Genomic DNA, 115,000 nt, shown 5'->3' on the forward strand with positions numbered 1-115,000 from the left:
CGGGAATCCTTTAAGGTGGCGGTTGAGCGGTGAGTGACACACCCTTTGGCATTCTGTTTGAGCTTGCTTTCCTTGTTGTATGCTTGCAGCCATTCGTGGCTCGCATACGGTGTCTGGCAAGTCCCCAGCTACGACCTGTGCGGCAAAAGCGCACATCAATCCATGAAGCCAGCACTTTGTGTGAAGGAAAAGGAAGAAGATACAACCAACATTGTCAAGGACAAGAAAGATGATGATGCATCAGAAGAAAACCCCCGAGCACGATCAGCCTGACTGTGGCCCAAGTGAATCTTCCCAAGGCAACATCAGGCCCCTCTTTAGTTCCACATGCCTTAGATGCTTCCGCCAAGGGTAAGGGAAAGGAACATACCTCAATCTCCATTCCCTAGATTAACCCTCAACATCCACTCCCCCTCTTGTCACCTTCACCTCACCACCTGCAACTCCTCCTTAGATTTCCCCCTACATCTCTGCAATGTTGCTGCCCACACCCCTCTCATCTCCCAAGTCACCCCCACCACTTACCTCTCTAGGGGACATCCTCATCCAATGGACTCACCAAGGCCTCAACTTTGCAAGCCGATCATCCCTCTCTCCCATCACAAGAAGGCGAGATCCTAGTACCTCTCCCATTCGAGAGTAGTAGATGCACAGCTCTTGTCTAGGATCTAGAACTTGAAATACTTGATTAAGAATAGTACAAAATTGAAATAATACAAAGAATATGACTATTCAATTAAATACAAATTGACTAAAGTATGCATGAAATAAATTTGCAACAAGAGATAGAGTAGAAGGTACCACACAAGACAAGATTGGGTGCAATCTCCCCCTCAAGGGTGTAGCTCCCACTTCCACGACTTGAGTATTTAAAGAATTGTATTCCATAAAAATAGCCCAAGGAGCTAATAATAGTTGTGTGTACAATTTCATCTTGCTTTTCCCACTTTTGGTTTTTGCTTTACATATTATTAACCATATCAAAGTTCCTAAGGTTTATACATATCAAACCTTTGCCCAAATATGAATGCTAATGGGCCTTTACACCTAAAGTAACCTTGTGCACACTTGCACGTTAAATAACCTAGCCACATGAAAGGCTATAAATAATTTATGAAATTCTAATACATGATTTAGCAAAATGATCACCATCTTCACACCACTTCTCAATTCACTAGACATACGACACCTCAATTAGTACCCTCATATAGTGCAACACCTCAATCGGTACCCTCGCACATCTCATTCCATGATGCGACACCTAAATTGGTACCCTCGCACATCTCGTTACCTATACTCATAGACACAATCCATGTTAGTTAAACAATTAATTGAACACATAAATTAATCCCAACATCATCATGAGATATAGGCAACCCTAAAAATCAAATTACATGTACCAACATGTGCACGGTATATACGGGCGTCCCCGATATAAAATGAAAATATAATTCCTAGTAAACAAGAGTCAATTCTCATATCATTATTTGACCGCCACACCCATTCAACTAGCATGATCCTCTCGAGATGGGATTGACATTGACAGAGCCCTCATGATCATGGAACAGTGGGGGCAACACCCTAACCCTACGCTTGATACCAACAGGATCATTGACCATCCTTGATTTGTAATCTATTTAACAAACTATGCCTATAGGCACCTTGATTTTTTTCTAACTAGCCTTAGTCTAAAACTATTAATTTTTTGCTACAACCATTGTTAGAATAACCAAAAAAATAAACTAGGTCAAAACTACATATTTATGGTCTAGGGAAAATTTCTCTAAGGTTGCATCTTTAGGCTTACATTAATTTTCCCCAAAACTAATCCTTAGGTGAAAATTACATTAATTTTCTAAGGTCAACCCTTAGTCCTAAAATAAGTCTCAAGGATATTAAGACTAATAATAATAATTAGTTTGATTCCTTGTATTTCTAAAATAACAAAGAATTTAATTTGTCCTAAAGGGATGATTGTAAGTCATTTTTGAAGTCTTAAGGTCAAAGGATAAAGGTCTAAATTATATCATAACACTTAAATGCATATTTTATTTACTATCAGTATTTACAAAGAATTGGAAACTTTAAAAAGAAACTAGATTTATGTAAAAGAATAGACAAAAGGATCAATTTGGCATAGAAAATGATAATTTTGAATATGAAAGCCAAATCTTACTTGATGTAAGGCCTGAATAATGTATAAAAGTATTGTAGGTGTTATGAATTTATCTCTCCAAGCCTCCAACAAGTCCATGAGTCTTTGTCCTCTCTTTTTGTTCTCACACAAGCTCCAACAATTGCAATAAATGCCCAGAATTCAAGGTAAAAGTACCTAGGCTAAGTAGGATAGGTAGTACACACTATAAGAACAAGTATATGATGATTATGACAACCTAGAAGTACCCAAAAAAATTTGTGGATTTCTAGCTTGGGGGAGGGGGGTTTTATAGAAGTTATACCCTATCTTATGCATGCACCACAAATGCTCTATGAGTTAATGCCCAATTCTTAGTGACTCAAGCTTCATGCTTACGTGCATACCTTACATTTTTGTGGGCTACCTTACATTTTTGTGGGCTACCTAAAATGGAACTCAAGTTTCTCAACTAAAGCAAAGGGAGTCCAACACCACCAAACCACTAAGCTAAACTCAAAACCATCAACATTTTTCCACTTTCCATAAACCACCTTGGCAAAACCATGAGTCCCCACCAAAGTACTTTCCACTTTCCCACCTTGTTTTAACTTAAACCATGGTTTTTCACTTAGCCTTAAAACCTTAAACCTTTTAATTTAAATTTTTCCAATGAATGCACACACTTAGGTTAAGCCTATTTAATTTATTTTTCACAAAATGCTACCAACACCTTTACGCCCAAGCTCTTGGTCCTAGGCTAAGCCCCACATTCTAGATTTTTATAGGTTCATTTTTTTTCAAATTCATATAGGATCTAAATGCTTTCACATAGGGTAGGGGTACATACCCTATGTGTGCACAATTATACTTTTATAAAAGTTTTAGCATAGGAATCTTAAAAAATTTAACGTTATTACCAAAAAATAATTTTAAAGGCTTTTTCCTTCTTTTTTGAATAATTTTCCCATGTGCATAATCCTTCTTCAAGAATTTACAATTTTTGAGATAGTATAGGTATCTTACATTCTCCCCACTTAAGCATCGAGATGTCCTCATCTCACAAAATAGGGATAATCTTTAGGTAGATCCTCTTCTTTTTCCCAAGTTGAACCTTTTAACAGGGAAATTTTTCATTTAACCAAAAATCCTATTTCATAGAACTCCATATGTCCTTACGTTGGCATGACAATGTGATCATCTTCTAAGATGTGCTCAGAAGGTTCGGTTGACACTTCTTTAGTAAGCTAACATGAAAGACGTTCTGAACCTTAAGATATGGAGAAAGAAGTAACTCATAAGCCTGATCTCAAATCTTAAGTAACTCTTAAACTTGATCTCAAATCTTAAGTAACCTTAAGTAACTCATAAGCGTGATCTTAGATCTTCCTCGTAAGGTCCATAGTATCTTGGTGATAACTTCTTGTACTTCCCTAAGGATAAAGAACTCCTTTTGGGTCGTAAATGAAGAAAAACCATGTCACCTTCTTTAAACTTGCAACTTAACCTTTTTGGATCTATATAATCTTTTTGTCTGTCTTGAGCATCTTTGATATCTTTTTTTGTATACTACATTTGGTAGTCTAGTTCATCAAGCATCTGTTTTGAAATCTCTACCTTGACTAGAGGGTTAGACCAAGTCAAGGGTGTAAGGCAATCTTAACCATATAGAGCTTTGAAAGGAATCATACCAATACTTCGATGATGATAAGGGGTATTATAGGTAAACTCTACCTTGATTAGAGGGTCAGACCAAGTTAAGGGTGTAAGACAATCTTGACCATACATAGCTTTGAAAGGACTCATACCAATACTTTGATGATAAGAGGTATTATAGGAAAAATCTACTAAATGTAGGTAGTTTAACTATCTTTTTGTCTCATGTCCACAAAAGGCTCTGAGGATGTCCTTGAATAACTTGATTTACCCTTTTAGTTTGACCATCAGACTTAGGATGATAAGCTATGCTAAGATCAAGAGAAGTCCCAACTGCTTCAAAAAATGACATCCAAAATCGAGAAGTAACTTTGCATCTATGTCATAGTTCACAATTTTGCAAGGCAATCCATGTAGATAAAATATATCTCGTATATATTGGCAATGTCTGAGATAGTGAAGGTCTTCTTTGCTGGTGTAAAATGTGCAACCTTTGTAAGTCTGTTTCTCGAGACCACCATAAATATGGAATCATATCTGGACCTAGAAGGCAATCCGATGATGAAATCCATACTAATACGCTCCCATTTCATCATTAGAATATCCAAGGGATGTAATTTTCCAGGCAGCTTAACTCTTTTAACTTTGATCTTTTGACAAATAAGCATTGACAGACATGATTCAGTACATCCTTTTTCATTCCTAGCCAAAGGAAGCTTTTCTTAACTGCTGTAAAGGTCTTCACATAACAAGGATGTCGTGCAATTATGCTATCATGAGATTCTATTCTTACAATTCCCTTCTTTCGGGACACATAAATGATCGTTAAAATACAAGCTTCACTCTTCAAATTTATATCCTTAAACTTTGTTTATTTCTTGAATAGATTTTTTTTTCTTGTCTTAATAAGGCAATCATTGAAGCAAATAATATATATGCCCCAATCTTTTCTTTGATTTCTTCTGGGAGGAGATTTGATATAACTCTGCAACAACAAGCAAGGATAACTTTTGACTTAAGGCATCTACAGTTGCATTTTCTTTTCTAGATTTGACTTAAGCCATTTGCAATTACATTTTCTTTTCTAGATTTTTACTTGATTTCAAAATCAAACTCTTGCAATATCTGCATTCATCTTCTTTGATGCATATTGAGATCACTCTATGTAAATATCCATTTTAAATTCTTATGGTCCGAGAAGATAATGCCTCCACACTTTCAATGCATGAGTGATTGCTAAAAGTTCTAAATCATGGACTGCATAATTTCTCTCATGGGGTCTGAGATTTCTTGATTCATAGGCTACTGGCCTTCCCTTCTTGCATAAGGATTTTGCCAATTGCAAATCCACTTGCATCATCAGTAAATCACTTCAAATTATGGCAATTTCAGCACAAGGTTGGTCACTAAAGCAGATTTGAGTTTGTCGAAATGCACTCTGGCACATCGGAGTTGAATTGAAGCGTATATCTTTCTTTAAAAGAGCCAATAGAGATGATGAAATTTTGGCATATCTTGGGATGAATATGCAATATTAAGAAGTCTAAGTGCTCGTCCGGGTCATCATTTAACTGAGAAGTGTGGGGATGTCCTAAATTCTTGAATGTTAGCAAGTCCTAGCATTGTGGCTTGAAAGGTGAATGCTTCCACATGTGAGTAATCATTCACCATATTTCGAGGGTTGGAAGCAAGAGGATCAAGTATATCCATGATAAAGCTCTCTCAAGGGGTGCAACCCACTCTCATCGTCTCAACACCAATGGAGATCCTCTCTCTTTCTCAGCATTAGCATGAATTGTTGGTGTCTCCCTTGTGAGGATTTTTGGGATGTTTTTGAACATGTCAGTATACACACTAAAACCATCTCAATCAGTGAATCTTCTATCCTTGGGGTTAAAAGGTTCAACCACATTTTTTGGATCAACCCCTTAAAGTCACACAATCTCATAGATTTGGTGGTTGACTCTGCATATTCCAATTTATGTGTGATCAGATTGACTATCTGTTTAAGGATACCAATTTAAGCACATAGAGGTTTTGTAGGACCGATCCTATGGAAGGGTGGTGTCAAAGTTAAAGGTCATAGTTTTGCCACTCAAGGAAGGGACTGATGTCCTTAGAACCTAGAGTTGCTCTAGGCCCTAGCTAGTCATGTAAAACTCCTCTTTAGGTCTACCCATCGCCATTGGATGGTCTAATAAATCCTCACTTATACGGACAACAGGCTGTCTAGGTCAAAGCAAGGTCATGAGTGTATTGTATGTGTGAGAGAGAATATGTGTATATGTATATATATTAATGAGTGTATATGTGTGTGTGAGAGAGAATATATATTGTATTGTGTGATTGTGAAGTGTAATTATAAATATAGAGGCTACAAATGCATGCATGTGTGTGTGTGTGTGTGTGTGTGTGTGAAGTGTAATTATAAACATAAATATAAGGCTATAAATGCATGTGAATGTGTGTATGTATTAATTAGTATGTGTAGAAAAAAAGTTAAGTAGATAAGGGACTCTTTCCCTAAGTTAAAGTGTTTAGGGAATGTAAAGGTATAGGTGCGCATGGGAGTGTCTACATTCAAGTAGATAAGTGTGTATGTGTGAGTATGCATGAAACAAAAGTTAAGTAGATAAGGGACCTGTTTGGAGTGTATATTAGGATATAAGAAGGGCAGGAAGGGGGGGGGGCATACATACATATAATCCAAGGAATGGATATGAAACATAAAAAAATCTCAATACTAGGATTTGAGGAGGAGTTAGAATGGCGTGTGAGTTATAAATTCATGCACTCTCATGTTCATTTGAGTTTCGAATTCATAATGTGATTATAAACTTCTTTGTATCATTGAGGCTTCTTATTTGTGATTATGTGTTTCATTATCATGTCTTACAAACACCACTTTGATCCCCTTTAAAGGAAATCCACAACATGCACTAGAACAAGCTTTGGAAGAGAAACGATTTTTTTTATGAGCTCCATCACCATCTTTATTGCCATAGTTCTTATGGGGTAATGCCCCTGCTACTAGTAGTAGCTGATGCCAACTCTTCTACATAAAGCTATCATATTTAAAGCAAACATAGTGATTCTACATAGTCCCAAGGTGATGTTTCTCCCATGTGCAGCTTGATGAGACACGGATTCAGCTCTTGACCACCATTAAATTATTTGCATAAGAAGGTCTCTCCGCACCACATTTTTAAGTGTCTCCTACAATCTTTCACAGAGAGGGCATCTTCTATAGTAGCTTTTAGCAGTCTTTCACAAAAACGTAAGCCAAAGTAATAATATAATAGACTCCCCATTCCTGATGTAGATTCCGTCCTCGGAAGCTATGGTATGGTAAGCTCGAGAGGGTTGTTGTGGTAGACCGTCTGCAAAACAGGGAAGTAGAGTGAAGGTATGCTGGAATTCAAAAGATATAAAGTGTATAAATTCAAGCATGTTAGACCACAATGGATGTTGCTTTAAGACTTAGTTTAAGGGTCACATGAATGAGCTAGTGTAGCAAATTAACAGGAGTTTAAAATTATTGAAAGTAAATCAAGAGTAAGCAAGGTGTCAAAGGTTAATCAAGGTTTATAACTGGCCTAAGTCAAGGAAAATAACCAAGCTTAATAAATAAACACATGACCACACTGTGTCTACTCTAAGAACAAGTTAATACCACAAGCCTAGGGAAACAAGAAACATCAGAGTTACAGGAGCTTTTTGCCTCTCTTTTTTTGCACGTGACAATTTTTACACACAATGGCGACCTTCCTAAGGCAAAACTAACATCGATCCTGGTACCATGTTTAACACAAGGTATTATCCAGGAATCTATTAGCTCACTTTAGGCAAGGCTACCCCCTACCAACCAAGGCATCGGTCTGGAGTAGAATACTCCTCGCCTACCAAGTATCAATAAGGCGATAGGCCAACATTAAAGCACATCATAGACTTGTATTGCCATTTATTGTAGGCTTTTTTTTTAAAATCTATTTCTTTTGATCTTCGCACCTGAACTATAATTTGTCTTGCATCCTTCGACAAAGGGGTAAAAGCTATGTCCTAGAGGTCAACACACACATGGCCAGGTGTCAAGCATTAAGATGGTTTGATCCTAGACCTAAGACAATCATATTCCAAGGTTAACTAAAGACGTCATGCTGCCTAGGAATATTTCCAATAAAGTTAATCTCATTAATGATTTACACTAGCATGCAAGCAACTTCAAAAACTAAGTAGTACATTGACAATTCCCATGTGGTCATGCATTTAGTTTATGCAATTAATTGAACAGTAAAAACGAAAGAGAGTGGGCATGGAAGAATTACACCTGAAATTGGAGATCTCCTTGATTTGACGAGATAGCTTGCAATTTGATGTAGATATATTTTGATGAACATTGTGGCAGTCTCAGGACTTGAAAGTGAACCCACCTCAAACTTTTCAACCTGTACAATCAACTAACAAGCACTATACCTCGAGAGGCACATTAGTGTGAAAAATTAAAGACTCGTTTAAGGAATCCAAACTAGAAAAAACTTGAAAACTCTAACCTACCTACCAGTCACCACACTACTACTGAGGATACGGTAAGAGGATGTTGTAGAGTCCTGGCTCTAGCCCTAAGGCTAAGCCTCTATCCGCATCATCCAAATAAATAAAGTCAATCTCAGTAGTGCCATGAGTTTCATCCGTCCATTCATCATTGTCAGATATTTCTGTTTCATTTTCCCATCCACATAAACTCATCAAGAATGTAACCATGCGAGGATAGTCATCTTGTGGAAAAGGAAGGCATTGGGCTATCGGGGATATTTCCTCTACGGAGTAGGGGTCAGTCATGGTCAATAGTAGGCGAATTAGCCATTCTAATTCCTCAACATTTTCTTCTCTGGCTAGTACATCTATATGATCCCATTCAGTTTCAATTACAGGATAGCACATGTGGAATATCTGAGAAAGGTAAAGATGATACCTCTCACCAAAGGTAGGAGTGGATGAAGTGTATGATGATCGGGCATCTGCCATATCTGCAACACAGATATAGCATCAGTAGGTTTATGACAGGTCAATCTAGTTCTTGATTGTATACGGATATTTCTATTGTTTTTGTGCTCTTGCTCTTTTTACTATTTTTTGTTTTTCTTTTCTTTGTTTTTTTTTAAAAAAAATGTATGAAGCTATATATATACATCCCCTTGAATTTGGCAATTACATGGTCAGGGGAGAAGGTTAAGGAGGAAGCATTAGAATGTCGAGCGTGAGTACATGCTCCCCCTTTCCTTGGGTAGATCATATTATTTGCAATGATGTTGCAGCCTCTTGGAACCAATTTGTCCAGCGGGTCATAGGTTGTGATGTGGGTAGATAGCTTTTTATGACCCTTGTGGCCACATCCAATTGCAGAGATGGTAGTGTATGCTCCCATTGACGAATGGAGGAAATGGTTTCCGACGATACTATTACAAGGGGAGACGTAGACTCATCGGTTTTTTGTTGGGTGTTGACAAGAGTAGGTGTAGAGCATGTAGAAACTTCTATATGAGTGTGTGCTTGGCATGAGGAGCTAGAAGCTTCATGGGGCTCCCCCCTTCCTGAGCTAGGTGGTAATGATCGATATCGTTTGGGAATCCAAACTAACTCTGGAAGAAGTGGTGCGGAGCACTCTGTTACCTTTCCCTTACCACGGTCTTGAATTGTCATTGGGGTGGCAACAATTGGTTTGCAAGGTTTTACAGGTGATGTAGAGGGATTCAGCTTATGTTTAGGGACCCAAATCTGGTCATTCCCCTCGTAGTACCCTTGGGCTACTAATAATTTTTTAGGGATCCATCACGATGTTACATTGCCCTTTCTCGGGTGGGTAGCTGCTTTCCTTTTACGAGGCTTCTTGGTGGCTGAACGAGATTGAGTAGGGGAAGTAGCTATTAACGAAGCTTTTGGGACCCATTTGTATGTGTTTTTTGGCATAGTAAGCGGAGCTTTAGAGACCACCCTGCATGTTTCCACTCTTGGCGTTGAAGCGTTAGAGAGGAATGGCAAACAATCAAAGATGGTTTTGCCACTGGACTTTGTGAATTTTCATTATCTAATATTTGAGTGGATGACTCAGGTGCGGGATTTTGAGCAGTCAGACCTAGTGTTGGTTCTTGCGTCGTGACTCGTCTGGTTGCCCAATCGATATTGCATTTGGTGGCCATCATCCATTTGCGCCCTAAGTTTACAGTCCCTTCCATTGTACCGGCAGGCATAACCAAAAAGCTTTGAATTATGGTTCCCTTGTCATAAGCAACCGGAGTGTGCAAAATTCCTGAGACAGGGGTTTTCTTCTTGTTGATTCCTTGAACTTGGATAGAACTCTTGGATAAAGGTGGTTTTCCCAGTTGACACCACACGCCATATGATAGCAAATTGTGTTGAGCTCCTGTATCCAATAATGCATTATACAGCACCTCCCTGTAAGGACTTTGTAACTCAATTGGGTATCTTAGAGGTGGGTCAGATTCCAGTGAATCCTCGTCTGCCTCCTCGAAAAATGCTTGTGTAATCCCCAAGTTGGCTTCTCGTTGTCGCCTAGCACACTGTTGACGTTCTTTGGCTTCGACTCTCGCTTGTATCTTTTTAAGCTTAGCTTGTTCTTTAGCTGCCTTCTTTTGATGGATTGCATGTAACTCCTCCTGGCTCAGGGGGTCATAGTATCTTTTGAATTTACTCCCATTAAGGAATCCAATGGTTTCAACTCTGTCGAGAGTCTCCACTCTGATGGTACCTTGCGGGGTAATTTCACATACTCTATATGGTCCCTTACCAGCATATTTGAGCTTCTTCTTTTCGTTTCGCACTCCATACATCAGGACTTTATCCCCAACCTTGATGTCCTTGTCCTTTAGATGGCGATCAAACCATTTTTTCCTTCTATCCTTCTCCACAAGGGCATTGTATACAGCCAATTGTCTTTCTTCGTTTAGCCACTCAAGGATATATAGACGCTCTACTAAGGGATTACCATCCCAACCCTCTTGAGTAGCAACACGAAGACTAGGAATGACAAATTTCCACGGCATGACTGCTTCTTGGCCATATACCATTTTGAATGGTGTGCAATTAATAGCCACTTTGTACGCAGTACGATAGGCCCATAAAGCTGTCGTAAGCTTTAGATCCCAATCCGTGCGATGAGCTTCAACTGTCTTTGTCAAAATAGAGATTAAAGTCTTGTTGGTACTCTCGGCTTGGCCATTCGCTTGGTTGCAGATAGTAAGGAGTAGATTTATGATGGGATATCATGAAATTTGTTGTGAGCTCCTTAATCACTTCATTTATAAAATGCGTACCATTGTCGCTCACAAGTTCAAAAGGACAACCGAATCGTGTGATTATATTTTCAAAGAGGAACTTGGTTGTTGTCCTCGCATCTGCCTTACGTGTCGCCTTCGCTTCAGCCCATTTGGTCATATAGTCAGTGGCCACAATAATATAGCGAGATTGTGTGTTTCGGGCCACTGGGCTAATCGGACCTACAAAGTCTAAACCCCACTTTTCAAATGGTTGGTTTACTTTGATTGGATGTAGGGGCATCTGATCTTTCTGTTGGGGTTTCTTGTATCATTGGCATTCATCGCAACCCTTCACAAAGAGTGATGCATCTTGGAACATAGTGGGCCACCAATACCCTGATTGTAAGATCTTTCGCGCAGTTAAGTCTCTTGAGAAGTGACCACCGGCTACGCCCATATGTGCCTCTTGCAAAATGTATAGATACTCATCCTCTCGGGCACAACGCCTAAGAACGTCATCCTTTCCTCTTTTATAAAGAGTCCCAGCTATCAGGCAATAGGGTTCGCATTCTTTGATCAGCTTTCGAGTTAGATCTTTACGAAGCTCCTTGGGTGGAAAGCCATTAACCAAAAAGTTAACAATCTTCTCACTCCATTCAGGCATTGTCTCCACCATGAACAGGGAAGTGTCAGGTAAGTCATCATCAACCCCTGTAGGAGCCTCACCATTGGGTATGCGAGACAAATGATCAGCCATAACATGTTTCTTGCCAGGTCTCACAACAACCGTGAAATCAAACTCAAGAAGAATCAATAGCCATCGTGTGATTCTTCCTATGGAGCATGGTTTGTTTACCAGATACAACAATGCTTGATGATCCACATAGAAAACAAACTTGGTGGCAAGGAGGTAATAACAAAATTTCCTTACTGCATATATCATTGCCAACCCTTCTCGCTCCGTAGTGGTGTAGTTCATCTCAGCATCGTTCAACTGGCGACTGGCAAAGCTAATGGGGTAGTCTAGCTTGTGTTCTCCAGGTTGAGTTAACACACACCTAATAGCAAAGTTTGATGTATCAATATGTACATGGAAGAGTAAATCCCAGTTAGGCATTCTCAAGATTGGAGCACTCGCCAAGGCCTTCTTTAATAGCTCATAGGCACGGTCACATTCTTCGGTCCAAATAAACTCGATGAGAAGCTTATACAATGGTCGAGCTATCTCGCGGCGAAGAAGAGAATAAACCTTCAATAATAACCAACGTGGCCCATAAAGCGTTGGACTCCCTTGTAGTTGGTGGGTGGTGGCAGTTCCAGAATGACCTTGATTTTACTCTCGTCCGTGGAAATCCCATTTTTGGACACTATATGCCCTAAGATAACTCCGTGTTTAACCCAGAATTGGCATTTGAAAGGATTCAAGGAGATACGATATAATCTACACCTTTTAAATATTTTCGTAAACACATCAGGTGCTCGTCCCAAGAGGAATGAACACAAAGATCATCTAAGAAGGCTTCACAGAAGTCCCTTAGATATTCCTTAAAGGCCGTGTTTATCAATCGTTGGAATGTTGCAGGTGCATTGGTCAAGCCAAAAGCCATGATGCGAAAGGCAAACACTCCAAACTCCGTGATAAATGCTGTTTTAGCTTGGTCCTCGACTGCAATTGTGATCTGATTGTAACCCAAGTACCCATCTAAAAAGCTATATGCCTCCTTGCCTGCCACTCTTTCAAGCACATGTTCCGAATATGGCAAGGGGTAATGATCCCTTCTGGTGGCTACATTAACCTTTTTGAGATCAACGCATACTCTGAGTTTCCCATTCTTCTTTGGTACGATGACTATCGGAGAAACCCATTCAGAGTGCTCAATAGGGTATATGAATCCACATTTTACAAGCTTTTCAATTTCCTCTTGTACAATCTTTGCGTACTTAGGATTCATTGGGTAGGGACGTTGCTGGACTGGTTTAGCAGTGCTAATCATTAGAATCGTGTGTTACACCACCGAACACCCTTCATATCATGATATGTCCAAGCAAATATGTCCTTGAATTCTTTAAGAAGATTCGTAAGTGCAGCTTCTTCCGCCTTGGTGAGGTCTTGAGTAATAAAAACTGGTTTAGACTCCTCACCCAGATCTGCTAAGTCTATCTCCTTAACTACCGCAGGACCATCGTAGACACCGCTACTCCCATTGGTAGGTGTTCGTTGGGCTTTTGTGTAGACCACTTTACGTTCCCCTGTAGTGAATGATTTGAAATGCTCAGGGGCAGGGTGTAAGTCTACTAGTTCTTGTTGTGCCAGGCTTTTTTCTTTCAATTCTGCTTCCTTTTGCTGCTGAGCCAACTCTTGGTTTTGTCGCCTTCTTGCAGTATGACTTAGTTTTGGCTTCTCTTCGATTTCTAATTGGGCGACGTCATGAGGTTGCGGAATACACCACATGACGCTTTGGAGGTATTGTCCCCAATTATCCGCTATCTTCCGATGAGCGTCAATGGCTCCTACATAACTAAGCCATTCTGTAGTGGATCTTTCCTTGTTTATTGCAGTGCGTACATTAGCTCGATAGCGTTGGCGCTTATGTCTCGTTTTCTTCTTACCAAGTTTTTGATTTTTGTTTCTATTAGATTCGGACTCACTTGGTCGATCTTCACTTGTGTCCCCCTCACTTTCGGATGAACTGCAGGAGGTCACTGTCCTAGGCCTTGAGCACCTTGCTTCCACATTTGGGTGAATATTTGATTCATTTTCCCCATCAGGCTCAGGGTCAGTTTCTTCTTGAGATTCATACTCAGAGTTGCATTGGTCAAAGTCTTCGCTACTTTCAGTGTCGGTGGAGTTTGCCATCAGGTGTCAAGTGCATAACACCTATCATGTTTATTGGCACTAACGGTGGCATATCTTGCTCCTCAGGTGTTACCCAGCTTGTGCCTCTATTCCCCCATGTGTCTATGGTTGCCGCTAGGTGTACCCAATCCACGTTATCCGACTCAGTCATACCCGGTAGGACATCCATATAAGGAGAATCCTTCCCATCATCAGTCTCTTTTTTGCATGTATAGCAATACCTTAATGGGGCAGAGTGAACAGTGGTATCCGATCGATTATCGATGATAACCTTGCTTCCTAAAGGATGTGCACGACCATTCTCAAGATCAACTCGAATGACAGAGTCCTGGAATTGTAGGTAGACATGGTTTTTCCCAGTCATGCACCATTTGTGCTTCCCTCATGAAAGGACGTCCTAAGATCATTTGATATGACATAGGATGCTTGGAGAAATCCATTACAATGAAGGTATGTTTTACCTTGTATCCTAGGACCTTGATCTTAAGGTCCCTTAACATTCCAATAGGCTTAGCAATAGTTCCGTTTGCCATCTTAACCACTATGTTTGTGACTTCGAGGTGAGGTCTTCCCATAGATTCCCAACAGTTTTTAGTCACAATGCTCACGCCAGCACCACCATCAAGGATTCCCTTTAGAGTTAACCCCTTGGTAGTAATGGGGAGGGTTGCATTAGATTCGTCCCCTTCAAAGTACTGTCCCAACTTGTTAACAGGTATTTCCACGACCGAGTTTTCCTCTAGGTTGGGTTGTAGATCCCAATGTTCCTTCTCATCTTGAAGCGTGTCGGCTCTATCCATATTTGCAAATTGTGGTAGCCCCTCCTTTAGTTCTCCATTGAGAAATGCCCGAAGAGCTAAGAATAGCTCAGGATCTCCGTATAATTTGGATATGATCGTGGTTCTGATTTCAGAGGACATGAAATCCATTAGCTTAGACACATTCAACGGTACTTTTTGAGACATCGTCCCTTGACTAGGGACTGGTGAAGATGGAATCACTTCCTCTTCAATGGGGTCAGGCATTCCCTCACTAAACATTCTTTCCAGCAAGAAGGGTGTTTGCCCACTTCCGGATGTCCTATCCTCACTTTCTTCCCGAATGATACTAGGTATAGCTAACGGTTTATGGTTCCGGTGAGGCTGAACTTGCGTAGGAAACACTGTGTCTGGAATTTTGATTTTTCTCGGGTTTGGCTCCAGTTCTCTTTGTGTTTCTTCCACCAAACCCCTTAAGTGTTGCACTTGTTCAATCTCCTCAACTAGGTTTGGGTAAGTTCCAATCTTTTTCTTGAGGGTTTTTGGCCCACGTGGCTTGTCTTGGGGAGTCTTAGTCAGTTTGGGTGGTCGAGAGGGCATTAACTGACTTGGTTGTGGGGCCGAGGAAGTTTCCTTCTGTTTTCCCTTATTTATGTACTCGCTTGATTCTCCTTCATTGAGCTCCCGAGTGGGTTCCTCCCTTAAGGTAGTGGCTTTGGTCCCCATGGTTTCTATTGAATCAGAATCATCTTCAGGCTCATTCATATACACAGGGTTGTCTCCTGTCCCTATGTTAGTCTTTGAACTGGGCTTGGAGCTCGTGGCATTAAGCGATCTCTTTCGTCGTGTTTTCTTTTTCTTTGCCTGCGCGATTGATGTAGTATCCCTCTCTTCAAGAATGTAGATTTGATTTTGAAGCATTGACCGTGTAACTACATTCGCGGGTACAACAGGTGTGGTTCCTCGTGCTTGGTTGGTGACCTCAATCAAATTCAATGGCGTAATCTTGGGCGCATTAGGATTATGTGAACATTGAGCGATCAAATGATCTATGCCACAACGATTACATGTAAGTACTGGCATTCCCGATGTGCTCCCTTGATTTGGTTGCATTTGAGTAGCGATCTTCTGTAGCCTATTAGGGCACTCCGCTACACGATGCGGTCCACCACACTCATAGCATTGAAGAGGTGGTCTCCTCGCCAAGGTATTAAGGTTTTGCCCTCTTGTGGCGAGAGCAGCCGCTTGATATACGGGCTTGACTTGCCCGAAATGATCCTCCATGTAGTACTGGGGAATCATTTCAAACGTATCAATCCCATATGGAGCAGTGGGGTCTATCTCCTCTTCATAATCCCCACACGCACTATGTGACTCACAACCCATCTGGTTTATAGGAGTAATCCTTGGATGTGGAGGTTGTGGTCCTAGCACTGGCGGTGGTAACAGCACAGACTAGACTACATTCGGATTCCTTGGAACTATGTGCTGTGACGGTTGCTCGACAGGTTGTGCAGGCATTAGCGCAGGTACTTGAGGTGTGTTTGACCAGGCTAGTGGTGCCTGATTCGCCAACATTCGCTTAAGTACTAGGCAATCTTTAGATTGATGGCCATACTTACCACATGCATTGCAATTCCCATTGAATTTGACTCTGAATGTGGGACATTCACTCGTGCTATGTGGTCCTAAGCACACCGAACACCATTGTTGCTCTCTCCTTGGGTACATATGGCTATTCTGAGGAGCTCGATTACCCCTAAAGTATTCTTGGAGAGCCTTAGTAAGGTCGGTCACACAGACATTTCAGATATCTTGGGCTCCTTGGCAATAGGTTTTACCGTCATTGGCTCGTGCCCAGATACTTACGAACTAACGGATTTTGTTTCTGAAGACACCTTTTTACCTGCAATCATCAAGTTGTCTTCTAACTGGATTGCATTGGCAGTGATTGCTTCCCACGTTGTAAGACCTCTAATGACTAGGCCATTGTAAATGTCCTCGTGGCGCAATCCTCGGATGAATCTATCGAGGAGTTGGTTGTTATTGAAGCGTTCATCGAGAGTGCAGCGAGAATTTAGATGCTTCAATCGACTTATAAAGTCTCTCACTGACTCCCCTTCCTCGCGTTCAGCTTTTTGAAGTTGAGATGCTACCCCCCAAAGCACACCCTCGCGTATGTATTCTTTCAAGAACAATCTCTTGAGAGTGGGGTAGTGAGTGCGCTCTTCAACCCTTAAGGTTCGATACCAATCTCCGGCCTTCCCACTCAAGGTTAAGCCTAAGGCTTTACACTTATGCAGCTCATTGTGCTCTTCCAAAGAATCACACACATGTTCAAAGACTTCAATGTGCTTCCTAACATCCTCATTACCACTGAAGTTTTGAGTGAGCTTAGCCACTTGTACTGCCTTGCTTCTAGGTTCTCTCTCAGGCATGCCCCGCATGTTTTCCGCAATGGATCGTCCGATCGTCTGAGCAAATGCTGCGAGATCACCTAAGTGAGCAGGCATAATTGGTGGAGGCACTTCTGGGATAGCCTGGCTGATAGGAGTTGGCGTTGGTCTGAGTATGTTGGCAAATGACGTAGGATATGATATGTGACTAGGCCTAGCTCCCCTTGGATAATGGTTATGATAAGGTGGTCGTGGAGCATATGCCATTGGCATACTAAGAGGCGTAGGAGCTACATGAGCATGAGTAGCGATAGGTACATATGGTTGATAGGCACTGGCACGCACTGTTGTAGGTACTGTTCCACTAGGTAGCGGTGTCGTACTAACTACAGCGGTAAACAGGTGCATTTTTCGCTATGCTCATCATTGGGGTAGGCATTGTGGATTCCTGAATGGAAAGTTGAGCCAAGGTTGGAAAGCTAAAGTTATTACTCGTGGGCTCAACCTGCATTGAGACTCCAGGCGAAACAACATACGAAGGGTCTATGGGACTCACCGAGGGAGTCTCCAATTGTGATAGGGTTGGTTGTTTGGCCTTGCCCGTATCACAATTGGAGACTCACCGAGGGAGTCTCCAATTGTGATAGGGTTGGTTGTTTGGCCTTGCCCGTATCCAAAAATCTCATAAGGCCAGTGGAAACTAGGTTCACTCCGCTATTTTGCCTCTCAAATTGGATAATTCTATGAATGACCTCACATATCATTTGTTGTTGCTCTTCTAGATTAGTGGCGCTAGATGTAGATCGTAGGACTTCTAACCAACCCACATGGTATGTGTAACCCGTGTATAGGTCCGTTAGAGTCTCTGTGTGTAGATCATATTCCCAATTTTTATTGAGAAATATCCCATCTAGACTTGGTGTGCCAAACGGTTCTCTTGAAGTGGACGCAATGTCACTTCTTATGGATTGGCTTCTAGGGACCTCTACTTTAGGAAGAGCATCGGAATGTGGTAGCTCAGTAGGGCCCTCATTAAACGAAGTGGGTAGAATATCCACATGGACACTATTTGGGAGGGTAGGGTCTACATGAGATGTGAATGGCGAATCCACTACCCCACCTTCTTCATTTACTTCGCTTGTCGCATGTTCAAAGCGTGTAGCTCTACTAAAGGTCTCTATTAGACGACTAAACATGCTAGATCCGGGTCGTGGGGCCCAACCTGGCATGTTTTGGCTTGTCTCCTCAGGGTTCTTGGTAGGGTGCCCTTCCATGGCTTCTGAGTCAGAGGACGAGTCACTATCCACTATTCGTGGATCTTGGGTTGCACTCCCTTGGGTTCCAGCCGAAGGCCAAGATGCTAACGTGGAGGGATGGTGTGAGCCTGCGTAAACTGAAATACTTTCTAGTGGTTCAGGCTCTAGCACCCGACCAGAACGTAGATGCATGTGACGTGGGTACCCTACGTGCGTTGGTAACTACCCTTGAAACTCACACAAGTGGTTTCTTAGGTGTTTTGCACCTCGTTTTTACTTGTTTTTAGATTGTTTTTACCCCGTTTTTGACCCCCTTACTTATGGTCGAACCTGGACTAGGGCGTGTGATAGCTCGAAACGAGCGTATCGCCTAGTGTGCTTTACAGCACCGTGTTCGCCTATCTAGAGCTCCTGTAGTCCTCAAAACAGTCCGTTTCCTTTGGGGGGAAGGGGCAAAAGCCTATTTGCTTGTGGAGGAAAGGGTGAGGGCTTTATCCCACATGCTCACTTTACTCCTTGGGGAGTGGGCTACATATAGGGCACGACTTCCCATAAGCTCTCACTTGAAAGAAAGCTATGGAGGCTCACTCTCCTATATATATATATCAAAAGACCGAGACCGAGACCGAGGCCGGGGCCGGGGGTCAATTGGGGTTCTTTCTTTTCAAAAAATTTTTCTCCAATTAGAAAATCTTTCCTCTCCACACGTTTGGTTCTTTCTTTAAAAATAAAATGTAATTTTTTATTTTTTATTTTATATATTTTTTTAATTTTTATTTTCTATTTTTTTTAAAGATAAGTTTTCTAGGGTTTCTTTAGGGTTCAGCCTTGGCCGCGGTGTAGTTCGCACACAGCACAGGTCTAGGGATTCAGAAATCCCCCCACACGCAGAAAACCAGATAACAGAATGCACGCCCACGCGCGGAGCGGAAAAATAACAAAAGAAACAGAAATGCAGAAGACAAATTACAGAAACAGAGATTGAAAACCACAGAAACACCTCAACAGCAACACAAACGCCTTTCCTACAGTGTAAATTAAACTTCACGCAGCAGTCCGAGCTGCAAACTGGAGCTTGGTGCAGGGCAACTCCCCGGCAGCGGCGCAAAAAATGTGCGCTTTTGCCGCACAGGTCGTAGTAGCTGGGGACTTGCCAGACACCGTATGCGAGCCACGAATGGCTGCAAGTATACAACAAGGAAAGCAAGCTCAAACAGAATGCCAAAGGGTGTGTCACTCACCGCTCAACCGCCGCCTTGAAGGATTCCCGTGTCACAGTGAAGAAGGAGCCGCCGTCGCCGCTCTACCGCCTCTCCGCCGCCGTGCCGCTACACAGTGCTCGATCGCTCTCTCACTCTCTCTCTCTCTCACACACGCAGGAGAAGGAAACCAAAGAGATAAGGCAAGAGCACTCTTGTATTCACAACACATGAGAATGAGGATTTTAGGGTTACATTTGACTCTTATAGGTGACTTGGCCGTTCACACTTGGGCGCCCATACATGGCCGGCCGACCCGAACCCTTATCCTACTGATATTCAAGGTGCGCCTCTCATCGGCGATCACCCAATCCCTTCATCCTTAACATATGGTGCCGACAAGCCCGGCCCATGACTCAGAATATTTAAATTAATGACGTAAAACATAGTACGTCTCAATGTCCGTCATAGGTTAACAATTGATAAAATGCATGTGCCTCCCTATATTCATCATCCACATGCACAAGTGGTTTTTGCTGATGCTCATAAGTTGCAGTTGCTTTCAAATTCTATGATACAGTATGAGGATATGCCAATGGGCGCATAGACAGTGCTAGCCTCTATGATGAGATGATGGTAGGACTCATCCATAGCATGCCAGCCATGTGCGTTGCCCCTATTTCCCCTATTGACGATATCCATGGGGATGTAGGGTATGGGAAGAGCTCAATGGGAAAAAAGAGCTCGATGTAGTTATCCTCATCTAGGCAGTCATAAAAGTTAATGACTCAACACTAGGATTAAAGGTTTAGGCATAGGACCTTAAAGAAGTTCCCATGAAGTTATTATCAAAGTCTTAGCACTTCTACAGCTCAAAGTTTTTATGCCTTTGTACAAGGAGTTACAAGATTAAGGCAAGGATCCCTTCCAACAATCTCCTAGTTACTGTTTGTAAGAAAATTTGTCATTGTGTCAAAGCATTGAGAGTGGAGGTATCTTACCCCGTTGATGTAGTCTTTTTGATCGATTCTTTTTCTCTTGTTATTTGACATGATAAAATTGACTGATTGGGTTCCATTGGGTTCTTTGTAGTCTTTAGGGTGTTAAAGTCAGCCTTATCTTCTGCTTTCAGCCAATCTGGACCACTGACCCACCTTTCCTTCCATGGTAAGGCCAAAGGCACTCACCTTTATAAGGTCATCACGCTGATCACATGTGTCGCACATCTGATCAAACACTTCCAAGTGCACAATGGGATCTCTAGTCCCATTGAACTTGGGCATAAATTTTGCAATTGCATAAGTTTGATAGTATTTTGATGTCTAGGGGGTCGGCTACTGTGTAGCCGATGGTGGTGTTGCAGCTAGCCCTATTACTACCCCCTCCCTATTTGGGATGCTATCCTCAAAATATCTTTACTGGTTAGAGTAGCAAGTAGTGGTGTAGGTGGTTGTGAGTGATAATATGGAAATGGGTAGATTGGTGGCATGGCTTATGCTGGGTATTACCCTTGCTCTTGTGCAAGGTTGGGTCATACTGTGGTGTGTAAACTTCTCCCAGTGTTGGGTCTAGTCTAGAGCTCCTTGCTCTATGCCACAATGTTCCCATAGTTATGTACCCACCACCTTGGATTGACTCTTCAGTCCTAGTAGCCTAGGTTATTGCTTTGAAGCCTTTGTGGTTGCATTGAACATGAATCCCCCTACATTGCTCATACCGGGGTCTACTGTTGTTGTGAAGCGAAAAGATATGATAAACCCTCCAGGAACATGAATCCATTTACATTGCTCATATCGGGGTTTGATGTTGTGAAGCCAAAAGATACGATAAAGCCTCCAAGTTGTTCTAGACACTCCAAGGTTTATATTCTGAGAGCTAGCCGAGCCAAAAGTTGCAAATGTAACCACTGTCTCTCTTGTGACCATTCCATTTGTGGGTATAGGGTTGGTGCTTCTTATTCTCAAGCTAGACTCATTAGGGTATATATTGGGATCGGATGCCTCCATGCTTGGTCTTTCTAGTGGGTGGTCTCTCGCTTTTGCTAGACAATATAATGAGTCTTTGACTCTCCCACTCGTTGGGTTGGACCTCCTATGATAGTTTCTCTAATGATGTCTACAAATCTCCTTTGAGTAGTTTTGTAAGGGAGTCAAGCACTCCACCTTATTGGTCCATACGCATCTCTAAAGAGATAGGTTCCTAATTATTGGCCTCACTTAAACTAGCATCCTCACTGACCGCCATATCACTCGAATGTTCAATAGTTCCTAGGGTCTCTTGGCTCCTGTGAGGTCTCAGGATTGTGAAGCATGCAAAAATTCCTCTTAGGAAGGTGATCTTGATTCAACATCATTCGAGGCACTCTCCTCAAGTGTAGGATTGATTCTAAAAATCCTTCCTGGGCTGACATCGTGTACATGTAAGGGTGATCAGCTTAGAGCGCACCCCCTTGACACAAGTCAAGCAATGATTCTAGATATTATAGATTTAGCAAAATTTTTAAATGTTTTTTAGTCTCTATTAGACTTGTAAATGTGCATTCACAAGTTGGGGACATGCATTTCTATGTAGGTACGTGTGTCGCTAAGTGGGTTGGGAACGTGTGTGGCCAGGTCCTAGTAGACTTGCGAATGTGCATTGATAATGTTAGCAATGAGCAATGTGCATTGATAATGTTAGCAATGAGCATGGGGAACTGAGAACGTGCATGCCCATGTAAGATCTATGAATGTGCATTATTCTAAGAGAGAACATGCATTTAGAAGTGAGAATGTGCATTCCCACTTTGGTGCATATGTACGTAATTTTGATAGGTCTGCCACTTGCAGTGGAAACTGACCATCACATGGCACTTACTTTCCACTTGCAGTGAGAATGTGCATTCCCACTTTGGTGCATATGTACGTAATTTTGATAGGTCTGCCACTTGCAGTGGAAAGTAAGTGCCATCATGTGATGGTCAGTTTTCAACCATTTTTATCATTATGGTCATTAATGAGAATATTGTGCAGATCTTCCCTGTCAGACATAGGAACGTGCATTCTTACTTGTTGTGCAAACATATATACGCAGGCCTAGTTGAGCATGTATGCAGGCAAATGAGAGAGCAATTTTCTGTGTTTTGGTAAAAAAATCCAGATTTTGCCCTTTAATTTCTCCTTAATGGTGTATGTTTTTGGATTTTTGATTTGATAGCATGCTTTAGTTTTTCATAACCTATCTAATGATATTTGCAATGTAACATAATGGTTTTTTTTACAAGGATTAACAGTGAGATTAATTTTTAAAATGAATAAAAACTCAGAAATGTACAAATGCAAGAGGGAAATAGCAAAAATAAAAGTAAATTGAATCGAACACTTACTTGTAATCATGAAATTTAAACCTTAAGGACTACTCCATGATCCATTGCACCAAGGTAGCAAAATGAACCAAAAACAACAACAAATAAGAGTTAAACGAATGGATTTGCACTGCAACCTATGGCAATACTTCTAATGCAAAAGTATAGTAAGGGAGTCCTAAGTAAAGGCACTTCTCTTCCAACATCATCAAATATGTTTATCAATTGAGACAAATTGAGCCTTGCAAGGTAAGGAGAAGGAGAAGGGAATTCAAGGGTCTTACCGGCTTGTAGCTCTTTCCACTCTTGGTAGAGTAACCCTCTCTTGTGGTGGAGAGCTAGGTTCCTCAACCTTGCCTCCTTTCTTATCACCACAAAAAGGAGCTTTAAAAATGGGTGGGAGAGAGAGAGAGAGAGAGAGAGAGAGAGAGAGAGAGAGAGAGAGAGAGAGAGCTACGAAAAGCTTAGTCTCTACTTTGATGCTATGGTGCATGGGAACATGAAAAAGTAGACAAGGGAAGGAGAGAGGGAGAAGAGAACATACATCAACACCATCACTCACCCACATAATCCCTAAGCACGCCTGCCAATAAAAAGAAGAAGAGAAAGCATGCAAGAAACTTCAATCACAAGAGTAGGAAGGGTCAAATTCAATTATGAGAATGGGATTATGTGTTTTTTCATTAGTGAAAATGTCTTATATATAAGACTCATCTATATAATGCTCGACAAATAATACCTAGGGCCTAATAATGGGCCGTGATACTTTTTCCCTTTTTAAGAGGTTTTCCCCCGACTATATGTACACACTCTTTTGAGTGTGTAAGTGACCATATCATGTCACTTCACTTATTTCTTATTAATTTACTTTGAGTGTTGTGCTTCTCACTATCTCTTCTTGCTTACTGCGTACGTGTGTGTGTTGTTTCTTCTCACCATCTCTTATTTCTTATCAATCTACTTTGAGTGGTGTTGTGCTTCTCACTATCTCTTATTTATTTTTGCATATGTGTGTGCTGCTACCTTCATCTCCACTCCAATAATTGGTATTAGAGTATGTTCTCTTGGCCCTCACCCCCTTGTCATCTTCTCCTCGTGTTGCTCTTTTGATTGTCTCACATTGAGCTATCCTCTTATGGGGAGAAGGTGTACCCTATAGTGTGATCTTAACTATAATAATAAAATTTGTACATGTTTTGAGGCATTTTGGGTGCGTTTTAGGGCTCATTCGCATGCTGTAAGGTTTTTGTAGTCATCCAGAGGGGGTGTCAGTTGGAACTATATTTTGGGTGCGTTTTTGGGTGCGTTTTAGGGCTCATTCGCATGCTGTAAGGTTTTTGTAGTCATCTAGAGGGGGTGTCAGTTGGAACTATATTTGTTTGATTTTGGAGGATAACACGATGGCTCTTAATCCTTCTAGAGTTTGATTTCATGGGTGGTGATCGTATGAAAAGGCACACAGCATATGCATGCCGATCACTTGTTACACATCCCAATGGAGAATTGCCTGTCAAAGTAGAGAATGAAACTTCTTGATGCCCCACTCTTTAGGCACTCTACGTTATTCTAGAATGGGGGCCAAAGATATCACCCATCATTTGTCTAATCATCTTCCCTAGGAGAGACCCCTCAGTTTGTGACAGAGCACAAGGCCTTATCAAAAAGGCCTTCCCTAGGAGAAACCCTTCAATTGTGATGATAAAGCACAAGGTCTTATAAAAAAGGCAACCACTTACCAACTAATGTTGGTGGACAACTATACAAGTTGGGCCAAGATGGAATCATGAGGTGCTATATGCTTTAAGAATTTAAATATGCCAACATCCTTGAGAAATCCCACTCTCCGCTGGAGGACATTACTGGTAGGCTTCTGGTGGCCCACTTTGTTTGGAGATACGACGAAATTTGTTAAAGGCTATGATTGAATGTCAACAATTTTTTAGTATTCACAACCATGATAAAATACCCTTTCACCTTGTAATGTCTCTTCAACCATTTGAAAAGTGGGGCATTGACTTTGTTAGACCAATTAGTCAAGCCGCTCGATGTACTCAAGCACAATTTCTCACATCATTGTTGTTGCCACCATGAACTATTGTACCAAGTGGGTAGAGGCCCCTATGACCCAAAAGGCTAATGCAAGGGCAACAACCAAACTCCTTTATGAAAACATAATTACTAGATTTGGGTATCCGCTCGAACTAGTAAGTGCCAGGGGAACCCACTTCATCAATGATATAATCAAGTTCCTGTTGAGTAAATTAATGGTCGTACACATCACAAGTCCTCACCCTACTATCCCTAAGCCAATGGTTAGGCAGAAAACACTAATAAGATTATATATGCTATGTTGACCAAGACTATGGAAGCCTCATGCAATGACTGGCAATAGAAGTTACCAGCTACTCTTTAGGCTTATAGGATGGCCTACAAAGTCGCCATATACACATGATGCCTTTTTACTTAACATATGGAACACACGATGTCATACCCATGGAATTCTTAGTACCAAGTTAAAGAATTGCTGTCAAGGAGAGATTCACAAGGAATGCACTGGTTGTCTGATGATTATTTGAACTTGAATGCTTGGATGAGGCTTGAAACAGCCAAAAGCACAAGCTTAAGTATAAGGGGCTAGGACCATTCCTTATCTATGAACTCACCCCCCCCCCCAAACAAGGATCAACATGTATTGAAACACTTAGTGGCATTGAAATGTAAGGATTATTCAACAGTAGCAAACGAAAATGCTACTATGGTCCCTCCCTTGACTGGGAATGCTTGAAGGCCATTCATCAGAAAAAATAAAAGAAGCTGCACTAAATCAAGAGGCTCAACGAGAAGCTAAGTCTCGCCAAGAGAAGTTGCACAATCGTCACATTTCAATAAACATGGCCCAAGTTATTGACCTAGAAAAGGAGGACTAGGAGATGAAGCCTGCTAACTCTAGCTAGACATGACCATAGACAATGGCCTAGAACACAAGCTTGCCCTCATTGACATGGGTGTAAGCCATAACCTAATGTCCTACACAACTTGATGTGTGTAACAACCAACTTGATATGTCTACTCCTTCAACTCACGCATTTATGGGTGCAAGCCATACCCTAATGTCCCACACAACTTGTTGACACCCATAAATGTGTGAGTTGAAGGAGTAGACACAATCATCGGCCTCCCTCTCAAGCCTCACCCCCGCCGTGGGCCAAAAAACAGGTATCTCACCCTTACTAGATGAAGAGGAGCACTTATTAGAAATTCTCATTGAAAATGTCAGAGAAAGCAATGAGAAGGAGAAAATAAGGTACCGACATAGAAGGTTACAGCAGGATGGAGAGTCAACCCTAATGTTGACATTTGGTTCTCTAATCATCGGCCTTCTTAGTATGGGGGGGCCATGGCGGGGGAAAACTTGGCCCATGACATGGACCATCACCTTGATGGGGCCCATGGTAGGGCCCATATCCTTGATTAAACATTCCTTTAAAAACCCCCCAGTTCAAGATGCACGTGTGTTTCCATCTATGCATGCACGTTTTCACCTATGCATTGCACGTTCACTTCTATGCATGCATGTTTCCATCTGTGCATGCACGTTCACTTCTATGCATGCACGTTCACCCCTCCGCATGCATGTTGACCTTTCACCATGCACATTCACTTCTATGCATGCACGTTCACCCCTTAGCATATGCATGTTGACCCCTCAACATGCACATTCACTTCTATGCATGCACGTTCACCCATCAGTATATGCACTTTGGAGCTCTGAATGTACGTATGCCATTCTGCATATGCACATTCCCAAGAATGGCCTATGAACATACGTACCCACTACGTATGTACATTCCCAAGTAAAATACTATAAAAAAAAGAGGGACCCCCTCTCATTTCCCACTATTTTCTCTATACTATACCTAGCTGAACTATTACTAGTATTTTCTTGCCTTTTGCCTTCGAGTCCTCAGCATCCTCTACTCTCATCATGGCGACAACTATTGCTAGGGCATCTGATATCTCCTTTGAAATATTACTCCTTACTCCCACCAAGAAGAGGAAAGCCACCAAAGTCATCGAGATCTTGAATATCAGGTAGCTTAGCCACCGGCTTCTCCCCACTGGGGCATGGAGTTACTTTGAGAAATCAATGGCCACATGATTCACAGATGGATCCAATTAGACATGAAGGTCAAGCACAAGCTCACTTACCATACCCAGGAGTGCTACTAGCTCACAAGGACCCTAGAGGTCGTGTGAAGAACCTTCCTAGGCTTGGGCTCGGAGGCCTAGCTACTCTTCCCACTTAGGGCCTCAACCTCACCACATATTTCTGACTTATATCTTCCTATGATACTAATCTTAGAACTGAAATCATGTCCATGATGCCATAGGTGGTGCCAACCTAACCCTAGTCCTCATCGTTCTTTGACATGGTCAGCAAGACCTTACACTTGCCCTAAGCCACAGAACCATACCAGAAGCTCAATGGTACATAGGGCATGGTCTGTGACATCATTAGGGGCTAGGTAAACAAGGATGGCATCAAGTGGGAAGATATCACTTGCCAGGATCTATGCACCCCTGCCTATGCCCATACCATGCTATAACCAACTTTCATTAGATGTACATGTATAGTTGCTACCATTGCTGGCTGCTGCAACCTCTCCTTCTCACTTGCCTCAAGTAGGATCATGCCATAATTGGGCTGACCACTTTCAAGAAGGGTCAAGCCATCAATTGGACTGACCACTTTCAAAAAGGATCAGACCGTCAATTGGGCTGACCACTTTCAAGAAGGGTCAGGCCATCAATTGGGATGACCACTTTCATCATAAGCTCCATAGTATTTGTGCCAACCCAGCCGGTAAGTTCGGGGTAGCTATGATCCTCAGCAGCAAAGTACTCTATTATGTCGCTAGTTGGGAAGAGCTCCCCAAACCTTACAACTACCAAAGCACCACCACCCCAGCAGATCCCCTCCACACCCCACCCTAATGGCTCCTTCCCTCGCTAACTCTTTGACCTAAGAAGTAGATGCTGGACCAGGAGGCCATAGTGAGTGAAACCTTTACCAATTTTAGAGACCAACCTAATGGCTACCCCCACTAGTTCGATAACTTTGCAGGCTCAAGTACCAGTCCGGCCCATGCCGGGATAGCCTTGTTTAGTATCCCATCATCTAGCATCCCCAAAAGTGCCAGGAGAGCAGTCAACTTCAAAAGTGGGAGCTTTTTTACCTCCCATGAGTCATAGAACATCAGAGAGGTACATCGTTGGATCTATCAAGGCAACCTAGCCTCGGTGAAAGCTTTTCATAGGCCCTTTTCCATTCACAGGGCTGCCTGCCAAATTTCCTTATTGCCTTCTCCTCCCTTTTCCAAAACCTAGCAAGAAACATGACTGCTTATATGGCTCGGCAAAAGGAGCAAACGGATGTGACACAGCAAGCCCTCCTCCTAGTGCACGCAAATCTTGCCTAGTTGGAGACCCTAAAGGTTGTGGCTGCCATTGCCCTCAACCATAGATTATAGGCCCAAGCCCTAGAAGTTGACTCCCGCATTGCTCGCCTATAGCATGAACTGGAAGTCCTTCACACATGGAGGTCGAAGGGGCCCGATTCGCAAAAACCAAAACCCAAGAAGAGCTCACCCATGCCATCGCCGCACTTCAAAGAGCTAAAACCATGGCATGCAACCACTAATAGCTCGTTGGATAAAATCCACAAAACTAGATGTCCAAGCACCACACTAGATGCCAAGGATGTTACCATTGCTCATCTTGAGCAACTTTTATTAGAGCTTAAGGCTAGACCCCAACATGAGCAGATCACGGCGGCGGCAGCTCACCATAACAGAACGTGGACTACTTGATGGACATGGCTACTGACCTCCTGAACCTCGCCATCCCTCCCCAACCAACCTTAAGACTCCTTGAGTTGCAACACCGCACCCTCTAACTCAACCTCCTTCAACACAACATTTTCTTAGATGAGGAGATCCCCACCACCATTATCTCCACCATCCTCTCCAAGGTCCCTTATGCCTCCCGCACCCCTTGATCATGCTCTTTCCAAAACTCCATCTCCCTCACCAAGCTCTCCACCATCTTCTGCTTCCCTCACCATGTCCTTTGCCTCCACCTCCAATCTAGTGTCATGTCGTCCTTAACTTCTCTGACCACCTGGGACAAGGGGGATTTCATAGAGCTCTTTGTCCCACAAGAGTTATGCCCATATCCCTACTCCACCGACATCATCAAAGGAGTTGAGCAATCCAGTGGTGCACACACTAGCACGATGCTTATTACCATTTCCACCTGTTTGTCGACATAGTCCAACATGTGTCATAGCTATACAACTGATGTGCACCACCATTTCCACCTGTTTGTCGACATAGTCCAACATGTGTCATACTTGTAGGACATTGCTAATGAGGAATCTCGAGAGGCCCTACAATTTTATCAATCCATGAAGCTTGCACTTAAAGTCAAGGATGAAGAGGAGGACACCACAGACATTGCGAACGACACACTTGAAGTCAAGGGACACCATAGACATTGCCAAGGACAACGATGATGATGATGCATTTGGTAGCAAGGAAATCTCTGAAGAAGGTCCCCAAGTAGGTGAAGCAAGTGGTCCCAGTGTACCTTCCCAAGGCCCTTCACCATCAAGCGGCCACCCCTCCGTGCAAGGTAAAGAGAAGGTACAAATTTGGTGCCTTTTTCCCTCGACCAACCCCTTACCTCCGATATACCTCTCCTTGCCTTCACTTCACCACCTGCCACTCCTCCCTGGAGAGATCCCCAACTTCCTCTCCAATACCAAGATGGCCCCACCACCAACCTCTATTATCGAGAGCATCCTCAATGGACTCCCCAAGGCCCTAACCGTGCAACCAACCACCCCTTTCCCCACCACACAGGTCTTGGAAGAGGGTGAGATCCTCAAAGCCCCCATCAAAGAATAACAAATAGATGCACCCCCTTGACCACCCATTCAACTAGCATGAATCTCTCATGAGACAGGATAGACACTGACCATGCCCTCATAATATTGGACCAAAGGGAATGTCTAGAACCTACTCCTGACACTAACAGGATCATTTATTGCCTTGACATGAGCCTCATCAAGTTTTATTCAGAGTAGATCCTGATCTCATTGCAAGCGAGACAGGGGAGGATATAAGTAACCACATGCTAGTGCAACCCCAATCATGCATGATATGATGCACAAGCAACCTGTGTGTGGTGGCATCCGTATTTTCTAAAGACTAGAAGTCGAAAAGAGTATTACTATGCCCCACTGTATCTCAAGGTCAACCCACTTAACTTTCCCATAGAATGTAAATGAGCCTGCGACTTGTTTGAGCAAGAGCTGGATAAGAATCCAAAGCTGCAATTTAACTTTGCATGTGTCCATCCACCTCGATCACCCTTTGTCCTCACTGAACAATGGATGCTACACACTATGCACAAGTTCATCCATGATTATGATGTTGTGCCCGACCCAGATATGGTAGCCACCATCCACTTTTTCAGACTTATCATTGTAATTTTGGTGGAATTCTTGGAATGGCACGCATTCAATGAAGGTCAATAGGGCATGGCTTTTAACATCACAATAAGGGTCCCATACTTTGCCAAATACCATCCTACTACATGCAAGTACAGTGGATGCAAGGCTGGCACATGCTCAAGTTCGAGGACATGTTTGAGATCGCCTCCTAGACATCTTACAAAGCCTTCCATCAAACCACCCAGCACACAAAGTCCCTCTTTGACTTCTACTAAAACTTCAATGGCTTATACCATTAGTCTCCCATGGAGCTTTACTATCGATTCTGAGGACGAAACTATGATTAGAGAGGGTGTTTTGTTAACCACATTGGCCTAACATTACTCTACATGCATGGAAACTTCTTTAAGCCATATTTTTGTACCAATGCGCTTCATGTAAAGTGATTATGAAAAATCTCTATTGTTAATGCTAAAAGATAATCAAACAACAATTTGTGACTTGTGTAATGTCTGTGATGTACAACTAGGCTAGGGAATTAGCCTAGACTAGCTTATTGGGCCCTCGGTGGATGGCCGAGCATTGTGTATATGAGTATTGTATATAAGAAATTTTGACTAAGTCTTCTTACTCTTGTGATTGAGTTTCTTGTATGCTTTTATCTTCTTCTATATTGCATGCATGCTTAGGGATTGTGTGGGTGAGTGATGGTGTTGATGTATGCTTTCTTTTCTCTCTCTTCTCTTGCCTACTCTCTCATACTTTCACTCACCGTGGCATAGCAATAAAGGTTGTGCTTTCCATAGCTATCTTTCCCTTTGCTCTCCACACCATTTTGCAAATCTCCTTTGTGGGTGAGGGACAACAAAGGGGGCAAGGTTGAAGACCCTAGCTCTCCACAAGAGAGAGAGTTACTATACTAAGAGTGGCTTGAGGTGCAATCCGTTATGACCCTTGCATTCTCCTCTCCTTCTCTCTATCTTCTTTGCAAGGCTTGAGTGTTCTCTCCCATGAACACACCTTGATGGGCTTACTACTAAATTTTTCTTGTAGCTTCTCATTTTCCAACCACTTCAACTTATCTATTGATGACTATTTTTCGATTTTGCTAGTTCTTCTATGTGGTCATTTGGCCTAACCTTGTGGACTTTGTCTGTCCTTGTGACTATCCTGAAGTTCTTGATTCTCCTAGTTCTTCTATGTGGTCATTTGGCCTAATCTTCTTCTGTGGAATTTGTATGTCCTTCTAACTGTTTTAAGAAGTCTCCTGATTGTCCTTTGCAAACCTTTTATGTTGAGGTGTGGGTGCAGTGTATTGAATTGTTATTCTCATATACACCATGAACAATGTGACCAAATGAGGATTTTCTCTTAGGATCCTCTCTTCCTCATTTTATCATCATCTACTTTGTCCATGGTCCAACACATGGATAGTTGCATCTAATGCGACTAATGGCAAATGACACTTGCATTTCATCCTTTCTTCCCTTTCATGCAGGTATAGGCCTAGAGTATGTATTCAAGGGGTTATTCACTGTCTATACATATTTTTATAGCCTCGATATAGCCCTTTCATAAATTTTGAGATGATAAAATTAATTTTTCTTTTTTCACTTTTTGAATAAAAACCTCTTACATATGTATACTTTTTATAACTTCATGTGAAAATTAAACCCTTAAAGTTGAATAAAGCATGTGTATAAAGTTTAAATAGGTGAACACACGGTTTTCATGGTATGTGTATTGATTTTTGAAAGGTTAAGATATGTAGATTTAAAATTAAGTTTTGTGAATAAAAAATAGATTTGTTATCTTCTAATTTATTACATTAAGAGTATGGTTTAGCCATATCATTCTTCTTGCATTTACTAATGTTTTATAGACACAATATCACCCATTTAAAAGGCTATCATCATATTGTTATGGAGTTGGTTTCGAGTTGGATTCATGAAAATTTGAATCCTTGTATCACATTTGATTTCCAAGTAACATTTGAAGGACAAGAACAAGAAGGATCTGAATCTTCTTGTTCTTGTTATTTACGACAAAAAAGAAGAAGAATAATAATAATTCCTCTTCTTTTCCATCTCCTTCTTGTTTTTGAGACAGAAAAGAAAAGAAACAGAAGAAGTTCTCTTCTTGTCGATCTTCTTCTTGTTTGATGCATGTGTAGAAGAACTGGTCTTTTTTTACTTTTCCCTTCTCTTTTATGTTCTTTTCAACATCCCAAAAAATCCATGAATTCAAAAATAGCAACACGAGACATACCTAATTTGAAGCAATATACACAGAGGAGAGAGGACAAATGAGTGTATAACTTGGGTTTAGGGTTTTTCCTTCATCTTCTTAGTCAGCTCCTTATTACGGATTGGATCTACAAGCAATGTACTTTTCCATTTATTCATCTTTACGAATTGGATCTACAAGCAATGTACTTTTCCCTTTCTTCATCTAGTCAGCTCCTTTATCATCTTGTGATGAATTAAACCTATAGCTGATATAGTATAGGAGAAGAAATGGGAGAAAAATAAAGGGAACAAGGAAAAAGAGGCCCATAAGATGAAAACCAATTGCAAACAAGTTTTTTTAAAAGGATCATGAAGAAATATGTCCTCATTTGTTGCAAAAAGGGCGGACATGAATGGACCCTCTTTTTTTATATTGCAAAAAGGGGGTTACCTTTCAATGGACACCCTTTTTTGTGCCATTTTTTAGGTTAAACAAGGCAACCAAAATTGCAACTTCCTATGTAGCCACACAATATCATCTTTGGCCCCCCTTAAGCCTCCTGAAATGGAAAAAAACACATTGGACACCATTTTGGACCACTCTTTGATAGTTTTTCTTGTACTGTCACATGATATGTTAATTCTTACATCAAAATAGGAATATTCCAACTCAAGCATTATTGAAGATTATTATGTGGTTGTATCCCTTAGGATCTTTTCAAGAATTAAATTAAGAGTTGAGAGGAGCTACTTGTTGTCAGTCTTACCACTACAATCACCAGAACAAAAAAATTACTCTCAATGCCCAAGATGCAAATCACCTTTGTGATTGTGTCCTTTCTCAGTTATACCAATGAGATAGTGGCAAGATTGGCAAATGCTACCTCTATTTTAGCCTTCATTAGTGCAGCTTTGATGCTAGATAGTTTTTCATATATCCTCTTGAATGTGGCTTCAAAAACTTTACTTCATCTATTGTTATAACACACCTACTTTATTGTGGTTGTGCAAACTTTGACTATGCTTTGACAAGAAAAGCTTGGAATCATGTGTTCATAAACACGAGGCAAATGCATGGTTTATTTGTGAAAGATGAAATAAAATTGAATAAAAATCAAGGAAAATTTTCTAAGTGGTTTTTTTAACAAGTTCTACTCTCCTAAGTCTTCAACCATTCTATTTTGACAAGTGGTTTCTTGATCCCAAGTCTACAAAAATTTCTAAGTGGGTTTTTAACAAGTGCTCCTCTCTCCCAAGTCTATTTTGACAAGTGCTCCTCTCTCCCAAGTCTATTTTGACAAGTGCTCCTCGCTCCCAAGTCAAATAAATAAATAAAATCAAAGTGGGTTTTTGACAAGTGCACCTCTCCCAAGTCTACAAACATTCTATTATAAATTAGCTTAATGAAGTGGGTTTTTTACTAGTGCTCCTTTCCCAAGTCTACAAACATTATATTCTAAAGTAGCCTAATGAAGTGGTTGCTCTTGTTATAGTAAAGAAATAGCATGCACCAAATTGAATGGCTAAACTTGAAATATTTGATTTCTACCATAAACATTAAAGTGTGACTTCAATGAAAAACAAAGATCTCATAACCCTATGATTTAACCTAAGGAATGAGTGATGAGACTTTCCACCGCGAGGAGGGTTTGAGCTCAGTTATAAGAGGATTCCATTACCTATTGCAAGTGAAGTTATAGGGCAAGTACTAATATGCACCTGGATGCCCTAATGTGTGCAGCCTTGCCCAAAAACACACAGATTGCAAACATCTTGTAGGCAAGAGTAAAGAGCAAGCGATTGGGGATCTAAGTTATGTTGTTACTTTTCAAGGCCTATCCAAAAGCTAAAACAAGTTTAAATTATGCATCATGTGGCGACTAAAGGAACACTACCTTTACATTGAAAAATGTAATAGCTACCATAGTGAAATGAGTACTACATGTTGGGCTACCCAATAAAACATAGCAAGTGAGACCAATAGAAAACATATTTTTTGTGGATTTACAAAAAAACATACATACATAAAGGGTCAAAGTGAAAATTTTCATATATGAGGAGTACTTTAATCATCTCAAAATTTATAAAAGGGTTCCATCTAAATTTCAAAAAATCCATAGGGAAGGGATTTTTTAAATATCTCTAAGACACACGTACTATCTGGGGTTTTTTAAATATCTCTAGACCATATGTATTATATGGTAATCCCCCAAAACTTGCATGCATGCAAAGGGTGCTAGACTCGCATTGCTTTATAGCTTTTGAGTGACCCAATCAAAGTTGTATATTTTTCACATTCATTAGAAACATATATCAATCCTTGGAACTAGGGTGGGGCTTGATACTAGTTTCACATATGAAATATTGCTAAATGTGGTATTATGTGGCAACACACTAGGTTGACGTCGATGCATGGGTCCATGCTGCACGATTCGTACCTTGGCATATATGATGGGATTTATCTCAAAAAAAGTGTAGTATTATGTCATTCATTCAAGGCAAATCTTAATAATTGTGCATCTTTTTGAGGCATGTGATAGCACATAGTGGTAAACAGTGAGGCTCTGATACTTCATGGCAAGCACACATGCATGTTTTAAACATGTTCTTCTAAATGTTATTTTTATTAAGAATCATAGTATGACATACGCTCGCTCGCTCTCTCTCTCTCTCTCTCTCTCTCACACACACACACACACACATACACACATGGAGTTGTTATTCAACATGTCTTGTGTTTGAATCTCACTCCAGTCGGATAGATCATATTTGGTCTCTTAGAATCGTTCCTACAACGTTAAAAAGGGCTTCTTCTTCTTCTTCTTCTTCCCACACACACACAAATGTTGATGCAAACAATACAATGCATGATTTAGAGACAATTTACTTTGGCAAGTCTACACAAGTACAATTACAAGGTTGAGGAGTATGGTCCCCCTAACAACTTGGGCAAGTCTACACAAATTTTAAGGGTATCGACACAAATTTTAAGGATATTGAGAGAGGGGGGATCTCAGGATGAGTAACCCATGAGGCATGCAAGAAGTCCTGGGCGGTAGGGCAGAAATGTCTTCTTCTTCATCCGTTCTGCTTGAGCCCTTTGGGCTGCATAGTGTCTTTCATGAGCAGACGCTGCACTAACATTACCATGCTTTGGTGGTGGCAATAACTCGTCCCTTATCGGCCATAGCTGAGTGATATTGATGGGCGCAGGTGCTAGTGATTGCCTCCTGAGCGAGCTAATTACACTTTCATTGTCACTTAATAACCTTGATTGCATCTCTAATCCCACCTGCTGTAGTGGGTTCTTCTTCTTCTTGATCGTCTTCGCCTGTGTCCGCTTGATGATGGCGTTTTCCTCTTGGATTAGCAGGTCTTTGAGTGTTCTCCTTTGCTTTGATGCAGCTTCGAATTGCAGGCCGCCCTTAATCGCATCTTCTGATTGCAATTCTATGATCTGCCCATGATCTTCGATTTGAAAGACCCTCCGAAATTGTGAGAGCGAGCGAGATCGCTTGTAATGATTCGCTTGACTAGTGCTGATTACTGCAGAGCCCGTGATCATTGCATGCTCTTTATTGTAATTAATGTTGTCATTAGCGCTAATCCCACCAACAGGAGAACCTGGCGCTGATAGACTCGCATAATCTAAGGAAAGGCCACCATAATTAGGATCACCCTCCTGCTTGCTCCTACTCTCTACCTGATCTGTAAGTTTTTCCCTTAATCCGTGATTAAGATCACTGCTCACGACCATCTGATCAATGGCATTTGCACTCAACCCATGATTAAGCACACCCTCATGGGATATAACTCGTGATTCCGGCCTTGAGCCTCCACTAATGAGGTCATGGTATTGGCTAATTATGGATTGATCAATAAGCTTAGCCTGAAAGCCATGATTAAGGTCATCATTGTGTATGCTAATCAGCAATTCATGAGCTCCAGACCCATAATTGAGGTGATTGGTGCTAATGACAGGTGGGTTAAGGTGAACGGGTGGATTATGGCCGTTGATGGGCTGCATCAACGGTCGGATTTTACCATCTTCAAAAAGCTCATCTGCAGGGGACATGCAGAGAGGCCCGCCTTGCATCATCATCATGGCCTCTGCTTCAGCAAGGCAAGTAGTGGAGATGAAATTGAAGCCCATGGAATCTGCTGCAACACTAGAAAAAGTGAAATTATCTTCATCAAAATTGATATCATGATTATAATTATCATTAACATGATTATCTGATGATGATGAGCCTGCTCTTCTGGTTTGCATTGATGGGTCCTCAGTCCATGCATGAGGAGCTGCATGGCCCATGCCTGTCATGGATGGGGAGGGGATCTCAAAGGTGGATCCAAGCTGGTTAATCATGGTTGAAGCTCCGCTAATCAACCAAGTATCTGGTTGATGGTGGTAATGATAAACCTCTGTATTATGCAGGTTGATGGTGGTAATGATAAACCTCTGTATGATGCAGGTGGATATGCAAGCTGAGAATATTTTGGAACTCCTCCTAATGAAAGGAGTTAAAGATAAAGGGGTGGGTGTAGGTATTGCTTGAGCACTATGGCAACATAGAATCTCTCTCTCTCACACACACACACTCTCTCTGTCTCTCTCTCTCTCTTCTCTCTCTTCTCTCTCGCGCACACACACACACACTCTCTCTCTCTCTCTCTCTCACACACACACACACAGATAAAGGGGTGGGTGTAGGTATTGCTTGAGCACTATGGCAACATAGAATCTCTCTCTCTCACACACACACACTCTCTCTCTCTCTCTCTCTCTCTCTCTCTCTCTCTCTCACACACACACTCTCTCTTTGACACACACACACTCTCTCTCTTTGACACACACACACTCTCTCTCTCACTCTCTCTCTCTCTCTCTCTCTCTCTAACACACACACACACACACACCCTCTCTCTCTCTCAAAGCATGCATCTCCAAGTGCATGGAGGAGTGGTTGAGCCAGAAGCCTAGCACCTATTATAAGAAAGCATCCTTGCATTTGTGGAGACAAGCTTCAGAAAGGCCCCCACCCCTACCAAGACCAGTCGTGCGGATGCTAACATGTTTGAGAGCTAAACAAGGACTAAACAAATGGGACGTGCTTGGAGCTATTTGTCCCCCAAGATAGGATGGCTTGCCCGCCTTTGAAGTGAAGTATTTATTTAGTCTACCTTAATTATTAATTAACGTAACCATTCTCTAGTCTAATCTTTGCAACATTATCTCTATTCAAATATATTTTATAGCCTCCTTTTCTTCACTCTTTTTACTTTTTTCTAGACCCCTATACCCTAGTTTTTGCAACATTATCTCTATTCAAATATATTTTATAGCCTCCTTTTCTTCACTCTTTTTACTTTTTTCTAGACCCCTATACCCTAGTTTTTTTCAATATCCTAATCTCCGTGCCCTTTATTAACCTAACCTCCTTAGTCCTAAGTCTCACCTAAACCCTTGTTTTTCAATTTCCTAATCTCCGCACCCTTTTATTAATCTACCCTCCTTTCACACTCACCTAAACCCTTGTTTTTCAACGTCCTAATCTCCACACCCTTCTATTAATCTACCCTCCTTTCACACCCCCAAGTCTCACCTAAACTCTTGTTTTTCAATGTCCTTATCTCCACACCCTTTTATTAATCTAACCTCCTTTCACACCCCCAAGACCCTTGTTTTTCAAGGTCCTCATCTCCATGCCCTCTCGATTCAAATATTATCACCACCTCGTATATCACATCCCAAGTCCTTCAGTCTCATTCATCAATGATGCCTTATATTTTTTTTGATATACACCCAAACCTACACCGCCACCACCACGTGTCACTATTCAATGTAAACAATTTTCAACTTAAAAGCCTTCATAGCTAAACCTCAAAGCGTCAATATCCCATTTTTTAAAATCATTGCCTTGAGAGCCTTCAAAGCTATACTTTAAAGTGTCAATACCTCATTTTAAAAAACCTCACCTTGAGACCAAAGGGTAAATAGCAACCTTTAGAGATATGGAAGCTCATCTTGATTAGTCTCAAAGCTTCAATAATGGAAGCAAAGAAAAGATTCTATTTGCATCTCAAAAATAATGAGCCTATAACTTCATGGTTTCAAGGCATTATTGATAATAAAGTCCTCCTACTAGTGTAAACATCATTGAAATAAAGGATTGTTTTAAGCAAAAAGGAGACACTACAACAATAGTATGATTCTGCAAGAAGAAATATCAAGACTTAAAGTAACTTTCATAAATTTATTTTTGAAAAATATTAAAGATTCATAGAAGTTGCAAATCATATAAAATCTCATTGCTTAAAAAGGAATGATAACACCCACGCATACTACCTTACAGTAGAAAAAGTTGAGGGGGACACTCATGGTCAAGTATCAAGGAAAGGAATACAAATTGTGAGGTGGAGAACACATAGAAAGCAAATAAAAATAAAAAAATATATTCATAAATTTAACAGAAATTATGAAATAAGATAAACTTTCTTCTATTTGGGTAATTGAGCACACGTGTGTGTGTGTGTGTGTGTGTGTGAAAGGGGGAGGGGGGTGTCATCATCGTCATCTTGCATGAACAACAAGGCATAAACAATGCATCCATCAAGATACAAATGGCATTCAAGTATGTAGATGTAGTTGAGATCATAGCTTTTCATGTCTCTTTCAACTTTCCATCCTTTTGACAAAATTGCACAAGAGTGACTTATCTCCCAAGCTGCCCACAATTCCTACCATTGCTACCAAAGTCACTCAACAACCTTCTCCTCTTCTTCCTCATAATTTTTTCTAGAATAATTCCCAAATTTAGCACATGATTTTGAAAATGTCTTGATATAAATGCATCTCAAAGGCACAAGTGTGAGCGACGTAGTAAGCTCTTTTTTTTTTGTTTCACCATCAAGTCCCCTTAGTCCAAGACTATGTCTTTTATGGGCTTCATATAAGATTAATGGCATAGTGACACCTCGATACTTGCAAGCTTTCATGTTCATCCAACACACTCCTACTTATTGCAATGGAAGTGTGATTTTCATACATTCCTCTTGGCCTACCCCCCATGATAATAAAACTTCAAGGGCCTAATTGTTTTTTTGCAAGAGAAAAAATATGTGAGTAAAACCTTTGTAGTTGCAATATAATTCACTCTTACATGTCTCTTATCAAGTATATGAGATGTGTTCAAGCACCATACATTGATTTGACACTAGAATTTGTGTATGTGGAAAATACGTATTTGCATTGGAACATGTTTGTGATGAGGTGCATTTATGGTTTTAGGTAATACCTAGCAAGGGAACAAACCATGACAAACTTAGCATTTTGTTTTACCAAAAAAAAAAACAAAGAGGATATTTCCACATGGAAAATGATGACATATCTTGATTAAACTTGCTATTGTTTTTTTTTCTTTAGTAGATCAATTTCTAAATTGCATTCATTTACTTTTTCTTCAAACTAGTTGGATCTGTGAGAGCATAATATAGAGATCAATTTATCATGAGAGATGAAAAACCTTGGCATGTCAAATTCTTTGAGATGGTTTTCATTTTTTTAAAGAGGTATCCTACAGGCCCCACCCAATCCATATGCGTGTGTGCGCGCGTGTGTGCACATGTGTGTGTGTGTGTGTGTGTGTGTGTGTGTGTGTGTGTGTGAGAGAGAGAGAGAGAGAGAGAGAGAGAGAGAGAGAGTTATCACAAGAACCCCATGAAAGACTTTGGTAATCAGCATGTGTGTGTGTGTGTGTGTGTGTGAAAGAGAGAGAGAGAGAGAGAGAGAGAGAGAGTGTGTGTGTGTGTTATCACAAGGACCGCATGAAAGACTTTGGTAATCAATTCCATCAAATCATGAAAGACTTTGGCAATCAATTCCATCAAATCACGAAGTCTCCTATGTTCAAGAAAACCCATCATTCAAAATCTTAGAAAAGATGATGTTTGATCCTTTTTAAAAAAAATTCCTTATTATGATGTTTTAAAGTTTAAACGGCCTGGCTGTCGTCAGCCTGCTCTTGCACAGGCCAGGCGCCGACCCAATACGGGAGATCGTCACACGTGTACGTAGCTGCAGCACGTGACACCTGCAAAGCAGCAAGCGTACAGGTGCGGGCAAGGCACTCGTGTGTACAGACTTCACATGGCACAATCAGGGGTCTTAATTAATCACATGGCATAATCATAGGTTTAACTTAATCAAGGATCTGAAACTGTGGTCATTGTAACAAAGGCTAGAAGGTGGCTCAAAGTATGCCATGATATGATGTTCATTCACATCACCTCCACTCAAACTCACCACCAAGTCATGAGGCTGGATATATTAACTACATACATGCATGGATACATGGTCCGAAATACCGACATTCTCGCACGCGAGTAGAAGCATACTCCATCAAACGAGCGGTTGTTCTGTAGGATGAAATCATCAGGGCAGAGCCACCATATAGTTACTTTATCACCATGACCAAATCCAAAGAAAAGGCTAGCATATCTTCAATGGACTCATGGTAGCTAATTCATTGGCTGCTTGCAAGCTTCCAAGGGGCTTTGACAATATCAAACTTCTTGCAAAGTTTACAACCACGCCCATGATGATTAGACTTCTATTGAAACTAAAAGCCTAAAGTCTTAAGTGAGCAAATCTCAAGTCAATTAGTAGAAGCTATTTGCCCAATTCCATCCTTTAAAGGCACTTCATTGACATGAAATTTTGTACCACCATCCCTAGCAAGATACAATCAGGCCCACCCTTCAGCTTTTGTTATTGTAAGAACAAAATTGCCTATACAAAAGGAAATAGTTTGCAAGAAAGTAACATAGGCCTCAGAATTGTAGATACAAAGAGCTCCCAAGATAAAGCAATTTTATATTCAAAGGTCTTGAATAAATGGATCAAGGGAAATTAATCACAATCAGCCATATAGACCAATATTTAATCCCATTAACCTAAGTCAGACATGCAATTTTTCTATGAATATGGGACTTACAGATCATTTGCACACAACCCTAGTCATTGACTCCTGAGATTTCATCGTGTGTGTTCTTTTTGGATGTATTTTCAACATTCTTTGGTGAAATCAACCATACCATTACAACCCAATTGTTTATTGATAACCACAATAGTGTCCAATTGTTTATTGATGACCTTCTGTCCAATTGTTTGTTGATAACCATGTGTTTTTCACTTCAATCCAAAAGTTTCCAAGTGTGGCTTTTAAGGATGGAGTTATACTACAACATAAAGCACCCACTTCTTGTGCTAGTGGAGTATTTATTGATCCATGTACTTAAGAGATGCTTGAATCCACAAGACAAGGTAGGAATAACCATAATTATGCACTCAAAAGCTAGATCCCCTCGTTAATTGAATGTCTGTTCAAAGAGAATAATGGACGACCTTCTGATTACCCTTATTAACATAGCATAAAAAGAAAAGAGAGAAAATTATGAGCCACATGCAATCTAGAGAATCAATCCGTTGCTATGTCTCCACAATTAACCATGCCCATCCTCCTCCCATGCCAAGGCACATTCCAAACTCTCCTTGTTTCAGCTGTGCTTGCTGCAAACTACAGATGACTGAAGATGTGAATGTTACACAAATTCCCCTTCCAAAAAGAGCAATAAAAGTTTCCAGAAGCAAATAGATTTATGTACATCATGGTGTTACGTCAGAAGTGTTTGATAAAACGATGGTGCAATATCATGCCGGAGTACCCACGATTAAGGGTACCACATGAGAAACCTTCACTTCAAAAATGTTTTGCACCCAGGGTTGTTTGACCCATTGTCCATTCCCATCCATACAGAGCGTCACTTAGCAAGGTGAAATATTCCCTTTCCTTGAAGCCTTTACAAACTAAGGTGACAACTCCCATAATACAATGCTTAAGAGCCATCACCTAAAGAAAAATTTCCATATTTCTCGTACATTGGAAGATCCATCTGCAAACTCTGCAACAAGATGAGCCCCCAAAGACCCTGCAAAAAGTAAAAAGCAAATAAAAATAGAGAATAGAAAGAATCCTCAGTAAAGATAATTCTCATGACCACACTGCAACAACACTCTTGCGTATCCTCCTCTACATGGACTTGTAGTGGTGGCCTCCACCTCAAACAGCCCCAACCTCTCCCCTTGGGCACTTAAATCCTCAAATGATAGCTGTATGACCAAGCTTATGGATAAACCATGGAGTAACCCACCATCTTCTTCAACAATAGTTTTGAATGGGCGTGTCCCGCCTCCGACACCGAAGTAGTGCTTTTTGCCAGCCAGATATATCACACCATATGGTGGTCGAAGGCACTGCAAGCTTTTCATGTGTTAGAAATGCACTCCACGCTGAGAAATAAAAAGTCTCTAGACGTGGCTAACTGACAGTATAGCTAACTTTTTCTTGTAAAAAAAGCTAACTTTTTCTTGTAAAAAAGGGTCTTTAGAAACGTCTTCCCCACCCATTGCATGGGCGTCAGTCAGATAGGAGATCCCCCACCCACTCGGGATGGGCAGGTGAAATCTCCCCTCGTAAAGACCCTGGAGACATTCAACAAAACTGCTACTACCTTTAGCATACCTTCTTAATTAGAGCGTACAATTTGGGTAAAGATACAATCGAATAGACTGTTTCCGACATCAAGACAATGTCGTATCCACCCTCCAGAATACTGGCATCATCCGTGCCCTTCTCACAAGCACGACTTCCCGATAGTTTTCTTGCATGTTTCTTCATGGGCCCTCTGCCAAACTTAATACTACCCTCTTTGTCCAAAAGATCTTGAATCAAACTGTCTTGCAAGCAGTCCCCTTCATGGCCGCCACCCATATCTTCATCTGCCCACTCAAGTGGTTCTGGCACAACAGTCGACAACAAATTATCTATATTTTCCCAGTCTCCAGCATAGTAATGTACATCAGGAGAGAGCTGCTTTGCCTTTGTCGAAGTTTGACCTGACTCACTGGTGTGACTCTGACGTGTGCGAGCTATATCAAGATTTGCATTCACATTTGGGATGGTCAGACTTCTCAAAACCTCAACGTTAAAATCCTGGAAGTGAACAGTTGACGCTCCCTGTCATGGCAACCAGGAGTCACCTCAGAATGGCCCATTGACCCCTTGTGTATGAAGCCCAACAAAATACCTTAGTACTGAATTATGTTGAAAGGAATATTGAAAAAAACCTTAAGGCAAGCATATATGCCTGGTAGACCATGGCCACATCCCAGCTGTTTACAATCACATACAAAGAATATCAAGAAACAACCATAGATAATTGTACTCTAACGTAGCATTAAATGTATTCTATCAGCCTTAGCCCAGCGAGAGAAAACCACTGACTTCTAACACGCGCTTTCCTCTGAAGGACAGTCTCCCATCCTTAATTTCTCCTTGTAGAATGTTTACCAGGTCAACTGCACATTCCCACAACTTTAAACCGCCTGCCAAACAAACGGCAAAAAGAGATTTGAATTGCTTTTAAGATTGTGAAAAAACGCTTGTATTCTCAGCCATACATGTGAATAAACAAGGCAGCAATGACACTTCAAATTCTACCTTCATATTTTCCAGGAACAAGATCAGTGTTCCCCATACCAAGTATGTCTGCAGAGTTAACCCGACCCTACATCAAAACAAAAATTTTCAAGACAACTACGCACAAGTAACTAAACTACCAGATTAAAAGAAAAATGACCACGAGCCCAAGGCGTTTGTAGCCTGTTGGCCAACCATAGTTGTCAGGTACAATACTGTACGGTTCGCACGATACGATACCGTACGGAAAAATACGGTACGATATTAAAAAAAATTCTTATCGTACGGTATCATACGGTCTTTAAAAAAATACTTACTAACTTTAGTATTTTCAATTTCAAAGAGAAGACAAGTTATCACATGATGATGACTCAAACCAAAATTCCATTAAAACCGAGTTGAAAACATGCATAGATGTTAGGCTAAAGCCTAAGTCATACAATGCAGGGCGCTCTAGGCGCATGTAGCCGTAGTAGTAAGTACAAAAAGTGGTGCACAAAAAAGGAAGGCTAGAGGGTTGGGGCTAGAATCTAGATGGAGAAGTGATCACTATCAAAACCAGAGCTCTCGCTAGGATCATCTCCATCAGAAGAGTGCCTATCGGACCGCTTGCAGAAGTCACCCTCACTAAGGATGTTAACCTTGTCATCAAACTCGGGCTCTCTAAGCTCCTGTGACAAGGGAATCAGAGCGTCCTCATTTGCAAGAGTGGAGGAAGAACTACCGGAACCTCATTGTGTTTTTTAAAAAATTACTTATAAACTCAAGTATTTTCAATTTCGACATATGGAGTATTTTAAAAAGGAGGGAAGCATCATAGTATAGAGGAAAGCTCAAACAACCATAGACAAGCAAAAACAACACCATTACTCCCAAAATAAAAATAAAAAATAATAATAATAAATCAAAAAATTTTTCCCTCGAAAAAGTCTGTACGGTATCGTACCGTACGATATTCCATACGATATGTTGTCATACGTCGTACGGAGACAACTATGTGGCCAACACATGTGCACCTGCTTGTAACCAGGTGGACATTTGATAGTTGACAGGGTAGAATGTGAATCCATATGCATGTTTTCTGGCTGTAGTTATTAAAGCTTGTGGATCCAAGCTCCCATGGAGATGGTGATGACAAGAAAGACTTAATCCTATACTAATTAACATGTGGTTAGTGCTAAGCTAAGCTAGGGTGGGTGATACCTAAGAACAATCATAATGAATGAACTAAACAATTAAGCTTTAGACTCGAGCACAATTAAATTACAAGATTAAGACTTGTACTCATAAAGAGGCTTGAGAGCTTGCTTGATTCCACTAATTAAAAATAGCCTCTTTTATATGAGGGAGGTGCAACAAAGCTTTGATAGCTCATGTGGGATAACTTTGACCGGGTGACTTTGCACTCTAGCATCACTCATTTCACCACCACCCCTTGATGCTAGATTGGATACAATTTTTAGGCTCTCACTCTTTCTCTCTCTCCCCTTGTGCTAAGCTACTATGGCTCTTATGCTACTTTGACATTATAGCTACTTTGGCTATGAATTTCAACTTGAGTGCATCGTATGGCCTTAGAGGCTGATTACATCACACTTTTTGTAGAGACAAGAGGGGCGAAAAATACAATGGTTCTTTCTCTAGAAGAGTGCATCTTCAAGCTGGAGCGTCCTTGACCTCGATGTAGTTTGCCTGCATCTTTTTGTAATAGTAATCTTCTTCTAAGTGACCAATTTTTCCACAGCAGTCACAAATAAGCTTTGGTTTATCTTTATTGCGACATTCATTCTTGGTATGACCAATTTTCCACAGTGATAGCATCTTGGAAGTTGAGATGTTGATTGATTTGTCCTTTGAAATCTCCCACTCTTTGTATGAGTGCTTACTCACTTGAATATGTGATTTGAATGATTCTTTATCCTTGAATTTTGATTCATGTTCAAGCAAGGATGATTCTATATCTTGAATTTTAGTGTTCGGTACATTTTTAAGTGTAGTAACAAGTGATTCATATAGTTCTTTTCAACACTCATTAACAACACAACAATAGATTCATCTTCTTCAATAACCTTCTTTAATACACTAAGTTGTTGCTTGTTACCTTTGAATTTGCTAATGTGTTGTGCCATGGTCTCGATGACGTTCTTGTCGAGTTTGTAAAACTGCATGAAAAGGTTGATCTTTGAGCTCTTTGAGTCGGTGTCGAAAATCTTGTTAAGCTTCTACCATGCCAACTTGGCATCCTTGATGCCAGTAATGTGACTAATCATGTCATCACTAAGATTTTGAGCAATAAGGCCCAATGCTTTGTTGTTTTGAAGTGACTCAACCACCACTTGCTCATCCTCAATTAGGTGCCAAAGCTTCTTACGCATAAGCAAGTACATGGTCTTGCTTTGCCATGTGTAAAACCCATCATCATTAAATCTTGAAACGACTACTACATGCTCCATAATGAGAATGTCTTACTAACAAGCTTTTGTTCTGCTTTGTTAGCAGTGTCTAATCTCGTATAAGATTTATAATAAAAAACCTTTGATTTTCTTACAATGAATTGATGTAAACTTTTTTTGCGAGTTTGATATGCAATGAGAAAGTTGGGAAGGTCTTTCTGTGTGATAATGATTCACGGCTAGTGTCTAGTCCTGGTACAAACGAGGAGATGCGCATTATACCGTAATGCATGTGAAAGGTTTCTTATAAAGGCACATGTGTGAAGACTTTTACTCAAGGTTACAAGGATTTAAAAAATAGCAATATCTAATCTTGTAACGTGGCTTTTGCTGAAATTTGACTACTTATCCTGTACCGTGGTATTTTGCTGGCTGTGTGGAGTCTGAGGACTTCAACCGTGGCCCATGGCTTGCAAAGGAGCACGGGGCAGTTGTGTATAATTATCGACAAGCTATAGCCTAAGCACAGTAGGCAGCGCAAGCTATAGTTGAAGTGATGGTGCGCGTGGCTGTCAATCCCATGATGAAGATGCCTTAGTAGCAACGGAGGCAACGCAAGTTGCTGTGACTGGCGCAGCTATTGTAAGCACCAATAGGGCTATGTGTCGTGTAGATGGCACAGCCAGAAGCCCACGAGCAAAGACAAGAGAGAACATACTTCTGTCGGAATTGGATATCCGTCCAAGAAAAACTATGTTTTCTACTCTTCTCTTTTCTCCTTGCTGAAAATGTTCATCAACTGCTACAGTGGCCAAAGATCCCAAAGTTCTCCTCTTTCTCTAGGTTGAGAAGGTTTCCTCTCTACCGCTCTCTAATCAAATACCTAAATCTAAAAAAAGGTTTACTAACAATACTAGAAGCAAACTTTAAACAAGTCTCTAATCAGTTGCTAATGACCAATCCTAAAGCTAAACCTAAGCTAATGTAGCTATAAGAGAGGTTCAACCTGGCTCTGATACCATGTTAAAGCTTGTGGATCCAAGCTCCCATGGAGATGGTGATAACAAGAAAGACTTAATTATACTAATTACATGTGATTAGTACTCACTGCTAAGCTAAGATAGGATGGGTGGTACCAAAAAAGAATCATAATAAATGAACTAAACTGATTAAGCTTTAGACTCAAGCACAATTAGGTTACAAGATTAAGACTTGTACTCATAAAAAGTCTTGAGAGATTTCTTGATTCCATTGACTGAAAATGGCCCCTTTTAAATGAGAGGTACAATAAAGCTTTGATAGCTCATGTGGGATAACTTTGACTAGGTGACTTGGCACTCTACTATCTAGCATCACTCATCATTCGCTCCAAGTACCCACACTCCCACCAATCTTATGGAGCATAACGAGAATGCAACCAGGATGTTTCCTCGGAAGGAATGTCATGCATCTTATAATGATGGGACTGCTTACGTCATTAGTAGATCGTAAGATTTCTAGAGGGCTCGCCAATGTCTGTGCAAGTGGACAAGGTTAGGATATTAGGTCCAATCAAATGAAGAGATGCCTAGAGGCTAGGCCAAGGCAATAAATGAGGCATAAAATAAGAGGTACACCAAAGGGGTGTAAAGACTAAGGTTTAAAGAGGGGCACTTGGCACACATTGGGCTGGGGGGAGAATAGTTGTAGCATGGGCAAAGGGTTTCAGCCCAAAAAGGGAGCTGAGGAAAAATGTGAAGGCCCATGGAGACTCTTCGTGGCTAGGTGATGATGTGAAAGAAGCATTGCTGCATGAAATAGTCATTGCGGACCCTAGAAATGACAAAGCGACGGACAATTTGGGTTGAACAGCTGATCACCACCAGCAGCATTGCACAGTGGTAAGGACATGTAAAACAGCAAGGAAACACATGGCAGCAAGCTGAGAAACGGCCGTTGCATGTTACACTTCGGCTGGAAAAACCCATGGCCCATGTTGCATGCGCAATGGCTGTTTCATAATAAACTTGGGCTGGAAAAGGAATACTCCCATGAGCAGTTGTGTGAAATAAGTCACCCACCTATATCCGCCAAAATGCACACTAAAAATTAGAAACAAGAAAAATGCCCAATTTTGTATTGATTCAACCCAAACATTGTAGCCATTGCACAAAATAGATACACCTGACTGTAGAGTTCACAAAAACTGGAATGCCGAGTTCTAAGTTTCCTCTCAATTCTTGATTTTCCTCCCAATTTCTCTCACTTCTATCTCAATTTTTGTTTTTAACTGAATAAACCAATTTTTCCTCTAGATTGACCCATTATTTTCTCAATTATTCCCCTGAATTTTGCATTTCCCTTAAATTGTTTCCCTACCTTATCCTGTTTCTTTCCTATTTTCTGAGATGTCCAAATTACCTTTTGTTCCCCTTAGAATTTTATACTTCCCCAATTTGAATTTTACTTGCAGTTTCCTAGCCATTGCCATTTCCCACTTTGGAGCCATTTCTGTTTCCAAGGGGGTTAAAATTTCCCTTACATGCAACTATGGAAGGAAGAACTGTTTTGCCTTCTCTTTGTTTTTCCTTGAGTTGCTTCGTAAGTGCAGCATACTCAATCTTCCCATGACGGCTATAATGACCGACAAGGAAACGCACAAGGACACGCACGATGATTTGACATTTGATCAATGTGCCTAAAGCCTGTAAAAAGCGTGCACATCAGCCCTATATCAGCTGCGGACAGTGGTTTGCAATCGATTCCTTCAAAGTGAAGTTGATTGTAGGCTCCAGCCAACTCCCAATCACAACCCACAACCTAGAAATGATTTTGATCTAAAAATCTTAGGGATGTACTATATTTATTTTCAGCAAAACCTTTTTCGGTTATTTTTTTTATTTTATTCCTACAATTTTTTTTAAAATGGATGAAGAAAAACAACTAGACCTAGGGGAGGTGGAGAAGTGGGGAAGATAGCAGCAGACATTCAAAAGAATCTGTCCATGTCAAAGAGGAAGAGGATGATGAAGATTGTGCAGTTTCCTATCCGGAGTATCTAAAGTTAATGACTCAAATAATTGCAATTGAGCAATCATTGCAAAAGGTATACTTCTTTGGAGTCATTGACAAGGGCGGTTAATAAATAAATCAGGTCTCATGGCCTAGTTCAACCTCAACCCTCTTAACCCCCTGAGCCTTTGATGTCTATCTAGAGGCTTAACGAAGAAGCCCCATGATCGATGGTAGCACCCAACAATGTTTATATAAATCTAAAGCCTCCAAGATTTAATGGAGAGAAGAAGAACGGGAATAAAGAATTTATGATACCTTCCTACAAAAGTGGCAAGACCTCAAGTGATAGAAACTAGCCTATCACTTGTAGTCATGATTATAAATGATATATGTATTAAAGAGAGGCTAGGAAGTTGCTAGAAACGTGGGAACACTTTCAATAAGCCCAATTCTTTCCCAAGACAAGCAAGATAGAGCATAGATAGCTTGGGATAAAATGTGGAATGAGAGGAAAACCCTAAATCAATTCATTGCCATTATTAGAAAAGTCACCTTATGTCACCAGCTCGGACATTTCCCTAGGTTTCATATGTGGATGGCTTTGTATGCCCAAAAGATTAAGCCTTGTACAAGATTTGGGAATGGGGAATTATGTAGGTGCCCAAGATAGTTTCTTGGACACAAAAATGGACATTGGAGCTCAAGTGTCAAGTGGAAAGCATGTATGGCAAGTCTCGAGGATTTGGGAGAGATCTAGCATTGAAACATGCTTCTACATGTTCTCACATACATTTCTAATAAGGTGGGATACAAAGCAACAGAATCCTAAAATCTAGGAGGGTTATTATTTGTGGACAACCCCAATGGAAATTATGTTCACGTCACTACATCCGTAAGCTAAGCAAATGGGGAGACATGTCAAAGCACATTTGGCAGAAGGTCTACCAATTGGGATATTTTTAGACGTGAATTTTATGGGGAGATCCATCTCTTAGATTGGGACATTTGGCAAGAAAGTGGATCAAAGTGGACTCACACTTGTCACCTCACTTTCCATTTTTACTCCTGGGAGTCCCAAGTCTATAAATTGGAGCCCTCTTCCTTCATTTGAGCTGCAAATTAGCCTCTACCATGTTGGTTGCCTGCATTCTCATCAACTACTACTTGTGGAGAGTTCTTACACTCCTTCACTCCCCTCTATAGAAGGTTTCTCTACTACTTTAGCCTCTTGATGGTTGTACCGGGCTGTACCGTCCTTGTACCTGTTGCCCCAACTGTCTTGCTAACCCATTGGGAAGGCTGTACCTACCTACTGTACCGTCTTTACCAAGCCTTTTGTACCTACTGTACCATCTCGAAGTAAAGATGTACTGACTAATTCGGAGGTTGCTCCTATTGTTTTGTTCATGCATATGTACCGACTGGGAGTGTGCATGGATTTGCGAGTATTTTGGTATCTACTGGATTTCTCGTGGATTACTTGGGCTTCTGTATCGATGGTCCTATTGTAATTATGACATGTGTACTGTGATAATCTAGCAAGAGTCCCAATGATTGGGTGAGCCTCCAAAGCTTGTGCAGAGAAATACTCCTTGGTAATAAGATAACCCAACAGGGGGGTTGGCCCATTCTCGCCCCAATGTCGTCCCCATTGTGCAAAGTTTATATTTTTCAGCATCAACTAAATAAGAATGAATGGCTATGGTCATCTTAAGTCACTAATTAATCACTTAATTAGTGATAAGCTAAAAACTATGTTCTCTGCATTACCACACTCTTGGAAATCAGCTTCATTGAGCTCTTGTGGTTGACCAATTTCAAATCTAACACTTCGGCCTTGTTCTTAACTCATAGGCACCTCATCTCAGAACATCAATCGTCAAAAATGTGTCGCGTTTCCACTAGGAGGATGTAATGTACAGTTGCTTGTACTTTCAAAGAAAAGCAAAAATCCACTTGTTCTGAGCGAATTGAGTCATAAGAAGCTAGCCTTGGGGATTTTTCCACACGGTGAGTCAATCTGTGGTGCATCATCAGACAACCACCCAAAACACATAAATTACATGAAGAGTCTTATGGCTCAACTTGCAGCTATAGGTGCACCAGTACGCCATAGCAGTACTTCTTAAAAGTATGCCTAGTGAGGACTACTCACATCTTGTGTCCACTCTGAAGAACTTGCCCGAACCTAAGCTAGATGGTGTGGACACAAGACTACTTGAAGAGTACAAGAGATTGCAAGAGAAGAAAAGCTCAATCCATAATCATGACGAGGCATTCTACACAAAGAAAAAGTTCTTCAACAACAACAAAGGCTCCTCCAGCAAGAACTCCAAGAAGAGCTACATCGACACAAACAACAAGACACGTGCGTTTTGTGGAAAGAACAATCACATTGAAGAGAACTGCTTCTTGAAGAACAAGGTTCGAGCTCTCCTTGTAACAAGAAGCTGAAGAAGACCATGAGAAGGAGGCCAACTATGTTGCTGATGAATGGGCTTTCTAAAGAAGCCTAGGACCACGACCCTCATCTGCGACTACCCTGTAGCGTGGATTCTCACATATCCCTTTGTTTATACTAGGAGACAACAGTGGTATTTGGAATAACTGACCACTAGGTAACATGAAATTTGTTGAGGGGGGATTTGTTGGTAGACATAGTATTCACTAAATATCCCTGGTCATTTATGTATGAAGGGTCATGTGGTCTAAGGTCAAAATCAATTGTAACATTGGCATTTATCTCATTTACTGATCTAAGAATCTACCTAGGAATCCACGAGTTGTCACATGGAGCTAGGTGCATTGAATGCATAGAATATGTTTGACTTTTGGGCCTAGAATCAAGGGAGAGAATGTAGGAGTTGATTAAGGAGATGCTCGACATCATTCATCCATGATGTATTTTGATGCTTGTACTTGGTCCACTTAAGAGGCACACATCTCATTAAGAAATACACTTGATCTCTCCTCCATTATGTTGTCATTATGCTAATCTCCTGTACTTAACCTATTCATTTTTGCTTAAGCCCTAGTCTCTCCTAATCATGGCATTCCTTGATGCAAATGGGCCTCCATGATGCCAACATGGACATGGCATGATCCCTATGACAATGAGAAGGCTCCTGGCACCCCTTTCTTTGCTTACACCGCATGGCTGGGCCGCAGGATTCAGATGCCTAAGATCAAGGGCACACTAGTAGTAGTACGACACTGGCAGTCTCAAGGCCTCCCTCCTCAGCAGTGGGGTACTCTAACAGTTGTAGGGCATTGGCAGCCTCACAGTTTCAGCCGCAAAAGATCACTCTCTTCCTGTGGCAGCTCGCACATCGGAGCCTGGCGGTTGGCACTTGGCTAGCCATCGGAGGTCGGCCAGCAGTTTGTTTGAGGTGTGACCATCTCCAGGAGTCCGAGCGTCATTGCCTTTGGAATTGCCTTAAGGCTCAACAGATTAGGTGGAGGATTCTCCACATTTTGACTATGAACCAGGCCCCCTTCTGGTCCACTGAGGTTAAGGCCACCATGGCATATGAGGAGGATGGAGGGGGACTTGTCCTGCAAGTATCTCATCTCCGTTTTTTTGCAATGGCGGTTCCAACTCTCTCCAGTTATCATTGGACTCTTGGTTCAAGCTGAAGTATTGCTACATGGCACGTTTGGAGAGCTCGTTGTAGCGAGACCATTGAGGGAACCCTCACCCCACCAGCAAAGTCCATCCGGAGCATCTAGCTTGATATCATTCATACCCTCTGTGGACAATGGGAGAAGCTTCAGGGTGGCTCTAACCGCATGCAGAAGCGTCACAAGGCCTTCCTTAGGATTTGGCATCACGGCCCTTTTCTCATTGATAGTGGTGGTCAAAGCACCCCCCCCCCCCCCCAACATTGTATGAGATAGCCTTCTCCTTTCAGAGCAGCCAGTTGGGAAAGAAGAGCATCCCTTGCTTTTTTTTAAGTTTTCTTGATTCTCACTCCTCTCTATGGAGCTGAGTTTGTACTTAGCCATTATGGCTATTTTGTTCCGTAACTAATAGAAGGATCTCTTTCCCGGAAAAAAAAACCACAATGAGAAGGATAGCTTTCACAAGGCCAATGTCACACAGGAAGAAGAAACCTGCAAAGAAGATGCAAACTTTGCAGAGCATGAAGACTCATGGGCCTTTTAAAGGTCTACTTCAAAGAAGATGGCTTGACTACCATCAACTCTACTCCAAGGACAGAACCAGACGACTTTTAGTGAAACTATGTCATAGGCATAGATTAATCCAAATGAAGTGTGTAATAAGATAAGGCCTTAAGGGGGAGAAGGGGGGTTTGTGCACGTAGACTCCAAAGGGGGGGCGACGCTCTTAGCTCAATAGTGCTCACCTACACCAAGACTTTGGAAATTGCTAAGAGAAGAGGGTGTTAAGGATTCCCCATTTACACCTTGGTGGACCTCTTCGATGCAAAGTTTGTGGATGGCACAACTTCTTACCTATCCGGCTTGGATGGGAATCTCCACTGCTTTGCACAGGATATTGAGCTGTTCTGCGTCGCTTTTCATGCACCTTTTAACCGGCACAAGTCGCCCCCAATGACTCGGCGCCCAACTGATGCTTTCCTGGATACCGAAAGGCACATCGGCATGCTACCCTGGATAAAAAGGTGGGCATCGACATCGCACTTCAACAGCAGATAGCTCTCCTCCTCCCGAGCATGCGAGGAAGCTAGTATATTGGAGCTCAGCTTGCCTTACTCTTGCCGACCGGGTTGTTGAGGCCAACCAGTTTTTGTTGCCTACAATGTGGTACATTGCTTCGTGCTAGGCTTTCTCCCACTAATGCATCAGCCAGGTTCAAAGGCTTATCTGCACCTTTTTGTGGTCAGACACTGATGGGCGTGCTGCTAGGGCCAAGGCGGCTTGGTGTGTGATTGTGGATCGAGTTTGTTGCAAAGCTACAAGGATAGTTTTTCTCTAGTGAAGGACTGATGCTTTACAGGTGGGGGATGCCAAGTGGGAATGTCCTACTTCACCTGGATGCAGATGTAGTCAGCAGCAGACACGCCCCAAGGGTTTATCTAGGCACCCTGATGGTTTCTCTTTAATGTGGAATAGCCCTACTGCACAAGAAATCGTTTGTGAATGTTATCAAAGAGACCATAAATCCATATATTTTCAAAGCATTTGACATATGTGGTTGTCTTAAGCTTTGTCTACTTTCCGGTTGGTTTTATGGACAAGTGTAACAGGGAGGTGCATTCCTCGGAATGACTTAACCAAAAACATGACCAAAAAGCCACAAAACATGACATAATCAACAACCACAAAATAAACTCCATAGTACACCACACTAGCCGAGGATGTGCCGACACACACACCTCCCACCCCCCCCCCCTCCCCACCCCCCAATCGGTCACAAGGTGAGCATACTCACATGGCCATGATAGCCAGTCATGACTCTGCAACGCTTCCAAGAATTTTTTTACAAGCTTTCCTTCGTTGCTTCATGCCTGTAGACACACCCACTAGGTGTACTCTCTCCAACCTGGCTTTTCCCCGGACATAGTTGCAATGAAATGTGTTTCTTACATGTAAGAAACGTGAATGAAACGTCTACCCGTTTCAAATGTAAGAAACGGGGTTTCAAACGAAACTTTTTTAAACCCTAAAAACATCAAAAGTAGAGTACGGGCTGCCTCATTTTTAGAGCCGATTCTGAAAGTACAGCCGCGCTGAGTAGCCGCCTTGACTCCTGAGAACGTTGACTTCACTCTGCACTCCTGGGACCAAGCGAAGGTGACCCTTGGGCCTTCACCCACTCTCTTCTTGTTCTTGCCTGCAGCCTATTCTATCTCTCGAGTCTCATCATGCCAAGGAAGAGCTCTCCTCTGTGGGACAAGTTACAACGTGGCCTTCGATGCTGTGAATGCAAGATATGGTGGGAGTGGCACAATGAAATGGACCTGCAAGTTTTGTTCTGAGCAGCACCGTGGAGTTGCTCAGAGATTGAAGGCTCATTTTTCCCGAACAAAGGGCTTTGGTATTGGCCCTTGTACTAAAGTGCCGAAGAATGTTTATGACACCCTCAAGGCCTAGAAAGCTGAAATGTTGGGCATTTCTATTGACAGAGTGCCTACATAGGATCAACCAAAGATATCTCTCGCAACTATTCCAACATCTCAAAGGCCAGTGATCGATGTGGACGATGACGTTGAGAGCACGCACGTGTCACAAGCTGCAAGCTGAAGGTCCTTGCCAACAACTAAGAGAAGTGCTCTTCCTCTATTCAAGTGAGGAGATATGAGAGCATCCATGCAAAAGGTAGCAACTAGGGAGGTCACGAAGTTGTTTGTGCAATGTGCATTATCTTTTCACATCACTCAGACTCCTCGATGGAAGTTAGGTATGCGTGCCAGGGTCCGAACTATAAGACATTGCGCACCAAGGAGCTTCACTATGAGAAGGAAGTTTTGACAAGAGAGCTGGAGCCTTTGAAGGCAACATGGGAGAAGTATGGATATACCTTGCTTTGCGATGGATGGTTAGATATGAGAAAGAGGAATGTATACAATATTTTGGTTTCTTCTTGCAAAGGAACCATGTTTCTTTGTGCCATAGATGCATCAGCTACAGGGACTGTGGTTACATGTGCATTTATATGGTCTCACTTACGCTAGGCAATCAATGAAATAGGTGCAACCAGCATCGTGTAGGTCATTACATGGGCCTTACTCCATACCAAGACGAGAAACAGACCGTCCACAACACAGTTGGAGAGGTTAGTCTTTTGCCGCTACAATCTATGATTGCTTGAGCAAAAGGACTACCCCATAGAGCCCCGCTAAGTCAACCCAAACAAGATAGCAGTCACAAACTGCAAGGAGATACCTAATATTCCACAGGAGGAGAGGGATATATAAACCATGCTCTACGAGGAAATCACTGCTCCATCTCGTGGCACATGATCTTAGGCAGGAGCTTCAGCTGGTGCCAGTACTTCGCATGCACCTCCACCTGATGAGGATGCATTTCAGAAGCGTCTTCCAAAGGCCAAAAAACGGCCTATGAGACAAAACCTGTGTACATCATCATCATATCTCAATGGACATCATCATCATGTCTCAAGGGGGGCGAAGAGAGAGAAGAAGAAAGAGGGGCGAAGAGAGAGAGAGGGGCAACGAAGAGAGAGAACAACTGTAGGAAGGGAGGCGAAGAGAGAGAGAGAGAGAAAGAAAGATTTTATTAACGTCTTCTAAAGGCCAAAAAACGGCCTATGAGACAAAACCTGTGTACATCATCATCATGTCTCAAGGGGGGCGAAGAGAGAGAAAGGGGCAACGAAGTGAGAGAATGATTGCAAGAAGGGGGGCGAAGAGAGAGAGAGAGAGAGAGAGAGAGAGAGAGAGAGAGAGAGAGAAAGCTTTATTAACGTCTACTAGAGGCCGAAGTCGGCCTATGAGACAAAACAATGTACAAATGCCAATGTCCTTTGGGTATCCAGATAATAGAAAAAGGTACAAGGTACAAAGCTGAAAAGCTGAGGATCGATGGGAGAGTGGACCATCAAAACTGACAAGGGATGGATGGAGAGCTATCACTAGGGGCTCAATGTGCAGTACTGTATGCATCGGGTATACAATCATGCTATGCAAATCTAGCTAGCTCCATCCAGTACCATACTGGGGATGTAGGATGGTGTACATCACTAGGGGGAGGGGCAAAGACCTCTTGTAGGATCCTCCCTAGATCTGATCGAAAATGTGTGAGCCTCTCCTGGACATAAAGCTGGTGGCAAGACCGGATCTGAGTGATCTCTCTCTCATGAAGTCTGGGGTCTGGTGGTAGCCTGGTGCTCTCTGTCTCCGTCAAGCTCGAAGATCCTCTGTGCGCTGAAGTGTGACCCCCTGTTGTGGTGGTGGTGGGGGTGGTGGCGTAGCTCTCTGAAAGAAATCTGTAATCTGGGACTGCTGCCTACCTCCCTGTGTCGTCTGTGTCTGTAGTAGTGTCTCTCTGTGTTGTTGTATCTCTATCAGGAACTGCCTGAATCGGCGTTGGAGAAACGTTGCTCGTATATCTTGCTAAAGAGCTAGAGTCTCATGACTCCATCTCATTGAGCCGAATCTTCATCTCACATAGTCCATTCCTTAACTAGAAGTAATTTTCTCTCGTTTTTCTTACCACATAGTTAGAAAGCTCAATCAAATCTCTAACTCTCTGAAAAAGCTAGCAGTATCTATCAGGTAAGAAACATCACTAGCTGTATCGTCCACTTTTTGACTTCCCATAAATAAGATTCATGCTAAAACACAAATCCACTTGGTGTTTGCTCCTTATATATAAACAAGGGGTTATCCAAAACCCCATATTCTTCTATCCTCAGAAGGATAGAAGAATACACCAAGCTTACAGGGCTAAAAGGCTATCACCAGGCTACCCAGAAGGGGGTGCGAGATCAAACCTTGACACCAATAATACAATGAAAGGTTTGCCTGACGGAAACGAAAGCTCCCATTCTAGAATTGATGCAGTCACAAGCTCTTGTGGACATGGATAAAACAATAAGCATTGTGTATGTCAAATCTCGAGTGTTTGTAAGTCCTAAAATGAGCATGCAACATCTCCACCAAGAAAACATACCTTTAGCAAAACAAGTCCACCCTGTAAATTGACAGGTTCAGTTGCAAAAGGCTTGGATTTCACAACCTGCCAAAGTCAAAAAGTCTACTTAAGACATCTGAAACACTCTACAACAAACAAAAGATGCTGTTTACCAATGACTTAGAACTTTCAATTGCTTCGTTTTACTCCAATAATCGCTCTCTTCTACACTATCTTTTGGAGAAATACTTTTCTTCAACTTTATGATGTTGTATCCTCAACTAAGTCTCTTTCAATTTAAAAATCTGCTAATAACCTCTAGCCCAAGTGGTTGCACCTTGGCCTGCTCAAAAACAGGTCCCAGGTTCAAACCTTGTCCCCTAGATTAATTAAAGAAAACCGCAACAAAATGAGCATACGTAGGTACGTCATGTGTGTGTGTGTGTGTGTGTGTGTGTGTGTGTGTGTGTGTGTAAACACACTCTTTTTTTTTGTAAAAACTATGTTCTATTACTTCTTGTACAAAGAAAGAAGCCCTCAAAAGCGAGGCAAACTTCTTAAAGATCAGAAACATTGAGTAAACAAGTCTACTTGCACCTAGTCCAACTCTTGTAGTCTGCCAATCATATAAAGATTGGCACAAAGACTGGCGGAAGTATGAGTACTTGTCAATTTGTAATGAGTGAAAATTAGATGATTGCGGCTAATCCAAACTGTCCAAAGTGCCCAAAAGCGTGTCCAAGCAAGAAAACTTGCATAATCAGTCAATTTTTGGTGATATCTTTCAAATATCCGGAAATGCTTAGAAAAACAACATCCTGAAAATCTAGCAGCCAAAGAAACAAATAATTTGAGCAAGAAATCTTTGGTAGTATCCAAACAAGCCCATAGGTAAATGTGATACAGTCTCATTGGCGATTTGAGCATCTAACACAAGAAGCAAAAGCTATCCTTATTTTGGCTAGAGTTTCACCAACAGGTAGCACTCCAACCAAGCATCGCCAAAGAAGAACTCTTTGCTTTAATGGAAATTTATTAGTCCACATCTTTTGGAGATTTTGTTTCCACCATTTGGCTGTCTTATCCATATTCCAAAGAATAAGAAGTAATTCGCGCCTCAAGAATTATCAATCTGTATATGTGAGCAACAGTGAGATGTAACATGGGTATTTTGGAAAAACCAGGCGCTTCTTTCTACAACATCCAATCTATCAATCTGTTCTCTTGAGAGACGGGTGGAATCACTTGAAATTGCTGCAATAAAGCTCTAATTTTCTGCCAGACAGGCCTGTAATGCATGCCCAAGTTCCATTTCCTTTGTGCCTGCAGGAATGTAAGAATTATGCCATCTAGAGAGACAACATCTTGGATTAGTCGTATATTTTTAGTGGAAAGAAAATAGGCTTTCCTTGGCTCTTGAACTACCAAAGGTTCCATAAAAAGCAAGAAATCAAAATGACTATTAAGTTTGGAGGAAGGCTACATCCAAGAAAAAGCGCGAAATCAAAATGACTATGACTTTGCGAGAAGGCTACATCCAAGAAAAATAGTTAGAAAATTTGTAGTAGTTAGAAAATGCAAGAAATCAAAATGACTGACTTTGGAGGAAGGCTACATCCAAGCTAAATATCATTCCATATTAGCTACCAGAAATAATCCTTCCAGGCATCATATGTAAAAGGTCCTCCTGAGGCAAATATCATTTATCAGCTTCTCTCAAACCCCCTGATCTCCTCCTAGCCTCTTAAGGATGTAGCTAGGGTGTCCCTCCATATCTAAAGACTATGTTGCCAGAGTGCAAAAACCCTTATAGCCTATTCTTTGTATTGTGTGGGAATACCACTCCATTCAGAGATACTGATGCTTGGCAGCCACTATATCTCTAATGGTACCTGCTGTGTCCTTATGATGTGAATCTAAGGATGCTGGACTTGTTACATGCATCCATCCTCAAATGCATGTGCCATGACAGTTGAGGACACTTGTAGAGGGTAGTCTATGTGAGGTGGGAGTGTAGAAGACCATGTTGTGAGCCCTCGTGAGTCAAGAAGGGACCAGGTCATTGAGCGTCATTGAGAGTACGACTCAGATTTCTGCATTCTGTCCAGCAACAATTACCCTCTTTCATTAAGCTATCTTATGAACTGCTCTCGTAAAAATTACAGAGCTCATTTTTCAATTTTAAGCAAAGTTGATTGAAATTTGAAGGCAATCTAATTTACAGCATTTCAGAGATCTATGGCTACTGCAAATTGACTGAGAACGAGCTGTACCTGCTCCTATTTCATGTCTCCATTTTCCTAAACATTGGTGGGATATTTGCAGATCTCTCAGGAGCATTATTAGCATAGCAATCAAGCTACTTTCTGGCCCAATTTCAAAAGCCTGAGCTCTTAACACAATCAGGGAACTCTGGCTGCAACTGAAGAAGCTCATAAATGATACCCAATCTCAGCTAAGAGAGCTGAATAATTCAGCTCAATTGGAGGCACTTACAGGTGGTGCAGCAAGCAGCTTCTCCCAAGTTGCAGTAGCAGAAAGTCTCTTAGAGAAGGCAGTGATTCCAACCCTGAATTCCAGAAGAAGAGGAAACAAAGAAGGAAATTCCCCCAATTCTCTCCTTGAGTAGTGGAGGGAAATTCCAAATTCAAAAGAGTAAGGGATTAAAGTTTGAACAGAAAAAAGCTTAACCTTAAGGTTCCTCTGGGCATTTCTTTAATGGCATTTTCTAATTTGTTAGCCAAATGAAGTTGGTGATTGATCACTAAAAAATCATATAAATCTCATTATTTTCACTATGCAAAAGCACTTGGGTTCTCAGATACTGTTTTGGTGAGCAGTAGGCAGTGTTTTTCACTGTAAGTGAGAGAAGTTCAAGCTTTTCCCTTTGTGTGTGTGAGAACTCCATATCTCTTTTGTAGTCCTGCTGTTATAAAGGACATAACAATGTGTGTGTAGCGAACTGGTTTGTGTGTGTGTGTGTGTGGCTCCCACTCTCGAGCCCTCCTGGACAGATTGTCAAGGGGCCTACGGGCATGATTTCCAAGCAAACTTTTTGGGAGGCAGTTTTGGTTTTTTGGTGGATTCTCTCCTCCATTGCCAGCTTATGCAGTCTTCTTGGATTAGACGAGATTCTAACTATCTACCATGTCCCAAATCAGCTGCTCTTTTCTATTATTCATGTTGACCCTTTTTCCTTCTTCCGTAGATCACTTTACTGGGACGGCTATGAATGTACATTATTTTTATTAATGAAGCATTGGTTCCACTTTTAAAAAAAGTGTGTATGTGTGTGTGTGTGTGTGTGAGAGAGAGAGAGAGAGAAATGAAATGAAATGAAATGATATATTAACGTCTTCAAAAGGCCAAAATGACCTATGAGACCAAAAAGGTTACAACAATTGGTGGATCTGATACAATGTCTGTGTAAGGAAAGCTAAAAACAACTAAACAACTAACTAAAACTGAAACAACTATGAGGAAAAGTACGGTACCAGGAGCTCCTAATGGATAACATGTGGGAGGAAAACTCCAGCAACAAAGGTAAGCATCATACACATCACTACCCAAAGATGTCTCTCATCGGTCGATGGCGGATATCCTCAATGTCCTCCATGGTGAGTACTCTGACTGGACGTCTCCCATGCCGTGCTAGTATGGTCCTGATCCTCTGTGGTGTGTGTGTGTACAAGTGAGAGTAGTGTGTGTGTGTACAAGTGAGAGTTCCTGCGGTCGCCTATTTCAGTCGTGGCCTGTTTCTTCCATCGCATGTACCTTCAGTCGTCAGAGAGCTGTCTGCCGTCGCCTGTACCTACTGGACAGAAAGCTGTCTTCTATTGCATGTTCCTACTGGACAGAGAGCTGTCTGCCATTGCCTGTACCTGTTGGACAGAGAGTTGTCTTCAATCGCCTGTTCTGCTAGACAGAGAGCTGTCTGCTGTCGACTGTCCCTACTGGCCATTGCCTTCCAAAGGCTTTCACCTGTACCTGCTAGCTGTCATTTCCTCTACCTGTTAGCCATCAACTTGTTCTTAGACAAGCTTGCTCCTTCTCAGCCTCCTATTCAGTTTTTCTTCTCTCCTGTACTCACCATGGACAACCAGGAACAAGTCTTTCATGAGAAAGTTTAAACCCACGGTGCATCACTTTGACTCCTAAAGATCCAAAAAGGCTAAAGGAATCAGCTCCTGCTTTGTCTCACCATGATAATCCGGATGCACAATACTTATGTGATGTTTTGCACAAGGACTTTCAAGAAAATCAGGCTGTGTGGGACAAGCCTAAAACTACAATTAAATACAAAATCTCGTTGCAAACAATTCTGCCAAAAGTAAAGAAGTTTTCGGAGAGTACTGTCATCTTATTTTTCCTTGGGAAAATGCCATCAGCAAATAATGTTGCACAATGGTTAAAAAATATATTGGGTGGATGCTTTGTTGATGGAGTGTATTATGCAGCACGTGGCTTTTTTGAAGTGGTCCTTTTGGAAGCAACATGCAAACAACTGCCGGAAAAATCGCCATTGTATTATGGCAGCCAAATGGTCCATGTGCTTCTGTGGAATCCTACTATGGATTATCAGGCACTAATCAAACATCAATGCCCGGTATCGGTTGAGGTGGTTAACTTTCCTGTGAATTTCAAAACGAAGCGCTGCCGGCTTGGCTCAACAGTTGGGACCTGTAATTTGTGCCCAACGTGTGATGGGCAATTGTAATCATTTCTACATTTTGTGGGACCCTGATAAACCCATCCCTCCGTCTATTGTTGTGGAGATGGAGGGGAAAATGTTTTGACTTGAAATGGGATGTGTTTTCATGTGCATGCTTCTGCACCTACATGCTTCACATGCCATAAGTTTGGGCATCTTGCTTCGGAATGTCCCACTCTCACATTGCGACCTCCAGTTGATTCTATTCCTCCTGCTCCGATGGTGAATGAACCAATAGTTCAAGCAAATCCCCCTTCAGTCAAGACACCAAATTCAGCCCCTGTTGCCAACATGGGTGTGCAGACAAGAAGCAAAACTATGCAACAGCCCCAACAGCAAATATGCTCTGCGACACCTCAGCAAAACATTGCTACAAGAGACAAAAATGTGTTGGATGTGGAGGGCTGGCACGTTTCAAAAAAACGCGTTTCAAAAACAAAAATGAGGTTTGAAACGTTTCCAAAACGTTTCAACGCGTTTTTTGAAACAAGCCTCTTGGTAACAAACCTCACCATGCTCCGAGCTATAGCAAAGATCTCAGAAATCCAAGGGATTTTAGCAACATCCTCTATCATGAGGTCAAGACTATGTGCTGCACAAGGAGTCCACACTATCTCTGGGAACTCATCCTCGACATTCTGCCCATGGACACACAATTAGAGCCATTGTCAATAATCACCTGCACCACATGCTGAGCACCAATCTCTAACATTGTCTGGAGTATGTGTTGCCATATAAAGACTCCTGTCACCACCGTCCCTGGAACTGAAGCATCAATGGCACGCATAAACATTACGCCCTTGCAGGAGGACACCAAAATGTTATAAACATTCCCTTTCCGCATATCTGTCCAACCATCACATAATATGGTGCATCCATATTTATGCCATGTTGCCTTCAAAGGCTCCATCTCAAGCTGTACAAGATCTTTCTCATCTCTCAAGTGCTTCTTGCGTAAGGAGTCATATTTCGGACCCTCCCACTCATACCCAATGCGGCTAATGGCTCTCATGGTCTTCTTCCATCTTGGAGTGCGCACAATGTGAAATGACAAAGCACACTGAATAAACAACCTTGTCAATTCACGGGTGGCCTCAGCAACTGCTGCTTTCTGAAAACGAGCTTTAATGCTTGCACTCTTCAAAGAAGGCCTAATGGGCAAGGAAGACCTGTGGGCACAAGGAGCAGAGGTAGAACCTACAGCCGTTTGACTCTGCATCTCTTGTTCATCACCCACTCTAGCTCTTTTGGTGACATCCTCCTCCTCTTCCTGCATGTCATCATGGCTGCTTCCAAATCCTTTCATGGCTGCTTCTTGCTCCCTCCTCCATTGTAGAAGAGAGGCTTTGATATCCTGGGGCACTTTATCACAAGCACCAATGCCTTTGCCTTTTAGACCTGGAAAATGAGCCTTTATCCTGTTTGCAGATCCACCTGAGACCTTATCACAATACTTGCACTTCCATTTTTCAGTGCCTGAACCCCCATACTTGCCCATGGGAATGACATGAGTCCACATTGAATCTCTAGCACGAGGCATTTTGGAAGCCTGGAAGGATGTTGCCCAAATTTCAAGTTTTGAAATTGGTGCAAAAATCAAGCAAAAATATGAAAACAGACAAGTACCAACCTTGCTAGCACGGTGCACAGGTCCCGAGGGGGCGGGTGGCGGAGAAATCACACGAACGAAGGTAAGCGTGGGAAAGGACAGTCAACTTTCTCCTCTGTACTATGCACGGCGTGTTTTTTTTGCTCTCTGGAAAGCGACTGAATCGATTGATATGACCCGTCTTAAATAACATTAAAAAATAAAAAGCCAAGTTTGAAACGCGTTTCAAACTCCCAGACATTTGAAACGTTTCAAACGGGTCTGCTAAAGTTTGAAACGCGTTTCATAGCAACTATGACTCTGAGTCCAAGAAAAGTAATCAATATCAGACCACGACCATTACAATCACACACTTGGACAAATTCATCTACACATACATCTCAAAATAAAGTATCCACCCCTACAAATGTTGACGCTTGGATGTTGTGGGCTGATGTGCTTAAGGGTGGAATGATGAAATTGCAAAGCATGCAGGCTGATATTGATATGGCCTTTACTTGAAATTGCTCCCTTTCTTCTGACAACGAATGCGCCAATAAAATGTATGACATATAATGTACAAGGGTTGAATAACCCAAAAACTTGGAGATTGCTTTGGGACTATATGTTCAGTATGTATGCAGGAACATAATCAACATGCTCTAGCTCGGCAAACTGGTTTTTGCTATGACTATGATATGTATTATGCAAGTTTGAATACTTTTTCTGGAGTTTGAGTACTGTTCAGACATGAATTACAACCAACAGTGGCCTATAATAATCCACATAGCTGTCTGATCATTGTGTAGTGTATGTTGAATGGCCAAATTTATGAATTTACATTGGTTTATTCTCCCTCAGTTTCAGCCCAAAGAGCACAAACTTTTGCAGTATCCATATAGTTGACAAATGCATTTCTATGTGGGGACTAATATAATTCGCTACTACGTGATGACAGCACTCAAGGTCACTCACATATGATTGTAGCTGACAGGCTATCATGGACAAATGCAATGCGTCATTTGAATGCAATGGATATCTGAAAAGAAACTTGTCCAAACAAACAAGGTTTCACATTTCATCATAATGCCTTTACTGAATAACGTGCCAGATTGGACCGTTGGTACAGCTAAAATGTTGATCACATTGATCCAGTAGCATGCCATATGTGGGTTGTTTTCTCTGAGACTCTCGGATCATGCTCCTTTATGGATGAGTCTCTATTTAATTGTAAGAAAAGAGGCTTTGCTTGGTAAATAACACCTATCTCACTCACCCATTGTTTCAAGATATCGTGCGTGATATTGTTGATGCACTTCAAGCATAAATGTACAAGGACATAGATGTTGCTTGGTATCATTTTGCAATTTGCATGCAAGGAGTAATAACTGACTATGAAAAATGGTAATTAGGGGAAGAAAGACAAAGAATAACTAGGCTGAAAAATCAATTACAAGCTCTTGAAGAGCTCAGCCATACTTGTGTCTCATCCCCTCGAGAAGAAATGCAAATGCATTATCCTAGGCATGAACTAGACAGAATTGATCAAAAGAAAGCTATAAAAATGGCAAGTTCGATCACGACAGAAACCTCTTTTGGACAAGGGTTGTTCTTCAAAAGCCTTCTTCAAAAGTTTACATACAACAAGGCAAAAGCAATGCATTTCAGAACTTCAAATGCCAAAGGGTGAATGGACACAAAACCTTGTGCAGTTGGAGAAAGAATACGTTACTCATTTTCAGCATTCGTTTGCAGCACCTTCTCGATTGACAGATAGCGCTTTTTCTGCCTGTGTTGAGCTGCTCTCTCATGTGGAAGAAATCAAGGATGCACAAGAAGTGAAAAATCTTGAAGGTCCTTCCGAATTAGAACTATTTAGCACCCTGAGCTTCAAACTTGATGCTTGTCGTCATTCCTGTGCTAAATCCCTCAACCTTCTTGTCTACCGAAGTCAAGACAAAACGGGCTCGCCGAGTGACTTGTTCTATGACCACATCCTCTGTGCTGCCGCTATCAAACAAGACGACGACTCTCTGGCTACCTATGTAGCCAAAGGTCTTTAGAAATTCGTTGCGCTCATACTCCTGGTCTTGGGCGCCCTTCTGCTATTCTTCGAGCTCTCGACTAACGATTGCACCAATCGAAGAATTGCGATCCAAAGAACTAGGGACAGCTGTTGGGATCTGTGTGGAAGCTGGGCTCACCACGGAAGCCGTGGAGGCTGGGGTGGTCATCTGTGAAGTGGTAGTCTCCTTCGGATAATCCTTATAAGTGCGTCCTTTTGTGTGACAAAAGAAACACCTACCCTCCTCCTTGTAATGAGCTGTCTTCTCAGCACTCAGTTTCCCACCAGTCTTGCCTCCCTAACCTTCTGGTTTGGAGTAAGCTTGGGCACATTGGTCAAGTTCTTGGAGCCAAAGACTCCCGTGCTTTGTCCTGGGGAAGACCTTGTCTGGTTCTGGCCTTTTTCCCTCGAGGCAATTGCCTTGGGAGTGGAAAGCGGAGAAGTCTTGGGCTTTCTACCATTGTACTTCATTTTAGCACTCTGTGAAAGTGAGAGTGCATCCTCGAAGGTGGCTGGCCGAAACATATACACCTCCCACTGGATTTGCATGTTAAGGCCATAAAGGAATTGCCCCTTCTTGTCCTTGTCAAATATGTCCAATTGCAAACATAAGTTCGAAATCTTACTAGTGATAGCCATTTTTTCGGCTATCCACATTACCACAAGGATCTACCTCGGCCAAGGAAAATCATATAAACTCTTTGTCATAAATACCTTTTCACTCTGTAAATAGGCGTGTGTGCGTTAGGGACTTTACCCATATCTTCTATATATATTTTTTATTATATAAAAAAAATTTGCTAGCTACTCATCAAAAATAAATAAAATTATTACGGCCCATTTTGTGTAAATATTTCATTTCATATAAGGGCCTAAATATGGGGGTCTCTATTTTCTCAAATATGTAAATACTTCATTAGGTGTGTGTATTACAAAACCTAAGTATATCTTATTTATTATTATTATTATTATTTCTTCATAATACTTTTGGACCATCATTGTACATATACTTCAACTTCACCATACATAAGTAAATCCTATGCCCTCACATTTCTATCCACACCATGTAGAAAGCCTACTACCCAAATCACTTTTTCCCTTAGACTATTTCATCTTTTATTCTCTCATCTATCCTAAAATAATGAGGGTCTCCCTCCCTTTTGACTTCCATAGTTTAGTATTTTTGTATATATTTTTTACTATTAAATATTTTATATATATTTATTAAATACTTTTTCATATATCAATTATTTTTATATATTTTATTCACAATTAGATCTCTTTATTTATTTTCCTATCATAATAACCATATTGTCATGATATGTTGACTAGTTAAATACTAGTTTGTTTTTTCTTATTATGTAAATCCTTTATAAAATGGAAAAAATCTCCTCCATGCAAGTGTCCACATACACTTGAGTCTCTAAGGTCAGGGTATGATGTATTGGGGGGCTCACTCTTGGAGCTATCAAGAAATTCCACCAATGGGGACCCACACAAAGATTTTAAAAATTCAGGAAATACATGATTCTGCTGAATTTTTTGAGCCCGCCTCCACTCCGAATTTGGACTTGTCATCAAAAGACAAAAGTTAGCTCGGGAGCTCAAGAATATGCTCAATTTTTTTGAGAATTTTTGGAGCTAATGGCGGTGAGATATGAATTTTTTATTGGACCCCAATCTGCCCACTTTTTGGCAAGGTACACCTAGTCTCTTCTCACCTCCCTTACACATTCATCACCTACACACTTACTCATTCCTTTCTCACTCCATCAAACCTGCAAACTTCATGTCCTCTCTCACCCTCTCCACCTTTTCCCTCTCCTTCCATCTCCATTTGCTCTCATATCTACTCTACACCCATACCTCATCTCCATTTCTCTCCCTACTACTCCCATATTACTAAAATATTTTCCCAATCTCAAAAAATACATAAAAATTCAGCATGAATGTATCATATTAACCTCTGCAAATATGGGGTTTCCATCTACAAAAACCCCCATGTTCTTCACCTCAATCAACTTTTGTGGCGTCAAATGCAAGAAGGAGACCGGTGGTTAACTTAAAGATCTACACATGGGAGAATCCAAGCTTCTTCGAGCTTTCAACCACACAAAGGATCTTTCCAAATCTTTACTCCTCTCACTCATTTTGTACATTGTATTACTAACCTTTTATAGTGATTACTAACTACTAACCACTAACATTTGTAAATAAGCACCCACTCTACTACTTTTTGAGTAGGCATTACTACAAGTTATTTGCTCAAACCTCTACATCACACTCTCCTCTCATCTTCAATAATTCTCTTACCTTGAGCCCACATCCATGTGGCTCAAGGGATAAGAAGAGGCCCACTCTCATTTCAAAATAAAAAATCCATAATCTATGATTTTCCATAATAAGATTGATTAGGCTTAATCCTAATTGGGGCTTCTCAAACCTATAAATAGAGCCCCCTCCATTCCTTGAAAAGTAGGAGATTACACACATTGTACACCACTCCCAACTCTAGTGTGTAAGGAGATAGTGAAGCTTGAAGCTTGAAGCTAGTTATGTCATTGTGAGGGCTTGAGTGATGCCATACTCCCTATCATAATTGTATCTTGCCTTTGTGCATAAATAAGATTAGTAGTTTGGGTGCAATTGCATACAAATCTTGGACTCCTACATCTCCAAAGTTGATTTAGCGAAGCGGTCCAATTTTTTATTTAAGGTAAATTTGATCCTTGTATTTTGTGGTGTGATTTTATGCTTTGAGGCTTGATGGCTTGTTTTTGATTTGTTGCTTTTCGATTCATGGTAAGAGGGTTATATGGTGAGAGGGTTTCCATAACCTTAAGACCAAGTGCATTAGCGACAACAAAATCAAGCTTATATTGTCTCTCTAAGTTCTTCTCCAAGTTTGGTGTGCATCTATTTGTGTTATGCTAGTCTCCTCCACACATAAAACCATATGTTATGAGTGTTTGTTGAGAGTGTGTGTATCTTTTGATTGATGTATATGGTTAGCTTGTATTGATTGGCTGCAAGGAAAGATCTTTGGTGTCCTAGTTCACACACATAACTAGGTGGTGCCCCTTTTCTTGTTGGGTGTGTGGTTTTGGGGTTCTTATGTTTGTGTTGCGTTGTGCCCCAATCCCATTGAGCAACACGGGAGCCTTGAGGAGTGCTTAGAGGCCGCTCTTCTTGTTGCCCGCCCCGAACTGCCTCACTAGCAAACTGTAGGACTGGTTGCGCGTTTTGATGCGCCCCCCTTAAACTTGTCTTCGAGTTGCTCAAGGTAATGGGCAGTAGAAACCGCCGCTTAAGATCAAGGACAAACTCGTTCCAGACATAAGCCGCCATACCTAATCTGGTGTGGGCAATAGCCCACTAGGTCCACCAAGGAATCCCCTCACCTTCCAAATACCAACCAACCAAGATCACTCTGTCAGTATCATTCTGTCTAACTGCAGCAAAATAAGCTTCAAATTGATGCAACCAAGAATAAAGGGTTGAGGGGTCGAGTTTACCATTATACTTCTTGAAGTTCATCCTCTCAGGAGGATGACTCGAGGAAGCCGTTGGTGTCGCTCTTGCGTCTGAGGCCACGAGAAATATTTCGTGCTCCACGTGTCGCTTGGTGTTGTCATGTGCTGCTGCCGCACGGTCTTCTATCAATCGAATCTCCATTGCTCGCATTTGCAACTCGAGAGTCGAACTCGACTGCGGTCGTGACCCTTCAAAAGGGTCATCTGGTACAAGATCTACTATCGAGATCTGGGAAGTAGAAGGAGAGGGAGGAGGAGACGAAGAAAAAGGGGCTGGAAAACGGGTGCCCTCTTCCAAGGCCAAGATCTTCCACACCTCACCCGCAGTCAGGAGCCACACTACTCTCACATTAGCAGGAGGGCGGGTCGAGGTGGTGAGCTCTTATGTTTACCTTGGCATCACATTTACTAGCTCAGCTGGACGCTTCTCCATGGCTCAGGCAGTCCGAGACAGAGTGACCCGGGGGTATGCAGCTCTTGCTGGCCTTGAGCGTCAGTGTCATCAAGCACATTTTCAGGAACCCCGCACGAAGGGGTGGCTCTTTGATACATTAGTGACACCAGCCTTGATGTATGCAGCAGCGGTTTGGGCACCAGGGCTTGCAGCCTCCACATGGGTACAGCTGGAGAGACCACAGATCTTGATGCTCTCGAGGATGATACGCAGCAAACCATCCGTCCCGCACGACATTGTTCGAGCTAAGTTTGCTACACCACCTATGGCAGTGGAGGCATTGTTCCAGACGATGTCCTTTATATACAGGATGAGGGAGATGCCCACGGAGAGATTATCCCGCCGAGCTTTTGAGGCATCCAAACAGCTGGTCGAGGCTGGACACACTGGATCTTGGTATGCACAGATGCTACAGTGGTTCTCACACCATGGGATGGACATTGAGCGGTTGCCACCTTTTTAGTATGATCAGTCTGCTCCACGGGGTTACCTCTCTCTCAATGAGAGGAACAGAGTGATGAGACAGGACATATGGCAACGCTACATACAGGAGACATGGAGAGCACTAGAGAGCCCACTACCACCGAAGATGCTGTATTACAGAGACCACTTTATGAGCATCTCAGGGGATGGGTTTATACAGCGACCGCGGTATATGGATGTATACATGCCACACAGCTCTCGCGTTGCTATTGGACAGCTACGAGTCTCATCACATCAGCTAGAGATAGAGGCTGGGAGAGCGGCACGGCTTCCCAGAGCCGAGCGGATATGCAGATTGTGCCACGAGGAGGTGGAGACTGAGGATCACTTTGTATGTAGATGTAGAGCCCACCAGGGGGTCAGAGATAGATATGCAGGATTGTTTGAGGAGCACTCTTCACTACATCAATTGATGGAGGCCTCGCACCAGCAACAGCTTGGCAGACTACTACTAGAGCTTCATAGTTCTCGAGAGAGACTCCTCTAGACACCCGCTCCCACTAGGGGTGGGAGACAATCCCAGCTCACAGATTTCTTCCAGAGAGCTATGCCAGTGCCAGCTGATGTACCACGTGGGGTGACCGCACAGAGAGCAGAGGAATTGAGAGCCAGGAGGAGACCTAGACAGACTGGACACAGAGCACCCCGACTCCGTCACCGAGAGATAGCAGCTATCCGGATGAGACACTAGATGGAGACACAGGAGAGGCTAGCTCGCTTTCATTCAAACTCAGGGTACATGTTCACGCCACTCGGTCGCAGCCTCAGCATCGGCGATGTATGATATCTTATATCCCTCTTATGGCACTGGATGGAGTTAGATATACATCTGCATAGCATGCTTGTACTACCCCTTCAGCATATAGAGATGCATCTTGCCTTAGCACTCCATCCACATCCCCACCCCCCTTTCTATTGTTTGTATATGGGCTCCACCGATCCATGATGATTCACAGTTGTATCCAGACACATGCACACTTTTTCTTTTCTTTCTTTTCCTTTTCTTTCTTTTCCTTTTCTTCCGATGACCGGAATTATTTTTTGTCTCATAGGCCGACTTTGGCCTCTCGTAGACGTTAATATATCTATCTTTCTTTCTTTCTTTCCCTCCCCCCCCCTTTTCTCCACCTCTCTCACGAGGATACCAACTAGATACACATGGATCACACCTTCGGAGCTCCCCACGAAGATGAACTTCTACAGAGATCACTTCCTCACACTCACTGAGGATGGATTCATCTAGCAGCCGGACTACTTGAAAGTTCACATGTCCCATGCCATGCGGATTGCAATTGGCCAAATAAGGGTTTCATCCCACCGCCTCAGAGTGGAGACAGGTAGAGCTGAGCGCATCTTCAGAGCTGGGAAGCTCATACAGAGACCCAGAGAGGAGAGGATCTACCGATTGTGCCACACAAAGGTTGAGACGGAGGAACATTACATATGCCGCTGCCCAATATACTATGAGATCCGCGAGAGGTTTCACTATCTATTTCGTGAGGGATTTGGTCCACTCTCTAGGATCGACTTCTAGGACCAGCATTGCCTAGGCCTCTTCCTGCTTGAGCTCCGCAGACACAGGGACAACTTCTTGAGAAAGCTTCAGCCCTAGCAACCCCACCCCCTCCCTCACCAGCCAACCATAACCAGTTTCTTTCGGACCCAAGAGGTGGAGGACATCCATATAGTGGATCTTGTGGACCCTCCACGAGTTGCTCCAGACCTACCTTGCCCGAGAGGAGTTACCCCGGACCGAGCCTCCACACTCCAACGTACCCAACGCCCCCGACCCCCCTGTTGGCCACAATCACCTCATCAGCTCCAGATCCAGGACATGCTCCACCGCCATCGAGCTACCTTTCCACGTGACATAGCTAAGGGAGACCTCTCGGCCATACTCATTAGCCCCATGCTTGATATTTTGGAGAGTGGTATACCATCTACTCGGAGCTGATGTTGCTCTCATGTTTCTATGTTCTTAGTATTTCCATGATGAGTTTCCATGGACAGTTTTGTATCACCCAAGTGAGATAGCTATGTTTATGTTTTCTTTCTGTTTTATTTTCCATTCCATGATGAGATATGCCATGGACATTATTGTATCACTTTGGTCTCATAGGCCCATTGGGTCTTTAGTAGACGCTTAATATATCTTTCTTTCTTTCTTTCTCTCTCTGGCCGAGGCGGGTATCGTCATTAGCTGATCACAGCATATCTCACTCTACACAGGATCATCTGTTGATCACATGTACTCTTAGATGTTTTCATTTAACTTTTTCTTTCAGTTTTCCATGGCTCAATAAATCCATGGTATCATTGTATTACTTTTGGCCTCATAGGCCCTTGGGGTCTTCCGTAGATGTTAATGTAACTTTCTTTCTTTCTTTCTCTCTCTCTACACGGAGGAGCTTCAACATGTGATACAGGTGGTCGGGCAAGATGAGGCTGCACGGTTTTTGTGGGTGAGGATCCAGACAGAGAGGACCTGGGACATGCACCTTGTAGTGTGCTACTTTGCACCCTCCACTTCTAAATATGCCACCCATGGAGAGTCCCCGTACCTACCCCTTTATGATGACATTATGAAGTTTTCTAGTCTAGGGGTCATCCTCATGGCTGGAGACTTCAATGCCCGCACCGCAGTGCATAGGTACCCTTGTTTGACACAGATGATCCCATGTACCAAGAAATTGACACAGTGGGTACGGATCTGGAGCAGACATCACCGGATACAGCAACCCGCACTGAATTATTTGGTCCTCCAAGCTCTTTTCACATGATGGAACTCATGCCCAGACACTTGGACAAGTTGATGGATGCATGGGAACAGGGTTCCTAAAGCTGGAACTAGAAAAAGCACCAATCATAGTCAAAAAGCAGGAGAAAGCAAAAAGTCAAACTATGTTGACCAAAAGCTAAGGACATCGAACTGGATCAAAAAGCTAAAAGCCACTTTTCCAAAAAGCAACTCCAGGGCCCAAAAACAAGGCCCTGAAGTTGTAAAAGCACAAATCAAGAACTTTGGTTATTATTAATAATATTTAAAGAGAAAAGTAAAAGCAGGGCAAAACAAAAGCAAGGACCTCCCATCTAGTATATAAGAAGCTTGTACCCTCATGGAGGAGCATAGAAATTCGTGAAGCTTAACTTTGTGGAAAGCAAGACTAATCTTGAGCATCATCACCTTCCCTCTCTACCTCAATACGACACCCCGCTCCTCCACCTCCACCGGCGGCAGTGCCTCTACAGCGGGGACTTCCCGGCTGTTCGGCCTCCTGCCGCCACCTTTGCACCGCCCTATGAGAAGTGCCGCCGCCTCTACACAGCCCAATGAACACCGCTGCCATCCCTGCACCTCCATCTGCCGCCCTCTGCCCTATGTAGTATTTATGCCTCTTATCGCTGCCCCTGCGCTGCCCTCGAAGAAGCGCCGCCTCTGTACCACCTGTAGCCGCCTTTGTTGCTGCTGCCTTCAGTCGCCGCAAGCAGCCTCTACGGCCCCCGACAGCGCCATCTCCGCCTGCTACCCCTGTGCAGAGACTCCAGCCCCACCTGCGCAACCCTGTGCAACATCGCAGTGCCGCCGCCGCCCACCGCTACCCTTGAAGATCACCGCCTGGTGCCAACGGCGCCGCCCTGATCAACCTGCACAGCCCTGAAGCGCTACCTTGCACTCTACTATGTTGCCAACTCTTGCTGCTCAACCGCCGACAACAGTACAGTCAGCCATCTGCCACCTTGAACAGCCTCTTGTCCTGCCCAGCAGTCACCACCTTGGTGTTTGCCATTTTGGGATTCCTTTATATATTGGGTGCATAGTTCTTGTGGGTGTTTGAAGAGCCTCAGAATTTGGTTCAGGCATTGTATATGGGTGTTAGAATTTATGCATCTCAATGTATTTGGGGTTGTACCTATTTTACGGTATTTTATATATTTTTCCAAGATTTAAGTGGTCATGGAGCAGTCGGCCAGTTCTAGGGGAAGCAGACTAGTTCCCAAGTCACTATATAGGAGTTCCCCCATTATTCACTTTCTCATCCATTCCCTTGCACAAGTTCAACATTCTCTTGCTGGCCAATTGCCATTGTAAAGCTTCAAGCTAATATAAAAGGTGATCTTGTCCACAAGCTCTCTCTACTCTCTCTCTTGTCCTGTTTATGCTTCCGCCTATGCATTCTCCAACATGATATCACTCGCTTAGGTTCCGGCTGCTCCATCTTCTGCAAATCTGCCCGCCTTCTCATCTGTGCCTTGCGTTTTCTGCCCTAGCTCCTCCTGGCTGCAGATCAGTCCCAAACAGTGGCTGCGTTTTCTTGCCTTGCTGCATTTTCTGCTCCAGCCAGCCCTTCCCTTGCTGCCACCCAGTTTGTTGGCTGCATTTTCTCCTACAAAGGCAAGCCGGCCAGGTTCTTGGCTGCATTTTCTTCTACAAAGGCAAGCGTTGGAATTTTGGCTCTGTTTTCTGCTCCGGCATCAGTTGGTGGTGAGTTCTCTTGCATGTGGAGTTGCCGAACAAGTGGTTGTACATTTCCTTCTTCCTCCACAAGTCCCTACCCTTCCGGTAGGAGGTTCCCGGTGGTTTCTTGGACTGTTTTGCTGCTGTCCAGCCTCCTCTCTCAAGTTTGAGAGGGGGCTGATTGGTTCAAGAGCCTCGCTTCGTTCGAAAGCACTAGAGAGAAGTTTTTGAGAGCTGAGATCTGTGTTTCTTGTTGCTATGGATATGGCTCCCCCCTATACGAACAAGGATGACAAGTTGAAAGGACCCAACTATGCCCATTGGAAGCTTCAAATGCGGATCTAGTTCATCCACAAGGGTTTGTGGGATATTGTTAAGGGCATTGAAAGGTAGCCCGAGCGTCCTCAAACTCTAGGCGGTGGACTCAGGATCAAGCGGAAGAATTTGTTGCGGAATTACAAGACTGGGAGAATCGGGACTCGAAGGTGCATTCCGTGCTTGTGCGGACCATCACAGAGGAGGTCTTACCGGCCGTGCAAACTCTCACCAATGCTCATCAGGTATGGTCTACATTATCCATGACTAGCTATTGGCTATGGGTGCCGCTTTCTCCTCTTCTCAGCTGGCTGCACTTAACCTCACCAAGCTTCCCCCGGACTATGATGTGATTTCTCGATCTTTGCGGTGCCAGGTCACATCCACTTAGTTGGATTTTGATGATCTTAGCTCTCTACTTTTGAAGGAGGAATCCGTTCTCATTTCACAAGGTAAGTTGAAGGTGTCAGTCAACAGTTCTGACCAGGCACTTTCCTCAGTTCAGAAGAAAGGTCGGAAACGCTACTTCTCTTTGCGGGAAAAGAGGATATCTGTCCAAGGATTGTTGTCCAAGAAGAAGGACAAGACCAAGGGCAAGGCTTCATCTCAAAAAAAGGACAAAGACACGACACACGACAGTGATACAAATTCTGGTACCACTTCTAGGACTCCCAGGGCGCTTCCGACTCAAGAGAACCCGTCTAAATTGGAGGATCTCTTTGCTCGAGATTCGTCGATGAGGGCAGTTACCTTGCGCAAGGGCAACTTTACGGTTTGTGATTCCCTTAAGGTAGTTCCATGCACTCATAAGGTTATCCATGACCAGTTACTGGCCATGGGTGCCGCTTTGTCCTCTTCTCAACTGGCTGCACTTATCCTCACCAAGCTTCCCCCGAACTATGATGTGATTTCTCGATCTTTGCGGTGCCAAGTCACATCCACTCAATTGGATTTTGATGATCTTAGCTCTCTACTTTTGGAGGAGGAATCCGTTCTCGTTTCACAGGGTAAGTTGAAGGTGTCAGTCAACAGTTCTGACCAAGCACTTTCCTCAGTTCAGAGAAAGGTCGGAGTCGCTGCTTCTCTTGCAAGAAAAGAGGACATCTGTCCAAGGATTGTTTGTCCAAGAAGAAGGACAAGACCAAGGGCAAGGCTTCATCTCAGAGAAAGGACAAAGACACGACACATGACAGTGATACAAATTCTAGTACTACTTCTAGGGCTCCCAAGGCGCTTCCAGCTCAAGATAACCCAGATGGTGTACTTCTCTAGTGTACATGCAGGTCCCCTCCACATGCTTCTAGCGAGAGGAGGCTTGTGGGTGGGAGAGGGGGCTAATTACAACTCCACTTACTGGTGCATGGGGACCGAAGCATTAGACATCTGGCAGGACATGGTTATCTTTTGTGTAGCAGAGATTATGAATTGGATCTATTCCAAGTTCATTGTTCGAGGCGTTTGGGACATGATGTGTTTTCCGTCCACTGTTGGCGATTATGGACGCGCTGTGTCCAGCAGCTCATCATCTATTCTTGGAGTTCACTGCACACTTATGTAGGAATTCATGGCCAAGAAAAGTTCCTTGTTGTTCGTGGTGGCATTTTGTTTCGAGGAAACAGGTTGGTGGATGCTCTCTCCTGGGTATTCGCGGTGCTGGAGGATCCATGGTTGCATTTTCATCGGCTTATCTTCTTCCGACTCTTGCACACTATGAGTTCGAGAGGAAGTGTTAGAATTTATGCATCTTAGTGTATTTGGGGTTGTACCTATTTTAGGCTATTTTATATATTTTTCCTTGATGTGGTAGTGGAGCAGTCGGCCAGTTCTAGGGGCTGCCAACTAGTTCCCAAGTCACTATATAAGGAGTTCCCCCATTATTCACTTTCTCATCCATTCCCTTGCACAAGTTCAACATTCTCTTGCTCGCCAATTGCTATTGTAAAGCTTCAAGCTAATGTAAAAGGTGATCTTGTCCACAAGCTCTCTCGTCCTGTTCATGCTTCCGCCTGTGCATTCTCCAACAATTTTTTTTTTTCAGAAAGGAGACTTCTATTAAGTATGAAAAAATTTTACAAAATGGAGACTTCACACCAAGAAAGGTGGAGATCTCAACCAATCAGGAGCCCTGTGCTGCCAATAGGGTCCCGAATGAGAGGACGTGAAAAAGATACCAATGTCCCACTCTCTCATAAACTGGCCCCGCTTCCTCTCCGCAGCCCTCGAAGATTCGTGGATTCTGGCCCAGGTAGCCATGATGGTGTGAATAATATCACTCCAAATCCTGCAAAGACGCTGAGAAACAAAAACGGGAGTACCCTCAATAGCCTCGGTGCATCTAGCCTTCCAGATATTCCAGGCTGAGATGCTAGCAATAATCTCCCAAGAACTGTCTAACCTCTGTGCCGGAGGGACAAAGTGTGAAAGTGGCAAATCCTGCCCCACCTTATATGGAGCATAGAGAAATCATGACAACAACTCAGGCTTTGGAGAGTTATTTCTATTGGCCTAGCATGAGAAGAGACATTGATCAATATGTTCGAGAATGTTTGGTTTGCACGATTATTACAACCTTTGCCAATTCCCAATATTCCATGGGAGAGTATTGCTATGGACTTCATTTTTGGGTTACCAAAGTCAGGATTTGGAAATGATGGAATATGGACTATTATTGACAGGTTCAGTAAGCAAGCCCACTTCATTTCCAGCACCCATCCGAGTGCATGTAGTGATACCTCCGGCCCGCGGGGAGGAGGCACTAGACTCAGCAGTGGCCTTCTCGTTCCCTCTATGTGGACCTTGTGACCGGGAGTGGACTCTAGAGCTCGCTCTCAGCACGTTGAAGACTCAGGCAGTTGAGTTTTCTCATCACATGAGCGATTTGGAGGTTACAGATGTGCTAGGCCGACTTTGGGAGTTGGCTCATTTTGTCTTGGATCCCGGGGGTGTGGATACATCCGGGATTCGGCATTTGGTCGTGCGCATAGTTGCAGATTTGGCGCGCGACCCAGGATATGCGAGCATTCATGAGGTTACTATGTCAGAGCAGGAGGCAGTCGCCATGGGTCACAGCCACTGGCGCCTGATCCGGGATTCTTGCAGTACACCGGGTGGGCAGACTCGCAGCCGTTCGGATGGGGACTACTCTCCATCCAAGCCGCTTGCGAAGGCCCGCCGTACGGCTGAGACAGCATCCACCTCAGTAGGACATCCATGAGGATCATCTCATGGAATGTACAGGGCCTTGGCGGAGCACACTTTATACGCTATCGAGGCTGCTTGAGGCAGGAGCTACAGAGATGTCTGGTTGGTGGCAGCATTGACATTCTGATGATGCAGGAGCACCACTTGGGTGAGAGCAGGATCCGGAGATATGGTTCGGTGATGCCTGGTAGATGGGACACTTTCTGGTCTGCAGGGTTTGGTCCGTTGGGTGGACAGGGAGGAGTATGCATGGTTATTGCAGATGCATGGCGGCAGGCCATTGTGGACCGAGGGATCATTGTGCCTGGTAGAGCACAGTATGTCATTCTGAGGATGCATGATGAGCTATTGGGTGTGCTCAACATCTATGCGCCCAATCATGCTAGTGCCAGAGCAGAGTTCTGGACTCAGGTTACAGATGCATTGCCAGAGGCCGCACATTGGTGTGTTGGGGGAGACTTCAACATGCTTGAGGACCCGGCAGATAGGGTGGGAGGCAGTCATGTTACAGTGCACGGCACGGAGCTTGCAGCTTGGGACCGGTTTTGTATGACACTGAGGATCACTGATGCATGGCAGCATGGGGCTTTCTCCCGGTCTCAGGACAGTCTTAGTTTCTCTCGGTCGGATCGCCGGCAGGGAGGGACTAATCTATCTCGGATTGATCGCTTTTATGTGGGCGATTGGTTGGGGGAGCGAGGGGGCTCCGTCGGCATTCTTGCTGGCACCTCATTTTCAGATCATGCGCCAGTTATACTGACTTTGGAGGAGGGGACACGGGAGCCCAGCTTGCAGTTGAGGATCCCAGATAGGGTACTTGCAGACCCCAGTCTCGCTGAGGACATTGAGAGGATCTGGCATGATAGTCAGTGCTCTGACCAGGATGCAGCGGGCCAGTGTGCCCAGGGACTCATTGATCTTAGCTCTTTTCTACACGCTGCAGCTTTGACACGACTGGGAGAGATTCGCGAGCGGGAGCAACGGCTGAGACGCAGCCTTGCTTCGCTACAGCGCCTTCAGGAGCAGCAGCCTGCATGTGAGTGGGTGGCGTCCCAGCTGAGCCAGGCACGCCAGGAGGTTAGAGAGGCAGAGGAGCAGAGACATGAGTTTTACTATCGTCGTCAGGCCTCTCAGTGGACGCAGCTTGGTGATAGAGTGACTGGGGAGTTTTTTGAGATCACTGGACCCCGTCATGCGCGAGCAGGGGTTCGCCAGCTTGCTAGACCGGATGGATCGATAGCTACTGAGCTCGGGGAGATCAGAGCCATTGCCACTGCTTTTTATCGTGACTTGCTTTCAGCGGAGCCAGCCACTGAGGATCGAGATGTATGCAGACAGACTGTGTGGGCCCATGTGCAGAGGAGGGTCACAGACCATATGCGCACAGTTCTAGGTGCGCCTCTGTCAGAGATTGAGCTTGCCGAGGCCTTGAGGGTCCTGCCGCGACATAGTTGCCCAGGGGAGGACGGACTGACGCCGGCCTTTTTTATGCGCTATTGGGACCTTTTGGGGCCAGGCCTCCGCAGGGGCTTTCAGCATGTTTTGGACACTGGGGTGATGCCGCAGAGCTTTTCAGAGGGCTTGATCTATCTTATCCCCAAGGGGGAGGGAGTATCGGATGACATTCGGCATTGGAGGCCTATTACGATCCTCAATACTGTATACAAGGTCTTGGCAAAGGCCTTGAGTTTGAGGATCCAGCCCTTCCTGGGGGAGTTGATTCATGCTACTCAGACAGGATTTGTCAAGGAGCGCAGTATCCTTGACAACATCTTTACTTTCTGGGAGGCGACGGCCCGAGCTAGGTTTCTTGGCGAGGACTTGGTCATGATGCTTCTCGATTTTGAGAAGGCATACGATAGAGTTGATTGGGGATTCTTAGAGGGCACTATGCTACGCCTGGGCTTTGAGCCAGGCTGGATCAGAGGGGTGGCAGCTTTGTATTCCACAGCTCGCAGCCAGGTGCTGATTGCAGGAGGTCGGGGGCCGAGTTTTGAGCTGACCAGATCAGTCCGTCAGGGGTGTCCTCTCGCCCCTTTCCTTTTTCTCTTCTTTGCGGAGGCTATGAGTATGTATTTGACGGCAGAGGAGGTTGGTTTGAGAGGACTTCAGCTCCCAGTCCGGGGGGAGGATTTGCTTGATGCTGAGTTTGCAGACGACACGGGCTTATTTTTGCATGGCCAAGAGGCCAATCTTATTCGGGCAGAGCAGTCGCTCCAGGTTTTTAGTGCAGCTTCGGGAGCATTGATCAATTGGCGCAAGACAGTGGCCTTTTGGATCAGTAGTGCTCCCACTCCGGCATGGAGTCCGGACCCCGGTTTTAGATGGATTCCTCCCGGCACAGCAGTGCGGTATTTGGGATGCCAGATTGGCCTCGATTTGTCACCTGAGCAGCAGATTGCCCCGCTTCTTCTGAGCATTCGGAAGAAGCTATTGTATTGGAGTACAGCTCGACTATCCTTGGCTGGGAGGGTGGTGGTGGCAAATCAGGTGCTGTTAGCGACTATGTGGTACATTACGTCTTGCTGGATTTTTTCGAGCTCTTGCATCAGCCAGGTACAGAGGCTGATCAGGAACTTTCTGTGGTCTGGGCGGGACGGTCAGCCAGCTCGGGCAAAGGTTGCATGGGCAGTTATTACACTCCCGCTGGCTCAGGGCGGTTTGGGCATTATAGATCCAGTCGATCAGAGTAGAGCCTTATTGGGGAAGCTTATTGTTCGGGGGTTGCTTCCAGGCGCTGAGCCTTGGAAAGAGCTCCTCTTGCAGCGATTGCAGGCCCGGGCGCCTCCAGCAGGGGGTACTTGGGCACCAGAGATTCGCTGGATATTCATAGAGATGAGGAGGACAGGCCTCAGTAGAGGATGGGAGGACAGATTTGCTTTGAGTATCCTGAGAGCTTGGGAGCTGCTGAGACCGGGGCTCTCTCAGCGGCCTCCGTCTTGTGTTGAGGAGCGGGCCAGGCAGCCGCTCATCTGGAGCCCAGCGGTTCGTACAGAGCAGGGTCATATGCTGGGTTCTCGGCCTCGTCTAGCCTGGGGACCTTTAGCGGCAGGCCCAGCTCGTAGTTTTGGAGACTGGCAGGCTTTCTGCAGTCTACCAGAGGAGACCCAGGTGGAGAGGCTGAGTCACTTCAGAGGGGGGTTGATTATGAGGGATGATATTCAGGAGGCACTTTCAGAGGAGTGGTTCACACCTCTCGAGCCAGTGGCCCCACGGTGGATGGGTGCCTTCACACAGTTGGAGATCCTGATTGCTGTCAGAGCTAGCACTGAGGATGGCAGATGCCTCTATTATGAGATTCAGGATGAGGGCCGACTCCAGAGAGTGGAGGTGGAGTCGCCTTTGGTTGCAGAGTGCACCTTTCAGAGGATTCGGGTAGTGGCTGCCGCTTCTCGGAAGTGGCATATTGACCCCGACCCTGCTGACGTGCTCCCGGATTGGCGTATATGGGCATATGCAGCGCGCCCCTTGGCCCGGCTACAGTGGGACCCCGGAGAGTACGAGTGGCATGATCCTTATGCATCCCTTGAGGCCACAGAGATCACATTTTTCCAGTATACTGTTCGGCTGGGACGGCATATTTTGACGGCGAGGAGGACGGTTTCTCCAGCGGCAGCGGGGCATTGGCGATTGCAGGGACTATCACAGGAGTTCCTGGAGGATTTCTGGGCTCGACTCTGGGCTAGTCGACAGGCCCGCAGGATCTCGGCTTTTCAGTGGCTGGTCGCCCACAGGGGCTCAGCAGTTGGCACTTGGCTTGTTTATAGCGGTCTTCCGGCGGCCTGCGTCCGATGCGGCCACCCTATGGAGACACAGAGACATTGCCTTTGGGACTGCCCTCAGGCACAGCAGATTTGGCTGCGGATGCTGCGTATTCTAGCCCCCCTCTCTCCAGAGGGTATGTTTACGTGGGGTGCCGCTGCGTGGTCGACTTCGTCAGGGCCTGCTATGGGCTATGAGATGGAGCAGGGCAGTCAGGCCATCAGATTTATTAGGGGCCAGCCTCGCCTGGTTCCGGCACCGGATTTCTCGTCCGACAGCTGGACACAGGAGAGGGATTTACGATGGGAGCTCCTCAGCAGCCTCACCATCTGGTTCACCTGGAGGGCCCGGTGCTTCACGGCCTTTGAGGGGAGATTAGAGCCACCAGCAGAGACTGTTCGGGGGATTTGGCAGGAGTTGATCCACACCCTGCGAGGACAGTACGACCGCATCCGGGGAGACTCGGATGAGGCGATTTTACGGCGCCAGGCCTTTCATACCACTTGGCGCTGCGGCCCGTTCTACACCCTACACATGGGATCCCCCCGTTGGCACTACAGGCCACCTGTTTGGCTCTTTCCCCCCCCCATTGTATGATTTAGCCGCTCAGTCCTTTAGACTGATGCTTGTATTTTGCAGCACCTAGGGAGAGTCTCCCGGGCTGCCATGATGTATTCACTGCTCTTCTCTCTGTTAGGAGCAGGAGAGATCTCTTTTGTAGCCCTACGGGCGTTTTTTTTTACATAACTAATGAAAGGATCTTTTCTCGGAAAAAAAAAAAAGCCCACTTCATTCCAGTTAAGAAGAACATCTGCACAGATTATATGGCGAGATTATTTATTCAACAGATTTTCAAGCATCATGGATTACCCAAATCCATTGTAGGAGTTAGAGATCCTCGGACTACCAGTTTCTTTTGGAGAGCACTTTTTGACAACATGGTGACAAAGCTGAATCTCTCTTCGGCTTATCATCCTCAAACAGATGGACAAAGTGAGATTGCAAACCTCACTATATTGGATATGCTAAAGTGTTATGCTCTCGAAGCCAAAGATCAATGGGAGAAGTACTTGCCTTTGGTTGAGTTTGCCTACAACAACACTGTTCACTCTTCGACAAACAAAGCTCCTTTTGAGATTATCTATGGCAAACCATTGTTGTTGCCTATTTTAAAGACCAAGGAAGAGATCTTCCATGCGGACGAGTTTTTTCGAGATTTGGATACAGCCTTTGCACAGCTTCCAAAGGCTATTGAGACATCTCAAGCCAAGCAAAAGAAAGCCGCACAGAAGGAAGGTCACTTTTGAAGAAGGGGATTGGGTCTTATTGCGATTTGAAAAAGCAAGACTTAGAAAGTCTAAAGCTAAGGGGCACAAGGAACCCAAGCTTGCCCCAGATATTATGGACCTTTTTAGGTTACAAGAAGATCAACGCTGTATGTTATCGATTGGACCTTCCAAATCATTGGAGGATACACAATGCCTTCCGTGTCAATTTATTGAAGCCATACACAAGATTACCCCCCGAGGAGCCTGTATTGGAGGATCCACCAGAAGTGGAAGAACAAGAAGAAATCTCACAACCGGAACAGATTGTATTCCATTCCATGAGAAAAAGAGGAAGGACAGTGGTCAAGAAATTCCTCTTGAAGTTTAAGAACTATTCGCCTATGGATGCGAAATGGATGCCGAAAGAGTACTTCTTCAAGGACTACCCAGATATTCTTCGAGCTTATGAGGAAACATTGGTCCAGATGTATTTGAAGTACAGGCTTGAAGCGTCTTGTGATCAAGACAAATTTGAGGAGGAGGGCCTCTTCATTGTATATATTTATACTGAAATGGAATTAATCATTATCTTGCTTATGTAATGGTCTTGATTGGATATGCTCTAGTTTGGGTGGCAACGATGCTTAAGAGCCCAAGGAGCAACATTGGTATATGGGAGGCAACGATGCCAGAAGACCCATTGAACGGCAACGATGCCAGATATTTTGGATTTCGCAGTCAGGCGGTCATTGAGACCAAATGGCCCAGATGACTGTATTGGATTTCGCAGTCAGTCGGTCATTGCGACTAGATGGCCCATATGACTGTATTGGATCTCAAAGTCGGACGGTCAATGCGACCAGATGGCCCAGATGACTATGGAAGACTTCTTGAGCAGTCCTAGTGACCAGATGGCCTTGAGAATAGTCTGAGCGGTTTCCCTCGGGAGCTAGATGGCTCAGCACGAATTCGATGAAACTAAACAAGAGGATCAATACTTATGCATTACATACTGATGTATGTTCGAAATTCTTTGACTTTATGTGCTGTTTTTTATGTGTGGCCAATGCTTGGATTTATGGCATGTGATAGTCCACTGGGCTCCAGACTACCTGGCCAGTACCTGGAATACCCAAAAGACGCGAATGATGCATACTTGTTTGTGAATGGATGTGAAGTGATGTGAATGAATGTGAATGGATGTGAAGTGATGTGAATGGATGTGAAATGATGTGATTGGATGTGAGTTGATGCGGAAATGATGTGATTGGATGTGAGTTGATGAGGAATGATATGATTGGATGTGAGTTGATGTGAAAATGATATGATTGGATGTGAGGTTATGTGGGAATGATGTGATGTGATATGGATTGATGTAGAAAAATGTGGGAAAATAAGAAATGATGAGGAGTAATGTGAAAAGAAGTGGAATGATGAGATATGATGAGGAATAATGTGAAAGGATGTGGAATGATGAGGAAAGATGAGAATTTTATTTAGAACTGTATTTGTATATGAAATCTATTTTTTAAAGATTGTTTTATGTCAAGCTTTTGTCTAGTTTTTGCAGAAGGTGAGTATGCATTTATTATATCTAACCCATGTCACAGACTATGAAGAACATGTACCCTCAAGAACAAGGACATCGATCAAAGAAAGGCATAAAGATGTTGCCAGAGGAGCAGAAGGCATCACATATATGAGGAAAGACCAAATGCACAAAAGCACCAGATGGGGCTAGTACCACGATCGTATGGCATATTTGTACCCCACAGTTGAGGACAACTCTAATATAAGAGGGAGGGAATGTAACTATTTGGTCCTCCAAGCTCTTCACACATGATGGAACTCATGCCCGGACACTTGGACAAGTTGATGGACACATGGGAATAGGGTTCCTAAAACTAAAACCGGAAAAAGCACCAATCTTGGTCAAAAAGCAGGAAAAAGCAAAAAGTCAAACTATGTTGACCAAAAGCTGAGGGCACCATTCAAAAGAGGACATCGAACTGGATCAAAAAGCTAAAAGCCTCTTTTTCAAAAAGCAACTCTAGGGCCAAAAAGCAAGGCCCTGAAGTTGTAAAAGCACAAATCAAGAACTTTGGTTATTAATATTTAAACAGAAAAGCAAAAGCCAAGAGATAAAGCAAATGCAAGGCAAAACAAAAGCAAGAACCTCCCATCTAGTATATAAGAAGCTTGTACCCTCATGGAGGAGCATAGAAATTCTTGGGGCTTAACTTTGTGGAAAGCAAGACTAATCTTGAGCATCATCACCTTCCCTCTCTACCTCTGTACAACACCCAGCTCCTCCACCTCTACCGGCGGGGTGCGGCAGCGCCTCTGTAGTGCCCACTTCCCGGCTGCTCAACCTCCTGCCACCACCTTGTGAGAAGCGCCGCCGCCTCTGCACCGCCCAGTGAACAGCGCCGCCATCCCTGCGCCCTCTTTGTGAGCTGTGCCTCCATCTGCCACCCTATGCGCCGCCTCTGCCCTGTGCAGTATTTCTGCCTCTTATCGCTACCCCTGCGTTGCCCTGAGAAGAAGCGCTGCCTCTGTATCGCCTGTAGCCGCCTGTACAGCCCCTGGCATCGCCATCTCCGCCTACTGCCCCTGTGCAGAGGCTCCAGCCTCGCCTGTGCCACCCTGTGCAACATTGCAACGCCGCCGCCCACCGCTGCCCTTGAAGATCACCGCCTAGTGCCAATAGCACTGCCCTGATCTGCCTACACAACCCTGAAGTGCCGCCCTGCACTGTACTGTGCTACCATCTCTTGCTGCTCAACCGCCGACAACGGTACAGTCAGCCATCCACCACCTTGAACAGCCTCCTGTCCTGCCCAGCAGTCACCACCTTGGTGTTTGCCCTTTTGGAATTCCTTTCTATATTGGGTGCAAAGTTCTTGTGGGTGTTTACAGAGCCTCAGAATTTTGTTCAGGCATTGGATATTGGTACTAGACCGGTATAAGACTCTTGTGGGTCATCCTCGTGGTGAGCTCAGCATTAGATATCTTGTGCCTCGACATTGACTTCAGCCCGACCTCGACATCGACACTTTTGTTTGATATTGTATTCATTTGTTGTATTGGTCCTGGCCTGGAAAAGCCCATGGATTGTTCCTGAAATAAATTCCTGAAGAGGGGGGGGAGCTTGGTGTACTGTGTCACGTGTGAAACCCCTATTCCCATCTCTCTCTCTCTCTCTCCCTTCTTTCTATCTATCTATATCTCTTGTACGCGTGGTTAAATCTGTCACTGCATGGTCCGTTGGGCTTACACGCACAGACTATGGAGAGTATCTCTTAGCCCTCGATGGGGCTCATAGGCTAGCCATTTATAATGGCCTAGCCAGATGGCTTGGATCCAACTCCTTCACCTCCTACCCCTTCGGACATGGAGCCAATACAGTGGACTATCTAAGGGGCTCCCTCTCTCTGATCCCACTCATTCCGGAGTTTACCATCTCGCCTCGCCCCATCGGTGTTGCAGCCAACCATGCATACCTGACCTTCTCCCTCACATGCTGATACACCACACAACCACCTGCTTTGCCCCATCACCACCCGAGATACCACTTCACCAGAGAGAGACCTCTCCCATCTATTCTGATCACGTCTACTGCATCCTCTCCGACCTCCGCTCCGACCTCGACCCCCACATCCCACTTGAGAGCTTACCACACAACTCAAAACCACCCTCCATGTCCGTTGCAACTGCCTTCCCGCACTCTAGAGCCACCCCTATATCACCAGGAGGAACTATCCCATAGAATAGCTGGTAAGACGATGATGGTAGAGTGGTGATTATGGAGAGGCGCTCTTCATGACATCGCGAGACCTATGGGACTACACTCAAAGTTGCTACTTGCGAGAGGTGGCACTAGGATCCACCACTCACCAACAGGCACGAGTGATCTTCTGACGTCTCACATGGAGGAAGAAGAGAGCCTACCTAGCCAAGCTTGAACAGAAGCTATACTAGTTATTTCTAGGGAGGGACTGTAAGGAGGCCTGGAGAATTTTCTAAGATCATCGCCTGCCAATTCCGATTACCTCGCACACCTATGCCACCTCTCTCTACCATGCCCCCGAGCAGCCACCTCTCCCCCATCCACCCGAGCCTCATGCCCCACACTCTTCCTTCTTTCACCTGAGCATGGTGAGAGATGAGAGATGCTATTGACAGGATGCAGTCTGGGAGAGCATAGGATCATGATGGACTCCTCACCAAGCATTTCTCTCATGCTAGGGACATGCTAGCGCCTTTATTGGTTCACATGTTTAACAGGGCTCTATGTGAGGGCTTACCCGCCAGCTGGTCATCGAATACTATTGTACCTATCTTGAAAGCAGGTGACCCCATGGACTGTCACCAATTGGCCGACCATTTGGTCCATCTCCAGATTTGTGTCTCGTTCACTTGAGGCCAGGCCAGAGTCTCATGTGAAGGGGCCAGTATTTTTGCATAACATGGACGGGAGCCAGACTGGTGCCACCCGTGTGTTAGCAGGACGGTGTCGTATGGACGGGAGCCACACTGGTGCCACCCGTGTATGACCTGGACTGTGTTCTATCCATGGGATTGTCACGCCATGGAAGAGCCAGTATTTGTGCCGTGTCTTGCCTATGGGACTGTCACTCCATAGGGAGGCTCATGCCTGGATCTGTGTCTTACCTATGGGACTATCACTCCATAGGAAGACCGGAATTTATGTTTCTCTGTCATGCCATCATTGTGCCCGACAGATGTTTTGTACTCGTTCCATGAACGGGAGATATGTCCATGATACTGTTTGCACATGCATTCATGTTTTGCATGTTTAAAACTGTTTTTGCATGACTTGTATTTTTGTGTTTGCCTGTTTGACGTGCCACTTACTAAGCGGGGACGCCTGCCAGTGAGTCGTGAAGTTTGCTCTGTCTTCTGACGAGTTTTGTTGCGTTGTGAATAGGTGGTAAGTGTATTGCACTTGTTTGTTTTATAGCTTTCTTTCTAACCTTTATTTTTTATAAGGTTGTAAGTTCACATTCATTAAAGAGTGGGCACCCTCCCCAAATACTTAATGATGTCCTTGGTAGGGTGGGCACCCACATTTAATCATGAAGGGTAAAAGGAACCCTTTATGTGTGGGGGTGAGTGCATGGCCACCTACCCACACCCCACCTTGGAACTGGCCGCCTCCATGCAAACTAGAGGGGCCGGCCACCAGCTGTAGTCGTGTGCTCTCTCTCCAACACCTACAAAGAAGCGACCATCTCACCAGCTAGGAACTGTGCAGGCGACCATCCTATCATCCTTCTCTCCACTTTGCAGGCGACTACTGGCGGCTGCGTCCTTCCCTTGCAAGAGGCTGCGCTTCTCTCCACGGGCGGCTGCTCTCTCTCCACAGGCAACTGCCCACTCTGCAGGCGGCTGTGCCACCCCACAGGCGGCTACAGCCTAGCTACTTCTTCCCTCCCAGGCGACTGCGCCACCCTTGCAGGCGGCTACGCCTCCCTCAGGTGGCTGTGCCCTCTTCTATAGGCGGCTGCGTGGGGCTGCGCTCCCCTCTATAGGCGGCTGCGTGGGGTTGCGCCTCCCTCCATAGGCGGCTACAAGCAGCTCTGCGCCTCCCCTCTTCAGGCGGCTACGCTTTCTACACAGGCGGCTGCTCTGCTGCTACTCCTCCTCGACAGGCGGCTGCGCCCTATTTCAGCAAGTGGTTGCGCTCCTCTCCACAGGCAGTTGTTCTCTCTCTACACAGGCGGCTGCCCTTTTCCACAAGCGGCTGCACTCAAACCTCCAGGCAGCTACGTACTCTTCCCTCTTGCCAGTAGGCTGCTGCGCCCTGGTGTCCATCTCTAGTGGCTGCACCTAGATGCATCGGGTAATTGTCTTCCACTAGCGGGCTACAGGTAAGTGGATTGAGATTTAAGTAAAGGACTTTGATGTAAATCTGATAAAGGTTACTCTCTACTGCTAACACCCGTTCGGTGCCGGGTAGTCCAAGCTTCTGGAGAACCACCGTCCATGGGTGCCGAGATCGGGAGAGCCAGGCGTTAGTACGGGAGCGCCTGTTTGTGCGTGATCCTGGAACACCAGTGGGGCGCTCTCCGCGGATTCCAGTAAAGGCACAGGACCGTAGAGACTAAACTACACAAGTGGATTGCTCTCCTTCGAACGTCTACTTCGAGTCTCTTGTTTGGTACTGTATTCATCTCAGTTGTACATGGACATCATCTGGTTCTTTGAACCCATGGAGCATTGTATCTTTTAAATACTCCCAATAATATATCATATATTGAGGGGGGGGGTCAGCCCGTTCCGGCCCTAGTGCTGGTGTCCATTGATCAACATTTCATTTCATTTCAATTTTCAGTTGTTATTGAGTTGTCCATTCAATTTGTGATATTTAAGTTGTGCTATTACGCGTGTGGGTGTCCGACGGAGTCTATTCCCATTTGACGGGATCGGTTTCATGGACCCTAGCAACTACAGGACTATCATGATTGGTCACACCTTGGCCAAGATTTATGGTTGGATTTTGGAGCATGAGCTTAGGAGACGGTCCGAGGAGTAGAGACTCGAAGCACCAGGACAGGCAGGCTTCAGGAGAGGGCACTCCACACTAGATTGTATCTTTACACTACGGGGGATCATTGAGGAGGGGAGAGCTCATGGGCATCAGATATACTGCTGCTTTGTGGATTTCCGCAAAGCTTTTGATACCGTCCTACGAGCCAGACTGATGAGGAAACTGCAAGATATGGGAGTCCCAACAGAGATGCTTTGGGGGATCATTACACTCTATGAGTCAGTCACAAGCAGAGTACGAGCTCCAGGAGGTGACTCAGAGATCATACACAGCACTATCGGGGTAAAGCAGAGCTGCCCCTTGTATCCTACTCTATTTGGTCTATACATTGACGAGATCTCGGATTACATAGATAGGCATGGAGGACCAAGAGCACATTTAGCAGCAGTCTTGATACCGACCCTCTTGTATGCAGATGATATTGTTCTTATTTCTGAATCACCAGAGGCATTTGGATGCATTACGGGCCTTTTGTGAGGACTGGGACCTCACTGTGAACCTTGGAAAGACCAAGGTCATGATCTTTAACACCTCCCCACAGCGGATAGGCAGATCTGCGGTACAGTTTACATACAGAGGAGAGCTTGTGGAGTACGTTACCTCATATGTATACCTTGGGATCACTTTTACTAGACCTCAGTTCTCGATGGGGAAGGCGGCCAAAGCTAGATTGATGAGGGGATATGCAGCTCGCTAGAGAGGCAATGCTCACAGATACAGTTTCAAGAGCCGAGGACAAAGCTTTGGCTATTTGATACTCTAGTTACACCTGCACTACTGTATGGTGCCCCCATCTGGGGTCCCAGCTTATACCACAGGAGGAGAAAGAGGGGAGAGCCGGCCGAGACAGATACAGAGGAGGTATATGATGGGTGGAAGCCGATGGAGAGGCCCCTAGTGGCGATGATCTTGCGCATGATTAGGAGTAAGCCATCAATGCCACATGAGATTGTGCGAGCAGAGATGGGGGCTGCACCGATAGTGACAGAGGCTCTACAAGAGCTTCCACTAGATAGATACCCCCGGCTAGCCTTGGAGTCCACGAGACAGCTGACACTCGAGGGAGATACAGAGTGCTGGTATGCACAAGTAGGCACTTGGTTTGGCATGCACGGTATGCAGGTGGAGGCACTCCCCCCCTTCCAGTACAACATAGAGGCCCCGTCATTTGCTCTCAGCCGCACAGAACGGAACAGGGTTATCAGGAAGGACATTGTCAGACTGGATACACAGGACATGGAGTTCACCTAGTCGTCCACGAGGGATGAAGATGGCCTTCTACAGAGATCACCTCCTATGCCTGACAAAGGATGGTTTCATCATCCGCCCATGCTACATGGACACACACCTATCTTTTGGGGTGAGATGTGCAATTGGCCAAATCCACACCTTGTCCCACCAACTGAGAGTGGAGACTGCCACATATGAGCCCAGGGCGGCCGCACCAGAGGACAGGATATGCCAGCTCTGTCACACAGAGCCCGAGACAAAGGATCATTACATATGCTGATGCCCTATATACTATGAGATTCAGGGGAGGTTCCACCGCCTCTTCCGAGCTGGATTCGGACCACTTTCCAAGATCATGGACTTCCTGGACCAGAGATGCCTGGGACTTTTTTTTCTAGAGCTCCGCAGACACAGGGGGTCCTTAGTGAGATCCAAATCAGCTGTACTTGCTCGAGCACCAACACAGAGAGCTCTCACCGACTTCTTCCATACCAGCACACCGAGGGCCGATCCACCCACCATACCAAGACCACAAGCTAGCGCAGGAGCTTGACTAAGAGGTGTGACACTCAACAGAGCCACTAAGTTATGTAGAGCTTGACACCCCAGACCCCATGGCCCTCGCCCACCGCCACGCCACCACCGGAGGATCTGGGCCATCATCTCCCATCATCGTAGGACCTTCTCGCGCCGGCTCAGTTTTACCACCTTGAGCACCATGTCACAACGGCCCATGAGGAATGTATTAGGGTGATATGAGAGCTCTCTGCTCATGTACCTAGATCAGATTTTCTAGTTCTAGATTTTTGTTATCTTTCTTTATTACTATTTTGTACCCAGGATGATGTACCTCATGGATATGATGTAACCTTTTGGTCTCAGGTCATTTTGGCCTTTGAAGATGTTAATACAACTTTCTTTCTTTCTTCGTTCTTTCTCTTTCTCTCTCTATTTCTGCACATCTTCTTCTATGTTGTGCGTTATCTTCGTCACGAACAATTGCTAAATTTTAAGCATTGAAGTTACCAATTCTTCCACCAAGCTTTCGCATGTTACACTGGTATCAGAGCCTTCTTCAAGTGTGAAGATTTGGCCAAAAAACCACCCAAAAAAAAAGAAAGAAAATTTTTACCTCGCTTGTGTAGTTGGTTTCTAGACTCTGGCAGACCACCCCTTTAAGTGTGACTCTTGTCTCTAGAAGGATAGTTGGTTTTTAGCCTCTCAAGTCATCTGTTTAGCCTCTCAAGTCATCTGACATCATTCCAGAGGGAGACTCACAGTACGAACTGGCACTGCTTCATGTGCAAGACAATGCACACCTGACCTTGGACATGTAGAGTGAAACCCTAGCTGACTCGTCCCGGATTGTGCTCACATGGGACCAATTTCCACTCCAGGTCCTGCACCTTCTTGTTCAGATATGTCCACGTGGCATCCAAGTGCAGGATGCACGTGACACATACATTGTACGAAGGTCATCATACAACTGATGTCATCATCCGTACTGTACCTCCACCTGTTATTCATACTTCGCCCAACCTCTATGTTGCTTTCTGGAGGTTGCCGTACATTTGAACCGGCCTATGCCATATTGCCGTACAGCTATGCGGCTCTCCCACATGCCATTCAGCTGCCTATTCTATATTAGCAACACTTGTGGGTCACAGTTGTACAACCCTCCACCCTCAGCACCTGTATCATATAGAGAACTGCATCATCTAGCGTACAGTCGTACGAACCCTAGCGTATAGAATTTGCAAAAAATGCTAATCTATTGCAGCTAGCCATACAACTTCACCATACCGAGGATGAACATCTTCCGTACCTGCTTTTGTGGCCTTTCACTGTCACATGCACCCATGCACTACGGTACACGGTGACACACTAGCTCATCAACAGTGCAAGAAACATGTACAGAAGTAGTACCTTGATAGGATATTTTGACGTATGTCGTGACCCCTTTGTGAGCCCCAGTCCATGACATGTTAGGCACGAGCTACCTAGGTCAGTCTCCCAACCATAGAGGTCTATCAGGTCAATGTCACGTCAGTCCTCTTAACCCACTTTGGAGAATTCAGCAAGTAGTCCTCGACTCCTCATGTACATGTCAACCTTAGGTTAGAATGCATTAGAGCCAATTAGGTGCAAGGGCCAGCCCTAAGGCCAGCCCCAAGGCCAACCCATGGTGGGGACAGCCTTGCAAGGGGTGATAAATACCCTTAGCCATAATCTAGACCCAGTTGGCAGCCATCTCTATGGAGTGAGCAGCAATCGACAGACTTTTGTGTGGCCTGGGCATGTAGTCGGTCAGGTCTGAAGCAACAACCAGGAAAGTCCACAAATTTAACCAGCATTTAATGCTATTTTTACCTAGTCGTGGGGCAGATATTAAACACGCCGACAACACTTGTCCCAACCAACCAACACCTATTGGTCATATAAAAAGGCAAGTCATCCATAGTCCATAAATCATCCAATAAAAATCCAAGTTTTCAAGCATCAGTCAAGCATGTGTGCTTAGGCAACCAGCCTTTGCATACTTTCAGCATTCCTTTGTGCTTTCAAGGCTCAAGCCCAAGGCATCCAAAGCTCAGTCTCTTTCCAGAGTTCTCAGCACATCAGTGACCAACCCTCAGTCTCGGGCCAGTGTATTCTCTTCAAAGATAGCTTCTCAGTTCACCTACAGCTTATGCACACTTCTGCCCAACATTTGGTCACTTTGTCCTTGCGTTTTGGCGGTCGGTCAGTCAGTTTGTCCGCTCAGTCTTGTGGACACAGTTCAGCTTGTATTCAGTTTTCCAGAAGAAATAAAGCAAATACTCCTACTTGCAGGGAGGGGCCCTTCAGTGGGTAATTTGGGACCCCATCTGGTGTCGTCTCCACTACATCTTTCAGTTCATGTATGTTGTTTAAAGGATTGCTAAAGACTCACTAAACTCACGTGTAAAGAAGGCCTCATTGTTTCACACGGTCCTAGCTTGGCTTGCTACACACTGCTACCTTGTGTTAGAATTTGTGCATCTCATTTCTGACGTGGGATCTGATCTTTTATTGGACACATATATATTTTCTCATGTTTACCTAGTCGTGGGATAATTTACTGCTGCCGGCCAGCTACATGGGGCCAGTCAGCCAGCTCCTTGATGGCAGTCGGTCAGTTCCTTGCCTCCCTATATAAGGACCTCTTCTCTACTCACTTGTTATCCAATCAATCCACAAGGCATATTGCTCTTCACCCATCTGCTGGCTAGTATTGCCGTTGTAGAGCCTCTTGCTACATAATAAAGATGTTCATTGTCTGATGTCTCTCTCTCTCTTTGCCTCTCTCACTCTCACCTATATTTTGCTTCCGCGATGTACAATTTTATCATGGTATCAGAGCCCAAGTTCCCTACTAATCCGTTTCTCCTCACATTTCTTTGACGCCTTGCTGCTATCCTCTCTTCTCCATCTGCATTTTCTGCAAATCGCCCACCCTGGATGCTTCAAGTAGCGTTCAGCATTTGTGCGTTTTCTGGTGGAGTTTCCTGCACTTGTGTTTTTTGGTGGATTTTGAAGCAGGTGAGGTGGTTGTTTGCTGTGTTTACAGCAGCGTTTTTTGCTAGCTTCAGGCTCCTCTTTCAGTGTTTTTCCGAGTGCTTTTCCTCTTCGTGGCTGGTATCTGCTGCCTAGGTACCTAGCTGCGCATACATGTATTTTTCTACCTCGTGGCGTTGCGTTTCTGGAGCTTGAAGGTGGCTGTGTTTTCCTTCTTCATCAGCATTTTCTCTTCTAGTGCTCTTGCCTTGCATTTTCCTCACGGATTTCTTGGGCCTGCGGTATGCCCGTTACGCTTCTTGCCAAACGTATTGTTTCCAAGCACATTGTAGGACATCCACCATCCACTTGCCCCCCTTCCTCTCCCACCCTTGGTGTGTCTTTCACACCCACACCAACCATTCATGAGGATCCACCATCCGCCATAGTTGTCACCCGATCACTAAGGCCATGCCTAAAGAGCAAATGGGAGATGAGCCCAACGATAACACCCCTCCACTCCCCCGCAGTCATAAATCAATCCTTCTTGAAAGCCTTCAAGGACCTCCACAACCACCCCTCCGTGTCCAAAAAACCACCTACACCCTCCCTCCCACATTCCAAAGCACAGCTTACACCTTTCTCCGTGGAGGATCTATGTCATGTGCACACATGTACATGCTAATCTCAGGGCTAATCCTGGAGGCAACATGATAAAGACTCACTAGAACCAGATATTTTGGAGCATTGAAATGCAGGTTATGGCAAGGGATGGACTGGAGTGGACACAGGGACCTGTCGGCTGAGTGGAAAACATGAAGAGTCTGAGTCGGCTACAGCAGAGCAGGTCGGGTACCTCATTAAAGTGTGGGTGTCCACGCAGTTGGCCGGCCAGCAGTCAGCCAGTTCTCTAGTCTTCCCAATGGCCTTTAAAAGGCACTTGATCTCATTGTTTTGGTCATTCAGGCCAGCAATGGGCTGAGTCACAGAATTAGGCCTAGATTAGGGTTTATACCTTTTCATGGAAGGCAGCCAAGGGCTACAAGGATTTATGTACCTTTTTGTATCATATGAAATACTAAATTTCCAGCTCTCTCTCTCTCTCTCCTACTCTCCCTTGTATCTGCATTTTTGCATCAGCATGTTCTAGATGGTGTTTAGGGCTGACAGAAGCATCTCAGAGCTTCCGCATGTAACATTGGTATCAGAGCATCATCAGGCTCAGCAAGGCTAAACACTGATTCGGTCCCATATGAAGGAGTACAGGTCCAAGGTACAGGAAAGTGCACAGGTAAGAGGCCCAAGGCAAGGAACACAAGACCGGGAAGAACAGAACTCCCAGGAGGTTGGTTGGTGGTGTGCCACAAAGCCCAAAGGGGATGGCAATCCTGTGAGCCAGGAAAGACTTTTGGGCAACGGTTCTGAGGGAAGATGATCCTCCAAGGAGTGGAGTGAGTGCCAGACTCATTTCTTAGGAATGAAGACCAAGACGGTGTTCAGAGACAGGGCAGGAATGGATTGGGGACTGGATGGAACAGATGCATAGATCTTCTTCAGAGTTAGAGTGGATTTTGGAGACCGGGCTGGGTATCCAGTGAAAAGGTTGCCGGAGTAGGAAGGATGACAAAGGGATTTTGGGAATGGAATGGGATGATGACAGTCATCCAAGATGCAAATTGGAATTCCGTCATCAAGTTTAGCAGAGGGGGATGTCATGTGCACACACATGTACATGCTAATCTCAGGGCTAATCTTGGAGGCAACATGATAAAGACTCACTAGAACCAAATATTTTGGAGCATTGAAGTGCAGGTTATGGCAAGGGATGGACTAGAGTGGACACAGGAACCTGTCGGCTGAGCGGAAAACATGAAGAGTCTATGAGTCAGCTGTAGCAGAGCAGGTCGGGTACCTCATTAAAGTGTGGTGTCCAGGCGGCTGGCCGACCAGCAGTCGACCAGTTCTCTAGTCTTCCCAATGGCCTATAAAAGGCACTTGATCTCATAGTTTTGGTCATTCAGGCCAGCAATGGGCTGAGTCACAAAATTAGGCCTACATTAGGGTTTATACCTTTTCATGGAAGGCAGCCAAGGGCTGCAAGGATTTATGTACCTTTTTGTACCATATGAAATACTGAATTTCTAGCTATCTCTCTCTCTCTCTACTCTCCCTTTTGTCTGCGTTTTTGCATCAGCATATTCTAGATGGTGTTTAAGAAGCATCTCAGAGCTTCCGCATGTAACAATCTACTCAAGGAAAATACAATGACAATGAACCTCTTTGATCTTCTCTAGATTCAAAATATGAAGAGAGTTGTGGATTTGAAAACCTACTAGACTAGCTCAAGGGTGCTCCATGGGAGTTATGGTTGGGAGGTGAGCCACTCGCAACCTATCCATGTGTTTGTTATTGTATGTGTGTGTGTGTGTGTATGCAGGAGATGCTCGGGAAATCAAATGGAAGTCTCACATGATAGAATAGTAAATCCATGTTGCCCTTGTACAGACATTTAATGTGCAGACCAACAAGTGCGGCAGATGGATATTGACGTTGTTTGACTTACACAATACCCCATGATAAGCTCTTTATGCTCTTTTTAGAAAAAGAAAAAGCAATGCCTTCCCTTGCCAAAAAGGGTTCCTGCATGTGGCCAATCACACCCTTACTTAACTATGGTACAGACCAGGGGGTTCCGGTCGCATACAGAATGCGACTATAGCTTACTGTGTGCTGAAAAGACACCTGATACTAGTTGAAGACTCTGCTGTTCCAGTCGCACACAGAATTCAACTATACCTTACTGCGTGCTGAAAAGACACCTGATATTAGTTGAAGACTGCATATTTGATATTGTGATTGATGACAATGATGGTAACAAAGGGCTCATCTTAATATAAAGTGCACATTAAGTATAATGATTTACTGGGCAGTGTACATAAGAGGCGTCCCTTAAATGATCTTCATTTTGAACCTAGGATTCATCAGATCTAAGAAAATCTTTAAGAGAAATCACGTATGATTGTAAAACAATTGATGTATTCAAAATATATATATATATATATATATTTCTCAACAAAACAAAATTTTATAGAGCAGAGAATGTTTTGGAATTTGTAGAAATTATTAACAAAATAATCATGAAATGAAATATTCAAAAGCCGCATCTGATGGCAAAAGGGAATGATTGATGTATATATATTCCTTTTTTTAAAAAATACACAGTAATTGAGGGGAAAGAAAACATGCACTGATAGGTGGAATTAAAAGTGATGTTTATTTGCCTTTAAAAAATGATAATTGAATGATTAATCAGAGAGAAAATAGAAAAGTTCGTGGCACGCACATCTGAGGAGAAGATTTCGATGGCAGGAGGGAGGGGAGCGGTGCTTTCATCTGGGTCCAATCCGGGCGGCCACTGGCTTTCGTCACCACTGCTAGTGCTGAGCAGGCAATGGGGTCCGGGCAGGCAGGCAAAAATCGAATGGGACTTCATTGATTCCCGCCCTTTCTGGATTCAAAATTTCCAGCAGCTCGCACAGATCTCTGTAATGGGCTCTCTGCATGCAATCGCCCACTTCACTAAATCGCTGCAATAAGTAGTACAGCTAAAAAAAATTAGTGATAATCGCTCCTACTTAGCAAACAAATTAGATTAGCAAGGACTGTTTGCAGCCTGCCCACAATAAATCCAAAGCAGCTCTTGGGCATATCCTCTCTCTCTCACAATGTATTCTTATTCTTATAATTCATATACCATGATAAGGCCAAGGGACACACACACACACCCAACAACTTTTTTAATGAAATGTTCCCTGACATGAATTGAAATTCTATATATCCTTTATTTCACAATGTGGTGCTTAGTGTTGGTCAAAAGAGAGACCATTTTCTCACTATGGCAATTGTATCACTACCCCCCATCTCTATCTCTTCTCTATATCTCTATCTTATATAAAGGATGAAGCTGCCACGTGGCAAGAGTTTGGAGGTTCGAGATGCAGTTCGGAGGCTCGAGGAGGGGTAGAACTTGAAAAATATCAAGCTGGAAATTATATATGTGTGAAGCACGAGTCAGCCCACACTAGTATTTTTTTTAAGAGGAGAGTAGCGCTACTCAGGGTTTCCTTCACACGCTTGGAGGCTTTCCTTGTTCTTCAAGCAAATAGAATAACTCACACAATTTGAGGGTTCTGTTTGTTGATCACTTTCCTCATGGTGCTCTGAAAGATATTTAAGATTTGAATTTCAACCAAAAAAAGGCAGGCAAGGAATGTAGTGTACCCACCTTCCCTTACAAAAAGGACACTTTATGGGCACATGGTTTCCTTGATGCTCATTCCATGATTTGCATATTATGAGGCCTACTACATAGGCATATTGAGACCACTGACTCGTTTTTGTTGGGTGTACAAGCGAATCTTACAACTTTAAAAACTTTGCTTGGTTTTGAGAGAGAAGAAGAATGGGTCTTATTATATCTACCATTTGATAATACTTTTAGTTATGCTTGTAGTTTTGTACCTTGTTGCAACTTTATGAAATGTCCTTATGATTAGTAATGGCAATCCAATTGTGGTTAGTATAGCGTCAAGTCATTTCAAGGTATTGTGCGTACACTCCCTACATCAATGATTAGTAATCTAGCAACCATGATCGTCGAGCAATTCAAGCATAAATAAAAACCGTATGCATTATCGGTTAGGAAAAATAAGCTACCAGACAAACTAAGTTTTTATGATCATGGGATCCACTTTGCACTTTTCAAGGATAAGCAATGACTTGTACCACAACAAATCTTAAGAGCAAAGGTGACGTGTGCGGCACTTTTCCATGCACTTAAGAGAGTCCATTGCAAAGTGAAAAATGAATGACAATGTGAGTTATGATCAAATGTAACATTATTGAAAGTGGATTGTACTCTCTATTTGACACCTTTTAGGGTAGGAACTAAGTGAAAGGAAACATCCTATCCACTTCTTAAATTTCATTGTGTATTCTTTGTGCTTCTTTATACTTGTATTGATATCAACAATGATTTACTTTTTATAGTAAAGAATATTGTTATGGTAAAATGCATGCGTTTGATTCACATATAGTGGTGTATGTTCACATATTTTGTTAAAAAAATTACATTAAGCATGTCACTTATCAAGAGCTTAGTGTATTTCTACTCTTGAATCTTCCTTCTTAAATTGTCACCACAATTCTTTGACTATGGTCTCGGTTGGCATGACTAAATACATCCTTGAAATGAAGTGAATCCCCAAGTTTACAATCACTAGCCATGGGGGTGGCTACTATTTTGAGGTGGCAAAACCTAAGGTGATCCGTTGGATCTTCTCATTCCTTCCAATCCTAACTCACTTAGAAGAGCTTGCACTAGATTTGAGAGGGGATACCAACACCAAGAATCTACCTAACCCTACTCTTATGATTTCCTTCTCATTTCCATTTCTACCTAACACTTAGACGAGCTTGCACTAGATTTGAGAGGCTATGATCATTTAGCTTTTATAATAAAGAATGTGTTACAAAAATGCATATGTTTGATTCACATATAGTGGTGTATGTTCTCGTATTTTGTTAAAGCTTTCCACACTGAGCATGTCATATAGGGCTTAGTGTGTTTTTATTAAATCTTTCTTGTTACATTATCACCATGGGTTGTGGTCTCGGTTGGCCTTAGAATTTTGTTTCACCTTCCTTGTTACATTGTCGCCATGGGTTGTGGTCTTGATTGGCCTTAGAATTTTTGTTTCACCTTGTGGTGAGGTGATTATTGGTGGATCCATGTTAACTTTCATACTTGGTAAAACTCTAAGTGTCAAACTATACCTTAGACTCATGCATCACTTCAACTTTAGTTAAGGGTTATTGCCTCTTGATAAACAAAATCCCACTTCAACTTTAGTTAAGGGTTATTGCCTCTTGATAAACAAAATCCCTCCCTTGAATCAAAGTGAATATGGTGTACACACGCAGCCTTAGAGACAGACAATGGTGCACATTCCTTGTCAACGATACCAAAATTTATTAATCCAATCATCATAGATGCATAAATGTCTTTCCCCAAGTTTGTGATTACTAGTCATGGGGGGAACTACTCTATTGAGGTGGGAAGTTGAGTGGGCAAGACATAAGGCTTTTCATTGGGTCTTCTCGTTCCTCTATTCTAACTGTCATGGCCCTAATTTTCACATGTAGAAAAGCTTGCGCTACCAACACCAAGAATCTACCTAACCCTACTTTTATAATTCCTTTCTCCTTTTGATTTCCACCTACCTAAGTGATGGCTAGTCTGCCATCTTGGAGTTTTTTGGCATAGGTATTCAATTCCAAGCAGTTTTTAAGATAGCAGCTCCGTAGACTACTAGTCTCTTGCCTTAACTAAGATGAATTAAGAAATTGAGAGAGATAGGTGTGAGTTCCATATGAATTAAGAAAATGAGAGATATGGATGTGAGTGTGCAATTGTATAAGGAGAGTGTGAGATAAGTGCAAGTGTAAGTGACTATGAGTGCAAGACCAGTGCAAGTGTGTGAATGCGAGATAAGTGCATGAGATAAGTGCGAGTGGGAGTGCAAGTGCAAGAGGGAATGCGAGTGCGAGTGCGAGTGCGAGTGCGAGTGCGAGTGCGAGTGCAAGATATGTGTGAGCAAGAGAGTGTGAGATGAGTGCAAGTGAAATGGTGAAAGTTATTAATTTGTGTGTGGAGAGCAAAGGCAAGTTAACTCCACTCTCCTCCCCCTTGAGGTTGATGCTCCCTTGCGTCTACTCCTTCTCCAAGAACCATAAGGAATAAAGCATTGGGAAACCCTCTCTTCTACAACCTTTCTCCCAAGTCCACTCTCCTCCACACCTTCTCTAGTTGGCTTCTTCTTCTCTCTTGTGGATCACTTCCTATCACCTCGCATGCTTCATTTACTTCCCACCCTTAAGTTCACCTCATCCTAAAGTGAGGCTTTAGCCCTAAAAGTGTTCACCTACTTAAGAGAAGGCCCATGGGATCTTCCCATATAACCACAAGCTTCAATCTTTAGCAAGTACCCCTTCTTCAACACATACGCAAGAACTACAATGAAACCTAGAAGCAATCAAGTATCATAAACAAATGAAAGTACAAGAATGCACACACAAGCATGAAAAGCAAGAATGTCCGCAAGAGGGAAGAGAGAATAAGAGCTCCCAAGTTCAAAATAGAATGTAAAGTTCTATTGAGCTTTGAGATTTTGATGTATATACAACTTAAGTTATGGGCATTCTTCACACTTGTCCACCATCCCACAACTCCTTATTTCTAATTCTAGTTTGAATCTCCTTATTCTCTTAGCTCCTAATTTAGCAAACAAGGCCTAGGCACATTCTTAAGAAAACCCTAGTGCTATCATGTGCATCTAATAGTGCGTGTACTCATTTCAATGAAGCTTCAAGCCAAAAATGGCTTTTCATCATGCTATTGGGTTTTTGATCTTTGAGCATTGGAAAATTATCTTTGGTCAAATTAGACCATTCATTAATCTCTACTCAGCATATTTGACACTATTGTAGGTGTTTATTTACTATGTAGACCCACCTTGGGAGACCATCCATTACGAATCAAACATCGCCCGTGTGCTCAAAATTTGGTTAAAGCTTTGTAATAAGCATGCACTGACCTTGTATCCTTGTCTCTTCGATTAGTTTGCTACTCATGTTGATCATTGACAATGTTGACTCCCATTGACTTGGTTGTAATCATTAATTGCAATAGTAACAATAGTTCATATACATGCAGGCACATGTAGAGTAGAAATGTTAATTTGAGTGAAAGGGGTAATGGAGAAGAGGTTAAGTTGAAATTAATGATGCTTATGGGTCTCAAGATAAAAAATAAGTGGGAGAGTTGTACATCCCATTCAAAGGTTAACTTACAATCACTCTACGAGAAACATAATTATGTCTTTATGAGAAGTATATCACGGTTTTTAGAGCTAGCAAGGATCTATTATCTTACTTTATGGCAAGAGAACTATTGGCTATAAGTGGGTTTACAAGATCAAGTATAACTCTGATGGGAGCATCACTAGGATGGCAACATCATAAGTAGGTTCAAGGCAAGGTTAATTACTAAGAAAAATGTTTAAACACATGGACCAAACTATGAAAGAGACTTATATTATTCCAGTTGCCCAAGATGGCTATATTGATGACATTACACTAGGAAGCAAGTCAAGGATGGACATTGCATCAACTTATGTGAAGAATAAATTTCTAAATGGATATTACAAGAGGAGGTTTACATGTAGCAACCTAGTTTAAGGATAAAGACTTGGTATATGAGTAAAACAAAGCTCTTTATGAACTAAAGTAAGTCCCCCAAGTGTGTTCTAAAGAAGATAGGATCTCATATTAGTTCCACAAGTCATTCAATATTCATCAAGAATCTAGTAGTGGGCCAAAGCCGGGAAGTGGTATGAATTACTAACAAACCCCACCCCTGAGGAGATGTAGGATTATGTCCAATTGGAAAAGCAGGAGCTATCACCATTGGTGTTTAGAAAAAAGAGGTGCCTAAAGCTAAATGGCTTGACTTGCTAAGTAGTTGTTCTAAACATAGGTGGAACACTGAGAACTGGTGGTTATTGGTTGTTGATGGACATAAACTGAACACAATATATGGGAATTAAATGCAAGAAGCTATGTAGTGCCATAGGAGATTCAAGACCTTAAAAATAAAGTAAATCCATCACATTATATATTAGACAATTGAAGCTGTAGGTTAGCATTATCGAGATGACCAAGAGTAAAGGCTATAAATGGATAATTTTACATACATTTATTGTAACTATTGAGATTTATTAATCATACAGTCATTCTTCAACTCCACATTCCATGGAGAAGTAACATTTACAATATTAATATAGATTACAATTTGCAGTTTACCTTTTCATAAATATATTGCTAGAACATAATCTTATGGCCCATTTTTTTAGCTTTACTAAACTACTACTGATTTGGCCAAATAGTTGTTGCCATATATATAGGCAGTGATGTGTGTGAACACACTTAGGACCGCCGGGGCACTTTTTCCCTCTTTAGGAGGTTTTTTCCCCCGGCTTGTATATACGCCCATCATTCTAGGGCTAACTTATCTTTTGTACATTGACACAATCTAATACATTGTGTGTTGTGTGCATTCTTGCTTCTTCTTCTCCAAGCTTTGTGTGCTTTCCTGCAACCCTAATTCCAACAATTGGTATCACAGCAGGCATCGGCTCCCAGGGCTACGTCGTCGGCACCCTCCGACTCACGTTCTCCGATTGAGGTGAGCTTTCACGAGCGCTTGCAGGTCCCTATACTCTGCAAGGTCGTTTCGGGCTCCGTTTTTGCATTGCAAGTTCTGCATAGGTGTTTGTCATTTTCTGCAGAAATTTTGACAGTGCAGTTTTCTGCAAAACAGGCATACGTATTCTATTGTGGACCGTGCTACATAGCACGAGTTGTTCTCTGTTCAGTCTTTGCTTCATTACAGGTAGCTTTTGCATCAGCTTCAGTCAGTGGCCATGGCTGATAACAACAATGATGTATTTCGCATGTTGTCTGCTGTGCTGCTGATGACAAATTGAATGGAGACAGCAACTACCCACTTTGGGCATACATGATGCAACATGTTTTGGTTGCAAAAGGAGTGTGGAACATTGTGTAGGGTATGGATGTACGTCCAGGTTCTGTGGATGTAGGATCTGTTGAGGATGTTGCAGGTTCTAGCAGCTCTACTATTGCTGCTGTTTTACCCACTGCTGAACAAGCTCATTGGGATGGTAAAGATGCGCAGGCTCATGCCTTGATTGCACTTTCTGTCAAACGTAACTGTCCAGGCAAAACAGGGATAGGCAGCGTGCAGTTCATCAGGCATTTGTTGCTGCCCAGCAGAGAAGAAGTGGTAAGGCAGCCCCTTCCACTGTTTCTTCTCCTATTAGTAGGTCTGCAACTTCTTCTCCTTCCACAGGTAGCAACAATAGGTCTGAGAAGGCTCTTGATAAAGGTAAGAAAAAAATGAGATGCAACTATCGTAAGACAACTGATCATGTCATTAAGAATTGCCCTAAGCTAAAGGCTAAAGAGGCAAAGAAGAAAGAGTCAAATGCAGCCACAATAGTGGATGCTTCTACAAATGCAGATTCTACAAATGTTGTGCAAGATACAGAATGGGCGTTTAGCGTATATTGCCAGTATGACCCATCTGTACATGATGCATGTTTGGCAGTTTCTGTTGACTCTAATGTTTGGTATTTTGACAGTGGTGCTACAAAGCACATTACCTCGCATCGTGATATGTTCACTTGTCTTGAGGCTGTCCCTAATGGGAATACTGTCACATGTGCCAATAATGCTTCTTACCTAGTGAAGGGCATTGGTAAAATTATGCTTATTGCTGCAAATGGCAGCGCTTTCACACTTTCAGATGCTTTGTATGTGCCAGGGATAAAGAAGAATATATTGTCTATCTCTACGCTTGCTAGACTTGGACTTGTAATCAAATTTGTGGATGACAGATGTACTGTTCATGATTTGACTTCTGGTGATACGATTATTGTATCTGGCACCTTGTTTCGTGGGCTGTATAGGCTCAATTCTTATGACGTGTGTGGAAGATTCAGCAAATGCAATTTTTGATGAAAAGGCAGTTTCAGATGCAAAACTATGGCATGCTCGTTTTGGTCATTTGAACTTTGCTAGTTTGCTACGTTTGCAGAAATTTAATATGATTGCTTCATTGCCCTCTCTTGAGGCACCATTGAAACATGTTTGTGAAGGCTATATTTTGGGCAAAATGCAACGATCTGCGTTTTCAAATGCGTTTCCAAAGGATGGTTCTATGCGGGCCACTCGCAAATTGTAACTTGTACATAGTGATGTATGTGGGCCTATGCAAACTCCGTCATTTGGTAAACACTTGTACTTCGTGACTTTCATTGATGATTACTCAAGGCATGCATGGGTATATCCACTAAAGGCAAAGTCCGAAGTGTTTTTGTGCTTCAAACAATTTTTACTTATGGTTGAAAATGTGTCCAATTCTACTGTGGGCACCCTCCGTTCTGATCGAGAGGGGGAGTAAATGTCTAAAGAGTTTGATGCATTTCTGGCTAGTCGTGGGATAAAACACCAATGTACAATGCCGTATACCCCTCAGCAAAATGATGTTGCTGGAGAGGAAAAACAGGTCACTTATGGAGATGGCACGATGTATGGTCAAGAGCCAAGCTTTGCCACATGCATTTTAGCTTGAGGCTGTCATGTGCGCTGCATATGTACTCAACAGGTGTCCCACTAAGGCCTTGCAGTCTATTACTCCATACGAAGCTTGGCATGGCAGGAAGCCTTCTATTGGTCACTTGCATGTCTTTGGTTGCTTGGCCTATGCTTTAGTGCCTGTGCAACAACGCAGAAAATTGGATGATAAGGCTGTCAAATGCATTTTTGTTGGTTACAGTGCTGAGAGCAAGGGTTACAGATTGTATCATCCACAGCCAAAGCGTATCTTGATTAGTCGAGATGTTGTTTTTGTGGAAGATGCTGTGCAGCCTTTGTTATCATGTACCAAAGAGACAGGTGTGAGCTTACGTGATGTATTTGATACGTTGTTGCCTCTATTTACAGGTGGGAATTCAAATGTAAGTCCTAATGAGGCAAATACTCAACCTATGCAAATTTCAAACGACATCATAGATCAGTCTATTTCTGATGCAGATTTACAGGATGTAATTCATGAGAATAGGGCTAAAAATGAGCAGGCTAGAGGTATGCCTAAATGGCTGGTGCAAACCTTGCGTGATAGTAAAATTGATACACCTATATCTAGTCATACTCGTTCAGGTTTTCAGCATGCCTCTTATGCATCAGATTGTTATGCTTTGGCTGTGTCTAGTATGTGTGAAGAGGAAGAACCTCTTTCATTTGATGAGGCACAAAAATCAAAAAATTGGTTGGCTGCAATGCAAAGTGAATATGATGCTATAATCAAGAATGGTACATGGTCTTTGTGTGATTTGCCTATTAGTAAAAAGGCCATTGGATGTAAGTGGGTTTTTAAGTTGAAACGAAAGTCAGATGACAATGTTGATCGCTATAAAGCTAGACTTGTTGCAAAGGATTATGCTCAAGAAAAGGGCATTGATTTTGATGAGACCTTTACTCCCACTTGTCGTATGACTACCATTCGTAGCATTTGTGCATTGGCAACTCATAATGGTTGAAATGTACATCAGTTGGACATAAAGACTGCGTTCTTGAATGGAGATTTGCATGAGGAGGTGTATGTATCGCAGCCTCGTGGTTTTGCTCAAAGAGGGCAGGAAAACAAAGTGTGCAGGTTGAAAAAGGCTTTATATGGTTTAAAGCAAGCCCACAAGCTTGGTATAAAAAGATACATGCATATTTGACTGCACATGGTTTTCAGAATAGTCCAACAGAAACCACTTTGTATGCTAAACATGTGGATGATGTACATCTAATCATCGCTCTATGTCGATGACATGCTACTCACAGGACCAAATGAGAGTCATATTGCTGATTTTAAGGCTGATTTGAATGCCTCTTTTGAGATGTCAGATTTGGGGCATTTGCATCATTATTTGGGGATACAATTTAAGCAGTGTGATGGAGGTATTGCTTTGTGTCAGACAAAGTATATTGAGACATTGTTGCGGAGATTTAACCTTGAAGACTGCAAGCCTATTGCTACTCCAATGGAGACAGGTTTGAAGTTGAGTCTTCATGATGCTGGAGATCACTTTGATGTCACACTCTATCAGACAACTGTTGATTGCCTCATTTATGTATGCATTCTTACGAGGCTGGACATTCAGTTTGTAGTCTCACAGGTGAGTAGGTTTATGCATAGTCTAGGGTCTCAGCATTGGAAGGCAGTTAAACGCATCTTTCACCACTTGAGTGGCACCATACATCTTGGGTTGTTTTATCCCAAGGGGGGATCATTGCCGCCAGATTTACATGTTTTTTCGGACTCAGATTGGGCTGGTTGCTATGACACGAGTGTCCCACAAGTGGTTTTTGTTTCATGCTCGGTAGCTCATGCATATCTTGGTTGAGCAAGAAGCAACCTACTGTGGCCACTTCTAGTTGTGAAGCTAAGTACAGGGCAGCTTTCACAGCTACGGTTGAGTGTGTGTGGCTCAGATGGCGTATGGTTGACTTGGGTGTTGGACAGGAGTCTGCCACCTCTATCTACACTGACAGTCAGAGCGCATTGGCAGTTGCGAGAAACCCAGTTTTTCATGCTCGCACAAAGCACATTGAGGTGCATTATCACTATGTCAGGGAGAGACTCTCAGCAGGAGAGATCAGCTTGGCCTATGTGCCAACACAGGACAACCTCGTCGATCTTTTCACAAAGGTGCTTCCTCGTGAGAAGTTCGAAGCTTTCCGCAAAGCTTTGGGCTTGCTCCCCTTTGTGGACTGATCTACTTAGGGCTTGGCACTTCCCTATACATGAGTGCCAGCTCTCGTTCACACCATCACTCCCAGGGGGGATTTGTTGTTATATATATAGACAATGATGTGTGTGAACACACTTAGGACCGCCGGGGTACTTTTTCCCTCTTTAGGAGGTTTTTTCCCCCGGCTTGTATATACGCCCATCATTCTAGGACTAACTTATCTTTTGTACATTGACACAATCTAATACATTGTGTGTTGTGTGCATTCTTGCTTCTTCTTCTCCAAGCTTTGTGTGCTTTCCTGCAACCCTAATTCCAACAATAGTAATTAGGTAACCTTCTATTAAAATATGTCCAATAACCAAGAATCAAGGGATAAGATCTAGCAGTCATCAACTATTAAGCTAGTTTAAGTTCTTAATAGCATTTTGCTACTATATGGCGGTCCAAATTTAAGCACATATTTCATCTATGCACTTTGTTTAGAGATGCGACCAAATTTGTAAAAGGCAACGATGAATATTAGTGATTCGCTGGTATATTCACAATTGTGATAAAATGCCCTGCACCTTGTAGTGTCTCTTCAACCATTTGAGAAGTGGGTCATTGACTTTGTTGGACTAATTAGTCCAATGGCTTGAGGTACTCAAGCGCAATTTATCATTGCTACCCTCGACTATTGTACCAAGTGGATAAAGGTCCGCGCAACTCGAAAGGTTGATTGCAAGAGCAATAGCCAAATTCCTTTACGAAAACATAATTACTCGATTTGGGTTTTCGCCTCAAACTAGTAAGCAATAGGGAAACCCACTTCATTAATGATATAATCAAGTTCATGGTCGTACATCGCAAATCCTCACCCTACTATCCCCAAGCCAATGGTTAGGTAGAAAGCACCAATAAGATTATCTATGCATTCCTGACAAAGACTGTGGAATCCTCATGCAATGACTGGGAACAAAAGTTACCAACCACTCTTTGGGCTTACAAAACGGCCTACAAAGTGTCCATCCACACAACACCTTTTAACTTGGCATGCAAAACACATGATGTCATGCCCATGGAATTCTTGGTACCAAGCTTAAGAACTACCATCAAAGAGAGGTTTACAAGGAATGTACTAACCAATCGATTACTTTAACTTGAACGTTTGGATGAAGCCCTAATTGTACATTGTGATCGTCAAAAAGATGAGGTGCAAGGAATGGTTCGATGAAAATCTCATGGATAAAGATATCAAACTCGAGGACATAGTTATCTTGTACAGCAAAATCAACCAAAATGCCAACACTTGGTTGTCTAATCAATGGCTTTCTAGGTACATATCAGGAGGGGGGCATGGCGAGTGAAAACCTAGCCCATGGTACGGCCCATTGCCTTAATTGGTAGCGATCAGAATACCACCAACTCAGGCACCCCCACTAAAAAAAGAGACCATGTTCAACATGTGCATGTGCACATTTCCATCTATGCATTCACATCTCACCATGAGCGTTCAAAGATCTGCACGCACGTATGTCGTTTTATGTACACGTGTTCTTGAGTGGTTTGTGAACATATGTACCGACTGCATACGTATATTCCCAAGTAAAATAATATAAAAACAAAGGGTCCCCCTTCACATTTTTCACTTTTTCCTTTACACCTAGCTAAACTATTACCATTTTTTTCAAGCCTTCTCCCTACCTTCTAGCCCTTAGCTTCACTCTCATTGTTTGCGACTACTGCTAGGGCCTAAGAGACCTCTTTCGATACAGTGCTCCTTACTCCCACCAAGAACAGGAAAGCTGCCAAAGGCACCAAGCTCCTGGAATATCAAGTAGCTCTACCACACTAACTCTCCCCACTTGGCGTGAAGCTAGTTCGAGAAGTTAATCCACAGCCACATCTAGTCACACCGGACGGTCGAGCACAAGCTCACTTAGGATAACCAAGAGTGCTACTAGATCACAACAAGGAACCTAGAGGTCATGGAGGACTTCCACATGCTCAGACTCGGAGACCTAGCTTCTCTTTCCACTTGGGGTCCCGACCTCACCACCTGTTTCTTCTTCATCTCTTCTTATGATACCCATCTTAGTACATGCATAGTCCATGATGCCACAAGTGCTGACCTAGCCCCTTGCCGCCCTGTCGATGTGGTCCATGAGGCCTTACACTTGCCTGGAGCTACAAAACCATACCAGAAGTGAAGTGGCATATAGGGTATGGTTTGTGGCGTTATCAAGAGCCTGGTTAACGAGGACGGTGTCAACTATGGGAAGATATCACCCACCCAGGACCTACGCACCCCATGCCCTCACACTTACTATACTAGCAAATCTCTGCTGGGGATGGACAAGTACAACCCAATGCACCTCTTGCTTCTTAGTTGCCTCAAACAGGGTTAGGCGGTCAACTGAGCTGACCACTTTCATCTCATGAGCTCCACAGTATCAGCAACAATCCAACCCCAACAAGTTCCAGCTCCTATAATCCTCACCAAATTCCTCTACTACACTGCGGGATGGGAAGAGCTCCCCAAACCATATAGTTACCAAAGCTTTGCCACCCCAAGCATACCCCCTCCACCACCTAACCCCAGTCGATGCCTCCCCAACTGACTCTCCAAACCACAAGAAGGAGAAGCTGGACCAGGAAGCCACTACGAGCAAGACTATTACAGAGTTTCTAGAGACAAACTTGTATTGTCTATGTAGCTCTCTATGGGACCTTTAAGTTTGCTATTTAATCACCATTTTATGTCATCTACATGCACCCCTTGAATATGGTCCCCCCCCCCCCCCCCACTCCTTAGTAGTCCCCCTTTTCCTCAAATTAGCAAAACAAGTAATGTGCACCTCCATGCTCTGACTTGCAAAAGCAAACAATTATTTATCTAGATCCATTTTGAAAAGATCAGAATGAAAAAATTGATCAATATTTTTGGTTGTTTTTAAATCATCACATGTTTAAAACCCACAATGTGACATTAAGCATTGTAGCTACCTTGAATACATGCTTATCCTTATCCTACCATCCTAGTCATCACTCCTTCAATCAACTTTTACACCTCATACTACTCCAGACCATTCAAACTAGCACTCATCTTCGTGCCCAACTAGCCTCTACCTGCACTCCCATGGTGCATACACACACTAGTTCTCTCTTTTGGAGCTTTAATTTCAATAAGACCAACTAGCCTCTACATGCACTCCCATGGTGCATACACACACTAGTTCTCTCTTTTAGAGCTTTAATTTCAATAAGAAATCTTCATCAAGTTGCATTGATATCTAAATTGCATGAAGTTGATATTTGGGCACTATATCTAAACTTGATGGATTGGATATACCATAATATGTGTCAAAAAAACTAACAAATGCCTCTTTGATAATTCTCTATGAGAAGCCTTAAGGATATGGGAGGTGTGGCTAGTTGAAATCCTTCTTGGAGCTAGAAATTGGATAGAATAGGATAGTGAGTTAGCTTTATGTGCATCCTTGGGGCACATTGCATCAGGTCTTCTAGTACCTAGTTTGCATCAAGAAAGGAATGTGAAAAAAACAAACTAACAAGTGCCTCTTTGATTATTTGCTTTGAGTTGAGAGTGCAACCTTAGGGATATGGGAGGTGTGGCTAGTTGAAATCCTTCTTGGAGTTGGAAATTGGACAAAATGGGATATTGGGTTAGCTTTATGTACATACTTGTCACATTGCATTACGTCTTCTAGTACCTAGGTTGCATCAAGAAAGGAATGTGCCATGTAGCCTATCGACCCATGTTCCCCTCTAAGATAACTTGCGAATTGTGACACCACTTTCATGTTTACCAACTCTTTGTTTACATGCATATAAGCTTCTAAGTTTGTGTAACTTGAGAAAGAGCTACAATCGTCTTATCCATGTGATTATCCTTTATGCATCACTTCTTAAGTGGACATCTCTAGAAGTTGAGGATCCAAGTCATCCCCTTAATATATTGTTCTTTAGGTATGGTGGGAAGTATATTCACAAGTTAATTGCTAAGGTAGTGTATTTTAAACTTCTATCCATTATTAGATATATTTCAAGTGATGGCATAAATCAAACACCAATAAGAAAGAAGTAAATTCAAGGCATTCTCTCAACTACAATACATAAGTTCTTACTCAAAATGAAAGCATACTACATCCTTTTATAAGTCAAAAAAGTAGCGCATCTTTGCCTGAATCAAGCCTTACATTCCCTCGACAAACACTACATTATCTCAATCACCAAAAACTCCTCAAAGTTTAATTCTAGCCCAAAAAGTTGTCTTGTAAGAGTTATTTTAAAATTTGGAGTGCTTTCATTTTGCCCTGAATAATTTTCCAAGATTCTTGTGATGAAGATGTTGATGCAATGCGGAGAGTAAATGCATCATTTAGCCCAAGTGCAATTATATAAAGTACTCACTCATATCTCCTTTCTACAAAAATGGGCGGCTCTTCTCCCTCACTAGGACATGGTTCCCTTTCACCCACAAGTTTTCTTGCATGAGAAAATTTGATCTTCACCGGCCAAGTATGGAACCCATCTACAAATTTTCCACAAATAACATGCCCATTTTTATACAAACTTTGTACAAGATGTCAGTTTTGTGACTCATAAAAACCAAGGTATCTATATACCAGCTTCTCATACCTCTTGCAGGATATCTTAAATTTTGCGAGTCATAAAAGCCAAGTGTCTATACCTTTACAAATATAATTGCTTTCAAAGGAAGATTTACATATAATGGCTTTCACGGAAGATTTACATGTGCATGTGAACAGCCTCTTGGTATGGTAGTAATGTTATTGGATTTATACCGAGCGTGTTGTAACCTTAGGAAAGAAAAATAGCCCCAAATCTGATGACTTCTACTACCGCAAGGAGGATTCGTTGATCTAGGCTTGTGTGTGAAGATGCACCATTGTGGGCGTGGAGATGCATTGCTATGATTCTTATTAGCTTACTAGAGCAGAGTCCTGCTATTGCTGCTCCAAGTCTCATCTACAATAGATTGCCACCTTACTGTTGTGCTGGGAAGATCGGAAGATCCTAGTTCAACTTACTTTAGGAGAGAGAATTAGCACTTTATACTGCCTTTGTTTGAGCTGTGGCTGCTTGCTTACAGAAGAATACTACTGTGTATGTTGTTCTTGAGCTAGATCTGCTAGTTATAGGTCAAGGTAGGGATGATGCAATAGCTTTGTTGCTAGATCTGCTAATTATGCAATCCATTCAAATGTCATGGAACCAAAGCTCCAGCTCATCCTCGTTGTAAGGAGAGTCATCACGTAACTTGTTGAGCTCAATGTGGGGGCCCTTAAAAGTTCACCTTTTATAGTCAACCTACTAGAGCTTCAAAAATCCACCAAAAGCAAGTGTTGGTAGTGCCACAAAACTTCCATTGGTATGCAAGTCGAGCAGCAGGAGCATGGCTAGACACAAGCTCCGATTGCCTGTAAGAGGATATTTGACAAAATTTCGAATCTTTGACCTACTAGAGCTTCAAAAATCCACCAAAAGCAAGTGTTCGTAGTGCCGCAAAACTCCAATGATATGCAAGTCTAGCAGCAGCAGCATGGCCAGACACAAGCTCCAATAGCCTGTAAGATGAAATGTGAAGAAGTTTCAAATCTTTGAAGTACTAAAACTTCAATGCCATGCATGGTTCTTCTGGACATACTCACAGTCAAAGATGGGGCCAATGCTTTTGGTAGGTCCACACTGCATTTGATACTTAAAAAGGAGCCATGGTGAAAACTGTACCCACTGGTATAAGCTCCCTCAGCAATGCACATCCAGCACGTTCAGGTGGTCACACCAATCCTAGATTTCATTCTGTAGCTGCTTGATATCCTTGAAGTACTTCTCCATTGTGTGGGCATGTAATTGTTTCTCTTTGTCCACATTCTTTCTAAATTCTTTCTATGCATTGGACTGTGCTTTGACTTGACCTACCACTTGCAGTACTAACCAAATCTGCCACTTTGGAAGGCAGCCTTCAATTTACATGAGTTGCATGCTACCAAAGTATTAGATCATATTGGCTTTCAGCTCTTCCATCTTTCTTCTACGTGCTTTGCCATTGGGATAAATTTGTCACTTGCTTGTCTGCTGCATCAAGCCTTGGTTGCGAATGAGTTAGGGCATGTGTATGCTGTTGCCTTTCTACAATGGGTAAACTGGAATGAGCTTGAGTGGTATTTTCTGAAGAAGCTCCAATGAACAGAGATTTGGCTGACTGTCTGCAACATTGTATATGCCAGGGCGCGCTTTTCTGTATTCCAAGC

The 115,000-nt window shown here is 43.2% G+C and overlaps 2 protein-coding genes across 6 annotated transcripts in view; both read right to left on the reverse strand.

The window, feature by feature from the left end:
- Nucleotides 1-41,942: 41,942 nt before the first annotated feature.
- On the reverse strand, nucleotides 41,943-99,271 carry LOC147609798 (uncharacterized). 3 transcript variants are annotated; one of them, XM_086786919.1, is made up of 9 exons: nucleotides 99,161-99,271; nucleotides 98,621-98,834; nucleotides 58,161-58,226; nucleotides 44,176-44,242; nucleotides 43,960-44,060; nucleotides 43,803-43,847; nucleotides 43,198-43,692; nucleotides 42,827-42,929; nucleotides 41,943-42,604 (listed from the first exon to the last, which is right to left on the reverse strand). In XM_086786919.1, exons 2-9 carry the CDS (start codon nucleotides 98,768-98,770, stop codon nucleotides 42,522-42,524), a joined length of 1,110 nt encoding a protein of 369 aa, XP_086643045.1. In that variant the 5' UTR covers nucleotides 98,771-98,834; nucleotides 99,161-99,271; the 3' UTR covers nucleotides 41,943-42,521. The 3 variants fall into 3 exon arrangements, with proteins under 3 accessions (XP_086643045.1, XP_086643046.1, XP_086643044.1); XM_086786920.1 differs by lacking the exon at nucleotides 99,161-99,271 and having other exon boundaries at nucleotides 43,198-43,472; nucleotides 43,572-43,692; nucleotides 98,621-99,091; XM_086786918.1 differs by lacking the exon at nucleotides 99,161-99,271 and having other exon boundaries at nucleotides 98,621-99,101.
- Nucleotides 99,272-113,263: 13,992 nt separating this feature from the next.
- The window catches only part of LOC147609799 (serine/arginine-rich splicing factor RS2Z33-like), a 7,689-nt gene continuing 5,952 nt past the window's right edge, over nucleotides 113,264-115,000 (reverse strand). For 2 of the 3 annotated variants that reach the window (XR_015264206.1, XR_015264208.1), the window contains exon 9: nucleotides 113,264-115,000. This exon is cut by the window's right edge and continues 221 nt beyond it. The gene's annotated coding sequence lies outside the window, so the exon portion shown is untranslated. The other variant, XR_015264207.1, reaches the window with a different exon arrangement.

The sequence above is a fragment of the Cibotium barometz genome, chromosome 50 (assembly GCF_041138505.1).
Source record: "Cibotium barometz isolate CiBa-2024 chromosome 50, ASM4113850v1, whole genome shotgun sequence".
Classification (NCBI taxonomy): Eukaryota; Viridiplantae; Streptophyta; class Polypodiopsida; order Cyatheales; family Cibotiaceae; genus Cibotium; species Cibotium barometz.

Bases quoted from the DNA above. Each gene is read 5' to 3' on its own strand.
- LOC147609798 (XM_086786919.1), bottom strand. From the start codon at position 98,770: ATGAAGTCCCATTCGATTTTTGCCTGCCTGCCCGGACCCCATTGCCTG. The intron at 44,243-58,160 runs GTATGTTTTCTT...GTTTTGATGTAG, and splicing joins GTGGACTTGTTTTGCTAAAG to GGTCGGGTTAACTCTGCAGA. The intron at 42,605-42,826 runs GTGGGTTACTCC...TACTTTTTGCAG, and splicing joins AACTATTGTTGAAGAAGATG to GGTCTTTGGGGGCTCATCTT.